This window comes from Carcharodon carcharias, chromosome 8 (assembly GCF_017639515.1).
Source record: "Carcharodon carcharias isolate sCarCar2 chromosome 8, sCarCar2.pri, whole genome shotgun sequence".
Classification (NCBI taxonomy): domain Eukaryota; kingdom Metazoa; phylum Chordata; class Chondrichthyes; order Lamniformes; family Lamnidae; genus Carcharodon; species Carcharodon carcharias.
Window position 1 is genome coordinate 150,037,936 of NC_054474.1, and position 143,350 is coordinate 150,181,285.

At 45.5% G+C, this 143,350-nt stretch overlaps 6 protein-coding genes across 10 annotated transcripts in view; 3 read left to right on the forward strand and 3 right to left on the reverse strand.

Annotated features, from left to right (window-relative positions):
• Positions 1-18,516: 18,516 nt before the first annotated feature.
• Positions 18,517-33,750, forward strand: gtf3c5 (general transcription factor IIIC, polypeptide 5). The gene is made up of 11 exons (XM_041194574.1): positions 18,517-18,723; positions 19,139-19,367; positions 20,626-20,824; positions 21,906-22,101; positions 22,645-22,749; positions 26,344-26,458; positions 28,477-28,557; positions 30,262-30,359; positions 30,758-30,840; positions 31,584-31,726; positions 32,717-33,750. The coding sequence occupies exons 1-11, from the start codon at positions 18,535-18,537 to the stop codon at positions 32,857-32,859; spliced, it is 1,581 nt and encodes a 526-aa protein (XP_041050508.1). The 5' UTR covers positions 18,517-18,534; the 3' UTR covers positions 32,860-33,750.
• A 4,451-nt stretch (positions 33,751-38,201) lies between these two features.
• On the forward strand, positions 38,202-58,423 carry cel.2 (carboxyl ester lipase, tandem duplicate 2). Its single transcript, XM_041194462.1, has 11 exons — positions 38,202-38,438; positions 39,400-39,547; positions 41,644-41,763; positions 43,699-43,896; positions 46,968-47,098; positions 48,146-48,253; positions 52,153-52,270; positions 54,036-54,225; positions 55,856-56,059; positions 56,990-57,187; positions 58,246-58,423. Exons 1-11 carry the CDS (start codon positions 38,202-38,204, stop codon positions 58,421-58,423), a joined length of 1,830 nt encoding a protein of 609 aa, XP_041050396.1.
• Positions 58,424-59,561: 1,138 nt separating this feature from the next.
• On the reverse strand, positions 59,562-75,596 carry spout1 (SPOUT domain containing methyltransferase 1). Of its 3 annotated transcripts, none has more exons than XM_041194174.1 (12): positions 75,503-75,596; positions 72,455-72,497; positions 71,558-71,668; positions 70,250-70,409; positions 68,752-68,841; positions 67,963-68,012; positions 66,585-66,715; positions 66,150-66,222; positions 64,342-64,440; positions 64,113-64,215; positions 62,331-62,478; positions 59,562-59,966 (listed from the first exon to the last, which is right to left on the reverse strand). In XM_041194174.1, the coding sequence occupies exons 1-12, from the start codon at positions 75,548-75,550 to the stop codon at positions 59,892-59,894; spliced, it is 1,131 nt and encodes a 376-aa protein (XP_041050108.1). In that variant the 5' UTR covers positions 75,551-75,596; the 3' UTR covers positions 59,562-59,891. The 3 variants fall into 3 exon arrangements, with proteins under 3 accessions (XP_041050108.1, XP_041050110.1, XP_041050109.1); XM_041194176.1 differs by lacking the exon at positions 75,503-75,596 and adding an exon at positions 73,081-73,129; XM_041194175.1 differs by having other exon boundaries at positions 59,894-60,599; positions 75,503-75,577.
• A 1,262-nt stretch (positions 75,597-76,858) lies between these two features.
• Positions 76,859-92,083, reverse strand: endog (endonuclease G). The gene is made up of 3 exons (XM_041192831.1): positions 91,488-92,083; positions 82,471-82,580; positions 76,859-78,717 (listed from the first exon to the last, which is right to left on the reverse strand). The coding sequence occupies exons 1-3, from the start codon at positions 92,034-92,036 to the stop codon at positions 78,435-78,437; spliced, it is 942 nt and encodes a 313-aa protein (XP_041048765.1). The 5' UTR covers positions 92,037-92,083; the 3' UTR covers positions 76,859-78,434.
• Positions 92,084-99,000: 6,917 nt separating this feature from the next.
• tbc1d13 (TBC1 domain family, member 13) lies at positions 99,001-137,432 on the reverse strand. Of its 3 annotated transcripts, none has more exons than XM_041194147.1 (12): positions 137,369-137,432; positions 131,851-131,924; positions 131,092-131,132; positions 126,013-126,074; positions 124,686-124,785; positions 124,110-124,192; positions 122,037-122,196; positions 115,261-115,462; positions 113,644-113,807; positions 110,841-111,001; positions 107,349-107,406; positions 99,001-102,738 (listed from the first exon to the last, which is right to left on the reverse strand). In XM_041194147.1, the coding sequence occupies exons 1-12, from the start codon at positions 137,389-137,391 to the stop codon at positions 102,673-102,675; spliced, it is 1,194 nt and encodes a 397-aa protein (XP_041050081.1). In that variant the 5' UTR covers positions 137,392-137,432; the 3' UTR covers positions 99,001-102,672. The 3 variants fall into 3 exon arrangements, with proteins under 3 accessions (XP_041050081.1, XP_041050083.1, XP_041050082.1); XM_041194149.1 differs by having other exon boundaries at positions 131,761-131,924; positions 137,369-137,409; XM_041194148.1 differs by lacking the exons at positions 99,001-102,738; positions 107,349-107,406 and adding an exon at positions 109,207-109,593 and having other exon boundaries at positions 137,369-137,429.
• Positions 137,433-137,485: 53 nt separating this feature from the next.
• Positions 137,486-143,350, forward strand: part of zer1 (zyg-11 related, cell cycle regulator) — a 26,962-nt gene continuing 21,097 nt past the window's right edge. Inside the window, exons 1-2 of the mRNA XM_041194261.1 lie at positions 137,486-137,533; positions 137,770-137,939. The gene's annotated coding sequence lies outside the window, so the exon portion shown is untranslated. The remainder of the gene's footprint in view (positions 137,534-137,769; positions 137,940-143,350) is intronic.

The following is a 143,350-nucleotide window of genomic DNA, read 5'->3' on the forward strand; positions in this document are numbered from 1 at the left end:
AAAATTGAATAGGTTATCACCTTCCATCCTTGGTCTCCAAATAATGTACTGAAGTGTACATCTGGCTAATATTATGGATCAAGTTTATTAAGTAAAGATAAACAAGTTAGAGCAAACTGCACATTTTGCTAGATGACAATTTAATTTGCATTAACTGTTTCAAAATGAATGAATGAACAGTGTACTATTCTGGACTCTTTTGTTATTCTTTTGCAGGATTTGGGCACCACTGGCAAGGACAGCATTTATTGCACAACCCTAATTGTCCTTGAGAAGGGGGTGATGAGCTGCTGCCTTGACCCCCTGCAGTCCACTTGGTGTAGGTACACCCACAGTGCTGTTAGGAAGGGAAGTTTCAGTATTTTGACCCAGTGACAGTGAAGGAACGGCGATATAGTTCCAAGTCAGGATGATGTGGATTGGAGGGGAACTTGCAAGTGGTCATGTTCCCATGTGTCTGCTGCCTTGTCCTAGGTGCTAGCAGTTGTGGGTTTGGAAGGTGCTAAGGAGACTTGGTGAGTTGCTGCACTGCATCTTGTAGATGGCGCACACTGCTGCCACTGTGTGTCAGTGGCAGAAGGAGTGAATGTTTAAGGTTGTAGATGGGGTGCCAATCAAGCAGGTTGCTTTGCCCTGGATGGTGTCAAGCTTCTTAAGTATTGCAGGAGCTGCACTCATCCAGGCAAGTGGAGAGTATTCTACCACATTCCTAACTTGTGTGCCTTGTAGATGGACGGACAGGCTTTGAGGAATCAGGAGATGAATTACTTGCTGCAGAATTCCCAGTTTGACCTGCCCTTATAGCCACAGTATTTATATGACTGGTTCACTTCTGGTCAATGCTAAGAGCCCCCCCCCCCCCCCCCCCCCCCCCCCCCCCCAGAATGTTGATGGCAGAGGATTCAGTGATGGTAATGCCATTGAATGCCAATGGGAGATGTTTGGATTTTCTCTTGGGGATAGTCATTGCCTGACACCTGTACGGTGCAAATGCTACTGATTGGAAGCAGCCTCCCCAGTTTGGTTTATCCTGGTTGAACCTCATGAAATATAATAATAATTGCAAACCCAATCCATGACAAAATGTTGTCCTTTACCACGTTGGTGTATGTGTAATTGTGAAAAGCTAGTGAGGAAATACAATGGCTGAGCTCAGTTTGAAACCTATTGGGGAAAGATTTAATTAAATCGACATTAATACTGTATGAATTCCTAATCTCCCAGCAGACCCTCCCTGAATGAAGAAGGCCTTAAGCATGTAGGCATGTTGTGTGGAATTGTAGAAAACTGTTGGATCAGAAACTGAAAGGGACAGTAGCTGAGTTTAAACTTTTAATGTAAAAACATACATTAAATGATGCATAGAAACACAACTAAAAGAAACATTTTTTTCCAAAATTTAAATGTATTAAGTAGCCAGGGAACGCATTTTTTTTCTTATCCTGAATTTTGTCCGAAATGCAGTTATGCATTTTCCTCTCCCCTCATTATGCCCTCCTCACTTAGGCCCTGGGTGCAGAGGTGGCATGTGAATTTCACTGGTGGGCAGAGAAGACGGGGGATTATAACCAAGGAGTTATTTAAGCCATTATTACAGCACAAGGGACGTAGCATTTAGGCAAGTAAGATCAAAAGTAGATCAAAGACACGGAACTAAGAAGATGACAACAATTAACATTAAGATGTGCATCTGAGTGGATACCTTTCATTGCACTCAGCTTTAGCAGTGAAAGCTCTGGCTTTGCAGTACCCTACTGCTGACAAAGCACGGGCATAATCTGCAGCAGACCGATCTTCCGGAGCCCCTCGGAGCACCAGATGCCAACAGCCAGGGCATTCAGAAATAATGAATTTGCCTGCCGGCCGTGGACTGAGTCTCTCAGCTGCTCTCAGATCTTGATCCCACCCAGCAATTGAACCTGTAAGTGAAATGAGGACAAATAGTTATTGTACATCTATGAAACTAGGGAAAAATCACGTTCCATTAAGGTTCATAGCTAAACATTGCAGTCAGTACTGTCACATTATACATGCAGTAAAGCCCCAGATGATGCTTTGAGAAATATTTAAGATTAATTACCTTGCTGTCAATTGTGGTGTAGAGGTTTGGTGGATGTGTCTCCAGGTTCTGGAAGCTTTTGGGGTGACTCGATTTTGCTGTTGCTGCGCCTCTTCATACTTACGTTCGGACTGCAATGATGGAAAATCGGTATTGCCATTCTCCCATTTGATGCTGCTTTAAGAGAAGGGGAGGTAAGGGATATAGGGATAGACAAGTTAGCTGACTCTGCCGGTGCATTTTGTAGCTTTATGTTCTGAGCCTCAGATACCTCCCCCTTTTCTTCCATCTTCTGCTGCAGGGCTGCCCCTTCTTTCCTCAGCTGTTCAACTTTCTGCCGCAACTTGGCAATCTTCCCTTGCAGCTGTGATTGGGTATGGGCGGACGGCTCGGGCACGTCCGAGCCAGTGGGACTTGCTTCTTCCACCTGCTGGAGTTGGGAAGCTGGTGTCAGCTTTCGGGCTAAGCCTCACAGCCTTGCTCGCTTCCAACATCATCTGCACGATGACTGTGTGCTGACTCTGGCAGGGCCTCCTTCACCGCAGTGGCTTTTCTCTTCCAGAGCAGGAAAAGGCATTTTAGAACGTGTGAAGAGACAGCCATCAGATGCTGCCAAAGACAATCTGTAAAATGAGAATCAGGAGTTCATGTACCCTGTACATATTTGCATCCTCCAGTTCCCTCTTTGCTTTCTGAAGTTCTGTGCGAAGGACATAATCTATGCTACTGCAGTGTCCCTCAACAGCTGTCAGTTATCTTCGGCAGCTGGATTCCGGCACTTGCAATATAGAGAGAGCAATATGACTCTCTCAACATGCACTCTGTGAAACAATTTAACGTTCACCCATGCAATGGATCACATGTCCAGGCAAATAGGCAACATGCATTCACATTCTGAGATCCACACTCAGTGCCATGCGCCGCCATATGAACACACTCGACCTCTCCCTCCAGCAGCACCGCCGTACCCTTTTTCAAAGCTGCGCGTGCCCCCAGTTTCATTTTATTCTTCGTCTCATCCGACGCTTCAACAAGAAACTTTTTCTCTTTCTCTCAAGTGCTAAGGAACGTAAGCTCCAACAACTCATGGACACCAACACCCATCTAGGACCCCCCACCCCTGCCTGCCCCTCCGTCCCTACCCCATCTTCCAATCCCAGCCCCGGCCGTGTATTCACTATACCCCCTGACCTTCCCCTCTCCGACGCTGAACGTTCAGTGCTCAGCAAAGGACTTAGTTTCATACCCTTACGCCCTCATCTCAATGAATTTCGGGCTCGGCACGATGCTGAATTCTTTTTCCACCGTCTTCGTCTCTGGGCTCACTTCTTTGGGCAGGAGTCCTCTCCCCATTCAACGGATCCTTTTACCCACCTCCAATATTCTCCCTCCACCTGGACCCCTGCCTCTGGATTCTTACCTTCTCTTGATCTTTTTATTGAGAACTGTCAGCACGACATTAGTCGTCTCAATTTCTCTGCTCCTCTCACCCATTCTAATCTGTCTCTCTCTGAACTTACTGCACTCCGTTCTCTCAGGTCCAACTCCAACATTGTCATCAAACCTGCTGACAAGGGTGGTGCTGTTGTTGTCTGGCGCACTGACCTCTACCTTGCGGAGGTGTCAACTCGCAGACACTTCCTCCTACCTCTCGCTGGACCATGACCCCACCACTGAACATCAAACCATGGTTTCCAGGACTGTCACTGACCTCATCTCCTCTGGAGATCTTCCTCCCACAGCTTCCAATCTGATAGTCGCCCAACCTCAGATGGCCCGCTTCTACCTCCTACCCAAGATCCAAAAACAGAACTGTCCCGGTAGACCGAACGTGTCAGCTTACTCCTGCCCCATGGAACTCATTTCTCGTTATCTTGAATCCCTTCTCTCTCCCCTTGTCCAATCCCTTCCCACCTACATCTGTGATTCATCTGACACCTTACATCACCAACAATTTCCAGTTCCCTGGCCCCAGTCACTTCCTCTTCACCATGGACATCCAATCCCTCTACACATCCATCCCCCACCAGGATGGTCTGAGGGCCCCTAGCTTCTTCCTCGAACAGAGACCCGAACAATCCCCATCCACTACTACTCTTCTCCGTCTGGCTGAACTTGTTCTCACACTGAACAATTTCTCCTTCAACTCCTCTCACTTCCTCCAAATAAAACGTGTGGCTATGGGTACCCAGCTATGCCTGTCTCTTTATGGGATATGTGGAACATTCCTTGTTCCAGTCCTACTCTGGCCCCCTTCCACAACTCTTTCTCTGGTACATTGATGATTACTTCGGTGCTGCTTCATGCTCTCGTCGGGACTTGGAAAAATTTATTAATTTTGCTTCCAATCTCCACCCCTCCATCATTTTCACATGGTCCATCTCTGACACTTCCCTTCCCTTCCTTGGCCCCACTGTCTCAATCTCTTGTGATAGACTGTCCACCAATATCCATTACAAGCCTACCGACTCCCACAGCTACCTCAACTACAGTTCCTCACACCCCACTTCCTGTAAGGACTCCATCCCATTCTCTCAGTTCCTTTGCCTCTGTTGCATCTGTTCTGATGAAGCTACCTTCAAAAACAGTTCCTCTGACATGTCCTCCTTCTTCCTTAACCGAGGTTTTCCACCCATGGTTGTTGACAGGGCCCTCAACCGTGTCCGGCCCATCTCCCGCGCATCCGCCCTCACGCCTTCTCTTCCCTCCCAGAAACATGATAGGGTCCCCCTTGTCCTCACTTATCACCCCACCAGCCTCTGCATTCAAAGGATCATCCTCCGCCATTTCCGCCAACTCCAGCATATTGCCACCACCAAACACATCTTCCCTTCACCCCCCCTGGCGGCATTCCATAGGGATTGTTCCCTCTGGGACACCCTGGTCCACTCCTCCATCACCCCCTACTCCTCAACCCCCACCTATGGCACCTCGCCATGCCCATGCAAAAGATGCAACACCTGCCCCTTCACTTCCTCTCTCCTCACCGTCCAAGGGCCCAAACACTCCTTTCAAGTGAAGCAGCATTTCACTTGCATTTCCCCCAACTTAGTCTACTGCATTCATTGTTCCCAATGCGGTCTCCTCTACATTGGAGAGACCAAATGTAAACTGGGCGTCTGCTTTGCAGAACACCTGCGGTCTGTCCGCAAGAAAGACCCAAACCTCCCTGTCGCTTGCCATTTTAACACTCCACCCTGCTCTCTTGCCCACATGTCTGTCCTTGGCTTGCTACATTGTGCCAGTGAAGCCCAACGCAAACTGGAGGAACAGCACCTCATCTTCCAACTAGGCACTTTACAGCCTTCCAGAATGAATATTGAATTCAACAACTTTAGATCTTGAACTCCCTCATCCATCCCCACCCCTTTCTGTTTCTTCCCCCTTCCTTTTGTTTTTTCCAATAATTAAATAGATTTTTCTTTTCCCACCTATTTCCATTATTTTTAAATCTTTTATGCCCTGTTAGTCTTTCCACCCCACCCCCACTAGAGCTGTACTTTGAGTGCCCTACCATCCATTCTTAATTAGAACATTCGTTGAGATAATATCATCACATTCAATGCCTCTGTGTTTTTTTGTTCTTTTGTCTGAGACATCTTTTGATCATCTGCTCCTATCACTGCTTGCTTGTCCCTACAACCACTTCTCTCTTCTCTCTCTCCCCCCCCCACCACCGCCCCCGCAACATTAAACCAGCTTATATTTCACCCCTCTCCTTAGATTCATTCAGTTCTGTTGAAGGGTCATGAGGACTCAAAATGTCAACTCTTTTCTTCTCCGCCGATGCTGCCACACCTTCTGGGTTTTTCCAGGTAATTCCATTTTTGCTTTGCATTCAGAGTAAATGATTTAAAATTCTTCCCAGCCCTGGGCACACTCACCCTTGAGATTTGCCTGCCAGCATTAGAGCCTGAGCTTTGTACTATTCGTCTGTTGTTGCTTTATGGCACTCCTTCCCTGTTGACTAATCATCTGTGGACTGGCTCTCCGCAATCCACCGCACCTTATACTCTTTCCCAGGGCTGTGTTTTGAATGGTCATAGTTCTTGATGTCTCGAGCAATGTGCACAATTTGGTTGATATTATCTTTGAGGAATCGGATATTGGGTACTTAGCATCCATATCTACATAAAATGGAAACATTTCTGGGCTAAGAAAAAATGGAAGTGTTATAAAGTGCAGTTAAATCATCTGGTGCTTCTCGGTCAGCCCCATGAGGATCTTCAAACAAAATACAAGAAAATGAAAATTACCTCCAAAGTGATGTAGCTTGCAGCAATTGGAATTTTATTTGTCTCTCTCTAAGCTTCATGTGAGAGAGAAACACCGTAGGCCTGAAACAAAAACAAAAATTGCTGGAAAATCTCAGCAGGCCTGACAGCATCTGTGGAAGAGAAAGACAGAATTAACATTTCGAGCCCGTATGACTCCTCTTCAGAACTCTGAAGGCAGACTTTGCTGCTCTGCCTTCATGGGTAGGCGGGAATGTGGAGTTGATGTTACATTCAGATCATCTATGATCTTATTGAATGGCAGAGCAGGCTCAAGGGGCCGAGTAACCTATTCCTAATTTGTCCGTATGTCTCCAATCCTTTGGCTCTGCTCTTTTGGCTCTGTGCTGTCTCTGCTGTGACCCTCACTTGCACGCCTCTTGAACCGTGCCAGTACCAGGGAGCACAGCAAGGATCTCTGAGCCGGTGCAGCATGCAGAAGGCTGGGCTTAATTTTGAGACAGATTGTTTTTAATTGTATAAGTTTGTTATTTTTATTGATTTATTTTGTGCTTGTACTAAATGTAAATGTGCCAATAACTTTAAAAATATACAAAATATGATTAAATCTGTTTACAAACCTATAGCTCACTGCAAAACTGAACCTTGCAAAATATATGATTTTATTTTTACATTTTTAAAATTGAACTATTTTTCTAAGGGAGGCAGTATGTATGTACTGGATATGTTTATATCACAAATATTTTTATCGCTTTTATCTTAAAATGTCCACCTTAATAACTCTTCCTCAATTTGAGACCTTTATTGCAAAGACATTAAACTACTATTCTGATTAAATCATTGATTTTGAAAGTCTGTGGGACACACTATCTCACACACAAAATATGACGCCCAGAGTCAAATGATGCAGACATAGCACCCTTCTTTCACAATATGAAGATGTTTGGATTAAGAAAAGAGTACACAGTGTAACAATTCTGACTGTTTGAGTATATAAAGTAACATGAAAGTTCTCTGACTGCCACCTTAACTCTGTCTCTTTGATTGCACAGATGCTTGCAGATGATGTACAGCATTCTGTGTAAATGCTTCAAAATTCCAGGGTTTCAGTCTTTTTACTGCAGGTCACATTGAGATTTGCTCTTCGGCCATTCGCGAAGCCTGAGCACTTGTGACAGGGTGATGGGGAGAAAGTGCATGTATAAGGCTTATCTAGAGCCTGGAACAAAGGATGAGACTCCAAGATCAACCTACTAAAGGTGGGCTGAGCAAGCCAGAGAAGCAGCAGCAGCCCCAGCGCATAGAAAGCAGCGGCCAGGTTCTGCTGATAGAGCAACATCAGCCAATGGAAATTCATTTCCAACAATGGGATGATGCTCCAGGAGCTGACATCTCGGGAGAAGGGCACAGACCTTGGACGGCATCATCTCTGGTAAGCTGTTATCCTCCTTTACACCCAAGTAGCCAAACACAGCAACTTTGAGAGAGAATTAAACATCTGGCGAATTCAGAAAATTGGTCCCTCATGAGTTTTATTCCTGTTTAGGAAGCTGAGGAAAGAGCAGTGCTGAAGAAGACTGTTGGCAAAGATGAAGTTTCTGAAGGATTTCTGACAGACTCGAATATGGGTATAATATAATATGAGCTCTGAAGAAGAGTCATATGGACTCAACGTTAACTCTGTTCCTCTCTCCACAGATGCTACCAGACCTGCTGAGTTTTTCCAGCATTTACTGTTTTAATTTCAGATTTCCAGCATCCAAAGTATTTTGCTTTTATCAAGTACGGGTACGATCTCTTACTGGGACTCAGCACCCAGAGATTGACAATGCAACGGAAATTGCACCATACCTGCTGACGCCTGAAAGAGTGTGTGTCCATCACTATTCATGGCTTCATGGTTATCTTGGCTTGTACAATGTGAACATCTCAGCTTTTTCAGTGAAATAGCTGTTGATGTTCCTAACATGTTCATGGGCAATTATCTCGCACTCCCCTGGCTCACTTTTGCTCAATGCATATCGTTTTTGCAGATAGTGATGAAAATGTACGCTGGGAAGCTGATGAACAAATTCCTGACGCCGATGATGGAATAGCAGGTGATTACTTCCAGAAGTCTCCCAGTAAATCCCTCTTCCGTGAATGTCAAACATCAGAAGCGCTGTTGTCGATATTAACCTCAGCCTTGAGGCACTGCTTGCCATCTGTCGCAGTGATGGATCTCATGGAGCTTGTGAACGCATTGTTTGAGGGCTTGATATTTCAATATACCAAATCAATTCTCAGACATTTTGCTGGAATAGTGTAACCTTTCCACTTCTATTATCTGTATTGTAAAAGTTATGTCCCCGCATTCAAAATTCATGATTACGATCAAGTTCCATGCCACAATTATGGAGAGGACTGTGTTGTTAAAGATCTAAACCACTACCTTTTTTGTCACAGTGGATCTCTACTCACAGGTAAAGACAGTCCTTCAGAGAGATACTATACAAGCGAATCTAGCATACAATTGATTGACTTGTGAGTCTGCGCAGAAGACAGCAGTTTTTATAAAAACAAAAAAACTGCGGATGCTGGAAATCCAAAACAAAAACAGAATTACCTGGAAAAACTCAGCAGGTCTGGCAGCATCGGCGGAGAAGAAAAGTTCTGTCGAAGGGTCATGAGGACTCGAAACGTCAACTCTTTTCTTCTCCGCCGATGCTGCCAGACCTGCTGAGTTTTTACAGCAGTTTTTATGTTGGATCTCCCCTGACTGTAGCTGTTATAGATAAGCGTCTCAGAGCCATTAAGCCGCCAAGTTTTGTTGTACGATCTCAAGACTATTAGCTGAAAGGAAATGCTGGAAGGCCTCAGAATGGTACATGTTGCTGCTGTCCTACAGCGTATTCTGTTTAAGTGGTATACTGCCAGAAATTTACTTCAATCATTGGACTCTGCTTGTTCACTTCTCTTGCCTCTTACTGCAAAGATCAATCACACCTGATGAGGTAGACAAGTGTGACATATTAATGTGTTAATTTGTCGGCAGGGTAACTATAGCATATGGTTCAGGAGCCCTGACATTTTAATTTCCACTTAGAGGAAGGTGTAAAAGTATGTGGGCCCCCCTGGGGGCGCATTCATGCTTCCCCTTTGAGGGCTGCAGTTGGCGACTGAAATGATAACTTACTGGTGTATTACTCACGTAATACAGAAGTTTCTCCTCATGCCGAACCTGCCACTGCTGATGGATGAATTTGTGCGGGTACCATTCATTAGAGGATTTTGCAAGAATATGTTGCGCACAAAGAAGCTCTAGGTAAAGGATATTTGTGAACGTTCATTGCCCAAGAGGTTGCCACATTAGCTGAAATAGGTCACATTGTTAATAGTGAAGACCATGACACTTGTGCACTACTGGATGCACAAGGACGGGTTGGTTTATCAGGATACAGGTCCAAAACCATGCGAAGAGATGCTCTGGTTCTGCTTGCAAATCGGTAAGCTGCAAACGATTCTGTCATTTCAAAGTCATTGCATAATGATTTTGAAAATGTTGCTGCCCCAGCGGGATGCCCCATTCCAGAATGAAGAAACTGACAGTGGCGCACACCTAAGGGTTTGCAAGCAGTGTCTCCTGGAGAAGCAATGGGCAACTGTGTAAATGGAGATAGCAGACAGATGTTACGTTGTATGTTTCCCAAATTAATGGCTCTCCACTCGCTCTGTTAGTTTCCAAATAAGCTTTAGAATGTCATAAACTGCAGTGTCCTTTGCTATGGCAACCACACTAACTGGCAAGGGAATTAGATGTAAATTAGCAATTGGACAGATTGTTGTCCATCAAACTAGTTTGATGCATAAGTGGATCTGAAGACCGGTTTGGCTGCACTCCAGCGCAGGCTCCAGGGGCCGCATGGGCTGATAATCTTCCTATTATTTGCATACAGGTCACCACGCTCTCAATGTAAATTGCCAATGATGCCATTGATATAATGTTGTTTTGTGCAAATAAAAAAAAGGGAACTGGAATGATATACATTGAATGCGCTTTCATTCCAGACGTGTATTTCCAGCCCATGACATATGTACTTGGAATTTTGCAGATTAAACACCAATCCCAGATAGGCCCCGGACCCTGGTCTGACATTCTGATGCAGTGTTGCCCTATCTCAGTGCCATTCTAGGATGATGAGCTGCTGATCACCGCTCTTGAAAGCCATTCCCTGTCTGCTCCTGTAACCTTGCAGTTACAGTTGAGCCAGTTAAAACTGCAGGAAATATGACATGGGAGGCTGGAATACCTCTGCCGACTAAAGCAGCCCACTTAAGCCATACTCAATTATGTTGCTGCTGCTCATAGGGACAGACATATTTCCTTTCCTGCACTCCCGCACTGCAACTCAAATTTGTTCCCATTACACTGCTCAATTCGATAAGCAGCACATGGGCAAGGGGAAACAAGCTCTGTCCAATTTGATAAGTGACACACACAAACGTCTTCCACCAATGCAAGATGGCCACTGATACCTGCCTGCACATGTTCGGAGATGGTGGTGAGTGGTAATGTCACTGGACTAGTAATCCTGAGGCCCAGGTGAATTCTCTGGGGTCATGGGTTCAAATCGCACCATGGCAGCAGGTGGAATTTAAATTCAATAAATAAAATCTGGAATTAAATGCCAACCTCAGTGATGGTAACCATGAAACTTTTACCTTTGTCATAAAAACCCTTCTGGTTCACTAATGTCCTTCAGGGAAGGAAATCTTCCACTCTTACCTGGTCTGACCCACATGTGACTCCAAACCAATGTGGTTAACTCTTAACTGCCCTCTGAAGTGGCCTAGCAAACCACTCAGTTCGAGGGCAATTAGGGATGGGCAACAAATGCTGATCTTGCCAGCGACGCTCACATCCCATGAAAAATGTGGACCAAATATTTTGAATTGTTGATTGTTTGAATTAAGTGACTTTGGGTTAGAATGCAGCAGCTGTGGCAATGGGCGTTTCTCTGTAACTAATTGGTTTGTGATCTGCATTCTGTTTATCCAACACTGAGTTTCTCTCTTAGCTTTTATCCAGATTAATCAGCTTTGGCTTTTTTTTTGAAGGCTGCAGGGTGTTACACATTGTGGGACAGGTGATGACGTAGCTCTGCACTAATAATATTACAGGAGAAAATCCATTTTATTTTGCTGGGGTTGGGGGTGAGTAGGAACTACAAATCTCATTCTTGTACCAGTCATTGAGGTGATAATTTATCAGTGCACTTTTTCTCTCTGTCTTCTGACAGGACTGAATTCTAAAGCAGCGTCATCACATCAAGTATCAGACAAATAAAATGATCAGACATTTTATGTGGATGGTTGTGGACCTTTAATTTCTAATTGTATGGTTACAAATGAAAGTATCAAGCTGCCCTCTTATGCATCACAAGAGGTTGATAAATAAAAAGCAAGCAAAGACTGAATGCAGGGTGATTTTCCCTTGCAAACTCCAAAATGCCTCATTTTCTTTCTTATTCAATGTGATAAGATAAAGTTGATAATATAAGGTTGTCTAGTTGTCCAAAGCTGGTGCCAATTGGAAAAATTTAAAATGAAAATGGGAAAATGCTTTGAAAACCAGAAGGATTAACGGCTTGGGTAAAGAGGACAACAGCTCCAGACTCTGTCCAAAACAAAAAGTGAATGGAAGTTGCTCCAAATCGACAAACTGTAAGTTTTCCTCGAAGTCCACCTGAAAAGTAGTGTAACAGTCATTGATTGTTTCACAGACCTATGCTGAGAAACCAATTGTATAACCCGGACACCATTTCAAGAACTCCACCATCTATCCTTTTCCCTTGAACCATTGACTTTTCACCATTTGGCAGAATTTCTCTCTATTTTTGCTCCGTGTGTGTGTTTAGAATAATTATATAATTCATATTTCATAGTGTATGTTAATACGCTTTGTCTTTTTATTCGACAAGTCCACTTTTATAATAAACTAATAATGTTGTTTATTGAAGAAACCTGGGCATTGAGTGGTCAGTCTGAGATTCAAAGGTAAAGCACATATTTGGCCATGTAGCCAATGGCAAAATGGTTTAAATATACGTTGTGACCCCGAGGAGTAGTGTAACTAGAGATAGACAGTGCACTCTTCCCGTCTCGGTCGTAACACCAGTGTCATCGGTTTTCTTTTTTTTGGGGAAAATATACTTTATTCATAAAATATCTGGAAGAACATTCCAAACCATTTCAAAATCACCATCACATAAGTACAATCAGATTCAACTTTTACACTTGTATCACAAGGTGCATCAATACAATCAATGAATATTGCAATCATTTCAAAATGGTTAATGCAGACAATCAGGCAAAAGTATTGGAGTTATCAACATACATCATGTTGCACTCTGAGGTGCTTCAATACAATTATAATATGATTAGTATTCACTTATAACATTCATTTTGAGCTGTACAGCCCGAGGGGCTCTCAACAGTTCCCAGCCCCTCGGTGCTCTGTGGCAGAAAGGTCTTAGACAGCGACCTTTCCCCATTGCACCTTTGCAGCGGCTGCCCCAAGCTTTAGTGCATCCCTCAGCATGTAGTCCTGGACCTTGGAATGTGCCAGTCTGCAACACTTGGTCGGGGACAACTCTTTGCGCTGGAAGACCAACAAGTTTCGGGCAGACCAAAGAGCGTCTTTCACCGAGTTGATGATCCTCCAGCTGCAGTTGATGTTTGTCTCGGTGTGTGTCCCTGGGAACAGCCCATAGAGCACAGAGTCCTGTGTCACAGAACTGCTCGGGATGAACCTCGACAAAAACCACTGCATCTCCAGACCTTCTTTGCAAAAGCACAATCCACAAGGAGGTGAACAACGGTCTCGTCCCCACCACAGCCACCTCAAAGGCAACGTGCAAAGGAGGTGAGACTCCTGGCATGTTGGAAGGATCTGACGGGGAGGGCCTTTCTCACTACCAGCCAAGCTACATCTTGCTGCTTGTTGGAAAGTTCTGGCGATGAGGCATTCTGCCAAATGACTTTGACAGTCTGCTCGGGGAAGCATCCCACGGGATCCACCCTCTCCTTTTCCCGCAGGGTCTCTAAGATGTTACATGCCGACCACTGCCTGATGGACTTGTGGTCAAAGGTGTTTCTCTGCATAAATTTTTCCATGAGGGACAGGTGGTACGGCACGGTCCAACTACTTGGAGCGTTCCGCGGCAGCGTGGCCAGACCCATCCTTCGTAACACCGGGGACAGGTAGAACCTCAGCACGTAGTGACACTTGGTGTTGGCGTACCGAGGGTCTATGAACAGCCGCACACAAAGATGGCCATCGATATGAGGGCAATGTTGGGCACGTTTCTTCCCCCTTTATCTAGAGGCTTGTACATCGTGTCCCTGGGGACACGATCCATTTTCGACCTCCAGATAAAGCGTAAGACGGCTCGGGTGATCGCCATCGTGCAGGAGTCTGGAATGGGCCAGACCTGCAACAGCGAGAGTGCCTCACACCTGATGACCAGGTTCTTACCCGCAATGGAGAGGGAGCGTCACTCCCACATACCCAGTTTTCTTTTTGCCATAGACACTTGCTCCTTCCAGTTTCTAACACATGCCCTGGTCCCTCAGAACCATATCCCCAGCGCCGTCAGCCCTGATGGTGAAGGGGACAAAGTCAGCCCAGTTCCCAAAGAACATGGCCTCGCACTTCCCACAATTTACCTTGGCTCCTGAGGCCAGTTCGAACTGGTCGCAGATGTGGATCAGTCTGCGCACCAACAGTGGATCTGAGCAGAAGACGGCGACATTGTCCATGTACAGGGAGGTTTTGACCTGAATGCCTCCACTGCCTGGGATCGTCACTCCTCTTATGCCCAGATCCTTCCTGATGGACTCAGCAAAGGGTTCTATGCAACACACAAAAAGGACAGGGGAGAGAGGGCAGCCCTGCCTGACTCCAGATTTAATAGGAAAGCTATCTGATTCCCACCCATTGATTGAGACTGCGCTACTGATGTTAGTGTAGAGCAGTTGGATCCAATTGTGAATTCCCTCCCCAAACCCCATTTTGGAGAGCACATCCACCATGTATGTGTGCGATATTCTGTCAAAGGCCTTCTCCTGATCCAGGCTGATGAGGCAGGTGTCCACACCCCTATCCAGCACATAGGCAATCGTATCCCTGAGTAGCACGAGGCTGTCAGAGATCTTCCTGCCCAGCACAGTGCAGGTCTGGTCAGGGTGGATCACCAATTCCACTGCGGACTTGACCCAATTGGCGATGACCTTGGACAGAATCGTATAGTCCACATTCAACAGTGAAATGGGTCGCCAATTTCTAATTTCCTCCCTTTCCCCCTTTGTGCCTGTAGATGAGGGTGATGATGCCTTTCCTCATGAATTCTGACATGCTGCCAGCCAGAAACATACTCTCATATACTTCTAGCAGGTCTGGGCCGATCCAGTCCTACAGAGCCGAATACAACTCTGCCGGCAAGCCGTCACTTCCAGGAGTTTTACTCTTCTCAAAGGACTCAAGGGCCTTAGTCAGTTCGTCAGGAGTTAGCCATTTGTCCAGGCTCTCCCGTGTACTGTCGTCTAAGACCTCCGTGATAGAGGACAGGAAGGACTGGGAGGCCGTGCTGTCTGTGGGCTTCACATCATAAAAAGATTTGCTGATCCTCAAAATGTCAGACTGCGATGACTTTACTGAGCCATCTTCTTCCTTCAGGCTGCTGATCATAGAGCTCTCTCTGTGTACCTTTTGGAAGAAGAAACGTGAGCACGTCTCATCCTGCTCCATGGAGCAGACTCTGGAATGGAAGATGATCTTGGAGGCCTCTGAGGCAAAGACAGAAGCTTGCTGGCTCTTCACCTCTTGTCCTTGACATCGACCCCCATCGACTGCAGCCGGAGCAGGTTCTGCATGTTTTTCTGAAGTTCGGACATTGCCCTCTGTTCCATTCTAGCTTTCTGGGTGCCTTTGAGGATGAAAAACCTTTTGATGTTTTCCTTGATCGCTTCCCACCAGTGTGTCAGGGAGTCAAAGAGGGGTTTCACAGTTCTCCAACCTTTGTGATCCCTCTCAGGTTCCTCAATGTTCCCTGGGGTCAGCAGTTGCACGTTTAGCTTCCATGCCCCCCTGCCCACCATCTGGTCTTCCTCTAAGTGACAGTCAGCCAGTAGGAGGCAGTGGTCAGAGAAGAATACCGGCTTGATGTTGGTGGATCTGACTGCGAATCCACGGGACACAAACAGGAAGTCTATCCTGGAATGGATGGACCCGTCTGGCTGCGACCAGATGTACCTAAGCTGCGCTCCGTCTGCAGGGCTGCTGAAGACGTCGTGCAGCTTGACATCCTTAACTGTTTCCATCAGGGATCTGGACGTAGCGTCCAATCTGCTATCGGCTCTGCCGGATCGTCCAGCCACATCGATGATGCAGTTGAAGTCGCCACCCAGACTGACTGGCCTGGAGGTCGCCAGCAGCTCTGGGAGCTGCTGAAAAACCTCCAGCCGCTCAGCTCCTTGTGACACGTTAATTAACCGGAGTGGAACATTCTTGTACATTACGTCTGCTACGAGGAGGCACCCGCCCACCACCTCCTTAACCTGGGAGACGGTGAAACTGCCTCCCCGCAGCAGAATACCCAGGCCAGAGGAATGAGAGTCGTTTCCACCCGACCAGATCGATGGCCCGTGGGACCACCATGGTGACCATTGCCTGTAGGAGCTGAGGTGCGGTATAGCACACTCCTGCAGAAATAACAGGTCAGCTTTAACCTTGGCAAGGTAGTCCAAGGTCGCAACACATCGCGTAGTAGATTTAATGCTATGCACATTTATGGATACAATCTTAACACCCATTTTAAAGCAGTTAGTCGCTTACCAAGCCTGTTGTCTCTGAGAGTCCCAGACCTTTAGTCTGCTCCTGCATACCCATAGTGTTCACAAATTGCCTCACTTTGGATGGGCTGAGGAAACTGTCCTGAACCTCCCCATTGGTGATGTTCTGCTCAGGTGGCATCTGGGGGTTCATGTGAAATGTCCTCTGTTGGAGAAGTCTCTCCAATCCTCTCCCCCTCTGGGGCGTTGCTTCTCCCGGCTTCCCGGAGCTGGGTTGCGCTGAGTGCTTCACTGCTCCCAGATTCCTGGGGCTGGGGTGCGCTGGCCTCTTCGGGTTGTGGGCAAAGTTGGGGTGCGCTGGTCTCCTCATTGTCTCCAATGTTCTGGAGCTCGGCTGTCTCGTCCTCCAAGTCCCTAGAGCTTTGCCTCTTCTTCTGTAGATGCCGCCCTTTCCCTTCTTCATCTGAAGAGCAGCTGCCCTTGTTATCCGTGTCAGATGGGAGATGCCTCCTGCCACTTATCTGAGAAGTGGCTTGGTCACTTCTTAGCCACTTCTTCCTTTTGGCTCTCTTCACCAGCTGCCACTCCCCCTGCTGATTTTCTGCTGCTTCCTCCTCCTCCATTGATTTGTTCTCCTGAGGAGTGGGAGGTTCAGGGGGCAGTGCTGTTGATTGGCTGTCTGCTGTTTCAATCTTTTCCTCAACCTTGTCGCTCTCTGTGTCCTCCTTTGTCCCGTCGTTCTCACTGGGGGCCATGGTGGTTGGAAGGTTGCAAGTGTCCTTGGTAGTAGTGACATGAAGCATTTCCTCAGCTTCCCCCTCGTTGGCTTTGGCTGCCTGGGCATAAGAGAGGCAGCGTTTGGGGCAGGTCCTGTAGAGGTGGCCTGCCTCGCCACACAGGTTGCAGCACTTAGTCTGTTTGCAGTCCTATGTCTGGTGCCCTTCCTGTTTGCAGTTCTTGCAGAGGGCGGCGCTGCAGTTGGCCGCCACATGACCAGACTTGCTGCATGAGTGACAAAGTTTGGGCTGCCCAGCATAGACAAGGTAGCCACGGCTTCCCCGATAGCAAAGCTGGAAGGAAGGTGGAAGATGATTCCCTTACCATCAGTCTTGAGCATGACCTTAACCTGGCGTTTGCATGTCCAAATCCCGAAGGCATCTCTAACCAAGCTCCCAACCTTGTCGACGTACCTGGCAAGGAAGCACATCGGCAACAGGGATGTAAGGGTTGTAGAGATGCACAGTCACCACACGGTCCCGTTGCAACAGCAGAGCAAAGAGTGGCTCCACTGTCAGGATCTTTATCTCTGGCTCGTCTCTCTTCTCCTCGAACGCCTTCAGGAACTTGACGCAAGCTGCCACACGTTTGAAAGTCACATCAAAACATCCAGCACTGGGGAAGTCTTGCAGGGAGTAGATCTCACCCGCTTCAAATCCACACGCCTTCAGCAGGATCCGCTTGATGAAGAAGGCCCGATCCATGGGCGCTCTTCCTTCGCTGTCCTTCACCGTCACCTGAACGGTGTTACATACCCCATGGTATGGGGCTCAACCGGTTATAGCTATCGCTTCACGACTACACTTGATCATTAGCCAAAAGGCCGAGAAGCGACCAGTGTCATCGGTTTTCTGTGCATGGCGCAGAAGTATATCGGCGGTCACCTTTGCAGCCATCTTGCATTGGCAGGAGACAGGATAACCTATTCTCCCTTCTGAGATAAAAACAAAAAACTGCGGATGCTGGAAATCCAAAACAAAAACAGAATTACCTGGAAAAACTCAGCAGGTCTGGCAGCATCGGCGGAGAAGAAAAGAGTTGACGTTTCAAGTCCTCATGACCCTTCAACAGAACTAGGACAATCCTCCTAGTTCTGTTGAAGGGTCATGAGGACTCGAAACGTCAACTCTTTTCTTCTCCGCCGATGCTGCCAGACCTGCTGAGTTTTTCCAGGTAATTCTGTTTTTGTTTTTATTCTCCCTTCTGGGTCGGTGTTTAAAATAAATAGGAACAAATCCACAAAATTATATTGATTAGATATTTTGGCATCCTCTTAAAATTATTAAAATGGTGCATGATAGTTCTACGAGAAGTTACATATATTCACACTAACATATCAGAATTTATTATGAAAATTGGTGATAATATATTACCATATCATTAATATTCTATATATATTTACACATTCTATATGGAATACGACTATAATCCCTGTAATAATGCAGACATCGTGTACACAAACACATATTGTGAATATATTTAAATTATATTCATGTACAATATAATTTAATGGGAGGAGCAGGAGAGGCGGAATCTCTGTCGGCCGGGCTCTTTGTTCCTGCCGCTGGTTGGGAGGCGGACGCGGTTGGCGTGGGACCGGATGTTGACATGGAGGCGGCGGCGGTTGTGGGGATGGAGCTCGAGCCGGGTTCCGCGCCGGAGCTCGGCCAGCGGTCAGCGCCGTCCCCCGGCACACAGGCCACGGCGGTCAGGCTGCGTTTTGAGGCGGAGAGGCGGCTGGTTTGCGCCGAGTATCCGGGGATGGTCCGCGACCCGCGGAAGATGCTGGAGACCCTGGGGGGAGAGGAGGGGGTTTCCCGGGTGAGTGAATGGCCGCGTCCCCAATAAACCACGGGGTTAGATACGGAGTAAAGTTCCCTCTACACTGTCCCCATCAAACACTCCCAGGACAGGTACAGCACGGGGTTAGATACAGAGTAAAGCTCCATCTACATCAAACATTTTTTTTTTTATTTTCGAGCCATTCAGATTATTTGGCCATATCACATTGCTGTTTGTGGGATCTTGCTGTGCACGTAGTGTCTGCTGCATTTCAACAGCGACTACACTACAAAAATTACTTCATTGGCTGTAAGGTGCCTTGAGATGTCTGATGACTGTGAAAGGTGCTATATAAATGAAGTCTTTTTTCTTTTCATTTACACTCCTAATTATGCTGTATGGATGCAACCACTTTTCTCTCGATAATTCTTCCAACCTGTTTATTTTGCAATAGACCTACGCTGACCCATGCCGGAGGCTTGAGCTGCACTTCCGTCCAAAGGATCCTTACTGCCATCCAGTGTGTGCCAACCGCTTCCCCTCAACCAGCATGCTGCTCAGGGTTAAGAGGAGATGGAGGAAAGTGAGAACTAAAGCATCTCCTGAGGAAGGGGACAGAGAAGAGGAGGTTAAATACGAGATGGAAATCCTTGGCGTCATTGGGACCACTTACAAATTCCAGGGTAATGTGTTATCAGATTGTGTGTGGATGCTGTTTGGTGTCTTCAGAAGTGGTGGGGAAATAACTAGTCTGCATTTAACCCATGACAGATTTCAGCCTTAGATTGGAAGCGGAAGATTTGATGTTATGATGTGTCAAAATCTTTGCTGAGCTAGGAATTTTTGATGCAGACTGGAGAAATGGGGTGTGAACAAGGGGGAAAAAAACTCCTCCAGGAGAGTTAACAAGGACCATTATAAGGTGGTGAAGGGCAATGAACTCATGGCACTCTTTCAGAAAAGAGCAAGGGATTTTCTCTAGTGTCCTGGCCAATATTTATCACTCATGCGATAATGCCCCTCTGTTGTTCTTCGCTGGGTTCATTCCTCTTCAACTCTGCAAGATGCTCCTCAGTAAGTCTGTCTTGGTTAAGTGCATAGTATTTCTTTTCCCCCTCTCTCAGTTTCACAGATAGCTCAAACAAGAAAGCAGTCTTCATATGTGAGCCCAGACTTTAAATTTCACAGCAGAATATCATTGAATCATATGGCAGAAATAGGCCATTTGGCCCATCATGCCTGTGTTGACTTTTTGAAAGAGCTGTCCAATTAGTCCCACTTCACCTCCTTCCCCATAGCTCTGCATTTTTTTTCCTTTTCAAGTACTTATCCAGTTCTCTTTTGAAAGTTACTATTGACTCAGCTTCCACTGCCCTTTCAGACAGCGCATTATGGTTCTTTTGCCAATTATCTTAAATGTGTCCCTCTGTTTACTAAGCCTCCTGCCAGTGGAAACAGTTTCTCCTTATTTACTGATACCCAACCCTACATCATTTTGAACATCTCTATTAAGTCTCCTTTCAATCTTCATTGCTGTAAGGAGAACAGCTGCTGCTTCTCTAAGTCCCTTATTAGTAAGTAAATCTCCTCTGCAACCTCTCCAGACTTTAACATTCCCCCTGAAATGTGACATCCCGAATTGGACACAATACTCCAACTGAGGCCAGACTAAAGTTTTATTGACTTTAGCATAACTCATTTGCTTATTTTTAATGCGGGGGATATTAAATATGAGTCTGATCTTGTCCTTGACCGGTACCATAGACCCTCAAAGATGAACAGACAGCATTCTGTCATCTTGTTACTGCTCCTCTACTTAAATTGATTGGTGGCACTTCTGAAAGAAAATCTGTTCCTGATTCAGTGATACCACATCCCCCACAACCACCCTACTCTATGCCCACATTCATTTAATGTGGGTCTTCTGATTGTGTTTGATAGGAATGTCCGATTTCCAGTTCCTGGTTATGCACACAGCAACAAGTGGCTCACAGGTGTCCATGTACAACAAGGTCATCCTCCACAAGCCCGAACACAAAGAGTTTTTTGACCAGGATTTGCCGCTTTACATCCCTCCACCGATATTTTCCCGTGTGGATAACCCTGTGGATTATTACTACCGGCCGGAAGTCCAGCACAGGTCAGTATAGGCACCCGATATCGTGAGTTCAACTCGTTAAATTTGCCAGGGCAGCATTTCAGTCACCAAAGTAGAAGTGTAGCAACCTCCATTATGTTGTATTCCAAACAATTCTTGATGGTTCTAAGTTCACTACACTATTCTATTTTGCCTCAATTTCTAAAGCTTTATTTTTCTAATTCCTCCTCCTATTGTCTTGCAGAGCCAAGTGACTTGCTTCAAGGCTTTGTCAGTGATATTCTGCAGCTTGTCACTTGCCATTGTAGACAAAAGAGACCAGAGGCACAAGTGAGTGCCCTTGTAGTTCTTTCTGTACTGAAGGTTTCTCATGTGAGCCTTGGCTAAGTGAGCTACACTCTCACCTCTGAGTCAAGGATTGTGGATGCGAGTTCTGGTCTAAGTCTAGAACATTTAATCTAGGCTGATACTTCAGTGCAGTGCTAAAGGAGCACTGCATTGTTGGAGGTGACATCTTTCAAATGAAATATTAAAACTAAGACCGTGTCTGCCTTTATTTGGACGTAGAAGATTCCATGGCAGGATACAAAGAGCAGGGGAAGTCTTCCAGTGTCTCAGGAAATAACCACCATTCAACCAGCACCTAAAACAGATGATCTGATCATTATATTATTGACATCTATGGGATCTTGCTTTAGACAAATTAGCTGCAGCATTTCCCTAAATTACAGCAGTTCAAAGAGCACTTCATTGACGAGAAAGTGCTTTGGAACGCCCTGAGATTGTGAAAGATGCTATAGAATTGAAAGTTCATTCTTTCACATCGTAATAATAAATATATATTTTGTCATGATCACACACGCTAATAATGATAAACTGATGTGGGAAATCAAAGGCACACCTCCCAAGAGCTGGTGATAGATTGGTCCTATCTGTGTTTTAGAAAAGGTGACCTATCTGAATCTCCGGTCTCAGAACCACAAGGAAAGGGAAGGATAAGAGAGAGATTCTGTTTTTCAATTACATCGGCATTTATCTGGTGTTGATGGAAAAGTCAAATATTTGGTTTGTGTGAAAGTATTCCAGAGAAGTTATTTTTATTTTTGCCTTTCCCTGTTTTCAGGGATGGTTACCATCCTCCGAAACTATCCAACGAGAACTTGATTGGCTTGGGGCGAGCTCGCCGTCCTCACAATGCCATATTTGTGAATTTTGATGATACAGAGGTGCCATCCCAACCTCTTGAAGCTGCCGTTCAGAACTGGAGGAAATTCAACACTCAGGCTGCGGACCGGAGAGCTGAAGAGGAGCTGAAAAGGGTGAGTGGCAAAGGTGTCTCTGCCTTATTTACAGTGCCCCTGATGTTGTTTCTTCAGATCAATGCTCTGTAACTTTTTGAGGAAGAGCAGGGGACCTCTGTCTGGTGTCCTGGCCAATATTTATCCCTCAACCAACACCTAAAACAGATTACCTGCTCGTTAGCTCATTGCTGTTTGTGGGTCCTTGCTTTGTCAAACTGCCTGCTGAGTTCCCTAAATTACAACAGTGAAAGCACTTCAGCAATTGGTTGTAAACGTTTGAGATGACTTGAGCTCGTGAAAAGCACAGTATAAATGCAAACCTTTCTCAGTGGACAGACTTGCTTAAATTGCAGCTCGGCCAGTAAAACTGATACAACTGAGGGCCACTTCAGAGGGCAGTTAAAAGCCAACCACTAAAAGCTTGGTGACTGTCAGGTCTCATTTCCATTGCTGGGAAAGGGTTCCAGGCACGTTATCGCAAGCTTTGTGCGATGCAGGAGTGTAGTTAGGAATGGCAGAACCTGGAGTCTGATTCTGTACGTCTGTCTTCTGTCTCCTCAGCATTTTGAAATCCGGCCCATCTGGTCCCGAAATGCAGTGAAGTCAAATATTGACATTCACCCAGACAAACTGAAGCTGCTCCTGCCTTTTGTGGCCTACTACATGGTGAGTTACAAGCTGCTGCTCTTCCTTGGCTCCACCCATTAATTCAGTAAGTGAATGCAGCATCCTGTGTGCTTTTGAACTGTATCCACCTTATTTTGCATTGAGGCGTACAGATTGGGTCAGAGCTGCGTTCATGTCTCAGTGGGTCTTCCATGTTTGGGCTTAGTGGCCCTGGGCATCTGCCAAGAAATTTGCCCCATCACTGACCAGTCACCCCCGCTAAAAATGTTAAAGTAGGGCCTTTGGGTGCTCTGTTATGGCTCCTGACCCCAGGAATTAAATAGTTGACAGCGCTCACTGTCTTGACCTCATACAAGAAGAACTGGCACTTGGATGAAATACCAGGTTGGGGTGGGGGTAAGCTGCCATTCTGTTGTTTCCCCGTTCAAGCCCCACCTTCAAAGAAATTTGTGGCAGGGCAAGGGAGGGGTGTTCTTCGTTTGTAGTGAAGGGTTTATTGAATTCAGAGACTTGTTTTTGTGGCATATGACTTGTTACAAATTGCACTTGGCACGTTTTGTTAAGCTTTTGCTCTGAGGGTTGACAGGTCCTGGTCTTTTATGTAGAGTTTTGATATGCACAAGCTAGGGGGTGGTGGTTGGTTCAGATGAAGAAGGAATGGGCCAACTATCTGGCTAGTACAGGGTAGGTGATGGACATTGATCAGTGTAAAGCTTCTTGAGACATTGGGGTCTTGAACTGTGAGTAGTTGGGGGGAAAGCAAGAATGAATATCAGTTTCACCTTCATGCACTTTTCTAATGGTGTACAGGATGGCTACAGTCATGGAGAGACTACATCTGGGGAGAGAAAGACAGAGTTAACATTTCGAGTCCATATGACTCTTCTTCAGAACTAAAGAGAAGTAAAAATATGGTGAAATATATACTGTTTAAGGGGGATGGGACAGGTGAAGCTGGATAGAAGGCCAGTGATAGGTGGAGGCAAGGGAGAGATTGCGAAAGGTCGAAAGGGTGTTGATGGTGGTGATACTGGCTAAAGGAGGTGCTAATGGTGACATTAAGAGTGGAAAGCGGAATGAGCAAGTGACAGGTGGCCCTAGTGGGGGTGAGGGGGAGTGGGGGTAGGGGACAGTGGTGGGGAGAAAAGATCGAAATAGGCTAAAAGGTGGGGATGGAACAATGAATAAAAATGGAAATAAATTTTTAAAAATACGAATAAAAATAGGTGGGAAAATATATAAATTAAAAAATAAATATTTGAAAAAAGGGGATCAAAAAGGGGTGAGGACGGAGGAGAGAGTTCATGATCTGAAGTTGTTGAACTCCATGTTAAGTCTGAAAGGCTATAAGGTGCCTAGTCGGAAGATGAGGTGCTGTTCCTCCAGTTTGCGTTGAACTTCACTGAAACGTTGCAGCAGGCCAAGGATGGACATGTGGGCATCAGAGCAGGGTGGTGTGTTGAAATGGCAAGTGACAGGAAGCTCTGGGTCATGCTTGCGGACAGACCGAAGGTGTCCCGCAAAGCAGTCACCAGTCTGCATTTGGTCTCTCCCATGTAGAGGAAACGGCATTGGGAGCAGCGAATTCTTTGCCTCCACCCATCGGTGGCCTTCTATCCAGCTTCACCTGTTCCGCCCACCCACACCACCACCACCACCACCACCACCCCCCCTCCCCCAACCCCCCCCCCCCACACACCACCACCACCACCACCACCACCACCACCACCACCACCACCACCAAACAAACAGTATATACCTGCATGGGCCCCAGCTATGCCTGTCTCTTTATGGGGTATGTGGAACATTCCTTGTTACAGTCCTACTCCGGCCCCCTTCCACAACTCTTTCTCCGGTACATCGATGATTACTTCGGTGCCGCTTCATGCTCTCGTCAGGACTTGAAAAAATTTATTAATTTTGCTTCCAATCTCCACCCCTCCATCATTTTCACGTGGTCCATCTCTGACACTTCCCTTCCCTTCCTTGACCTCTCTGTCTCAATCTCTGGTGATAGACTGTCCACCAATATCCATTACAAACCCACCGACTCCCACAGCTATCTCGACTACAGCTCCTCACACCCCGCTTCCTGTAAGGACTCCATCCCATTCTCTCAGTTCCTTCGCCTCCGTCGCATCTGTTCCGATGATGCTACATTCAAAAACAGTTCCTCCGACATGTCCTCCTTCTTCCTTAACCGAGGTTTTCCACCCACGGTCGTTGACAGGGCCCTCAACCGTGTCCGGCCCATCTCCCGCGCATCCACCCTCACGCCTTCTCCTCCCTCCCAGAAACATGATAGGGTCCCCCTTGTCCTCACTTATCACCCCACCAGCCTCCGCATTCAAAGGATCATCCTCCGCCATTTCCGCCAACTCCAGCATGATGCCACCACCAAACACATCTTCCCTTCACCCCCCTTATCGGCATTCCGTAGGGATCGCTCCCTCCGTGACACCCTGGTCCACTCCTCCATCACCCCCTACTCCTCAACCCCCTCCTATGGCACCACCCCATGCCCACGCAAAAGATGCAACACCTGCCCCTTCACTTCCTCTCTCCTCACCGTCCAAGGACCCAAACACTCCTTTCAAGTGAAGCAGCATTTCACTTGCATTTCCCCCAACTTAGTCTACTGCATTCGTTGCTCCCAATGTGGTCTCCTCTACATTGGAGAGACCAAACGTAAACTGGGCGACCGCTTTGCAGAACACCTGCGGTCTGTCCGCAAGAATGACCCAAACCTCCCTGTCGCTTGCCATTTCAACACTCCACCCTGCTCTCTTGCCCACATGTCTGTCCTTGGCTTGCTGCATTGTTCCAGTGAAGCCCAACGCAAACTGGAAGAACAACACCTCATCTTCCGACTAGGGACTTTACAGCCTTCCGGACTGAATATTGAATTCAACAACTTTAGGTCGTAAGCTCCCTCCCCCATCCCCACCCCCTTTCTGTTTCCCCCTTCCCTTTTTTTTTCCAATAAATTATAAAGATTTTCCTTTTCCCACCTATTTCCATTATATAAAAAAAAAACCCCACTAGAGCTATACCTTGAGTGCCCTACCATCCATTCTTAATTAGCACATTCGTTTAGATAATATCACCAACTTTAATTTTAACACCTATGTGTTCTATTGTACTATTGTTGTTGACATCTTTTGATGATCTGCTTCTATCACTGCTTGTTTGTCCCTACAACCACACCCCCCCCCCCCCCCTCCACCTCTTTGTCTCTCTATCTCTCCGCCCCCCACACACACACCTTAAACCAGTTTATATTTCAACTCTTTCTTGGACTCGAACGCAAGTTCTGTCGAAGGGTCATGAGGACTCGAAACGTCAACTCTTTTCTTCTCCGCCGATGCTGCCAGACCTGCTGAGTTTTTCCAGGTAATTCTATTTTTGTTTTAGTATATATTTCACCATGTTTCTACTTCCCTTCAGCTCTGAAGAAGAGTTGTACAGACTCGAAACGTAAATTCTGTCTTTCTCTCCACGGATGCTGTTGGACCCGCTAAGTTTTTCCAGCATTTTTTGTTTTTTTTTTTCATTTTTCTCACAGAAACATTAATTATTTAACTCAGTAGTCACTCTGCTCTCTTTCCTTCCCTGCTTCACTCTCCTTCACAGCTTACAGGTCCCTGGCGAAGTCTCTGGGTCAGGTTTGGGTATGATCCAAGAAAAGATCCCAAAGCAAAGATTTACCAGGTGTTGGATTTCAGGCTTCGATGCAGCACCAAACACGGTAACTGATGGGGTGGGAAGAAGCAAATCGACTGTACCCAGCACATGAAAATAATTAATTCAATGGTTATGCAATACAAGAAGAAACTATTGCATATATTTAATTCCTGCTTCCCCTTCTCAACTTTGTTCCCTCCTCTAATCCAGACAGACACTCCCCATGCAGTATTGTAGAAGGGCTACACTGCCAGAGAGGCAGTGCTGAAGGAATGCTGCACTGTTGGGTGTGCAGTATTGTAGCAGGGCTACACTGTCAGAGGGGCAGTGCTGAGGGAACGCTGTACTGTTGGGTGTGCAGTATTGTAGCAGGGCTGCATTGTCAGAGGGGCAGTGCTGAAGGAGCATGGCACTATTGGAAGAGGAGTGCTGAATTTTCAGAGGGGCAGTGCTGAGGGAGCACGGCACTATTGGAGGAGCAGTGCTGTGGGAGTACTGCATTGTCAGAGGGGCAGTGCAGAGGGAGCATGGCACTATTGGAAGAGGAGTGCTGCATTGTCAGAGGGGCAGTGCTGAGGGAGCACGGCACTATTGGAGGAGCAGTGCTGTGGGAGTGCTGCACTGTCAGAGGGACAGTTCTGAGGGAACGCTGCACTGTCGGAGGTGCAGTTCTGTAGGAGGGTTACACTGTCAGTGATAGCCTCTTTCAGATGAGGTATTAAGCTAAAGCCCTGTCTACCCTCCCAAGGTGACGTTAAAGATGCCACAGACTATTGTGAAGCAATGTAGCAGCCAGTTTGCACACAGTAAGATCCCACAAAACAGCAACATAATATCCAGGTTATTGGATTCAATGATTTTGGTAGAGCAGTAAATATTGGCTAGGACACAGGGGAGAACTCCCATGCTGTTCCTCAGAATAGTCCGGACGGTCATCTGGTCTTCTACATCCACCTGGGAGGGCAGATGGGGGCTCAGTTTATTGTCTAACCTGAAAGATGGCATCTTCAACAAAGCAGCACTCCTTCAGCACTAATCCTCTGTCAATGCAGCACTGACCCTCTGTCAATGCAACACTCGCCCAGCACCGACCCTCTGTCAGTGCAGCGCTCCCTCAACCCCACCCTCTGTCAATGCAGTGCTCCCTCAGCCTCACCCTCTGTCAATGCAGCGCTCCCTCAGCCTCACCCTCTGTCAATGCAGCGCTCCCTCAGCCTCACCCTCTGTCATTGCAGCGCTCCCTCAGTCCCGCCCTCTGTCATTGCAGCACTCCCTCAGCCCCACCCTCTGTCAATGCAGTGCTCCCTCAGTCCCGCCCTCTGTCAATGCAGCGCTCCCCCAGCACTGATCCTCCAACAAGTGCAGCGTTTCCTCAATTATCAATATTCTCATCTTAAAGGGAGATGGTAGCGTAGTGGTAATGTGACTGAACGAATAGCCCAGTGGCCCAGCTGTGGGGAGACGAGTTCAATCTCACCACAGCAGTTGGTGGAATTTAATTTCAATTAATAAAATCTGAAATATAATGCTAGTCTCCGTAATTGTGACCATTAAACTCTCATTGATTGTTATAAAAACCCATCTGGTACACTAATGTCCTTTAGGGAATGAAATCTGCCATCCTTACCTGGCCTACAGAGTAATTTGGTTGATTCTTTACAGTCCTTTGAAATGGCCTAGTAAGTCGCTTGGTTCAAGGGTAATTAGGGACAGGCAGCAAATATTGGCCTTGCCAGTGACACCAACATCCTATGAAAGAATAAAATTTTTAAAAACTGCCCCTCCAACAATGCAGCGCTCCCCCAGTACTGACCTCGAGCAATGCACCGCTCCCCCAGTACTGGCCTCCAGCAATGCAGCGCTCCCTCATTTGTTACCCACATGTGTCAACCTAGACTTTGTGCTCAAGTTTCTGGAATCAGGCTTGAACCCATAACCTTCTGATTTTGAGACAAGTATTCTGCCCGCTGAGTCACAGCCGATTCTTGAACGATGCTGATAGCCCAATGGAGAACAATCTAACTGGAAACTTTGATGTTAAAGCTAAAGATGATGCAGTATTGATAGCTCTTTATTTTGCAGGTTATATGCCCTCGGACATGCCTGTGAAGGCAAAGCGCAGTACGTTTAATTACAGCCTCCCCATCACCATCAGCAAGCCAGGTAAGGGCCACAGAAGATACATACAGTGACGAGCAGGAAAAAATGCTCTGGTCCAACCAATTTGATCCAACAATTTATGATACCGTGTGCCTCACAATATCCTCCCATCACCCCAACTCAAAACCATGTTATCGCCAGGGAGGGGCAAACAATTAGATTATAAGCCCAGGATACTTTTGGGGAGGGCAGAATCTGAGAAATCCCTCTCCACATTGCTTGGGTGATCAAAGGATCACTCTGGCCCTGATAATTCCCTGCAGTACCTATCTTTCATATTAGGTGACCTCCATCCCATTCAGAAACAGGTCCAGCTCTTGCCTGAAGGAATTCAGTGAATCAGTGAACACTGTATGAGATAACCGCCTGATCCACAGACCCACTGTTCTCTGGGAAAGTTCTTGTCCGTGCAGCATGCTGCTGTCATATCGTTTTGGACATTGGAGGTGCTGCCTAAGCAGGGAGGTGAGATCTTTCTAGTTCTTGTTTACAGATAGTCTTGAGAAGCTGGTTGGCCAATCCCATCAGACCTTCCTCTATTTAAAAAGATTAATTGGAAAGGGAGAAAGGATGTGGAAGTTTGTTCAAATGCCTCCATGGCCTCTGCCTTCCCTATCTCTGTCACCTCTTCCAGCCTTACAACTCTCAGATCTCTGTGTTTGTTCATCCCCAGTTTCCTTCACTCTACCATAGGTGGTTTCAGCTGCCTGGATTCTAAGCTCTGAAATTCTCTCCCTAAACCTCTGTTCAGACGCTCCTTAAAACCTACCTCCGACCTTTCCTGAGGTCAAAGATGACCAGGTCATTTGTGCCACTCCCACTGCTACATTGGCGTGGACCATCTAACTTAGCACAGACTGGGGGTCAAACCTGGAATTTGCTGATATTTTTGGTTCCCTTCCGATGTAGAGATGAACAGTGCTTGCTCATAACCAGTTTTGATTTTTGAAAGGGGCCCTGGTGTTGGGGCTGCCTCTTTAATGTGAGAGGGAAAGCCGAGATTTCCCAGGTTCTTTCCACCTCCCTGCTTGCTGAGGGCACTGTAAACGGGCTGGACATTCCCCGGGCTCGTCTCAGAGGCCGGTTTCAAAAGATTATGAAGAGGCCTCAGCCTGAAGGGTACATGACCTGTGGAGAAAAATAGAGAGGCTGCAGTCCCCTCTAGTACACAGACCAGCTGCTACTCAGGAGTGCTGCTAGATACAAGAAAACATGTATTTCTTGGAATGTTTGCTGCTAGTTGTTAACCCAATTACAGTCCCCACCGCTAACAGCTTTGGTCTGAATGCCTTTTCCCTGTGTGGACAAAGCTTGCTAAAAGCAAAAAGCGAACTAAGCAACATTTATTTTTTAAAACACTCCACTCAACAGTTACACCCAGAATTTCGTCACTGAGGCACTTTAACCAGTTACAAAGGACTGATTGAGATTGCTCGAAGACCTGACATTGGCTGACATCAGCAGGGCTTTTTAACTCTGTAACTAAGTGCTCAGTACTTGTTGAATGGCCTAAAATAGTCAGCTTGCTAAATGTGTTACAAGCAGTTCATTTGTATTTGATGCATATGGTGATGGCACATAGGCTGATATATGCAGCTGCCATGTCAAATGCGAGCAGTGTAAGGGGCAACTGTATTTCCTTTAATTAAGTATGTGATTTCTAAATCAGACTAAGTTTAGAATTGATGCTCTTTCTCCACCTCTTAGCTCCCCAGGTTGTGAGTATTCAGGATCTGGCAAAGGCTCCAGCAGTTCTCAGTACCCCACAAAGGAAGAAACTAACTACATCTGGATACAAACTCAAAGTAAGTTTCCAGCACAAAGTGTTATTATTGGGATAATGTATTTGAGCTTTTGTAGGGACAGGCACAACATGGATGGTAATTCATGGGCCAGCGTGAGTCATAAGGAGGCTCCATGGTAAACACCGTACACAGGGTGTGGGTGCTGCTGGTTTATTGACAATGTGCTGAATAACTCTTCTCTCTCCCAAGTTTCCTCTGTTGTTCTGTTCCATTCAGAATTGCTTTAGCCAAAGTGTCTTTGAGGCCCTTGATGATCTGATTGTATTTCTCTGCAGTAAAATGCCAGTTTGAAAAGTCCAAAACCCTGGGTTTCAACAAATGGTTAGATTAGAACAATCCGTGCTTTATAAAATTTGAATGCGTCGTTGACCTGATTCCTGCTGTTCCTGTAATTCCAGAAGTCTGCCTACATATTCCAAGAGCACACTTTGCCACCTTATCGTCAGATGTTTTACCAACTGTGTGACCTGGATGCAGAGAGGTACTGATACCTTGTACTTTCACCTTTTAATAGGAAGTATTCACAGGGCATGCTGGGGAAAAATAGAGAATGGGAAGGGAGTTTTAGAAGCTGATGGACTGAGTAGAATTGGGTGTGTAAGAATGGAGGAAATTTATCTCAAAGGCTCTGTTGCATTTTCTAGTGAAGCTGAGCTGGTTGAAGGATGAATATTGGCCAGGACATATGGGAGAATGCTTCTGCTTTTCACATACTGCTGAGGGATTTTTTTACCTCCACCTGAGAGGATCTCAGTTTAACCTCTCATCCGAAAGACAGCACCTCCAATTGTGCAGCACTCCCTCAGTACTGATGCTCCGACAGTGCGGCGCTCCCTCAGTGCTGATCCTTTGACAGTGTGGCACTCCCTCAGTTAGCCTGGAATATGTGCATAAGGCTCTGGAGTGGGTCTTAAACCAGCCACCATCAACTTCCTAACTTAGAGATAAGAGTGTTACACCGAGCCACTGCTAAGCCACAAACCTGCATCGTACGTGCTTCACTATTTGTTGTTTGCACATCTCAGTCTGGATTATTATGTGCACACAGTAACCTCCAGTGAATTTTCAGTAGAAGTACAGTAGTTGTGGAAAAATAAAGGCATTGAGATTTATCTAGTGCCTTATCATGTTCTCGGGGTGTCCCAAGAGTTGCAAATGCTGGATGATGATTTAAACGATTCCTCTCTGAAAACTGTTCCCTTCTGTTCATCTGTTTGATTTCAGTTTAAGGAAGATAATTCATCGCAACGAAGGCAAAGAGACGACATGTACTGAGCGGGATGGTTGGTGTCTGCCAAAGACCAATGATGAGCTCCGGGATCGGATGTCTAACATGATTAAAGAAATCTGGCGCAAGAACAAAGCAGGTGAAGCTTGTGTCTATACTGATAAATTTTGAAATCTGTCCAATTTAATTACCTTTCAGCTCCCAACTCTGGCTGTCCTCCTTTTCCTGCTTCCCTCCTGTAACCGTGACCACTCCTTGCACCTTGCTGCATGCCAACTGACCTCACATTGTGACAGCACTTTTGCACCTTCCTCCCCTCATTCTCCCCCAGCCCATACAATGCACTGTGTTCTGGGTTCTGTGACATTTGTTCGATTTGACACTAGATGAAGCACAGATTCTCAGTTTGGCCATAACCTCAGAGAAATCTCTCATATGTGAAGCAGGAGCAGAAGTTTCTTTAATTTACTCGTTCATGGGATGTGGGCTTCGCTGACTGGGCCAGCATTTATTGCCCATTCCTAATTGCCCTTGCGAAGGTGGTGGTGAGCTGCCTTCTTGAACCGCTGCATTCCACGTGTTTAGGTACAGCTACAGTGCTGTTAGGAAGGGAGTTCCAGGATTTTGACCCAATGACAGTGAAGGGACGGCGATTTATTTCCAAGTCAGGATGGTGAGTGGCTTGAAGTGGAAGATGTTCCCATCTATCTGCTGCCCTTGTCCTTCTAGATGGTAGTGGTCTTGGGTTTGAAAGATGCTGTCACAGTAGCCTTGGTGAGTTGCTTGTAGATGGTACACATACTGCTGCTACTGTGTTTCGGTGGTGAAGGGAGTGAATGTTTAAGGTGGTGGATGGGGTGGAAAGTATTCCTACATGGGCATCTTGTGCATACAGCTGTATTAGGAAGTGAGCTGGATAATGGTCACTCTCATTAACATGGCTTAGCATTTGTCACCGAATGTGTTCACCCTTCCCCTGGAGGAACTGCTCACCTGCCTGGTGTTTCTGCTGGTGTGGACAGAGCAGCTGAGGGGAGAGCAGGTTGTAATTCACTGCCTGGTCTGTTGTGTAAGACTTACTCTGCTTCTCTGTAAATAAGTTTTTCTTTTTTTGGTTGGGGGGGTTTAGCTTCAACTTCGAAGAAGCCATTGGCCACCCAGGAGAGAGAAGGATCTGAATCTGCCGAGGATGAGGAAGATGAGGAGGAAGAGTATCCACCATCAGAAGGAAGTGAAAATGAAATGGAGACTGAAATTCTTGATTATATGTGATTTGACTGATCATGAGCTGGACTTGCTGACATGGAGGGAGGGCAGAGTGATGCTGATTCTTTTGGACAATGTTTGAATTGTCCTTCTTTACTGAAGGAGGCTGGTATTTCTACAGCCACTGCACATTACAGCAGTGTGGGATTCCTGAAGCAGGGCTTGTGTAACCGGTGTGAGAAGGAGCTCCTGCTGGAGTTGGTTATCGTCTATTCAGCCAACCAATCCGCAGCTACTCCCACTTTGCCTTTTGCCTTGACAGCCAGCAGATGAACAAGACCCTAGCATTAGGTGCACTATTGATTACTGGAGGCGGTATGCAGGGGCCATGTGCTGTGATACAGCACTCTGTAACGTTTCTGTTACATATATGGTGAGGCTGGTGGTTTGTTTGACTCGGTAGTGCAGCAATTTCAGATTTTTCCCACAGTATTGGATGTTAAATGGACCCTGTCACCATGGGTGCGATGCGGCAGTTCATGGTGTTTGGGGTGGTGACCATCACGGGCTGAAACCCTCTATGATTCCCCGTGCATCGAGTTCCTGTCCAAGCCTTTGTGTAATAGGCCACAGATACGCCTCATCCAGTGTCCTGCTGCTATCCATGGTGCGGCTTTTACTGTTAGGTAGTCTAATATATCTTGTGTCACTTTTACAGTGATGGCAGTTACTCTCAATCAGGGATCACACCACCTGCCCAAGGGAGGGGCATCTTCTCAGCCAAAACTAAATTCAAACCCAAATCTCAGAGTGGATGGCGTGGTGAGTTCACCATCAGATGATGCAACCCGTTGCTCTGAGGGGCCCACTTCCGTTAAAGCTCTTTTCAATTCTAGCCCCATAAAGGGTGGTATTTAAACATGATTTGCTCTTTATTAAATATAATTTGTAGTTTGATTCTCCTCTTGACTCTATTGTGATTATAGTTGCTTTTGAGGAGGGGGATTGTGGGATATATCTCCAGTTCCAGGATGACCTGTCTGAGATGAGGGATTTAGAACCTACATCACTCCCTCTTGCAGCTCCAATACTCAGGCCCTGCAGGGGACTGACCCACCAACCTGACTCTTTAACAGACCATTCAGGAACTGAGCTGCCCCTGGGGTCTGGGATTCTTGCCAGTGATTCTTGAGTGATCTGGGAAGGGGGAGAAGTGGCAAGATGTCGGGATTGGTGGTGGGGGGTTGGGGGGGGGGGGTGTGTGTGTGTGCGCGCGTGTGCGTGCGTGCGCGTGCGTGCGTGCGGTAAGGACTGCCCTTTAAAATGATTTTCACTCTGCCATTCTTCCACCACCTCCCCTGAAGATGCTGCTATTCCAAGTTAACAACTCCACTCTGAGGGGAGCTGATAACCCAAGATTAATAGGAAACATGTAGGTAGCAGGTGACTCAAATTAATCTCCAGCCTGGGAAACTTTCAGCTGCAAAAACAGTGTTTTTGGACAAATGAGAGTTATTTGTGGAGTTGTTTATCTTCAGCAAATGACAAGGTGCAGAAAGAGGGAGGTGCTTTATTGCGAAAGCTGTGTAAATGATTTTCTGTTACTTCATGCTTTTTAAGCCTCTTTGCAATATCAAACAAGGACTGTGAGTAATCCCTGTCCATTGAGACCTGCAGCCCTCATACTTTGTACCTACCTCGTAAACCGACTCTTAATAAAATGAACACATTGCATATCTGTAATTACCGAGGCATTGGGCTCAACTTCACCCTCACTCACTTTAACCAGTAGAACGGTACCTAAAGAAGCAATTGTAACATATACTTGAAGAAGATTGATTTGCAGGGTTTTGAGGGAAAAAGCTAGATTTGGGACTAATTTAAGACAGCTTTTTCAAAGAGTTGGCCCAGACATGATGGGCTGAATGGCCTTTTGGGCTATAAAATTCTATGATCCCACCATTCACATGTGAGCCAAAGCACTTCACAACCAATAAGTTACTTTCAAAATACTGCCATTATTCTTGTGTATGCAAATGTGGTAACCAATTTGCACAACTCCCACAAAGAGCAGAGATAAATGCCCAGTTAATTTGGTGGTGCTGGTTGCTTAGTGGATCTTAGCCCAGGACACTTGGAAGAATTTCCCTGTTCTTCGACACATTCTGTGGGAATCTTTTTCACCCCCATGAGCTGGGAGACTCATTGGCCTCCTGCCCCAAAAACATTTCACTTAAATACAAAAAAAAATTGCTTGCTACCGACTCTGCCCTTAAACCAAAATTCTGTTGCACAACCCAAGTCATTTTGTTCACAAATCTGCTGCACATAGATTTTGTCTATCAGAAGCACTCATTGGATTTAATAATGCTGCGTATGCTCAGTGGGACAGCAAGCCATATCACGTGCTAATGTAAGTAATCTCTACCTGATCGCTGCTTGGAGAGAGCCAAGATATGACCCTAAGGGTTGCTGAAAATAATTTAATGGCTGCAGCCAAGCAATGGATCATGACCATACTGGAGAGGAGAAATCTTCCGGCCTTATTTAAAAACATTACCAACATGCCACTGCTTTCTTACTTTTATGCTACTATCCGCAATTTCTTTAGCCCTTAACACTGCCATTAACACTCCATTAGTCTTTTTGTCCATGACATCTTTGTCAATCTCTCCTTTGCCCCCACCTGTCGCTGGCCTTCTATCCAGCTCCACCCCCCTTAAGCAGTATAAATTTCGTCCTATTTCTACTTCTCTTTAGCTCTGAAGAAGTGTCACATGGACTCGAAACATTAACTCTGTTTCTCTCTCCACGGATGCTATCAGACCTGCTGAGTTTTTCTAGCATTTTCTGTTTTTATTTCAGATTTCCAGCATCCACAGTATTTTGCTTTTATTACCCAAACACAGATGCATGTGAGAATGACACTTTGAAATGAACCTGGAAAGGTAACACTACCTGGAAGTTCCGTATATCAAGTCGCTAGTGGAAGGTGTGACAATAAATTGCTTTTTGATCTGTCTCAAATCACACCTCATCCACTTCCAAGCTTCCAGTTCTTCCATTGCATCTCGTTTATGCTTGAGCAAGACACGCATTCAACCTGCAACAGTGAAAAGCTTTATTTATACATTTACCACCTTTGAAACCATTATAATATGAATAGGACCAGGCAGCCAGCAGTGGCCCCTTGCACATGAGGAAATGTAACATTGTAGTGATATTGGACAGCTGTGTCATGCCATTCAGAATCCATAATAGCTTCTAAAAGGGTAGTGGATAACTATTTCATAAAAGAAAATAAAAGATGTATTTGAAAAAAATCTGGGAAAGTGGGATTAAGTGACTAGCTCTTTCAGAGAGCCAGGGTAAACATGATGGGCTGAATGGCCTGCAATTAGGGAAGGGCAGTAAATGCTTGTGATGCTCATATCCCATAATGAAAAATAGGATGAGCTGAGACCACCTTGGAAAGTAAGAAGGAACTTTCATTTTTATTGTGCCTTTCAGAACCTCATGACACCCTAAGTGCTTTACAACCCATAAGTGTTTAGAAGTGTAGTCACTGCTGTAGGAAAAAGGACAGAAATTTTGCACAGGGCAAGCTTCCACAAATTGCAATGAGATAACGACCAGATATCCTGACTAATAGCTTGTTGAGGGATAAATATTAGCCAATGCACTAAGATGAAAATCTGCTTTTCTTCAAAACAGTGGCCATGGGATATTTGAGATCCAGTTGGAATGGAACTTGAACCCACAGCAAAAGACAAAAGTGCTACTTACTGAGCTACAGTACACTGCATTGTTGTGGAACCATCAAGGTGGACTTTGATCGAATTATAATACCATCATTGATGCCAAATAAGATTGGCTCCAGCTCAGGAAAATCCTGCTCCCTAAAGGCTGAGCCTTGAGCTGATATGATTGAGAGTCTGGCTCTGTCTCACACTCTGCTTGGGGACTGGGGTCAGGCTGTGAACAGGTGGCAATGAACTAGATGAAGAGCATAATTGAAGTAATTTTTAAAAAATGAGGTAGTTGGTAGTATAGAATATTGGTCCTTCCCTCCTTAGAACTTGTCCATTTTTCTGAACGTTCTCATTAAATCTTTTCTAGGGCTTAGTCATGTTGAAGGCACAGCTCCCAACAGTGGAACATTGAAAATCGGGGATGTACAATAGGCCACAATCAGAGGAACATAATGTTCTTGGACATATGTGGGGCTGGAGGAGGTAGGGGCGAGGACATTGAGGAATTCAAACACAAAGATGATCAATTTAAAATTGTGGTGTTGCCAGACTGGGAGCCAATGTAGTTTAGAGAGCACAGGGTAATGGATGAATAGGATTTATTACGAGTTAGGAAAGGGCAGTTTTGGATGAATGCAAGTTTATGAAGAGTGAAAGATGAGAGGCTAACCAGGAAAAATTGGTATTGAGTCTGGAGGTAAATGCATGGGGTAAGGTTTTCAGCAGCAGATGGGCTGAAGCAGGGGTGGAGATAGATGATGTTACAAAGGTCAAAGTAGGTGGTCTTGATGATGGTGAGGACATGGGGGTCAGAAGATCAGCGCTGGATCAAAGAGGACAGTGGCCGGGGAGGGGGTTGGCATCAAGGGCTAGAAAATTGAGTTTGTGGTAGAGACCAAAGTTCAGGGCTTCATTCTCCCCAAGGAAATTTCTGCTCATGCAATGCTAAGTCTATCCTACTGAACCCCTTTATAATTTTTGACTGCTATCAAGTCAAGCCTCAATCTCATCTTACAGAGAAAATAGTCCCAGTTTGTTCACACTTCCCTAGTTTTTAAATTATTCCAGCCTTTCACTTCAAATTTGGACATCCAAGCATCGATCAATCTGGTATTCTAAGAGGACCTTCCTGACATCAGTGTTAAATTTGCCTTTTACTACTTTAGCCCTGTGCTCTTCTATGTCCCTATGATTTAATATTAGGTATTTTCTGAGTGAACGTTTCCCGTTCTATTTACCATCTCACCTGCCTCTGTAGAAGATCACCATATTCCTGCAGGAAGCAGCCTGTTACTGAACATCTGTTTATTGGCCATGTGTTGTTAAGCTGACCTTGAAAACCAGTCTTGCTTTAATGAAACAAATGTCTACCCATGTTAAATAATGTCATTAAGATATGCTTGTCTACTAGAATAAACAGACCAAACTTGGCGGCATTTAGCTGCAAGTTATGGATATATATGTGAGGAGCTCAGATCCTGAGTGTATACCTCTGAGAAATGGCTTGCTGGAGGTTGCTGTGCCTTGTGCTCAGCAGTTGCCTTCTCAGGGCTGCAGCAAAGGTCACGGTGAGACACAGCGCGCTGTCCACTAGTCGGTGATTTGGGAGTGAGGGGGTGGGGGCAAGGTCAGTTGGCACGTTGTCCTTTCTCCAAGATGACTTTGGTTTCAACTTACAGAAGATTGAAAGTCAGAGGCACTTCGTGTAACGGGTTTGGTGCAGACCCGTTTGGCTCAGGTTACGCGCACATAAAACAACCTGTTGCTCAGCACAAATTAGCCTCCGAGAAAACACAGGAACAGCTGGGAAATCTCAGTACCATTTTGCTACTGGAGGGAGTCTCCTCTATTGTGTTAGAGCATGTTCAGACACATTGGAGGCAGCTTTACAAAGTATTATGAGAAAATGGTTCCAGGGATGAGGTAGGTAGATAGATTGGAGAAATTGAGTGTTCCCCTTGGAGGAGAGAAGGTTGAGAAGAGATTTGATAGAGGTTTGCAAAGCCATGAGAGGTCTGGACAGAGTAGGTAGGGAGAGACTGCTCCCATTAGTGGAAGGATCGAGAACCAGAGGACACAGATTTAAGGTGATTAGCAAAAGAAGCAATGGTGACATGAGGAAAATCTTTTTCTGTAGTGAGTGGTTAGGATCTGGAATGCACTGCCTAGGACTTTGGTGGAGGCAGATTCAATTGAGGCTTTCAAAAGGGAATTGGACCATTATCTGAAAAGGAAAAATGTGCAGGGCTACAGGGAGAAGACTAGTGGAATTGCACCTGCAAAGGGCCAGCGCACACGTGATGGGCCGAAAGACCTCCATCTGTGTTGTAACCATTCTAAGATTCTATCGCTGTGCTGTGCCTGTCCTGGAAGTGTTTGATGGGGACAGGGTAGAGAGAGCTTTACTCTGTATCTAACCCTGTGCTGTATCTGTCCTGGGAGTGTTTGATGAGGACAGTGTAGAGGGAGCTTTACTCTGTATCTAACCCCGTGCTGTACCTGTCCTGGGAGTGTTTGATGAGGACAGTGTAGAGGGAGCTTTACTCTGTATCTAACCCCATGCTGTACCTGTCCTGGGAGTGTTTGATGAGGACAGTGTAGAGGGAGCTTTACTCTATCTAACCCCATGCTGTACCTGTCCTGGGAGTGTTTGATGAGGACAGTGTAGAGGGAGCTTTACTCTGTATGTAACCTCATGCTGTACCTGTCCTGTTTCTGTCTTTCTTATTTTTTCTGCTTTCACTGATTTTCTTGCTCGAGTTTCTTTCCCGCTCTCTGAATTTCTCACTTCAGTCTCCCTATCAGGTTCACTCTTTCTCCGTCTCTGATTCTCTGTCTCTCTCCTTTCCTGTAGCTGGGCGTGGTGGAAACTGAAGGTGGTCGTGTGGAAGGAACCAATAAACGAGATGGGTTTTTCGCATCGTTGGATATTTTCAAAGGGATTCCTTTTGCGGCAACTCCAAAGCGATTTGAGAAAGCTGAACCCCATCCTGGATGGTCTGGTAACTCATTTCCTTTCCCTTATTTGCCTTTGTCTTCACTTAAAATGGATAGAAAATACTGCACATTGTCCTTTGATGTAGCCAGTCGCAGCAGTGTAGGGAGGTACTGAGTGGAGGCCAGGGAAGTTAGAAAATTGGAGTTATCCTGAATGCTCTTAAATTCAGCTAACTGGTTTATAACTTGGTTGGTAGCAGTTCCACCTTGGAATCAGAAGATTGTTAGTTCAATTCCCAGTTCAGAGTCTTAAGCATGAAATCCAGCTAAGTCCCCACTCCAGACATGAGTACAAAATCTCAGCGGACTATCCTGGTGCAGAAATGAGAGTGTGCTGCACTGTCAAAAGATGCCATTTTTTGGATGAGATGTTAAATCAAGATGCCATCTTAGGTGGACATAAAAGATTCCTTAACTGCTATTTTGCAAAAGAGATGAGAAGTTGTGCTTTCTCAGCCACTATTTATCCATTCTCACCTACCTTACAACAGGGACCACATTTGAAAAGTACTTCAATGGCTGTAAAGTGCTTTGAGATATCTTGAGGTTGTGAAAGGTGCTATATAAATGCAAGTTCTCTCTTTTAGAGAGAAATTGACAAAGGGCAAAACATCTAAAGAGTGATGCCTGCTCCTCCTCCTCCTCCCTCATTGACCCAATGCACTGACAAGCCTTACAGTGTCGATTGGACCCAGACTTGATCCCCAATTTGTTGCCAAGTGGGCTGACCTCCATTGGGCTAGGAAGTGCAAGAACCAGGTAGGTCTGTTGTACCTGATTTCTGGGCAGTGATCCTCGCTGGAATTGTGGGTGCAGAGGGCGAAGAGGATTGAACCAAGTTTGTCTGCAGAGCTCGAAAAGCTGTCTGGGGGTAAGTGAGGAATGGAAGGGAAAAAAACCAAAGTGTAGAGTCAACTTAAGGTTGGACTTAGGAGGAAACTTGATCAGCAATGACCTGTAAATATCAGTGTTAGCAGATCATTGACTTTTACAGTGTATAAGTAGGCCATTTGGACCATCATGCCTGTGTTTGTTTTCTGAGAGATTTATCTATTTCCATTCCTTTCCTCTCAACTCCACATATTTTTCTTTATCAGGTAGTTCTGAGATCTGTGTTCATCTAATTCTGGTCTCTTGGGCACCCCTGATTTTAATTGCTCCGCTACTGGTGGCTGTGCCTTCAGCTTACTAGGCCCTAAGCTCTGGAAATCCCTTCATTAAACTCTCCTTTTCTTCCTTTAAGATGGTCCTTAAAACCTCTCTCTTGACTAAGATCTTGGCCACCTGCCCAATATCACCCTCTGTGGCTCAATATCTAATGTTGTTTTCTAATGCTCCTGTGAAGCACTTGGGAAATTTTATTATGTTAAAAGTGCTATATAAATATGTTGTTGTTGTATTTGTTTACATTCTGTTTAAAAGCTGTTATGGATTCTGCTTCCACCATTGTTTCTGGTCCAGGATTTCAAGTGATAACAGCTAAAAATAAAACATTCCCTAACCTTATCTGGCTAACAGATCAGTGAGCAGCAGAATAAATCTGCAACAATTATTTGCATTTCTTTAGCACCTTTAACATAGTAAGGTGTCCCGAGGTGCTTCACAGGACTGTAAACGAGACAAAATTTAACCCTTTAAGTGGATTTAATTGAATAGTATGCTCTTATCAATGACTCATCTCTGATTCCAACCTCCCACCCACCCCTTCCCCACTCAATCAGTCCTGCTCCAATCAAAGGCAAAGTAATGCAAATGCTGGAAATCTGAAATATAAACAGAAAATGCTGGAAATACTCATCAGGTCTGGCAGCCAGTGTGGAGGCAGAAACAGAGTTAATGTTTCAGATCAATTGAGAGTTGCTCAAATCAAACTTGCTGTTATATGTGGTCTTCCTGAGCTTGTTATGGACTGAGTCAAATGAATGCTGTTTACAGTTATCTTTACTTTTTTCACAGAACAGTGACAACATTTCAGAAGGACATCATTGGATGTAAGCTGCTTTATCCCAAAGCATCCCGTCCTGAGGCTTGTCAAAAATGCCTCATAATTGCAAGTTTTTCTTTCTTTCTACTAATTCCTGGTGCTTGTGTTCGTTACCAGATGTTCTGAAAGCCAATGATTTCAAACCCAGATGTTTGCAGACCATCTTGTCACGGGATACTGTCTTTGGGAGTGAAGATTGTCTCTACCTGAACATCTGGGTCCCTCATGGGAAAAAAGGTACAAAACAATGGCAAAAAATATAACACATCTTAAAACTGTACCCAGCTGAGTAACATCACCAGTGGTGTGTGTTACAGTTCACTCAGACTCCAAGTTACTGTGGCCACACGCACTTTTTACATTGCTGTTGTAGCCCAGAGCTTTGGATCTGGATGGTTGAGGCTCCAACTTTCTTCCCATCATGTGACTGACCAGGAATATCTCCATTCTTACTGTCTGCTATTGGCGTGTGTTGGAAGGATTTACAGGCTGATAATCAACCTGTTCGGCCACGTTATGAATGTATCTTCCTTGGCCATCAAGTCCTGGAGTGGGACTCAAATCCTGAGCTTCTGGCTCAGAGGCAAGGACACTACCCACTGCATCACTCAACCTCCTCAGTAATGTCCTTTTTTGCATCAATTTTAGGAAAATTCTTCGCTGTTCTTTTCCCTCCATTAGTTCTTTAAGAAATGGATATACTTAAGTTTTATACTTGTCAATAGAAATTAATAATGTCAGTGTTGAAAAGTGATGCTTCTTACACTTTCTGCTGTTCGGGATGACATTGAGCATTGCCAGATCCAGTACATGACAGGCTAGATACAGAGTTAAGCACCGCCTACACCATTACAATAAAGTGTCTTTAACTGAATCATAAATCCTCCCACCATTCCACCTCCATCATCAGGAATTCCTGTTCCCTGTCTGAAGCAGACATGTATTCATCCCCTGAGTCCCAATATGCCTCACTAACCCTAATTCAGAAACCATTGTATCAGAAGTCCTATTTAACTTCAGTTTATATCTAACCAATGCTATGCCTGTCCTGGGAGTGTTTGATGGGGACAGTGTACAGGGAACTTTACTTTGTATCTGACCCCATGCTGTACCTGCCCTGGGAGTGTTTGATGGGGGCAGTGTAGAGGGAGCTTTACTATGTATCTAACCCCATGCTGTACCTGTCCTGGGAGTGTTTGATGGGGACAGTGTAGAGGGAGCTTTACTCTGTATCTAACCCCGTGCTGTGCCTGTCCTGGGAGTGTTTGATGGGGACAGTGTTGAGGGAGCTTTACTCTGTATCTAACCCCGTGCTGTACCTGTCCTGGGAGTGTTTGATGGGGACAGTGTAGAGAGAGCTTTACTTTGTATCTAACCCCGTGCTGTACCTGCCCTGGGAGTGTTTAATGGGGACAGTGTAGAGGGAGCTTTACTCTGTATCTAACCCCGTGCTGTACCTGTCCTGGGAGTGTTTGAAGGGGACAGTGTAGAGGGGGCTTTACTCTGTATCTAACCCCGTGCTGTACCTGCCCTGGGAGTGTTTAATGGGGACAGTGTAGAGGGAGCTTTACTCTGTATCTAACCCCGTGCTGTACCTGTCCTGGGAGTGTTTGAAGGGGACAGTGTAGAGGGGGCTTTACTCTTTATCTAACCCCATGCTGTACCTGTCCTAGGAGTGTTTCATGTTGATATAGGCTGGTGAAAGTTTAAGACTGTGTACCACTAATATTCCTCTCAGCAAAAAACTCAATGTAGACAGATTAAAACAAAAGTTTTCAGAGTATGAACGAGGTGATGGTAAAGGGGTTCTCTGAGCTTATTTGTAAACATCAATACATATAATCTGAATGCTTTTAATCATCTGTTGTTACAATGGTTTTAACCTGATTGTTCAGATGCAGTGAATAAACTAAAATAAAAACAGAAAATGCTAGAAATACTCAACAGGCCTGGCAGCTTCTGTGACCAGAGAAACAGAGTTAACGTTTCAGATTGATGACCTCTTGCAAGACCAGATGTCATTGGCCTGACACATTCATCTGCTTCTCTCTCCACAGATGCTGCCAGACCTGCTGAGCCTTTCCAGCATTTTGACTTTTTATTTCAGATCTCCAGCATCCGCAGTATTTTGCTTTTGTAACAACGTACAAACTACTTCTTCCCCTTCTCAAGTGTCCACTGATCTGCCAGTCATGATCTGGATCTATGGAGGGGGTTTCCTGGCGGGAGCGGCACAAGGACCCAACTTCCTGAACAACTACCTGTATGATGGTAGGGAGATCGCATCCCGTGGTAAAGTGATCGTTGTCACCTTCAACTATCGGGTTGGCCCTTTGGGCTTCCTAAGCACAGGAGATGCCAATGCACCAGGTTAGTGTAAGATCCCCTGAGCTTAACTGAGTACTTGGGACAAGAGAAAATGGAAACAGATGATAATTTTTTATTTGTTCATGGGATGTGGGCGTCACTGGCTAGGCCAGCATTTATTGCACATCCTTGACTGCCATTGACCAGAGGGCATTTAAGAGTTAACTGCTGTGGGTCTGGAGTCACATGTAGAACAGACTGGGTAAGGATGGCAGATTTCCTTCCCTAAAGGGCATTAGTGAACCAGATGGATTTTTACAATCGGCAATGGTTTCATGGTCATCATCAGTCTTTTAATTCCAGATTTTTACTGAATTCAAATTCCACTATCTGCACCAAACTATTACACTGGGTCTCAGGAATACCAGCCCAGTGACAATACTACTACGCCACTGCCTTCCCTGAATTTCAGTGCAACAAGTTAACAGAATTTATTAAGTAGATGATTGAACAAAAATACTTAACAGGATCACAGAATTTTTACTGTGCAGGAGGCCATTTGGCCCACCGTGTCTTCACTGGCTCTCTGAGCATTTTAACTTAGTGCCGATCTCCTGCCTTTTCCCCGTAACCCTGCAAATTGTTTCTATTTAGTCATCCAATGTCCTCTTGAAAGCCTCAATCGAATGTGCCTCCACCACACTTCCAGGCTGTGCATTCCAAACCCTAACTACTTGCTGTGTGAAAACGTTTTTCTCACCTTGCATTTGCTTCTTTTGCAAAACACTTTAAAACTGTGTCCTCTGGTTCTCAATCCGTTTACAAGAAAGAACAGTTTCTCTCTATCTACTCTGTCCAGACCCCTTATGATTTTGAAAACTTCTATCAAGTCTCCTCTTAGCCTTCTCCTCTCCAAGGAAAACCGTCCCAACTTCTCCAATCTTTCCTCATAACTGAAGTGTCTTACCCCTGGAACCATTCTTGTAAAACTCTTCACTCTCTCCAATGTGTTCACATCCTCCCTATAGTGTGGCGCCCAGAACTCTGCACAATACTCCAGCTGAGGTTTAACCAGTGTTTTATATAAGTTTATCAAAACCTCCCTGCTTAACAATAATTTAAGCTCCTTGAAGCTGCCTGAACAAAGATGATGTTGTCCTCAGTTCTCTTCGATGTCTTCTCTTCTCTAGCTTCTCCTCCTATGTGCTGAGGTCCTCAAGGTCAAGGGTGACCAGATTTTCAAAAGTCAAAGGCAGGATACATTGAAAAGCCATGGAAGGTGGGACTCCATGATGATTGACATGATGGATGACCAATGGCAGGAATCTGGGGGTGGGGCAGTTGAACCGTGGGAAGCTATGTGAAGACACCTCCCAGCATATGTCCAACCACAGTCAGCGACCCTATTTTGTAGATTGTTTAAAAGGCGTCATCGGCAATGGAACCACTGGCAGCAAAAAGATAGTGACAATTCCCTTGGAGATGCCGAGGGGGCGGTGGGATACTGGTCCGTGGCATGCAATACAATGTGATGTGATGGCTGTTTACAGGAGGGACGAAATTTCACACAGATTTTCTCCCCCCAATCCTGGCTTACATTTAACAAAAAGGAAAATGGTGAAAACCGGGACATTTGAACTGGTTTTAGGAATTTTTCAGGACCGGGGCATTTAATTAAAAACAGGATTGTCCCTGCAAATCTGGGACGCCTGGTCACCCTATCAAATCCGTCCCCAGGTCTGCCTATGTGCAGTTATACACATCACCCCCATACATACATGTGACCTGATTGCCCGACCCCTTGACTACATGTAGCCTGGCCATCTAACCCCAGATTCGCTGGTGACCTTCTTGCACTGTTTGCCATTCACATGATGCAAAGGTGCATGTTTGGCACCAAACCAGCAGGCAGAAACTTCTGTGGAGAGCACACGCCTTTTTAAAATTCTTAACCCTTTAGCTTCCTCATAGCTGCAAACAGTACAATCAAGTACCTTTACAATTCTGACCTCTTCCGTACATATTACAAACAACATATTAATCAGAACATCTTCATAACTGAATTAAGCAACATATTTACAATTTATTACATTTGTGTCAAATCCTTTTACTCATCACCCTCCTGAGCTTGCTCACCGACATCGCCTCCCAGTCTGGCAAAGGCACGATTTTAAAAAACTCTCACCTTAATTTTCAAATCCCTCAATGGCCTCGCCCTCTCCCCAGCTCTGTAATCTATTTCAGCGATATGACCTTCCAAGGTATCAGTGCTCCTCCAATTCTGGCCTGTGCACAACCCCAGTTTTAATTGTTCCATCATTGGCGGGTGTGCCTTCAGTTGCCTGGGCCCTAAGTGCTGGAATTCACTCCATAAACCTCTCCACCTCTCTCTCCTCCTTTTAGACGATCCTTAGAAGCTACCTTTGACCAAGCTTTTGGAGACCTGATCCAACAATCTCCTCATGTGGCTCGGTGTCAAATTCTGTTTGAAAATCATTGCTGTGATGTTCTGGGACATTTCACTGCATTAAAGACACTATGTAGCTGCAGGTTGCTGTTGTAATAGTCACCAGGTTGATGCATGGTCAGCGATTAGTGCCACTAAAACTGGAGCCAAGCCTGTGTGGAGCAAATGTACAGATCCCTGAATGTGTGGGGATATCAACAGATGGCAATCATGGGGAAGACTGAGAATCTGAAATAAAAACACAAAAGATTGGATGCAGACAGCAGGTTGGTCAACATCTGAAGAGGCTGATATTTCAGATGGGGCCACTCGCCAGAATTCTCAGCTGCCAATCAGTAGTCCATTGTCGTCAATCAGAAAGGTGGAGATGAGTAAAAAGCCTAAATCTTCCTAGAAAAGTGCTGATGTATTCACGACGCACCCTATTGTTAATGTGCAAGTTGGCCAGCAAGTTCAGGGGATTAAGAGGTAAACCATGAGTTCTGAATCTTCAGAAATTGCTGTTTGATTTGCGCTTTTCTGCTACTTACTTTGCAGAAAAGGCCTTTGTGCCACACCATACTCTATGCCATATTGTGTTCTCTGTGCTACACTGTGCTCTCTTTGTCATGGTGCAGTATTTGTGTGCGCTGTATTGTTTATCGGGGCTGTTTGTTGTGGTAAACAGGTAACCAAGGTCTGTGGGACCAGCACATGGCCATCAGTTGGGTGAAGAGAAATATTGCCGCGTTTGGTGGGGACCCAAATAAAATCACCCTCTTTGGAGAGTCAGCAGGAGGCACGAGTGTCTCCTTCCAGGTAACTCTCAAGTGTGATGTGATGATGTGAACAGGTGATGTGGCGGATCGGAGCAGGATTGAGATCCAGTCATGATCTGTACTGTTAGCTCATCTGAGGTGGAGCAGCAGTGATGTTGTTACAATTAGATTCAGTGACCCTGGGGAGAGAGGGGCAATGAAATTGGTCAGGGTTGCTATTGTTCATCATTATCCTTGCTGGAATTGGTGATGGGATCAGGCTTGCCTGTGATGGTTTGCACAGGTGAATAGCTAGTTGACACTTACTGCCCCAAGGTTCAAAGGGAATGACTAATTCAACAAGATATTGGAGGACAGATGGAGGGGGGCCATGAAACTACCTGTAGAGTGAATCAGTGAGCTGTACCTCCAGAATAAGGCAATGCTGTATCTCCAGGTGAGTTACTTCAGGAATAGAATTATTTTAGCACAGCAGACCACTGGTTCCCTCTACTTGACTGTAGATCCCACTTTGGTGTTGATTTTACTCAATTCCATATTTCCCACAAGCAGCGATGTGATCACCTGTTTTTGTGATGTTGACTGAGGCATAAATATTGGCCAGGACACCAGGGAGAACTTCCCTGCACTTCCTCAAAATAGCGCCAAGGAAATTTTTTTTTGTGTCACCTGAGAGCAGATGAGGGCCTCAGTTTAACATTTTATTTGAAATGGCCCCTTCCAACAGTGTAGCACTCCCCAGTACTGCACTGGAGCGTCAGCCTTGACTTTTATGCTGATGTCCCGGATTGGAACTTGAATTGGCAACCTTGTGGCTGAGGTGTAAGGATGCTACCAACTGAGCCACCACTGCCACACAGGAAACTGGAAATTCCACACTGATGTTGCAGCACTTTTCCAAGGCCTGAAATATATGCTGAAACAAAGCCGCTGTACTATGTTAGAGATGTTCAACATGGGTCTTGTATACACACCTCAAAGACAAACTCCAAACTCTCTCCTGCATTGAAAAAGATCTTCAGTGAATGTATCCTTCAAGTTGAACCAATGTATCTCTTTCTGATAATGTTTCTACTTTCTTTCACAGACCTTGTCACCATATAATAAAGGACTAATAAAACGAGCAATTTCACAGAGTGGGGTAGCCACATGTGCCTGGACAGTTCAGAGAAACCCCATGCACTGGGCACAACAGGTCAGTGCAGCTGCGGTGAACAAAGATGATACTCAATAAATTCTCTTTCAGAAGTTAAGAATTGAGTAAATGGCAAATTGATGTGGGCGGAGTTGGATCGGGGTGGGCCAGTGTTCAAAGTGGAAGTACCTGAGAAGAAGTTTGCCTCTCCGGCTGTTCAAGCTGGTGTCTGACAAGTGTCAGGTCTCTAAAAAGAGATGTCAAACTGGCAGGGGGGATCTTGGGTAGCACTGTAAATTCGTCAAGTTTCTGTTCACCACTCAAAAATAGGAACAGAGAAAATCGGAGCAGGAGTGGGCCATACGGCCCCTCGAGCCTGCTCTGCCATTTAATTAGATCCTGGCTGATCTTCTACCCTTGCGCCATTTTCCCACTCTATCTCCATATCATTTGATATCGTTAATAACTAGAAATCTATCAATCTTGAATCTACTCAATACTGAGCCTCCACAGCCCTCTGGGTAGAGAATTCCAAAGATTCACCACCCTCTGAGTGAAGAAATTCCTCCCTATCTCAGTCTTAAATAACCTACCTCTTATGCTGAGACTGTGTCCCCTGATGATAGACCCCCACCCACCCACCCAACAGCCAGGGGAAACATCCTTCCTGCATCTAGGCTGTTGAGCCCTGTAACAATTTTGTAAGATTCAATGAGATCAAAGAACAAAGAACAAAGAAAAATACAGCACAGGAACAGGCCCTTCGGCCCTCCAAGCCTGCGCCGATCATATTGCCTGTCAAACTAAAACATTTTGCACTTCTGGGGTCCGTATCCTCGATTCCCATCCTATTCATGTATTTGTCAAGCTGCATCTCAAACACCACTACCGTACCTGCTTCCACCACCTCCTCTGGCAGTGAATTCCAGACACTCACTACCCTCTGCGTAAAAAACTTGCCCCACACATCTCCTCTCAACTTAAACCTATGTTGCCTAGTAATTGACTGTTCCACCCTGGGAAAAAGCTTCTGACTATCTACTCCCGTCCATGCCACTCATAATTTTGTAAACTTCTATCAAGTCGCCTCTCAATCTCCGTCCCCCCAGTGAGAACAATCCGGGTTTCTCCAACCTCTCCTCATAGCTAATAACCTCCAGACCAGGCAGCATCCTGGTAATCCTCCTCTGCACCTTCTCCAACACCTCCATATCCTCCTGGTAATGTGGTGACCAGAATTGCACACAATATTCCAAGTGAGGCCTAACCAAGGTTCTATACAGCTGCAGCATGACTTCCTAGCTCAATACCCCTGCCGATGAAGGCAAGCTTACCATATGCCTTCCTGACTACCTTATCCACCTGCGTTGCCAATTTCAGTGATCTGTGGACCTGTACACCCAGATCCCTCTGCCCGTCGATGCACTTAAGGGTTCTGCCATTTACTGTATAATTCCTACCTATATTAGACGTTTCAAAATGCATTACCTCGTGTTTGTCTGGATTAAACTCCATCTGCCATTTCTCCGCCCAAGTCCCCAATCGATCTATATCCTGTTGTATCCTTTGACAATCCTCTTCACTATCTGCAACTCCTCCGACCTTAGTGTCGTCTACAAACTAATTAGCCCAGTTACATTTTCCTCCAAATCATTTACGTATACTACAAACAGCTAAGATCCCAGCACTGATCCCTGAGGAACACCACTAGTCACAGCTCTCCATTCAGAAAAGCACCCTTCCACTGCTACCCTCTGTCTTCTATGACCAAGCCAATTCTGTATCCATCTTGCCAGCTCACCTCTAATCCCGTGCGACTTTACCTTCTGTACCAGTCTGCCATGAGGGACCTTGTCAAAGGCCTTACTGAGATCCATGTAGATAACATCCACTGCCCTTCCATCATCAATCATCTTTGTCACTTCCTCAAAAACTCGATCAAGTTAGAGAGACATGGTTTTTCCCAGGTTTATATCATGGGACTTTGAAGTGGTAGCATATTAACAAATATGAGGACTGCCTCTCTAGACAAATACAATTTCACAAAACCATGCTGCTTCTCACTAATAGGCCCATTTGCTTCCAAATGGTAGTAAATCCTGTCACGAAGAATCTTTTCCAATAATTTCCCTACTACTAACGTAAGACTCACTGGCCTATAATTTCCTGGATTATCCCTGCTACCCTTCTTAAACAATGGAACAACATTGGCCATTCTCCAGTCCTCTGGGACCTCACCCGTAGCCAGTGAGGATACAAAGATTTCAGTCAAGGCCCCAGCAATCTCCTCCCTTGCCTCCCTCAGTAATCTGGGGTAGATCCCATCTGGCCCTGGGGACTTATCCACCTTAATATTCTTCAAGACGCCTAACACCTCTTTTTTGATCTCAACATGATCTAGGCTATCTACACACTCTTCCCTGATCAAATCGACTGCTAAGTCCTTCTCTTTGGTGAATACTGATGAGCAGTACTCATTTAGTATCTCTCCCATTTCTTCTGGCTCCAAACGCAGATTCCCACCTCTGTCCCTGAGTGGGCCTACCTTTTCCCTGGCTACCCTCTTGCTTTTTACATATGTATAAAAGGCATTGAGATTTTCCTTAATCCTGGTTGCCAATGACTTTTCATGACCCCTTATAGCCCTCCTGACTCCTTGTTTAAGTTTCTTCCTACTTTCTTTATATTCTCCACAGGCTTCATCTGTTCCCAGCCTTCGAGCCCTTATGAATGCTTCCCTTTTCTTGTTGACTAATCTCACAATATCCTTCATTATCCAAGGTTCCTGAAACTTGCCATACTTATCCTTCATCCTAGCAGGAACATGCCGGTCCTGAATTCTTAACAACTGACATTTGAAAGCCCCCCACATGTCAGTTGCTGATTTGCCCTCAAACATCCGCCTCCAGTCTAGATGCCTCAGTTCCTGTCTAATATTGTTATAATTAGCCTTCCCCCAACTAAGCACCTTAACCCGAGGACTCCTGTTATCCTTATCCACCAATACCTTGAAACTTACTGAATTATGGTCACTTTTCCCGAAATGCTCCCCTACTCAAACTTCGACCACCTGGCCGGGTTCATTCCCTAATACCAGGTCCAGTATTGCCCCTTCCCTAGTTGGACTATTTACATATTGTCTCAGAAAGCCCTCCTGGATGCACCCTACAAATTCTGCACCATCCAAACCCCTAGCACTAAGTGATTCCCAGTCAATATAGGGAAAGTTAAAATCACCCACCACAACAACTCTATTACTTTTACATCTTTCCAAAATCTGCCTATCATCCAAAATCATCTCTCATTCTTCTGAAATCTAGAGAATGTAGGACCAGTCTCTTCAACCTGTCCTCATACGACAACCCCGCCATCCCAGGGATCAGTCTGATGAACCTTCATTGCACTCCCTCTATGGCAAGTATATTCTTCCTTAGGTAAGGAGACTAAAAGTGTACACACTACTCCAGGCGCCGTCTCACCAAGGCTCTATACAAGTGCAGCAGGACATCCTTCCTTCCGTACTTGAATCCTCTTGCAGTGAAGGCCAACTTATTATTTACCTTCCTAATTGCTTGGTGCACCTGCATGTTAGCCTTCAATGGCTTGGACCTGGGCCTAGCTTTTAGACCTGGCTTCAAACTCAGACTATACTTTTGGGGCACAGACACCAGTCTCTCCATAGCCATAAAGTTGTTGTTGACCCAGAAGTGCTCAATACCACAGGAATGTCCATAATGTGACACAAAGTAGAAATCTTGCACGACCTCCAGCATGATTGATGCTGGAAGTGAAAAATATTCACAATAGTCCACAGGATTTAGCTCCAAGGTACATTCTCAGGCTGAATGGAGAGTGTTTGACCTGAGTCTGTTTGGTAAGGGAACTGTCTGCCAAAAGTGAGGAACTGCTAATGGGTATGATACTGATTGCGGGTGCTTCCCTGGTCTGATATCTTTCAGGTTGCTCAGAAAGTCGGCTGTCCAAGAGATGACCCTGCTGCTATGGTGGCCTGTCTGAAGATCACAGACCCCAAAGCTGTCACTCTGGCTATACCCTTGAAGCTCACAAACTTGGAAAGTAAGATACATGAAGGGATGATGTGAATGTTCCTCTTCAAAACACTTGAACATATTTCCACAGAAAAGATTTGGAAATGTATTGCGTTTAAAACCTTGGGTCTTCAAATCAAAATGTATTCACTAAGTCCATAAAGAAAAGTACTTGAAAGGTGGTTAAACTGGAAATCGCTGGGGATTGAAGTTGCTTCTCCCCAAGACTAAAAACGATAAACAATTAATTAGCCTGTCTCAATAACCAATAACCTTGCATTCATTGAGTGATTCTTGGATCTTGGGCACTCGGCGCAGGTTGGCAAGCATAGGTTCTCCTCCTCAGGGAGATAAAAACAGAGGCAGAAACAGTCACTGACAGGCAGTGTACGTTTTAAACAAATAGTTATGAGATGGGGGAGTGGGGAAAAGCATTTGCCAGACTCAAGTTTAGAATTCACAAACACAAGTGCAAGTTATTTTGTTCGAGTCAAGCAAGATAACCTACTGATATGACGAAGTGTTGCGTGTCCATTATTTGTATAAGTATATGAAATCGTATTTGTCAGAGCAGCTGCTCTGTACCTTTGCTTGTTGTGCAGACTGTCCCATTGTTCCACCTAAGCAATAGTGTATGGGGGTTGCAGAGAGCCAGTCTGAGTCAATAGAATGGAGAATGATAAAAACAAAAAACTGCGGATGCTGGAAATCCAAAACAAAAACAGAAACAGAAATACCTGGAAAAACTCAGCAGGTCTGGCAGCATCGGCGGAGAAGAGTACAGTTGACGTTTCAAATCCTCATGACCCTTCAACAGAACCGTTGAAGGGTCATGAGGACTCAAAACGTCAACTGTTCTCTTCTCCGCCGATGCTGCCAGACCTGCTGAGTTTTTCCAGAATGGAGAATGAAGTTGACTAAAACTGCTTGATGTGCATGAAATAAACTGTAAACATACTGACCTGAACCCAATGCGTGGAGCCATGTTGAAAGAACCATTCTAGTGACATATTGAGAGTTCCTAGCGGTCTAAACACAGGGCTGCAAGAAGCAATGGGATTGGTCACTCAATGAGATTTTCCCTTGACTAATCACAATCTACCTCTGCATACTCATTATAGTTGAGCAAAATGCAGCCCCTCAGAAAAATTGTTTTTGTAGGAGTTTGTTAAAGAGGATTTGTTGCAATGGAAACTTTGCCTCTCCAGTCTGGAAATTGTTCTAAACTTCCCACCTCCACACTATCTTCAAAACCTTTCCTTGGGACAATTTATTTGATAAATTTTACAGCATGGAGGCAGGATGTTTGGCCCAACTAGTATCTGCCGTTGCTTATGTCCTGCACTAGTCTCCTCTCACTTTAATACATCTTACTCTATTCTTTTCTCATGTATTTATCCAGCTTCCCCTTAACTGCATTTATGCTATTCACCTCAACTGCACCATGTGGTAGCGAATTGCACTTTTTCACCATTCTTTGGGCATACAAGTGCTTGACTCTTCTCCCTTTTCTTCACTTCTGCTCTGTGTTTGCTGTTTGTTTCCACTGTCTTGTCAGATGCTTTGAGATGTCTCTGCATGGGAGAGGTCCATGGAAAGGGCAAGTTGTTATTGGGTTTCCCTTAGCGGCCATTGCCTTTTGAAGCAAGCTATAAAGACAGAAGACAAAACTGCCTGAAAAATACCTCTGTTATGGAGGCAATTCTCTGTCAGGCTGGGAGTAAATTCACTTTATTATTTTGCACTGAAAACAGAGAGCAGAACTGACTGATTCCTTTTCTTTTGTTTTGTAGCTCCGTTAGTATTCTACCTGTTATGGTCTCCAGTCATTGATGGAGACTTTATTCCTGATGAGCCAAAGGAGCTCTATCGCAACGCTGCTGGTATCGATTATATCGCCGGTGTTAACAATATGGATGGACATGTTTTTGCTGGCTTGGATGTTCATTCAATCAATGAGGCTGGGCTAGGAAAGACCTACCCGTACGGGACAGAGCTTATTTAATTGAATGTGTTACTTTCTAATGTTGTTCTTAAGGCACTTCTTTCCCTTCCCTAAGTATAGACTCATAGTCTGCAGCACAGGAGTCCTTTTGTCCCATCAAGTGGTGGGATGTGCTGCCCAGCAAAGATCTGACTACACTAATCCCATTTTCCAGCACTTGGCCCATAGCCCTGGAGGCTATGGCGGCAACACTAGTGAATATCTAAATACTTTTTAAATGTTACGAGTTTCCAACTCAACCACCCCTTTAGGCAGAGAGTTCCAGACTTCCACCACTCTCTGGGTGAAAAAAATCTCCTTAACTCCCCTCTTAACCTTCCAACTCTTACCTTAAACCTATGCCCCCTGGTTATTGACCCCTCTACTAATGGAAAAAGTGCTTTCCTATCCACCCCATCTATGCCCCTCATAACCTTATACACCTCTACCAGGTCCCCTCTGAACCTTCATTGCTCCATGGAAAACAACTCCAGCCTCTCCAATATTTCCTCATAGCTCAGACCCTCCAGCCCAGGCAGCATCCTGGTAAATCTCCTCTGCACCCTCTCCAGAAAGAAAAGCAGTTCCCATTAGCTGATGGTACAAGGGCTGGGAGGCAGAGATTTAATGATCTGGGGCAAGATATGCAGGGTGGATGTGAGGAAGAATATTTTTACGCAATGAGTATTAATGACCTGGAACCCATTGCCTATGAAGGGAGTGGAAGCAGGGATGATCAACGGTTTCAAAAGGAAATTCAGAAGGCACTTGAGGGAAATAAACTTGCAGAGCTATGGGGATAGAGCGGGGACTGATTGGATTGCTCTAGAGAGAGGCAGCATGTAGGATGGCTTCCTGTAATGACTCTGTAAGGACTTGTTAGCAAACTAATTCAGTACTACAGTGTGGGGAACAGGAATGGGTTTACATCCTTTCCTCCTGTCTTATTGCAGCTGACTCAAATGGTTCACCAGGGAAACTGAGACAAAGACAAGAGGATAAAATATCAAATTGGTGGAAGTTAAAAATATTAATTTAAATGAAAATAAACACCATTCTGAATGACATGATGTCCCTGAATACCAGGCCACATGTTTAGGAAAAAATCTACCGCACACTTTTGCTAGACACATCCATTCCATTTTGGAGCCAAAGAATACAGAGAGGGGTTGGACAGATGGTTGTAGAAGATGGTGCTATGGCCAATAATGAATTAAAAACCTATTCTAAGATTGCAAATCCAACACTTGAAAATTATTAATTTATCGTGGATGTGGAGAGGATGTTTCCTCTGGTGGGAGAATCTAGAACTAGGGGTCACCCATTTAAAACAGAGATAAGGTGAAATTTGTTTCTCTGAGGGTTGTGTCTTTGGAATTCTCGTATTGAAAAGGTGGTGGAAGCAGAGTCTTTGAATATTTTTAAGGCAGAGGTGGATACATTTTTGGATTATTGGAAGTAGGTGGGATGCAGATTTGTTACTATCAGATCAGCCATGATCTTATTAAATGGTGGAGCAGGCTTGAGGGGCCAAATAGCCTACTCCTGCTCTTTGTTCATGTGTGTATGCTTGGGGAGAAAAGTGTCCACATCATATCCTTGAACTTGAATTTTTTTTGGTATCTCCAGGAGCGACTTGTATAATTTGATTCGCGGTCTGACCATAGACAAAGGTGAAAAAGGTGCCAACTTAACTTATGCGCAATACACCAAGGACTGGCCTACCAATCCAAGTCAAGAGACCATTAAAAGGACAGTAGTGGAGTTGGAGACAGATGTTCTCTTCTTGGTCCCCACACAATTGGCTCTTGATCTTCATTCTCAGCATGCTCAGTAAGTTACTTAACAGGCATTTCCATCTAGTGTCACATATTCTGTGCCCAAATGGTGAGACGTGGGGTAGAAGTGGGGATTATCAGGCTGTACCACTATATGAGAGAGAGGAGGATGTCCCGTTGGGCATGAGATCTATCCAACACTGGTCCAGTAACACAGCATACTCTTGGATTAATATATCTACATACTTCCACAGGAAGACTATGTTTTATTTGAAAGCCATTCTTTGAGTTTTTTTGAAAAAAAGGTTATTCTCTACTCTTTTCTTGCCTGGGTGTCCCTGTACTGTTCAGTTGAGTGGACAGGGTCTCTTGTCTATAAAAGCAAAATACTGCAGATGCTGGAAATTTAAAATAAAAACAGAAAGTGCTGGAAAAACCCAGCAGGTCTGGCAGCATCTGTGGAGAGAGAAACAGAGTTGACATTTCCAGTTCAATATGACTCTTCTTTGGAATTGTTTTTATTCCTTCTAGTTCCTTGGCAGCGCTGCTCTAATGTACTGTACAAACACAGCCAGCGCTGTCCCTCTCTTTGACTTTTTCTCTCATTGTCTGGAAGTTTCTGGCCACTGCTGGATGCCTCCCCGCAGCTGACATCAGGAAATAGTGGATGCGAATGGTTAGAACAAGTAGCCCCTACAGCAGCTGTTCATCGAGGGGAGGCTTGGTAAGTACATGAGGAAGAGAGGAATAGAAGGATGGGTTTAGATGTGGTAAAGTAGGAGGAGACTGATGTAGAACATAAAACACCAGCACAGATCATTTGGGCCAAGCAGTCTTTTTCAGTGTAAATCCTATGTAACATAGTTTTAAAACCTGTGTTTAACAACATTTTAATTGAGATTTTCCTTACATATTTTTGATCTGCGCTTACATTTTCTCACCTTATCATTTCATCTCCTTCCTTTCCGCACACCTTTCTTCACAGGGGAGCCAAGACATTCAGCTACTTGTTTTCCTACCCCTCCCGGGCTCCTATATATCCCAAATGGGTGGGAGCTGATCATGCCGATGACCTCCAATACGTCTTTGGAAAACCATTTGCTACTCCACTTGGATACCGGCCAAGGGACAGAAATGTTTCAAGAAATATAATTGCGTACTGGACCAATTTTGCTCATACTGGGTAAGGAAACAGAATAAAAGAAACTTGCATTTCTACAGCACTTTTCACAGCCTTAGGTTGCCCAAAAACATTTTATAGCCAAAGAAATACTTTTGTAGGGTGATAAATGCAGCAGCTAACCTGTGCACAGCAAGCTCCCACAATGTGATAATGACCCGATAGTCTATTTTTGTAATATTGGTTAAGGGATAAATATCAGTCCATGACACCAGGGAAATTGCCCCTGCTCCTTGTCAAAATGGAGCTATGGGATCCTTCACGTCTACCTGAGGGGGCAGATTGGGGCCTCAGTTTAATGTCTCATCCAAAGGCAGGGCAGCACTCTCAGACCTGCACTGGGAGTGTCAGCCTGGATTGTTGTGCTCAAGTCTCTGGAATGAGACTTGAACCCATTAGCTGCTGACTCAGAGGCAAGAGTGATAGCCACGGTTATACTGATATCAGGTCAAGGGCAATTGGGGATGAGGAACAAATGCTGGCTCTGCCAGTGACACTCACCTCCCACCAAAGACTAAAGTGTCCTTTCGTTCCTAGTTCTCGCTTTGCAGGTCTCGTCTGATACACGCCTCATTCCCAGAAGTGAGGATAGCCCCAAACATCCAGTCACTAACCATTTGAGAATTAAACAGGGCCGGTCCAAGAACCACTACCTTCCTAATTTGGGTCTCAGCTTGTCCTAATCGGTTGCACTTTTGCCTGAGTTAGAAGGTTGTGGTTTCAAAACCCAGGTAAATATGTCAGTGCAGTACTGAAGGAGTTCTGCACTGTTGGAGTTGCTGTACTTCAGATGCAACATTTAATGTCACCTAAAGCACAGGAACAGGATCACCAAGTTAATGTAAAGAGTAGCAGGGCATTCCCCTGGCCAATGCTCCATCCTCCATCACAAACAGTAGTTGTGGGATCTTGCTGTTCATAGAATGGTCACTGCAATTGCCTACGTAACTGTACAATGTAATCTCTGAAGTGCTTTGGGATGTTTCAGATGTAGCAAGATGCTGTACAAATGCAAGTGGTTCAGAACGTATCCAGCAGTGACAGTCTATTTTGTCTTTCAGTGATCCGAGTAGGGGTGAATCTAAAGTGCCCACCCCATGGATCCCTTACACATCAACGTACACCCAGTACCTGGAAATTGACAAGGACATCAACATGAACTCCATCAAGCAACGGCTTCACTACGAGGCTGTCAACTTCTGGAACCAGACGTATACTGCTATTGAAGTGACACCTTAACCCTGCATGGATAAGGTTAATCAATGTGTAACTCTGAAATAAACCTCTCATTTTAAAAATAGGTCTGTTCTCATAGATATTTAACTTGGCCTGATCAGTCAGGATGAGCTGACTGTATTCGTGATGGAATTGGTGTCTCAGGCGTGTGAATTCAGAGATTTCCTTTTTACCCCACCCTCTTCCTAAACCTCAAAAGGAGGAATTGCAGGCATTCTCCCCCACACCGCCAATCTAATATAATAGTCCTACGAATGTGTTGCTTTGGAAGTGTTTTAATAATGCTTTTAAGTGAAGTTACTTACAAACATCAAAGAGATGGGATGTGTCTGCTTCTTATTGCAGAATCTGTTTATTCTTACACACTATTCCTCCTAGGTGAGACCGCCAGCCCTCACTGCGCTGCCCTTCACAGACCATTCTCCACTCCCACCTCCTGTTTCTCAATATTTTGCAAACCCCCTGAAGAGTCTCTATGGACCTCCAGGGGTCTGTGGATCCCAGTTTGAGAACCACTGTTACATTATTTTTATTCTTTCTAATGTCAATAAGTGCCTCTTAGAAGGCTTGGCACAGTTAAGGAAATCTCGGGGTATATTTAAATTGTGGTGATTTATACTCTGACATTTTGGGATATTTGGCTTGTTTCTCCAGCCCAAAACTATTTCACAAAATATCAAAAACGCAGAGTTGAAAGGTACAGTGGAAGGCTAAATGCTGGCCTGTCATATCAATCCAATCAATAACCTGCTCTCAGGCACACTTTAATAAAAAGCAACCTTATAACTTGGTTATAAAGACCAATAAAATTCACCCATTCCCTGACATTTCTGCACATTATGAATCTGAAATCTTGAACGGAGATGACAAGCTGCGCCAAAATGCTTTGGGTTGAAGAAGGTACCCAGGAAAACAGCCAGGTCAGATGTCTGAAGCACACAAGACTGGGATTTGGAGAAGTGGATCAGTCCCTCTTAAAAGATCAAATTCAGAAAGTCGTGACCCTAGCCCAGAAATTCTGACCTGTATCAAGTACAGAATTATGGTTTTCTACAGAACAAGCAATAGCTTCCATCTGACCTGTGACAAGTTCTCAAAAATAGAAAACATTTGCAGCTGAAAACAATTAACAAAACAGAAACATTTTAAAAATGAAACTTTACTCGACATGTAAATGGAATGATTCATCAATATTACACTGTTCTTGGGCAGTCTACAAGAATTTTGCACTGCAGACACTGTGGTGATCCCAAAAAAAACACACTGCTTTACCGTTGGAAATCTTCCCGAAAACTAGGAAACACACTGCAGAATCTCAACACAAACATTCTTCTACAACATCACAAGCCAGGATTGGATCTCTGCAATCTAGAGATTTGGCTCCAGTGTCATGAGTAATGGCTGGTGTGTGTTCGTCCTCCACATCATGAGCAGGTTTCAGAGGTGGCACTCCACAAAACATTTACACTTTTCAGTTTGAAGCTGGTCCTCTGACTGCTGCGTCAATCTTTGGTCGTAATGTGGATAAGGTAATGAGAATTGCTTCCTAGAAGAGGACAAAAACACCAACTGGTGTAAAATTCAACCCCCAAGATAATGATCTTTTAAAGATGCATTCTTTTGTGGGATGCGGGCATCACTAGTAAGGCCAACATTAGTTGCCAATTCCTAACTGCCCTGAACTGAGTAGCTTGCTAGGCCATTTCAGTTTAAGAGTCAATCACATTACTGTGGGTCAGGAGTCACATTTAGGCCAGATTACCTTCCCTAAAGGACATTAGTGAACCAGACAGGTTGTTACAACAACTGATGATAATTTCAAATTTTAAGATATAGAATTTAAATTCCACCAGCTGCTGTGGTGGGATTTGAGCCCATGTCCCCAAAGCATTAGTCTGGGTCTCTGGATTACTGGTGCAGTGACATCACCACCATGCCACTGTTTCCTTTGATCAAGGAGAAGTGCTGGCCTGAGTGGAGGGGACAACAGGTTCTTTCCTATAGAAAAAGTTGGAGTGAGAGTTATCCTGACTCCCAATTTAAGGGCAGCAGTGGCCAAGTCTTGGGAGTAGATCAGTTGCCTAGATGTGGACGGTGGGAGATTTTTCCAATTGAAAATTTATGGAAGAAATTAAAATCATCAATATTCAAAAGTTTCCATTATCTGAAGGAGATATTCCTGGAAAACAATAAAAGAATATTTTGCATGTTTTAAAGTTATGATGGATTAAAATCCATAACTTCACACATTTCATCCCAGTGGTGGAATTTACTTATGGATGCACCAAACTGCCCCAGTAACCGACAGACTTGAGGGAAATATCAGAATTTGTATTTGAGGTCTGCATTTCACTGTTCTTCAGTCACAGCCTGAAAGAATGCAAGGAGGAGGTCTGATGGATTCTGGCCGTAGTACCCACACCACAGTGAACTGGCCAATGAGACATCAGCCTGAGAAACCTAAACATCAATTTCTGCAGACAACAGCCAAACTGTATTTCCAGGTACACAGTGCTGTTTTTTGTTTAACTGTTCTCTTCTTCACCTCCACAGAAAGACACACACTCATCTTGTGTACAAGATTATGAGGGGCATGGACAGGGTGGATATGGAGCAGCTGTTCCCCTTAGTTGAAGGGGCTGTCACAAGGGGACATAAGTTCAAGGTGAGGGGCAGGAGGTTTAGGGGGTTGTGAGGAAAAACATTTTTACCCAGAGGGTGGTGACGATCTGGAATGCGCTGGCTGGGAGAGTGGTGGAGGTGGGTTGCCTCACATCCTTTAAGAAATACCTGGATGAGCACTTGGCATGTCATAACATTCAAGGCCATGGGCCAAGTGCTAGTAAATGGAATTAGGTAGATAGGTCAGGTGTTTCTCACGTGTCGGTGCAGACTTATTGGGCCGAAGAGCCTCTTCTGCACTGTGTGATATTGAGAAAAGACAGAACTCAACAGGACTACAGGAATTATTATAGCACTGTGCCGACTGAGATGTGTGTGTTGGTTTTGAATTATATCAGTGATTCCAAGCATCTCTAAAGCACAAAGTCATAGCAAAATACAAGAGCAAACTGCAACAAATATATTAAAGCCATAACTTGCTCCCCAATGCAAATGTATAAGACACTAGTTAGGCCTCATCTGGAGTACCGCGTCCAGTTCCAGGCGCCATACTTGAGGAAGACCTTGGAGAGGGTACAGAGGAGATTCACAAGAATGATTCCAGGGATAAAGAACTGTAGCTATGAGGATAGATTGGAGAGGTTGAGACTGTTTTCTTGGAAACAAGACAGCTGAGAGGAGACTTGATAGAGGCATTCAAGACCTGAGGGGTATGGATAGGGTAAATAGTGAGAAACTGTTCCCACTCAAGGGAACATTAAGAACTAGAGGGCACAGATTCAAAATAATTGGCAAAAGAAGTAAATGCGATGACAGGAAAATTTTTTCATCCAGAGGGTGGGTGGAGTCTGGAACAAACTTCCTGAAAGGGTGGTGAAGGCAGGTTCGATCGAGGTACTCAAAAGGAAATTGGATTGTTACCTGAAAAGAGAGAATGTGCAAGGTTACAGGTATAAGGCAGGGAAGTGGGACTAGGTGGAGTGCAGACTCAATAGGCCGAATGGCCTCCTTCTGTTTTGTAAAGATTCTGTGATACTGTGAAATGTGTCTATCATGATGATAGATACTGTGAAGCAGTTCATGGTCACGGTCCACTTGCCTATATGAATATTACATGGGTACACAAGGCTGGAAGGAAGGTGAAATGGGGAGAGATATTGGGAAAGTTGTTTCTTTAGATGCTGAGTACATGGTGTGGGCCTGCAAATCTGAAACTTTACACACTCCATACACTGATTCATGTATTAATCGATCAAATTTGGGACAAAACATTCCCCACATTACATACCTCAGTGCGGATGGTACGGCTGCCTTGACCAGGACAGGTGTTCAGATAGTGGTGAAAGAGGATGCTAGGGTCCGTAAGACTTAGGTTTTGGTCAGCGTCCACACTGGCCTCGAGACCCTGAAGACCACCAAATACCACCAACAAATGCCTAAAGCAGGGAGAAAAAGGTTACAGCATCTGTCTTTACAACATACGTAGAGTGAATGTGTGTGGAAGGCAGCGATGGTCCAGCGTTTTTACTTACGGCAAAAGTGTGAAACCCTTCAAAAACCCCATCTGCTACTTTAGCAGTCATTGCAATTTAACTGAAAACATTAGCCAGTATTTTACGGTGTTGGCTTTGAATTGGCTTCAGCGCTGCTTGTAAGGATGTACAAGACGGGAAGAGAAGGAAACAGGAATTCTAGAATGGTGTTATTTAACAGCAAGTTGCATACATACGGCACCTTTAACACTGCAAAACATCCCAAGGCGCTTCACAGGAAAGTTATCCCTGATCCCTGACAGTGATTTTACACTGGGCCACATAAGGAGATAATAGGAAGATGACCAAAAGCTTGGTGGAATACTTAGGGTTTAAGGAGCATCATTGAAAAAAGGAGGGAGAGCAGATTAGGGAGGGAGTTCTAATGTGTGGGGCCAAGACAACTGAACTGGGGTGTTGGGAATTAGGGATGTACAAGAGGCCAGAATTGAAGCAATGCAGTTATCTCAGAGGGCTGTCGAACTGGAGGCAGTTGCAGAGATAGGGAGGGGAGGGACCATGGATGGATTTGGACACAAAGGTGAGAATTTTAAACTTAAGGCATTGTTGGTTGGAAAAGAGCATTTCTGTCAAAGTTCACAGGCATTCTCAAGCTGGATGGGTTAGATGGGCAGAGGGAGGTCTCCCTCTTAAAAGATATTGCAATGTTACTATGTGAGGAGTTTAATAGAAAACTCTGAAGAGTTTCAGAAAAAGAACAGAAGCCTTCTGGTATCTGGAGGTTATTCAGTTCTATAAATGATGAACAGACCTCCTGTGGCATTGCTCACAGTTAAGATGTAGCTTTTTACAAGGATAAGAGCATTATACCAATAGTGCACAAAGTGGTACCTGTCACTGAAGGGTGGTTGGCCATAAGATGGCTTGTACTTTTAAGACTACCATGTCAATTACTGTAAAATTTTAGGTTGGTTAGTAGCTTCTTTTTGTTGCTGTGGATGTTTATCTGCAGATTGGAAATGATTGCAGCCTTAAAAAGAGAAAGTTATCCCAAGTCCAATACAGAGGCTGAGACAAATGAGAGTTTATCATCAGGTCAGGAACTCTTGCAGATTGGAAAGGGTTAAGTCAGTTTTAGCTATCAGTCACTGGCTTTTCTCCAAACAATGTGTGGTGTCTGGAGTGTGATGTCAACACTCATTGCGTTGCTTTTAAAATCTTGAATGGATGAATATGCTGGTTATTTCACGTTTGAAATATGACAATGCATCTCGGAGAAAGTGATGTAGAGGAAGAACTCTATCACTGTTTATGGGGGTGGTGGGGATAGAGAACGGAAAAGCAAGGCTAAAGGAATGGAGAAAACTTGTGTTCTGTTCCGAGTTTAAATTAACTATAAAAAAATGTGGTTACAAAAACACTTTCTTCAGTAACTGGTAATCAGTATGGCATGGCTAGCGATCAGGAAACACATTTAAGAGCCTGTATTTCTTACTAAATGTTTGTGAACCTCAAGAAGTAAATGAGGTTATAGAGCAATTGCTCCCCAGGAAAGGAACACAGAAAATGAGCCTTACTTGAATGAGGGAAGTGTAACATTGTCAACGTTTGACCCTCGCTCAGATGTGCCAATTGAGAGATCATAGCCATCTTTGAATGAGCACTCTGTAAAGACAGCACCTACGAAACAATCGCAGTAAGGTTTATCTTTGAAAACAGGTCTCCCCCCACCCCCGACTTTTAAACTTTACCTTAATCTTTGAATCTAAGTACTGTTACTATATGAAGAGGAAGGTTTGAACTCACTGAGGCACGAAGCAAGTCGCACTGTGTAACCCCAATACAGACCAGACTCTGTCCGAGGAGCGTGAGGCGCAACCACTGTACCCTTCAAAACTTTGATCTCTGAAAGTACAAGAAGTTGCATTAGGATTATGGGCAGCATTAACGATACTACTCTGCAAAGAGGATAGTGGATCCCAGGCAAAGGACCCTGCTTTATATTATTGGAGTAGACCCTAATTTAATTCAGGTGAAAGGGCGTCCCAGAAAATCAATACTGAACAATTTCTAGAGGAAATCAATAACTGAAACCATTGAAATGAATGGTCTCATCTTGCACAAAATCTAAAACACATCATTGGGAAAGGAATTTAACAGAGAAACAACAGTAGGCCATTCAGCCCCTCAAGGCTGTTCTGCCCGATCTGCGTCTTAACTCCAACCATTTGACTTGGTTCCATATCCTTTACAAACCCTGATCTCACAAAAAATTTATCAAATTGGATTTAAAATTATTAATTGGGCTAACGTCTACTGCTTTTTGTAGGGGAGCATTCTACGCTTCTACCTGTGTGTGAGCAAGTGTTTCCCAACTTCTCACCAGAATGGCCCGGCCCTGATTCTAAGGTTATGTCCCCTTGTCCTGTGCTCTTGCACCAGCAGAAAAGGTTTCTATCCACCAGCAATCCCATTCAAGATCTAAAAAACCTCCAACAAATCACCCTTCAACCTTCAATATTCCAGAGAAAACAAGCCTATTTCACGTAGACTCTCTTCACAATCGAGCCTTTGCAGTCCTGTTTGCATAGTTAAACTTCCTCCCCATTATATTCTGGCCTTCTCATTATAAAAGATTACATTCCACTAGTCCTTTTAATTTTAATGTCCCGATTAGCACATCCTTTAGATAATATCACCACCATCAACACCCCTTTTGTCCTTTTGTCAATGACATCTTTGGCAGTCTCTTCTTGGCCTCCACCTATCACTGGCCCCCTATCGAGTTCTACCTGTCCCACCCCGCTCTACCAGCTTATATTTCATCTCATTTCTATATGTCTTAGTTCTGATGAAGGGTCATACGGACTCAAAATGTTAACTGTATACCTCTCTGCAGATGCTGTCAGACCTGCTGAGTTTTTCCAGGTATTTTTATTTTTGTTCTAGATTTCCAGCATCTGCAGTATTTTGCTTTTATTTTATTTTAAACATTTTTTGTTGCTGCTGCTTGTAGCTACTCCTACCAGGAGGTCTGCTGTCATGTAATGTCATGCTCGTCTGTCTTGCGCCATCCTCACACATCCACTGTAGCACGTCTGCAACCGGCCTGTGTTGTCCGTCATCCAACTACACCTACGCCAACGCCCCTTACTGCTGACGCCACACTGCCCTCTAGACGAGATCTCTGTAGCTTTTTAAGCTCTGATCGAATGGCTGAAATATTGACATTTCCTTTTCTGGATGTCACTCTTTAGAGATTTTTTGCTCTCCCTATTTCAAGCGCCTCTTCATTTGTCTTATATCTATATATGGAATTTTAAGCATTCGTCTCAGCATCCGCATTTCAGATGCTTCCATTTCCTTCCACAGATCTTTACTTACTGTTCAGGTTTCTGAGGCAGATAGGAAAATGGATAGACTGTAGCACCTGACTACGTTTTAGTGATCTAGGAATCACCTGGAGCGATTTACAAAGTTACTGTCCCTTCTGCCACTACAGATCCTACCCAGACCAATGTCCACAAAATCAGATTTTTCCCACTATCATTTTAGAATCTATTTTCATGTTATAACAACTGTAAACAGAAACTATGTGCTGATCATTTTTTTACCTGATTTTTCACTCTTATGTAGTTGAACTGTAACACGCAAACCAGCTTGAAGCTTTCTGTCAATCTGTATTTCCTAATTTAAATTAACAAAACAAAAGTAAATAGAAAAATGGAAGTGGAGGAGTCCCATTCAAATAAAGTTTGTAAAGGAAAAAATTTACAGGGGAGTGGATTAATTGGATAACTCTTTCAAAGAACACAACAAGCTAATTGACTTTGTGTGCTTCATTCTAGAATAGCTTTCATCAGTGTGATTGGTTTACATTTGGATCAGGAACATATTCAACCCCCCTGCCAATCACATCCTAACAGCGTTATCAATGCATGCCGTCCACAAGTACTGAAAGGCAAGCTACAAAGCTTTGACTGAATGCTTCTCAATGATTCAAGATCCAAGTCAGCATTTATAGTGGGCTTGGATTGTTGTGCACAAACCTTTCTCATTCCACAGTTTACAAATGATCCTTTGTTGGGCTTACATGGCCGTTCAATAACCACTCCCTCGCGGTATTCAGATTCTTCATCTATGCGCATGTGGTGCGGGCTGTCGAGCGGATTCAGGAGGCCTAGAACATAACACAGAATTTAAAGTACAGACACAGTCCATTCAGCCCAACAGATTTATGCTCCACACAGGCCTCTTCTCACGTCATCAACATATCCTTCTATTCCTTTTTCCTTGATGTTCTTATCTAGCTCCCCTTAGAATACATTTATGCTAATCGCCTCAACTATTCCTTGTGGTAGCAAGTTTTACATTTTAGCCACTCTCGGGTAAAATGCCTTGTTGGACATATTAGTAATTTATAAAGCATTCTTTGAATTCAGTGGTGCTTCTGTTGTTACATAGGCAATGTGGTAGCCAATTTTTACACAGCAAAGAGATGAATGATCAGTTAAACTGGTTTTGGTGACATTGAGTTGACAAATCTGGGTCAGGACACGGAGAATTCCCTTCCTCCTGGAATAGTGCCATGGAACCTTATACTTTTACCTGAGAGGACATCTCATCCAAAAGGCAGTGCCTGTGACAGTTCACATTCCCTCAGACCCACACTGAACAGAGTTTCCTGGATTATATGCTCAAACTCTGGCACTGGACTTGAACCCACATCTTTTGACTCAGAGGGAAGAGTGCTACCAGCAAGCCAAAGCTGATAACTTAAGTTTGAACTCAGAAAACAGAAAGACAAAGCAGCAGCAGAGTAAACTGGAATTCCACTTTACATTCCTGCAGTTGGGGCCCAAGCTCCATTCTGCCTGATACATTTTAACTGGCTCCACTCACTTTAGGCAAAGCAAGGCATTCAAGTTCAAGTAGAGATACTTGATGAGAAGCAGGACTGGTCTGTACCTCTTGGTCCCCTAGCTGCACAGTCTGGCCACTGCTACTAATCTAATAATAATCCTTGCAATCAAGTGGAGATACATAGCTGTGGCATTCAACTCTGCTATTAGATAATGTCGGTGGAGGAACAAAAAACACAGGTGCCAACCAGTGATAGGAATCCTGTTCCGTCTTAAGTACCACAATGAACAGCTTTGTAGAATTAGAATTATAGAGCAGAGAAGAGGTTGTTAGTCCCATTCCCCTGCTGCTTCCCTTAGCCCTGCAAATCTTTTTCGTTCAAGTATATATCCAATTCCCTTTTGTAAGTTACCAATGGATCTGCTTCCACTGCCCTGCATTCCATGATGCTGCATGTCACCTTTTTTTGCCAATAACTTTAAACATTAGCAAGAACCATAATGTTTTGAAATGGATAAATCTCTTTTTTTTGAGTGCAGTGTGTGGCTTTCCAGACCTGCTTACCTGCAAACTGCAGATCCTGATGTTTTGGAAAGAAGGATTTCCTCAGGTACCTGGTTACACACAAAGAATATATCACTCCACAGTTGTGAATCTTAGTCACAGAGATGTTGACAATTATCATCTGCATTAGAAACCAGTCCTCAGGCTTTTTTTCCCCCAAATCAAATCAGTGCTTTTGTGCATTTTACAAGCAACCTAAAGTAGCGGCAACACAAGGCAAAGAGCAGCGCTGGTAGATGATACAGTGGATTCTCCAAACGTGCACTCCTAGTGCGGAGTCTCAATTAATGGAGACCCATGTTAAGAAACCCATCGAATGGGCAGAAAATTGTTGGGTTCTACCAGTGAGCAAGGCACGGTGGCGGGGGAGAGCCACTGAGAAAACAGGCCCTAATACCACAAAATATAACAAATAGGATTTGGCTAATCAATTATTTCTTAGAGGTGAAAGTTTCCATCGCTGCCTATAATGATCTTTTACTTAAATGAGCTTTGGACACTTTCCAACCAACTCCTAGCCGATGTCTAGGACCTAAGTTCTGGAAATCCCTCCCTAAACGCTTCTGTCTCCCTACATTTTTTAAGACATTTCTTAAAATCTTGACCAAGTTTTTGGTCTCTCCTCATTATTCCTCTTCTTCAGTGTGAATTTCAGTCTGATTCCACTTCTGTGAAGAGTCCCGGGGATATTTTGAGATGCTCAAAGTGTTACATAAATGCACTTTTCAATTGCTGTGGTGCCAGTTTTTAAAAGAACTAATGGTTCATTTCTGCTCCGAAGTGACTTACTGTGGACATTCGAGGTACTGCAGGATCCGCGCAAGCTGCACACTGGCTCGTCCTTTCTTCCCAATTCCTCGGAATTCCCCTTCTACGCTCCTGTAGTCACAGAGACACGAGACAAGTTCCAATCCAGCACTCCAAATAAAACCTGGGTTTCCATATCCTATGCTCAATCTAAGTGACTATCACTCAGTAAAGGGACTATATAAATGCAAGTTATTATTGCTATTAACAAATGGCTGGCTCCCATGGTAGAGGTGTAAAAAATTCCTCTGTTCTTGAATCTACTTTGGATCTCGGCCCACAGAAAATATCTTAAGGCTCGGGGAACACTTAAGGTGCGATTCATTTCTGATACATCCAATAACATCCCTCCTCCCTCCCACTTCATTCCTTCGATACAAAACTTTCCCCACATCATACACAAGTTCTGACCCAGATTCCACTAACACGTGTCTTTCAAATTCGTGCGTGGGTGCGCCCCCCACATGTGCTGGCAAACTTCCAGGAGTCCCTGTCAAGTTTAGATGATTGAAGGATGATCTAATTGAGTAGTTTAAAATGTTAAAAGGATTCGATAAGACTAGATACAGAAAAACTAAGTCCCCTGATGTGGGAGCCCAAAACAAGGGCTAAAATTAACCTAGGCCACATAGGAGGGAAATCAGGAAGCAGTCTTTCATAAAATCTAGAAATCTGAAATTCTCTCCTCCGGATGCTTGGAGAACTGGAGCTTTCAATACGGAAATCAATAGTTTTTTTGTTGGGTAAGAGGCATCGGGGAGAAACAGTGCAAGGATGGGTAAGCAGAGATGCGGCACAGATTTAATTGAATGGCAGGACAAGCTTGAGGGGCTGAATGGTCCCCTCCTGACCCTTTGTAATGCATACACTAGGAGGGTTGGAGCAACCAAGGCTACCACTACCATTCACCTAAGTGCACAAGAAACGGAAGTGGAACTTGCTTATTGGCCAGGGCTCCAAGGTAGTGCAGGTTAAACTGGAATTAAACTTAGAACATTCAATGCTCCAAGAAACTTTTTTTCTTTATTCTTTCATGGGATGTGGATGTCACTGGCAAGGCCAGGATTTGTTGCCCAATCCAAATTGCAATTGAATTGCGTGGTTTTTAATCATTTCAGAGGACAGTTAAGGAGTCAACCTCAGTGCTGTGGATCTGGAGTCACATTTCGGCCAGACCAGGTAAGGATGGCAGATTTCCCTCCCTGAAGGGCATTAGTGAACCAAATTGGTTTTTACAGCAAATGATGATAGTTTCATGGTCGCCATTGCTGAGATTAGCTTCATATTCCAGGTTTACTAATTGAATTTAAATTCCAACAGCTGCCATGGAGGGGGGATTTGAACCAGTGAACCCAGGCCATTAGCCTGGGCCTCTGGATCGCTAGTCCAGCGACATTACCACTACACTTCCTTAGTATTAAGTATTTAATAGAAATAAATGCCAGATTTGTTTGTAAATAATGCTAATGAGTGATCTTACTTTGCATCTCCTCCCTGTTCATCAAAGACCACAATTTCATCCACACAGAACACAGTGCAGGCACGTGCTATCTGTCCAGCCAAGTATGTCCTGAGCTCGAGAGATTGGGCATTATCCAGTACTGACCCTGGCAATGCCACACTAACAGTGTACAGGCGACCTAGAAAATATAAATGATATGATCAGTACATATCAAAGGTGGAGTAGCCTATGAGGCCATTTAACAATTCGTGACAGAGTGTTGGAGTGCAGGCTTGATCCCCTGTGGCACTGCCTAAAGAACAAACCTTAAGTCACCAGTGTTTGTTTCAAATATTAAAAACTTCAACCAGCATTCCCCCAGATAAATGTTTTAACTAACTTCTGAATTTGTGTAAAGTTTCCCATTTTGCTTTTTCAGTGATCTTAATCCAGTTCTGCTGCCCTCCATAAATAAGATAAAGATCTTACTGCGGCTCTGCCTGTACCACACACTGCCTGGGAAATAGATCAAAGCTGCTGCAAATCACCAACTGTGAAAACATTGTTACGCTAACTACTAGGCTAACCATGAATTAAAACTTCCATTCACATAGAACCTTATGCCTTCTCAAAAATCCCAAAGTGCTTTGCATACAAATAATTACTTCTAAAGCATACTTGTGTGGTGTAGGAATATGCAACAGCACAAAGTAAGACCCCACAAGCAGCAATGGAGAAAACTACATTGTATTTTGGTGGGGTTGAGGAAAAAATATTGACCAGGACACCAGGGGAACTCTTCTCTGAATGTTGCCAAGACTCTTTAGCATCCACTTGAATCACCAGGACACAGAACCAAGGTCTTGGTTTAATGCCTCATCTGCAGGTTACTCAAGATTTTCCGCCCTTAAACCGAAAACAAGATCTAACTGTTAAGATATAGAACGTGTACCCAGCTTTCTTACAAAATATCAAGTGTCATCATGATGGTCCTTTTGAGTGACAAGGTTAAAAATGAACACAGCGTCTTTTCAAATTAATTTTTGTGGCCTTTAATCATATCAGTATTTATGCAAATAATGCTAATGCAGCAGCAGAGAGCACTGCAAAATGAGACACTGGTTGATGCTCAGATTTCACTACAAAGGGGAAGTTGATCCTAAATAGGGACACCTCTTTGTAGCTGCATAAGAGTGAATAGAAGCTGGTGTCCTGCCCACCCACTCAGCTTGGACATGGTGTGACACACAGGAAATCCAATCCAGGGAGGAACGAATAATGCAAACACAGGTCAGGTTTGTGATTTTTGGAGATTTTATCCCGATGTTTACAATGTTTTAAAACTACCTCGCTCTTTTGTTTCCTCTAGATCTTTCTGTGCTTCCTCTTCCTTTGCCTTTTGTTCCTCAAGTTTCTTCAAAAATTTAAGTTCTTTTAGTCGTTTTATCTCCTGTTTCCCTGGAGACATGAAGAAAATGTACAATTAACAGATCTTTCTACACCACAGCTGCACTATCCAACCCATCAAATAACTCACGAGAATGGAGCTTGTCTGTTTAGCTTTCTATATTGCATTTAAATCCTATTTTAACACACTTCAAGTCACAGAGAAATTACATGTTTCTCCCACAAGCAGTATAGCAATCTACCACAGGTCAATTCTGATGACATAAAATCAGAAAATGCTGGTAATACAGATGCTGCCTGACCTGGTGAGTATTTCTAGCATTTTCTATATTTATTTCATCGCAGTATTTTGCTTTTGTATCACCTCTGATGACACTGCCTTTAATGACTTCTTACAAAACTAACACTCTAGCAAGTTTGTTGCCCATTCCTCCAGAGTTCTCTCATTGATGGTCAGTCGGTTCTGTACCCTGTACTTAACTAACTCAAGAGCTAGCTGCTGACAGGTTATGTCATTGCCACCCCTAGCACCAGGAGGAGGCATGCAAGAGCAGCCTGGGAGGTCGTTCTCTCGTGCCTTTTTTCCCTTCAACGCTGGGGGATTGGCTCATCTCTTCTCAATGCCTCTTACACGAGATCAGGGAAGTATTACACATGGAGCATTGCATTCAGATACTGTAGGGAAAGAAACCAATGGTAGAACCCATCCCATTCTCTCAGCTACAGGAGGATACAGGGTGATAAACAAAACAAAATGCAACAGAGGAAGATCAGTTAAAACTAGAATGAAGACAGGGCCAGTAGAAATATAAAATATAACAAAAATTAAACACTCACTGGCTTCTTTCGCTTTCCTCCTGTCAGATATGGTCATTTCATCCTTAAAAGAGGATCAAGTCAGTAAATCATACAAATATGTTCTTGGCGTACTGAACACTGGAGCTCACACAGAAGTTTGAGAATGCAATTTATTTGATACACAAACTGCATCATTGAAAGATATATTTACACTTTTAAGCTGCAAGATTTTTAGCTTACTCCAAAAAGTAAATCAATAATTCTCACTATTTGTTACACATACTACATGAAATAAAAGCTCTGAGTATTTCGAGAGTTAAGGGTACTCAAAAGTAAAAGGTGATTTGCAGAAGACAAGACAGAGCACTAGGTTGCGTGGCGACTTGTGGTTTTTCTACAAGAATGGTTTTTAAAAAACTATGAATACTTTTTGAATGTGTAAATAATACAAGGTTAAACCTTAACTAAGGGTTATTGACGGTAATGGAAGGTGGCAGCATCAGGGCCAAAATGGCTCTCAGCCCTTTTCTTAGAATTTTAATTTGCTGTGGTATTAGTGACCCATCAGTTTAACTTTATAGGTGTGGGGGGCATTGCTCAGGGCAGCATATTCTTCCATTCACTATGTCATTAATGTGTTTAACATAAACAATATACATATTCACCATAATTAAAAACAGAAAACGCTGGTAATGCTCAGCAAGTCAGGTAGTATCTGTGGCAAGAGAAACAGAGTTAACATCTGAGGTCGATGACCTTTCATCAGAACTGGGAGAAATTAGGAATGCAATGGACTGTAAGCAAATGTATGGTGGTGGTGCTGGTTGGGGGGTGGGTGGGGGATTGCGGTGTTGGAAAGAAAATCAAAAGGGAAGGCCTGTGGTAGGGTGGAAAATGTGGGACATTAAATTACAAATGTCCTTTAGGGAAGGAAATCTGTTGTCCTTACCTAGTCTGGCCTACATGTGACTTCAGAGTCACAGCAATGTGGTTGACTCTTAAATGCCCTCTGAAATGGCCTAGGGAGCACTCAATTCTCAAGGGTAATTAGGGATGGGCAATAAATGTTGTCCCAGCCAATGATGCTGACATCCCATGAACAAATGAAAAAAAAAGGCTGGTGGTGCAAGGCCAAAGGAAGTAGTAATGGGAGAGGTAAAGAAACAAAAGACATATCTAGAGATAGAATTACAGAATGATAAACAGCAGCTGCCAGAAAGCAAAGAAAGAGAAAAACAAGATGGTATAATCAAAACCCTGCAATAATTGCAGGGAAGGGGTGGTCAGTGAGAATCCTGAAGATGAAAGTTTAACATTCGTTACTGGGGTCATGGTCCAGGGGAAGATGAGATGATGTGTTGGAGAGTTGGTGTTTGCTCTCTGCAAGGTAGTGGTTAGTTCACCAGACAACACCCCCTTGTCAGCATGATTGATGACAATGTTAGGTTTGGGCCTCAAGAGAACAGAGTGCTGCAAGTTCAGAGGGGGGTTAGAGCGACTGAGGGAAACAGAGAAATCGAGACAGCTGAAGTCATGCCAGCAGTTCAATGAAAAGATCTAGAGAGCAAGAGGCCGGGGAGCGGGGTGGGTGGGGTCCAGGTAGAGGGGGAATACATATCCATCACATTCATGATATGCACACACATCAAAAAATCTTTTCCAGGGTGATCAAGAATGAACTTTGGGGGAGGGAGAAAAGAGGAAGTGTTGGAAAATTATAAAAGGTTTAAAGTCCTGGGAAAGAAACAACAAACTGTATTTACAAAGTACTTTTTACAACTTGAAGATATACTTTTGAAGTATAGTCAATGTAATAACGTAGGGAAATGCAGCTGGCAACTTGCGGACAGCGTGCTCCCACAAACTGCAAGGCGATAAACAACCAGATAAAACTTTTTTTTCCAGGTAATGTTGGTTGATGGACATCAGAACTCCCTGCTTTTCTTGGAATAGTGGCTGTGGGATCTTTTATGTCCTCCTGAAAGGGTGGCAGGGCCTTCTTACCAACTTATCCAAATGAAAGCACCCCTGACAGCGCACTGCCTCAGTACTGTACTGAGACTTGTTGGGGGCTCAAGTCCCAGATGGAGGGAAACGACTTCAAAGCAGAACCGTCCCACCCAGAGACATGAGTCATACCTACAACATGAATTATTTTGCTGAAATACAAGTATTTTAGTTAACACTGGTGTTGTGCCTACTCAATATCTCACAGGGCTTAGAATATTAGATCTTTACTGCACAGGAGGCCATACAGGCCATTGTGTCGGTGCCAGTCTTTTGAAAGAGCTACACAATTAACTCCACCCTGCTACTTGGGAGCATCAGGTTCATTTCAGCAATGCACCACCGAACGGAACTGACAGTCCTATGGTGACATGCAATCCCCAATCTCTGGTTTTCAAAGCCCAAGCAACTCAAGACATTTGTGCTTGTATTCCTCACTCATTTGATTGTTTTGAAGTTTGGAAAGGGTTGCCGTCTCACTGGTGGATACATCCTAAATCAAAATACCTAGATTTGAGAGCAACAGCAAACCTGCATAGACAGGAATCCTGTTAAAAATTTGACTTTGAGTCATTCATTCCACCTTCCCTATATTACAGCAGCAACTGCATTTCAAAAGTATTTCACGTAGTGTAACGCGTTTGGGATAAATTGATTTGCATCGATATAGCATTTTTCACAGACATCTCAGTGTGTTTTACAGTGATGTTGATTGAGGAACAAATATTGGTCAGGACATCGCGGAGAACTCCCGTGCTCTTCTCCAAAGAAGTGACCATGGGTTCTTTTACATTTACCTGCTGGCTGATGGGGCCTCGGTTTAACGTCTCAACCAAAAAATGACACCTCCGACAATGCAGCCTTCCTTCAGTATTGCACTGGAGTGGGGCTTTACCCATAGCCTTGCCACTCAGAGGTTCTGGGTTAAGCCCCACTCCAATGCAGTACTGAGGGAAGGCTGCATTGTCGGGGGTGCCGTTTTTTGGCTGAGACGTTAAACCGATCCCACGGTCACTATTTTGAAGAAGAGCGTTGCGGGGGGAGTCTCCTCTCTCTCCTATCCGACCCGGCCGGACTCACCTGCGACCCCTTCCAGCGTTTCTCCCTTGGCTGCTCCAGCTCCGCCATGCTTACCGCCAAGCCCCACACCAACAGCCGCTCCTATTGGTTGCTGAGTGCGGCCAACAAGCTCTGCTCCTATTGGTCAATTGGTGCGGCCCACAAGCTCCACTCCTATTGGGCCCATCCATGCGACAATCAGCAGGCGGCGGTGACGTCACTCCCTGGAGCAGGCGCAGCTCCACTTCCTGAGTTTGTATCTCCGAGAAAACCCACTGCCAGGGAAGGGATGGCTGGAAATTTGTTTTTAAACCCGAACCTGTCCTCCATGTATGAGCACCGCCAGTGTGAGTCAGTGATAACAGTCAGAAATGGGAACTATTACCAATTTTTCTTCCCTAACCCAGGGGCATCAAGAGGCTCTTTACCCCAGAGGCCTGTGGCTCTTCAGTCATTATCATCGCTGAATCCCCCACTATCAATATCCTGGGGGTTACCATGGACCAGAAACTGAACTGGACTAGCCAGATAAATACTGTGGCTACAAGAGCAGGTCCGAGGCTAGGAATTCTGCGGCGAGTAACTCCCCAAAGCCTGTCCACCATCTACAAGGCACAAAGTCAGGAGTGTGATGGAATACTCCCCACCTGCACGGATGAGTGCAGCTCCCACAACTCTCAAGAAGCTTGACACCATCCAGGACAAAGCAGTCCACTTAATTGACACCCCATCCTCAAACATTCACTCCCTCCACCACTGGCACACAGTGGCTGCAGTGTGTATCATTTACAAGATGCACTGCAGGAACTCACCAAGGCTCCTTTGCCAGCATCTTCCAAACCCACAACCGCTACCATCTAGGTCAAGGGCAGCATACACATGTGAACACCATCACCTGGAAGTTCCCCTCCAAGCTACTCTCCATCCTGATTTGGAAATATATCGTCGTTCCTTCTCGTTCGCTGGGTCAAAATCCTGGAACTCCCTTCCGAACAGCATTGTGAGTGTACCTACAACACATGGACTGCAGCGGTTCAAGAAGGCAGCTCACCACCAGCTTCTCAAGGGCAATTAGGGATGGGCAATAAACACTGACCACATCCTGTGAATGTTAAAAAAAATAGATCTTTGGAGGCTAAAAGAATCAAAGAATTTGGGGATGGGAAAGTGGAGTTGATTTAGAAGTTCAGCCATGATCTCACTGAATGGTGAAGGTGGCTCAAGGGCATATGGCCTACTCCTGGTCCTAATTCTTATGTTCTTAAGTCTGATTGCAGCATCCCTACAGACCCCACCACCATAAGCTGTGATCAACTAACTCATTACGCACCTGGGATCTAAGCCAGAACCCTGCCTCGTTTGATGGTTCAGGTTCTGATTGATTAACAGTAAGTCATTGGAGAGGTGAATTATGAGAATAACAGTAACCATGTTACTGTTCCTGTCTCCTTTTTGGTGCTGTTTCTTTTCTGACATGATTTAAGCTTTAAAAAAATTCTGCTTTTTTCATGAATTTTTTTAAAGACATATCAGCAATGAAAAGGAAAAGTTACATTTTAAATTTAAGTTTGAGACACTACATTAATAATTTGACTGAAAATTCATGAATAATACATTTGTAATTGTTTTAAAATTGCAGATTATCCTCTGAATATCTTAGTTTAACTCTATAAAAGCCAGACATAGGAAAATTAAGATTTACACCCATTGATAATGGCTCATAGTGCAAAATAGAGGAGCAACACCTTTATGATCAAAATTTTATTTTTCTTTTATCAAAAATTAAACAAACTGTAATGATCCTGGTGTTTACATGTCACAATGAACAATGTACTTTATAAAAGAAATGGTACTAAATGTTAAACATCATCTCTTTCCCAAAAAGCTTGCAATGTGTTATCATCAGTCAGTGTGACCAGGAGCAAATACATCAACTTGATGGCCAACCAACTACAAGCACCCTGCTGGCTCTGCAACTTTTCATTAAAAAAAAACCTCCCAAAAATCACAGATCTGAAACATTAACAGTTTCTCTCTCCACAGATGCTACCCAGACCTGCTGGTATTTCCCACCACTTTCTGTTTTTAACACCTTACAGTAAGTTTCAAATCTGAGTCCAAGTGGTACCTCAAACAGAGCCAATGCGTTATTTAAATGTACATTCTCAAATTTTGCAAAATTAATTTTTATTTTCTCCACACAAAAATAAGGTTAAAAGTTTGTTATAAACTTCCCTCCCTGCTCAGTAGAAAAGTTAAAGCTGGAATAATTAATTAAATAAAGGCTTTATTACATGTATGATTTTTTAAAAATGTAGCACCACAACAGCGTTCCAGTTGCAGCTTCTTTTCCTGCCTCTTCAAATGATCCCTCGACGTTGGCCATCTCATGCTGACTGTTCACAGCAACTTACCAAGGCAGCACCTCCCAAACCTGCGGCCTCCACCAATTTGAGGAACAAGGGCAGCAGGCGCACAGGAACATGGTCATTTCCAAGTCACACATCATCCTAACTTGGAAATATATCACTGGACTCCAGCTCCATCTTGTCAAGCGACAACTAGCAGTGACACCTACATCTGAAGAATGACTTTAAAAAAGGATCAGAGCCATCTGAACTCTGGAAGCTACAGCAAGATAGTCTGAAATAACTTTCTCTACCAGTAAGAAAATATATCTTAAAACATTCATAATAGTCCACTCTCAGTAATTCAACACTGCCTTCTCTGCACTTAAAAATGATAAATTATTCAATAATAATGCAGATTAGGTAATGTAACTAATGTAGCAATGGAGATATTTGGTGCTTAAAAACATTCAAATGATCAAATAATTTGAATAAATTAACTTGTGAGTTAGGAATAAACTTTACAATTTCAAGCAATTCATTAAGCAGCAATATTTATCTTCCCTCCAGGAAAATTCTGAACTTGGTCTCTACCTGATGTACTGTTATTTACTGCCAGCAGTTATGGCCTTTAGATTATTGGTTCTTTTTAGAATATTACTGACAAAGAGCAGGCCGGAAGCCCGCTCAATGCTTTCAATCGGCACCAGGAAGTGGTTGAGGGGGGTATTCTCCAGCACCGGCTGATTGGGCATCACATACGACCGCAGTTCAATTTCTCCACTGTGCTTCTCCAGTATCACCACTTTAAAGATGTGTGTCGGGACTGCAACGCTATTCTTCCCGATGACCTGATATTTCACATAAAGCTTCCCGTCTGGCTCCGCCCTAGTTAAAAAAATACAAAGCCATTTTAAAAAAGAACTTTCATTTCTATAGCACCTTTCATATCCTCAGGACATTCACTTTATAAGAATATAAGGAGCAGGAGTAGACCATTAGGCCTGTCGAGCCTGCTCCGCCATTCAGTATGATCATGACTAATCTTCAGTTTCAACTCCGCTTTCCCATCCGCTCCCCATTTCCTATGATTCTCTAAGAGACCAAAAATCTATCTACTTCAGCCTTAAATGATTTAGCATTCACAACCCTCTGGGGTACAGAATTCCAAAGATTCACAACCCTTTGAGTGAAGAAATTTCTCCGCATCTCAGTCCTAAAAGATTGGTCCCTTATCCTGAGACTGTGCCCCCATCTTCTAGATTCCCCAGTTAGGGCAAGTAACCTCTCAGTGTCAACTTGTCAAGCCCCTTTAGAATCTTGTATGTTTCAATAAGATCATCTCTCATTCTTATAAACTCTAGAGAGAGTGTATAAGGCCCAACTTACTCAGCCTCTCATCATAGTGTTACAATCCCAGACCCCCAATTTTGTTACTGTCCTGGGCAAGATTTCAAAATTTGGTTATGATCCTGTTAGGGTCCAATAACATTTTGTTGTTAAAGTAGACAAAATCTGAAATCTCAGTTCTTACTAAGAGAATAAAGCCACAAGATTCCACGGTTTTAAACAAACAGAAGAAATTTTACTATACAAAAGTCAGCAAAGCAAGCAGTAAATGTTATCTAAATTATACTCTAACATTCAGAATGAACATGAGGTAAACATGAATTAACAGGCAAACTGTGGTCACACATACCACAAACTGCACATTAAATGATTGATACAACCAAGACAGGATCCCCCCACTAATTTCTCACCAAACCATCCAGATGTCAGTCACCACTGTGAGTCTCAAAAGTTCTTTAAAGACTCTGTCTGCCTCACAGCAGATTTTAGCTCCTCTCCTTCAAAGAGGTAGTCTGCTCCCCAGCTGACACCAGCGCCACTCCACCTGAGTGCCACAAATACAATTCTCACCCAAAAGGCATACTATTCCAGATCTCTCTTTGATCTGCTTTCAAGTTCAACCTTCTTGGTCTTCTTTTCCAGCTGACCTCGCACCGAGATTGCATCACCCATGTTGGCCAGGCTACACTTTCTAACGTCTAAACACAATCCCAACTTCTCAGCCATGGAGCTGCAAACATTGCTTCTGGACTTCCCCGAACCCCAATCACCCCAGCTACACCAAGCAAATACCGCTCCCCAGTTTCCCGAGACCCAACTCTTAGAAGCATGGAGAATGGCTTCCAGGACTTCTCTTGAGGTCCTGCCCCCTCAGCAGCATGGAGCTAAAAACAGCACTTCAGCTACATGGAGTTGACTCTGCTCTTCGTCTGCTCCTGATTAACTGACACATAACTGCTGTTCACTGACCCTTGGTATCTCCCAACAGGGTTCTGCCCCATTCCTATGCAGGATCTAATGCATCAACCCTGTACCCTAAATATTACAATCTCCAGTCAACTGAGGATCATTCCCACAGGTGCTAACTTAGAAAAGCAGATAGACATTAAAAAAAATGTTGATTTCATCATAAAGGGCAACTCTCTTATCCCAAGGATCAACCTAGTGAACCTTCGCTGTACCACCTCCAATGCATGTATATTCTTTCCTAAATATGGAGACCAAACTGCACAAAGTATTCCAGGTGTGGTCTCACCAAAGCCCTGTACAATTGTAGCAAGACTTCCTTATTCTTGTACTCCAATCTCCGTGCAATAAAGGCCAACATGCTATTTGCCTTTCTAATTGCTTGCTATACCTGTATGCTAACTTTGTGTTCCTTGTACATGTACCAGCAAGTCTCTCTGAACATTTAGAAGTTTCACACCTTTTTAAAAAACATTCTGCTTTTCTGTTCTTACTACCACGGTGAATAACCTCACAGTCACTGTTTGAGGTCCAGTCACTGCTGTTTTGAATGAAAACAGCACAGTTAATTTGAACACAGCACGGTCCCACAAACAGCAATTAAATAAATGACCAATTCATTTGTCTTTCATATTGGTTGAGGAACAATAATTGGTCAGGAGTCCAGGGAGAATTCCACCTGCTCTTCTTCAAAATAGTGCCAAAGGATCTTTTATGTTCAGCAAGCTGAATGAAGTCTCAGTTTAACACTTCATCTGAAAGTTGCCACTTCCGACAGTGCAGCACTCCCTCAATACCGTGCTGATATATCAGTGTAGATTGTGTGCTCACGTCCTGCAGTGACAGACAAACCTGCAACCTTCTACCTCTGAGGTGAGAGTGCTAACAATAGAGCCAGGCTGTCACCCAACTGCTAGATAATAAATAAACACTTGGCTTGCACTCCACTGAGGATAAAAGATTGAGGGCTCAATCTGATCAAAATGTTTAAAATGTTAGAAGCTGATAAGGTAACTAGAGAGAACGATTTCCTTTGGCACAAATAAGGGGGATAACCTTAAAATTGGAGCTAGACCATTTAGAATGGAAATCAGGAAGCGCTTCTTCATACAAAGAGTAATGGAAATCTGGAACACTCAGCCCTAAAAGCTGTAGATGCTGAGAGTCAATGAGATTTTGAAGTCTGAGCAATAAGACTTTTGTTGGCTAATGGTATCAAGGGATATGAAGCTAAGATGGGTAAATGGGGTTAGGATACAGATCAGCCATGATCTACTTGATTGGTGAAGCAGACTGGAGGGGCTGAATGGCCTACTCCTGTAGCTAAATAAGTTTTACAGTGTTTCATAGCTGCGTTCACCAACTTTATTAACTGTTCAAATAAATTTGTGGGAACTGATATAAAAATAGAAAAAGCTGGAAATACTCAGCAGGTCAGGCCATGTCTGTGCAGAGAGAAACAGAGTTAACGTTTCTGGTCAATGACCTTTCATCAGAGCCGGAAGCTGCTTCTTAGTAACAATAAACAAATCCCTTATTATTGTGGCTGTTGAGTATTTTGCACTGCTGCTCTTTATCCAGAAATTGCAAGTACTGCAACTCTAATTAAGCTCAAAAGCAACAGTCCAACAGGAGGTTACTTTCCAAGCATTTTCAAAAAGCAAAATTCCTAGACTTTTAAATGGCGAGGTGGGTGATGATGTGCAATTGATGGCTGACCAGCCCTGGGAACTCCACCGAGTCTGCAGGGAGTCACCTCCAGATCTGCCCTCACTTCCTCCTGGGCCTCTCCATTGGCTTGGGGTGGGGAGGTGGTGGTGGTAGCTGCTGAATTTAGGTCGGTAGCATGGGGTAAGGTGATGTTATTTGCAGTTCTGTTCTGGGAAGTTTGTATTCATGTCTCACTCATTATCTTTCTTCCTTCCCCTCTCCTTCTGGAGGTGTTGATTCACCTCTTTATGTTACGATTGCAAGCTGGCCATTATGAACACACGGATCTCAACAGTGAGACCATGGGCATCACAGTCGAGTCCATTACTGCCCTCAGCCATTCTACATACACAGGTGTTTTGCAGCAAGGGTCTAGTTCACTTTTTTTTTTCAAAAAGAAACTTTCCCCAGGCAATATGCTGCTTTGCCTGTGATCCACTAACACAGGGTAGACCAGGAAATGACACTGGAACTTTCCTGGTCTGTGCAGGACAAAGAAATGCCTTAATCTCTAAGCCATATGAAGTATTTTTTTAAAATTGCCCAAATTACACTGGGTTTTAATAATGGATCCTCTTCTATCCTACGTAACTTGATGGAAAGGTAGGGTCATACCGTGGCAGATAGAGGGGTCCAGTGCAGACATACACATTCTTGTTGTACTTGGTCAGGCTCCGGCAATACTTCTCCAGGTTGTTCCAGATGTTTTGATTTAAATTAGGATTCTAGAGGGGAGAAGTGAAGATAAAACAGAGCAAGTACAAACTAGTCCTAAAACAAACAGGATTTATGTACATACATTGGTTTATAGTATGGATGTTATTCCTTCATAACGTGAAGCCAATGAATCCTTAAAGAATCATAGATAACTTACGGCACAGGAGGCCATTCAGGCCATCATGTTCGTATTGGTCGATGAAGAGCCACCCAGCTTAATCCCACCTTCCCATACTCGGTCTTTAGCCCTGCAGGTCACCGTTCTTCAAGTGACAGAGAATCCACTGATAAGATCAGGAAAGTGGACCTGAGACCACAATCAGATCAGCTAAGATCTTGTCGAATGGTGGGCAGGCTTGAAGGGCCAAATGGCCTACTCCTGCTCCTAAGTCCTGTGTATGTTCCTTAGCAGAGGGGGTTAAAAACCAAGGGCATAGACTTAAAGTAATTGTAGAAGGATTAGAGGGGAGATGAGGAAACATTTCTTCACCCAGAGGGTGTTAGGGATCTGAAATTCACAGCCTGAAAGGGTGGTATTGGCATTTTAAGAAATACTTGCACATTTACTTGAAGAACCGTGAGAGGGTATTGCAGGTCCTACAGAAAGTAAACAGGGTTTCCCTATTTGTTGTATCTAGACCCCTCATAATTTTTTTTACATCAATGCCTTCATTGGATCACCTCTCAGCCTCCTCTGTTCCAAGGAAAACAACTGAAGCCTGTCCAATCCTTTGATAAAAGCAAAATACTACGGATGATGGAAATCTGAATTAAAAACTGAAAATGCTGGAAAAACTCAGCAGGCCTGACAGCATCTGTGGAGAGAGAAACAGAGTCAATGTTGAGTTTGTATGACTTTTCTTCAGAGCCTATCCAATCCTCCTTCAATCTTATGTAAATGCATGATTGCAGTGTGTGACTAACTTGAGACACTAGGTGTGGTGAATGTATCAATGCTTGGGAGGAACAGGTGACTCTGGGCCTCTGGTTCTCAAAACTCTTCATCACCGACGGGTTTGCTCATCTCATGTTTGGATCTGTTGTAGTCTCCTTGATCACTCTGGTCAATAGCTCCATCATCATTATATCACATGACTACCAGGTTGGTAGAAGGAAAACTAATGACTCTTGGTCATTATTCATTTAACAATTTCCATGTTCCGCTGTAAAGGTAACAACTTTTTTGCTTCCCTTGTGAAAGGCCACATTGTTCACTGCATTTCCCCATCATTGTTTGAAGATAATTAAACCAATAAATCTTGCCAAAATAAAGATGGACACAGGGCGAATTGTTTCAAGAATGTTGCACAGCTCAGGGTTTTGATAATCTTGTTGAATCATGTACCCCGCAAGCACAGCTTATATCAACACAACTGCCCACCCATGTAGCACACTGCTGATGGTGACCAATAAACAGGAAGTGCACGAGTTTTGTCAGAACTTGAAAGGAAAAATCTGAAGAACAAGTGGGGTGGATAAAAAGATATTTTCTACTGCCCCTTTCATGACTTCAGAATGTTTCGAAGCACTTTACAATCAATGACATACTTACAAAGTGAAGTCACTGTTGTGATGTAGAACTTCCCTTTTGTTCCTCCTGACCATCTCCCATTTTCAACAGCATAAAATCCATCACATTTCTACCCCTCTCCAGTTCTGAAGAAAAGTCATATTGGACCCATTAACTGTTTTTCTCTCTCCACAGGTGCTGCCAAACCTGCACTTTCTGTTTTTATTTCAGAACTGCCCTGCCCTTCTTTAAACAGTGGCCGTGGGATCTTTTATGCCCAGAGGGCAGAACGGGCCTCGGCTTAATGTCTCATTGGAAAAACAGTACCTCTGACAGTGCAACACTCCCTTGGTACTGCACCAGGAGATTTTTACTCTGGAGTGGGACATGAACTTAAAACTTTCTGACTCAGAGGGGCTACTGAGCCAGGGCTGACACTAGGGATGCCAACTGTAATTAAATGTATTCCTGGAGGTTTCATTACATGACTTTCCCCCCACACTCCATCCATTAGTCGGCTAACACATCCATTCTTGTAACACGTTGCCTTCCTATACCAGTTGGAAAGCAAAGAGACTCATTACCCAATTGGATGATGCTTGACAGCCAAACAGCAACTTTTTCCCATTTTCAATATTTTTATATTTGGTAAAGAGAAATGTTCAAAGAAAATGACAAAGAAATACAATCTTTTATAATATCCTGATGATTTCACAGAATTTTAATGGCACAGGAGGCCATTTGGCCCATCATGTCTGCACTGGCTCCCTGAATGAGCATTATGACCTAGTGCCATTACTCTACCTTTACCCCATAACCCTGCACATTGTTTCTGTTCAAATTAGCATCTAATGCCCTCTTGAATGCCTTGATTGAACCTGCCTCCACCACACTTCCAGGCAGTACATTCTGGACCGGAACCAATTGCGTGAAAAAGTTTTTTCTCACGTCACATTTGCTTCTTGTGCAAATCACTTTAAGTCTGTGCCCTCTCATTCTTGATCCTTTTACAAGTGGGATCAGCTTCTCCCTATCTACTCTGTCCAGCCCCGTCATAATTTTGAACATCTCTATCAAATCTCTTCTTAGCCTTCTTCCCTACAAAGAGAACAGTCGCTCCAGGGTAAGAGATTGGCCTGGAATCTCCAGGAACTGAAGATTAATCCTTCCAAACCCATGACCTCTACCACCCAGAAGGACAAAGGCAGTAGACACATGGAAACACTTGCAAGTTCCCCTCCAAGCCACTCACCATCCTGACTTGGAACTACATCGGCCGTTCCTTCACTGTTGCTGGAACTCCCTCCCTAACAGCACCATGGGTGTACCTACAACACATGGACTGCAGCGGTTCAAGAAGGCAGCTCACCATCACCTTCTCGAGGGCAATTGGGGATGGGTAATAAATTCTGGCCTAACCAGCAATGCCCACATCCCACGAAAGAGTAAAAAAAATCCTGGAGCGTTGGCAACCCTAACTGACAGTATGAGTTAGGAGCAGGAGTGGGCCACTCAGCTCCTTGAGCCTGCTCTGCCATTCAATAAGATCAAGGCTTATCTGACTGTAACCTCAATGGGGAAGTGATGCCGTAGTGGTATTGTCACTGGACTAGTAATCCAGAGACCCAGGGTAATGCAGGTACAAATACCACCACGCTTGGCCTAAATAGCTAAGTGGTTATGGTACTGGGTTTATAACCCCAAGATCAAGAGTTCAAATCTCACAATGGCAAACTATGAAACAATGTAACTTCATCTGAATAGGAACAGATGGGAACGTGTTTGTACTCAAAAGAGTTACAAATACCGCTACGGCAGATGGAGGAATTTGAATTGAATAAAAATCTGGAATTAAAAGTCTAATGATGACCATGAAGCCATTGTTGTAAAAACCCATCTGGTTCACTAATGCCCTTTAGGGAATGAAATCTGCCATTCTTACCTGGCCTGGCCTACAGGTGATTCCAGATCCACGGATACTTACCTGGCAGGGGAGAGACCTTCATCATGTTTCTGCCAGGGAAAGAGCAATGGCTATAACCAGTCAAACCCCTTACCATGGGGTACCTAACACCATCCGAGTCATGGTGAAGGGTAGCGAGCAAGGAACAGGAATGGATAGGACCTTCTTCATGAAGAGGATCTTATTCAAGCTGTGTGGTTTTGAGGCTGCGGATATCTACTGCCTACAGGATTTCCCCAGCGCTGGTTTCTTTGATGTGACCTTCAAGCAAGTGGCAGCTTGTGTCAAACTCCTGAAGGTGTCTGAGGAAAAGAAAGACCTGCCAGAAATGAAGATCCTGACGGCGGAGCAGCTCTTTGTTCTACCATTGCATCGTGAACGGGTTGCGACGGTGCATCTGTACAACCCCTATGTCCCTGTCGCTGACGTGCTCACCTTCCTTACCAGGTACTTCGATAAGGTTGGGAGCTGCACTGAAGTTAAAGATAATTTGGGGATCTGGACATGTAAACGCCAGGTTAAGGTAACGCTCAAGACCGACGGTAAGGGAGCCGTTTTCCACCCCCCTTCCAGATTCGCTATCGGGGAAGCCGTGGTTACCTTGTCTACGCTGGGCAACCCAAACTTTGTCGCTCATGCGGGAAGTCTGGTCATGTGGCGGCCAATTGCAGTGCTGTCCTCTGCAAGAACTGCAAAAAGGAAGGGCACCAGACAAAAGATTGTAAACAGGCTAAGTGCTGCAACCTGTGTGGTGAGGTAAATCACCTCTGCAAGACCTGCCCCAAACGTTAACGTACTTATGCACAGGCAGCTAAAGCCAACGAGGGGGAAGCAGAAGAAATGCCTCGTGTCACACCAACCACCAAGGCCCCCAGGGAAAACAACGGGACAAAGGAGGACACAGAGAGAGACAAGGTGGAGGAAAAAATTGAGGCAGCAGACAGCCAGTCAACAGCACTGCCCCCTGAACCTCCCACTCCTCAGGAGAGCGAATCAATGGAGGAGGAGGAGGCAGCAGTGGGAAAGCAGCAGGGGGAGTAGCAGCTGGTGAAGAGAGCCAAAAGGAAGAAGGGGCTAAAAAGAAACCAAGCCACTTCCCAGACAAGAGTCAAGAGGCGTCTCCTATCCAACACTGATAACAAGAGCAGCAGCTCTTCGGACGAAGAATGCCAGGGCGGCGCCAACAGAAGAAGCGGCAAAACGCTAGGGAGTTGGAGGACGAGACACCCAAGCTCCAGAACATTGGAGACAATGAGACCAGCGCACCCCAACTTGGCCCACAACCCAAAGAGGCCAGTGCACCACAACCCCAGGAATCTGGGAGCAGTGAGGCGCTCAGCGCACCCCAGCTCCGGGAAGCCGGGAGCAGCAACGCCCCAGAGGGGGAGAGGATTGGAGAAGCTTCTCCAACAGAGGACATTTCAAACCCCGCTCTCTGCACGGACCCCCAGATGCCACCCGAGCAGAACATCTCCAATGGGGAGGTTCAGGACGCTTTCCTCAGCCCATCCCAAGTGAAGCAATTTGAGCACACCACGGGCATGAAGGAACTCTGAGACAACAGGTTTGGTAAGCGACTAACTGCTTTAAAATGGGTGTAAAGATTGTATCCATAAATGTGCGTAGCATTAAATCTACTATGCGATGTGTTGCGACCTTGGACTACCTTGCCAAGGTCAAAGCTGACCTGCTGTTTCTACAGGAGTGTGCGATACCGCACCTCAGCTCCGACAGGCAATGGTCACGATGGTGGTCCCACGAGGCATCGATCTGGTCGGGAGGAAACGACTCTCGTTCCTCCGGCCTGGGGATTCTGCTGCGGGGAGGCAGCTTCACCGTCTCCCAGGTTAAGGAGGTGGTGGGCGGGCGCCTCCTCATAGCAGACGTAATGTATAAGAATGCTCCACTCCGATTAATTAACGTCTACGCCCCGTCACAAGGGGCTGAGCGGCTGGAGGTTTTTCAGCAGTTCCCACAGCTGCTGGCAACCTCCAGGCCGGTCATTCTGGGTGGCGACTTCAACTGCATCATCGATGCGGCTGGACGATCCGGTAGGGCCGACAGCAGATTGGACGCTACATCCAGATCCCTGATGGGAACACTAAAGGATGCCAAGCTGCACGACGTCTTCAGCAACCCTGCAGATGGAGCGCAGCGTAGATACACCTGGTCGCGGCCTGACGGGTCCGTCTGTTCCAGGATAGACTTCCTGTTTGTGTCCTGCGCATTTGCAGTCAGATCCACCGATGTCAAGCCGGTGTTCTTCTCTGACCACTGCCTCCCACTGGCTGACTGCCACTTAGAGAAGGACCAGAGGGTTGGCAGGGGGGTATGGAAGCTAAACGTGCAACTGCTGACCCCAGAGAACATTGAGGAGCTCAAGAGGGATTACAAAGGTTGGAGAACCATGAAACCCCACTTTGAGTCACTGACACACTGGTGGGAAGCGATCAAGGGAAACATCAAGAGGTTTTTTGTCCTCAAAGGCACCCAGAAAGCTAGAAAGGAACAGAGGGAAATGTCCCGACTCCAGAAAAACATGCAGAATCTGCTCTGGCTGCGGTCGATGGGGGTTGATATCAAGGAGGAACTCCAAGAGGTGAAGAGCCAGCAAGCCTTGCTCTTTGCCTCGGAGGCCTCCAAGACCATCTTCCGTTCCAGAGTCCGCTCTGTAGAGCAGGATGAGACGTGCTCACGTTTCTTCTTCCAAAAGGTACACAGAGAGAGCTCTGTGATCAGCAGCCTGAAGGAAGAAGACGGCTCAGTTAAGTCATTGCAATCTGACATTTTGAGGATTAGCAAATCCTTCTATGCCGGATTGTATGACGTAAAGCCCACAGACAGCACGGCCTCCCAGTCCTTCCTGTCCTCTATCACGGAGGTCTTAGATGACAGTACACGGGAGAGTCTGGACAAAGCGCTAACTCCTGACGAACTGACTGAGGCCCTTGAGTCCTTCGAGAAGAGTAAAACTCCCGGAAGCAACGGCTTGCCGGCGGAGTTGTATTCGGCTCTGTGGGACTGGATCGGCCCAGACCTGCTAGAAGTGTATGAGAGTATGCTCCTGGCCGGCAGCATGTCAGAATCCACGAGGAAAGGCATTATCACCCTCATCTACAAGCACAAGGGGGAAAGGGAGGAATCAGAAATTGGCGACCCATTTCACTGTTGAATGTGGACTATAAAATTCTGTCCAAGGTCATCGCCAATCGGGTCAAATCCGCTCTGGAATTGGTGATCCACCCTGACCAGACCTGCGCTGTGCCAGGCAGGAAGATCTCTGACAGCCTCGTGCTGCTCAGGGATACGATTGCCTATGTATAGGACAGGGGTGTGGATACCTGCCTCATCAGCCTGGATCAGGAGAAGGCCTTTGACAGAATATCGCACACCTACATGGTGGATGTGCTCTCCAAAATGGGGTTTGGTGAGGGAATTCGCAATTGGATCCAACTGCTCTACACTAACATCAGTAGTGCAGTCTCAATCAATGGGTGGGAATCAGGTAGCTTTCCTGAATGAAATCTGGAGTCAGGCAGGGCTGCCCTCTCTCGCCTGTTCTTTTCATGTGTTGCATAGAACCCTTTGCTGAGTCCATCAGGAAGGATCCGGGCAGAAGAGGAGTGACAATCCCAGGTAGTGGAGGCACTCAGATCAAGGTCTCCCTGTACATGGACGATGTCGCCATCTTCTGCTCTGATCCGCTGTCGGTGCACAGACTTATCCACATCTGCGACCAGTTCGAACTGGCCTCGGGAGCCAAGGTAAATCGTGGGAAGAGCGAGGCCATGTTCTTTGGGAACTGGGCTGAGCGATCCTTTGTCCCCTTCACTGTCAGGGCTGATGGCCTGAAGGTGCTGGGGATATAGTTCGGAGGGACCAGGGCACGTGTTAGAAACTGGAAGGAGCGAGTGTCTATGGTGAAAAGGAAACTGGGCATGTGGGAGCGACGCTCCCTCTCCATTGCGGGTAAGAACCTGGTCATCAGGTGTGAGGCACTCTCGCTGTTGCTGTACGTGGCGCAGGTCTGGCCCATTCCACACTCCTGTGTGGTGGCGATCACCCGAGCCATCTTCCGCTTTATCTGGAGGTCGAAAATGGATCGTGTCCGCAGGGACACGATGTACAAGCCTCTAGATAAAGGGGGAAAAAACGTGCCCAACATCGCCCTCATACTGATGGCCACCTTTGTGTGCGGTTGCATCAAGCGGTGCGTAGACCCTCAGTATGCAAACACCAAGTGTCACTACATGCTGAGGTTCTACCTGTCCCCGGTGTTGCGAAGGATGGGTCTGGCCACGATGCCGCGGAACGCTCCAAGTAGTTGGACCGTGCCGTACCACCTGTCCCTCGTGGGAAAATTTATTCAGAGAAACACCTTCGACCACAAGTCCGTCAGGCAGTGGTTGGCACGTAACGTCTTAAAGGCCCTGAGGGAAAAGGAGAGGGTGGATCCTGTGGGATGGTTCCCTGAGCAGACTGACTAAGTCATTTGGCAGAATGCCTCATCACCAGAACTTTCCAACAAACACCAAGATGTAGCTTGGCTGGTGGTGAGAAAGGCCCTCCCTGTAAGATCCTTCCTACACGCCAGGAGTCTCACCTCCTCTGCACGTTGCCCTCGAGGAGGCTGTGGTGGGGAAGAGACCGTTGCTCACCTCCTTGTAGATTGTGTCTTTGCAAAGAAGGTCTGGAGAGGGATGCAGTGGTTGCTGTCGAGGTTCATCCCGAGCAGTTCTGTGACAGAGGACTCTGTGCTCTACGGGCTGTTCCCAGGGACACATACCAAGACAAACATCAACTGCAGCTGGAGGATCATCAACTCGGTGAAAGACGCTCTTTGGTCTGTCCGAAACTTGTTGGTTTTCCAGCGCAAAGAGTTGTCCCCGACCGAGTGTTGCAGACTGGCACATTCCAAGGTCCAGGACTATGTGCTGAGGGACACAGTTAAGCTTGGGGCGGCCGCCGCAAAGGCGCAATGGGGAAGGGTCGCTGCCTAAGACCTTTCTGCCACAGTGCACTGGGGGGCTGGGAACTGTAAAGAGCCCTTCAGGCTGTACAGATTAAAATGTATGTCTGCCAATGATTGAAATATTCATTGTTTTTTCTGATACACCTTGTGTTTCAGTTTGTAAAAGTTGAACGTTTGTATTTTTGTAATGGTGATTTAAAATGTTCGAAATGTTTTTGAAGATTTGTGAGTAAAGTATATTTTTGCAAAAAAAAAATTCCAGATCCACAGCAATGTGGTTGACCCTTTAAATGCCCTCTAAACAAGGGCAATTAGGGGTGGGCAATAAATGCTGGCCTAAGCCAGCGGACACCAACATCCCATGAATGAGAAAAAGCTCCACATTCCTGTTTTAATTGTTTTAAAGAGCCAACAGAGGCTGAATGACCGTGTTCTACGCTCCCAACCCTCCTCTCCTCCCCTACTTTTACCTGGGGCACCACATTGCTGAGGTAGAAGGTGTCGTCCATACATTTCTGGCTGTGCCTGTGGTTAGCGGCCGCTGCCAGGTGGCCCCGGTCGAAGCCGCTGCCTTTGAAGTCGCTGTTGCGGGCTCGGTGATACTCGTGAACCGAATCATCCTCCCTGAACTCACAGCGGCCCCGGTCGGAGCCGGACTGGCCGAGCCGGGCGGCGTCCAGCTGCTCCAGCACCCACACGGCGTTCCTGGTCCGCGGGTCGTAGGCCAGCACATAGGAGTCGCGGCTCTTGATCTGGGTCACGGCCGGGAAGCCGAACCTCATCACCTCGGCCGCCCGGCTGGCCGCCGGAGCCGGCGGGGAGGGCACCAGCGGGCCGCCGCCGCCGCCGCCGCCGCCACCGATCGCATCGGCGGCCACAGCCGGGATAGGGATGACCGGGAAGCGGCACAGGGGCTGGAGGGATTCCTCCCTGGGGATCCTGAATCCGAGCCCCAGGCCAGCACCGGCGGCCAGGGAGACTCCGGCCAGCAGCCAGCGGGAGCCCAGCAGCCGCTGCATCTTAAACCTGAGCCGGGGGAAATGGCACCGTCTGTATCTCTGCGAATTGTTACTTTGGCGCTACAAATGTAACCAAATGGCGCGGGAAAGTGACGCCTTAACCTCTACTTAAAAGGGCAATGCCTCTCCCACCCAAGTCAGATTCTTTGCAGCATCAGAACCTCAGAACGGTTACACCGCAGGAGGCGGCCATTCGGCCCATCGTGTCTGCACCCTCTCTCCCAGCTGCACGGGTCTTTCGGCCAAGAATGCATCACGAGACACAGCAGCTGCCACATCCTAAACATTTCAGACAGCGCTGACCTTTATATTCTGCTATTAACACCAATTCTGGATCAATGCTTTGTTCCTTTACTACTACCATTTGTTGTACACAGTGGGTCTCACTTAGAGATTCTGGGTCTTGTATGGTTGAACATTAGGTGTTTATCGGTAACACATAACTTTGTACGTATACATGGGGTATAGCCCAAGCTCTCAGCTAACTCCATGCTTGCTTCTACACAGGTTTCTGTCTAGTCCACAACTGACTCTAGTCTCAGGTCATGTGAATCTTCATATCACACTGTGGGCAGTACTGTTTTCCAGTTCCACATTAACCCTTGCTATGCCAGATAACCTTATACTACACCATTCCCATTCTCTTTGCCTTTTGTTCCATGACATCTTTGCAATTTAATCTCCCCGCCTTCTAATCTAACCCTGACTGACCCCCTTTCTCAAAACATAAAACCCATTTCTGCCTCACTTCAGTTCTGAAAAAAGTGTCATTTTGGACTTGAAATATTAACTCTGTTCCTCTCTCCACAGATGCTGCCAGCATTTATTGCCCATCCCTAATTGCCCTTGTCAGCCACATTGCTGTGGATCTGGAGTCAGATGTAGGCCAGCCAGACCAGGTAAGGAGAGCAGATTTCCTTCCCTAAAGGGCATTAGTGAACCAGATGGATTTTTATGACATTTGACAATGATCTTCAAACAGTGTGTAATCAAACTTTTAGTTCCAGATCTTAATGAGTTCAAATGTAGTGGGATTTGAACCCAGATCCCCAGAGCATGACACTGGGTTTCCAAAATATCAGTCTAATGACAATACCACTGCTTCCCTTAAAGGGTAAGGTATACAAAATAAAGCTGTGATAAAAACAGAAAATGCTGGAAATCCTCAGAGGAAATACTTAAATCTCAAGACAATGGTATAGTGGTGATGCTGCTGGACTAGTAATCTAGAGGCCCAGGCTAATACCCATGGTTCAAATCTCTTCACGGTAGCTGGAGGAATTTAAATTCAATTAATAAATTTTGAATCGAAAGCTAGTCTTAGTAATGGAGACCATGGAACTATCATCAGGTGTTGTAAAGACCCATATGATTCAGGAAAACCCTTTGGAGAAGGAAATCTGCCATCCTTACCTGACCTGGCCTACATATGATCTACAGCAATGTGGTTGACTCTTAACTGCCCTCTGAAATGGCTGAACCAGCTACCACCAGCGATATCCACATCCCATGAAAGAATAGAAAAAAAACTTAGCAGGTCAGGCAACATCTATGGGGAGAGGAACAGAGTTAATTTGTTTCTATTCATTCATGGGATATGAGCATCGCTGGCCATTACTTATTGCCTATCCCTAATTGCCCTTCAGAAGGTGGTGGAGAGTTGCCTTGAACCACTGCAGTCCACGTGGTGTAGGTACTCCCGTTAGGGAGGGAGTTCCAGGATTGTGACCCAGCGAGTGAAATGGCGGCAATATAGTTCCAAGTCAGGATGCTGACTGTAATGGAGGGGTAGAAACATAGAAAATAGGAGGAGGCCATTCAGCCCTTCGAGCCTGCTCCGCCATTCATTATGATCATGGCTGACCATCCAATTCAATAGCCTGCTCTCACTTTCTCCCCATATCCTTTGATCCCTTTCACCCCAAGAGCTATGTCTAACTCCTTATTGAAAACATACAATGTATTGGCCTCAATTACTTCCCGTGGTAGTGAATTTCACAGGCTCACCACTCTCTGGGTGAAGAAATTTCTCCTCATCTCAGTTCCAAATGGTCTACCCTGTACCCTCAGACTGTGACCCTTGGTTCTGGACTCCCCCACCATCGGGAACATCCTTCCTGCATCTACCCTGTCTAGTCCTGTTAGAATTTTATAGGTTTCTATGAGATTCCCCCCTCATCCTTCTGAACTCCAGCAAATATAATCCTAACCGACTCAATCTCTCCTCATATGTCAGTCCCGTCATCCCAGAATGAGTCTGGTAAACCTTCGCTGCACTCCCTCTATAGCAAGAACATCCTTCCTCAGATAAGGAGACCAAAACTGCACACAATATTCCAGGTGTGGTCTCACCAAGGCCCTGTATAATTGCAGCAAGAGATCCTTGCTCCTGCACTCGAATCCTCTATGAAGGCCAACATACCATTTGCCTTCTTTACCGCCTGCTGCACCTGCATGCTTAACTTCAGTGAATGGTGTATGAGGACAGCCAGGTCTCGTTGCACATTCCCCTCTCTCAATTTATAGCTATTCAGATAATAACCTGCCTTCCTGTTTTTGCTACCAAAGTGGTAACCTCACAGTTATCCACATTATACTGCATCTGCCATGCATTTGCCCACTCACTCAGCTTGTCCAAATCACGCTGAAGCATCCCTGCATCCTCCTCACAGTTCACTATCCCACCCAGCTTTGTGTCATCTGAAAATTTGGAGATATTACATTTAATTCCCTCATCTAAATCATTAATATATATTGTGAATAGCGAGAGTCCCAGCACCGATCCCCGCGGTACCCCACTAGTCACTGCCTGCCATTTGGAAAAAGACTCGTTTATTCCTACTCTTTGTTTCATGTCTGCCAACCAGTTTTCTATCCATCTCAATACACTACCCCCAATCCCACGCACTTTAATTTTACACACTAATCTCTTATGTGGGACTTTGTCGAAAGCCTTCTGAAAGTCCAAATAAACCACATCCACTGGCTTCCCTTCATCAACTCTACTAGTTACGTCCTTGAAAAATTCCAATAGATTTGTGAAGCATGATTTCCCTTTCATAAATCCATGCTGACTCTGTCCAATTCTGTCACCATTCCCCAATTAAATCTTTTATAATGCTCTCCAGAATTTTCCCCACTACCGACGTCAGGCTGACTGGTCTATAATACCCTGTTTTCTCTCTACCTCCCTTTTTAAATAGTGGGACATTAGCTACCCTCAATCTGTAGGAACTGTTCCAGAGTCCATAGAATCTTGGAAGATGACCGCTAATGCAATCACTATTTCTAGGGCCACTTCCTTTTGTACTTTGGAATGTAGATTATCAGGCCCTGGGGATTTATTGACCTTCAATCCCATCAATTTCTCCAACACCATTTCTCTACTAATACTGATTTCTTTCAGTTCCTCCCTCTCACTAAACTCTGTTTCCCCTTTCTGGTATGTCCTCCTTTGTGAAGGCAGAACCAAAGTATGTATTTAGTTGGTCAGCCATTTCTTTATTCCCCATTATAAATTCCCCTGTTTCTGACTGTAAGGAGCCTACATTTGTCTTCAATCTTTTTCTCTTCACATACCTACTTCCAGGTGGTGGTGTTCCCATGTGTCTACTGCCCTTGTCCATCCAGATGGTAGTGGTTGAGTTTGGAAGGTGCTGTCTAAGGACCCTTAGAAATATATCACCATTCCCTTGCTGTTGCTGGGTTAAAATCCTGGAACTCCCTAACAGCACTGTGGGTGTACCTACACCACATGAACAGCTGCAGTTCAAGAAGGCAGCTCACCACCACCTTCTCAAGGGCAAGTAGGGTGGGCAATAAATACTGGCCCAGCCAGTGAAGCCCACATCCCATGAATGAATAAAAAGAGTGTAGAAGTCTTACAGGGGAGTGTGTCTGAATGAGGCGCATTAGTTGGCAGTGGCAATAAAAGGAAATAACAGCCAAAAGCACGTTGATACATTTTTAAAATTAATTTTATTTTGAAACATAACAATTAACAATATGCTCTGAACAGAATATGCTATCAAATATTTCTTCAATTCTAAAATTCAGGCATCAACATTGAGCACAATTTGTAAAATTCTTTTAAATACAAGTGCACATATTTTTTGGGAAAACAGTACTAACAGTCATTGAAATGTCACACACACTAAGTAAACCTTCATTGAAACATTCACACAATCAGGAGCTTATTATGGAAGAAACCCAAATGAACTGGCCCCCAAAACTTTCATACGGAAATACAGAATTATGGTTTTTTAGAAGATGCAGAGGTTTCAGTTAAAGTTTGGTGGAATTTGACTAATGCGCCTCATTTCTGATTATAGTAACTGAATGCCATTAGTCGGGCGATGATTGAGGAGGAGGGAGAGTTACAGGAAGATATTAATCCAACATCACAATCAACAGCAAAAAAACAAACTCCTTTAAATAATTTACTCTCGTTTCTGGTCAGCAAAAATAAAGTTTGTGCTGTAGCAGATAAATATTTTTTTCTTTCCTTGCTTTGCTGCATTGAGTTGATTGAATTGGAGCTTTTGATAAAATACAAACTATAAATCTGCCACTGATTAAATGGCCAGCCTCTGTCATGAATTAACAGCCTACATCATGAGCAATGCAAAAATACGTTACTGGCTCTTTCATGCAATATATTTTAGTTGCTCTACATCATGCATTCACAATCATTTATCCCCTCCTGCACCGTCATTTAGTGTCGAGATCTGTTTAGTTGCCTTAATCACCCTTTTACGAATAATTTAATGAAGAGACAATCAGGTCTCCAGAACCAGAACAGGCAATCTATCCCTCAGTCAGATGGCACATGGTTTGGTACAGTTTATATAGCATAACAGTCACAAACATAATAGTTTTATTGTATCTAGGATCCTATGGCAGTCTTGGTCACAGCTCAGTGCTCATGAGCAGGGCATCACTAGATTTGGTCATTCATGTTTCCAAGAGATTAGCTCTGGTTATACTGATCAATAAAGCTTGATTTCCCATTTCAGCCACATTTCAGTCTAATTTATCGATTATTACAAACGATGGTGGGCGAAGGCATCGGTTGACATTCAACTGGGCGGTTGGCTATTCAAGAGATCAGGTATTACAACTTGATTAGGAAGAAAAATAATTAGTTGCTGCCTCGGTCCTTTCCTTCCCTCTTTACCAACTGCCTTTCCACAAAGTAACATCATGAACCAAGGTGTGCAGAACCTGCTAAGGCCTGTATCTGTTGTGACTATAGAACCACGTTAGCTCTCCACTAGCCTGGACAATCCCATATCTGAGCCAGGCAGATGTGCAGTACTCTACAGCTGGATCACTGGCCCACTAGCCTGGGACTAGCCGCCCCCCCCCCCCCCCCCCCCCCCCCCCCCCCCCCCCCCCCCCCCGTAACTAGTGGGCTACATTCAGATATACTGTCCTGTAAGACTTCTACACTTTAATATTGAAAAAAAATCTATTATAACCAACACCACACTAAGAAAAGCAATCAAGATTCACCATAAGGCAAATATATTACATAAGAATAATAGTCATTTCTGTGAAACACCTCAGTTGAGGGTCTATCAATAGTGTCAACATGGCCTTCAGGGTTCAGTGATATCAACATAACCCAATTAAGACACTGGCTACTTCACATTTAATTATAAATGAACACAATTCCAGCCATTTTCAACTTCAAATCAACTCTAAAATAATACTGCATATTGGCAGAAACAGCATCTTCAGCTCCAATTTTATTTTAATGCTCTTTGTTCCACCCCATCACCCTTCTCCCAACAGGTATAGCAAGGCAGTGTTGTTTGAGAGAAAAAACAGTGACAAGTGGAAGCAGACAGACTGAGTGGGTGTACGAGAGACAGTCCATTTGTTACGTCTCACGTAAAAGTGGGGGGAAGAGAGACAGATAGTCAGACACAGAGCAATTTTGAAAGTGTGACTGAGTGAGAGAGAGAGACAGACAGAATTTGAGCATCAATTAGCAGGAAGCAGGCAGATACCAAGAGATGATGTACAAGAGAGTCTCAGAGGTAGGTGGAAGAGAGGCAGGCAGGCAGATGCAGTGCAATTTTGAGTGCGAGAGCGGGAAGATGCAAGAGACAGATACACAAAAGGTCTGCGAGAGACTGGATGGGGGTAAAAACTTACACAGGAAATGTTCTGAAACTGAGATTAATACTGTAGTCTTAGGGAAGTGTTAGTTTGCTTTGCAAGGGTGCTAAATGCAAATCTATCCTGTATTGCTGTTGACAATTTACCAGTTGGGAGCACTCAGTACTTCTACCAGAGATTAGTAGAACAGCTATATAAAAATAACAGCCTTTAGAAACCAATATCTGAAAACCACATTAAAATTATACCATGTTCTTGTTAAAGAAAAAAACTATCCATTCACTGGCTCCTAATCAATTAAATTTACAGTGTCCTCTATACGATTATCCATTGAGATATCCACAATGTCATTCAAACGCTTATCCAAAACAGTTTGCATTTCCACACACAAGGAATACATAGTACACTGAATTGACACTAGTCTGACGAGCAATTTGACCCCAAAAAACATCACAATTTTGAAAAGTAAATCTAAAAAAGAATCGTTGTATTCTTAGCCCATAATCTAGAAGGTTTTCACCTTTTGACACAATCTTGCCATTCAGCCACAGACATGAATTCACATGAGAAAGAATCAAGAGGATGAGAACAGAATCTGTGCCACCTTAATGGTGAATGACCTTTGCCCTCAAGCACCACGAATGAAGTGGGCCAAAGAAGAAATGTTGATCTTTAAATCATTGTGACATTGCCCCTTAACCATTTCCTAACTATCCAAGTTTCTTTATGGCTTTGTTTTTTGCTCTAAGCTCCCCCCATACAAAATGTATGGAGTTTCTTGGGCACTCATGGTCAGGGTTAATGGGGGGGGGGGGGGGGGGGGGGGGGGGGGGGGTGTTGCAGGGGCAGGGGAGAGAGAGGGGAAATGGGATTAAGGCTGGGGTAGGCAAAAGCTGGGTTATTGTGCAGCCAGAGATAGAAAATGGGCTTCCCAGGTTCAAGAACTCTTGCAACTTGAAATGAGATTTACAAATAAGCAAGAATAAATTGGAATGTTCCCTTGATGTGGGGGGTGGGGAGAGAGATTATGATGGCTTAGTCCTGGGGTTTACCATTTTGCTACTGGGAGAGGACCCACAAAGCAGAGGTGTCCAAATGCCACCCCTACGGGCAGCCCGAGACGCAAGCAATCCAACTCCCAGAGCCCAAACGAGGGGCATCAATTTTAAAATTAGAGCTAGGAATTCAGGGGCAATGTCAGGAAAAATTTCTTTACACAAAGGTTGTGGAAATTTCCCCAAAAAGCTGTTGAATCCGGAGGTCAACAGGAGCTCTCAAAACAGAGTGTGATAGATTTTTCTTAAGTGAGGTATTAAGGATGACAGAACCAAAATGGACTTAAAATACAGGTCAGCATTGTTCTAATAGAATGGCAAAACAGGCTCGAGGGGCTGAATGGTCACCTCCTGTTCCTTTGACTTATGGAACTAGAAGATTGGAAAGGGCAGTTTTGTCTTTAAGCGCTGGTGCCTTATTTGTGGATAAATCCTGAAACTGAATCCAGGATCTGTTAGTAACCGAAACTCCAGATATATGGGGGATTAATTGCAACGGAGATTTTAACTCTAGCTCTGGCCCATCCCTGAGACTTCTGTACAAGCCTTGGAGGCAAACGTTTGAACCCTCTCTGGCGAAATTGCTGTGTGTTTTATGAGCTGGCATCAAGTGCTAGCACTAAATAAGGTTTTTAAACTTTATTTTTTGGCATGCTTAAACCAGAAAGAGCTCCCATTTTCCCACAAAAAGACAAGCGGGACCTTTCTTTGCTTGGAAGAGAGGTTGGGCAGGCAGGAAAAAGGTCCAACGGGGGCCAGAAGCAGAAAAAGGGGGAGCATCAAGATACAGAATGCTCCAAACATTGAACATCATAATACAAAGACAAGTCCTGAAGACGTAACCATCAAGGTATGCGATCCACCAAAACAAAACATCACTAGGCAGTTATGATCGAAAATACAATGGGATACACTGCTGGATGTTCTCCCTCATCAGCAGCATTTTAAAGGCACAGCACTGATCAGAATTAAAGTTTCCATGCTCCACCCCCTTGCCCACCTAACACTGAAGAAAGTTTCTGACTGACCTTGCAGCTCCTTGCTCACTGGCTCTTCATTCAGAATCTCATTAACAGTGCCAGGACGGGGTAGCAGAGCACTGGCCGATTGCAAACAGATGAACTGATTCAGTTAATCGGCTGGAAAGACCCTTCAACGTTAGGTGGGTGGAGAGGGGCAAAAACATTTGCGCCTTAAAACACATGGTTGGCAATGCCAATGTGGGGAAGGGGAGCATGTAACTAGGAAAGTTGTGCTGTCAGAACTTTTGCCCCATTACAAATCACTTGCCCTAATTATCAAAAGATAAACCTCCAAATTACATACACCAGATACTGATTTAATCCTTTGATGATTCTAATTTCATGCAAACATTAAAAATAGAAACAACGACAATTCCTGGACTTGTACATGTATCACAAACAGCTAATTATTGACTGCCTATTGCATCAGATTGTACAATAAACTCACACTTGATTAAGGAATGTGATTACTGGGGTTGTAGCTTCAATTAGCAGGAATATCAAGAATGGGAATCCAAGTGTTGACGGTTTGGTCCTGCCCAATTATAATCTTCATTTTTAAGTAAAGTTTTTTTTTTAAAACGCAACGATCAGTGTCGGAACAACTCAAATCCCAAAATCAGGAGTGATGCTGGTAGGAGATCACACAGCCTAGAAATCCTGACTGGTGATGGTGATAGGTGAGTGCAGGACACACACAGTTGGCGACCCATCTAAAACAACAGAGTTAATAACAGGGATGGAAATAGGCGCAAGAGGAGCCTTCCTTCCCCAGATGTATTGGGTATCGCCATCACATCAGTCCAATTACTTTCTGTTAGAAAGGCAAGTTACCTTATAATACAAAAGTCAGGATGGTTTAGTATTAAGTAAGGGAGGGTGGGGGGTGGTAGATTAAAGGACAGCACTAAAAACCCAGGTGTCCAGGTGGTTTAAGACAGCTGGAGTTACACTTGGCCAAGATGACTGACTAGCCATGTCAATACTAACTAGCGAACCTTCCACTAGCAGTTAGGAAGCTGTTGCTTAAAGATCGAATATGATAATTTCAGATATTTCCCCACGTATACAAGCTGCTCCGGTACAGCTTTTATTTTTTGCATCAGACCCTGGTGGGAGTTATTTATGATTTGTAAATCCACAGGTACCTAAGCAAAATTGGGATATTTTTCAGACAGCCTTGGTTTAAACCAACAGAATAAGGAGTCATGGATTGGAGGGAGGGAGGTGGGGTGGTGTTGGTGGTTGAGTGGGAGATTTGGGATTGTTATGACTAATTTTACATGACCAATTTGGACAATGTGCACCCTAAAGCGCCTTGGGTTTAACACCTCTTCTGCAGATTCATTAAAAAAATTATAAAGGACTTCTCATGGGAGACTGGAGTGCAGTAGAAAGCTTAAATATAAGTTTAACTGTAGTGATATGAGTTCTTGTTCAATGAGGTTTAGCGAGTATCAATATCTTTGCTGAGTATCAGTCATTGATTCTTGAAATTTCAGGTGCTGCATCAGAGCCGAGGTGCTCTGCACTTTGTCCCAAATCAATAGCAAATACTCAAAGCCCAGTCAATGTGAAAACCCAGATACAGTCGTTATTTAAATTTACTCTGAGCCTGCAAGAAGCTTCTGCACTGCTCCCTACTGGCACACAGTGGCAGATTTAAGTACTGAAGGAAGCAGGGCACACCTGTAAAAATATTCCCTCAAATCCTGAGATTATTTTGGTCAGTCACATCCTGGTCTCTAAAAACACACCATAACTTTCAACCCTTGTGGCCATATTGCTGTGATACTGAAGATTCAGGAAATTTCACTGCATCGTGCAACACTAGTCAGTGAGGAGTTCACAGATTGCATTTCAAAGTAACACAAGGTTGAATGTTTTTTGTTTGGACTGGACAGTTCAGGTTGAAGCAACTGAGCTCTGACCCACTGATTTTCAAGGTTAAGTTGTACTAGGCCAACTCTAGACATCTCCATCACAGCACTACAGTAGGTAAACCTTCAGCAGTAACTGATCTGCACAAAAGTTGTCCTTCCTTTAGCTGTGATAAGGTTTTATTTATTAATTTATCTTGTTACCATATTCTTTCATTGGAGGAAAGGTCATTGTCTTAATTTGGAGTGCAATTATTACTACCTTGTTCAGCACCAATAATGCATATCCATTAATATTGGAGGGTGGGGAAAGAGAGGGAGAGATTGGGGGAGGAGGTGGGGAGTCACAGGATTGCACAGTACACAGAGTTAAAGATCACCTTTAGCCACACTTCCCTGTGGGTGTGGAGAAGTTTTCCCAGAAGGCACTGCAGAGGCAGGTTTGGTCACTTTCCCACCGTATGTTGTGTGTGTGTGAATGCATGCGTGTGTGTCAGAGAACATGTGTGTGTCTGTGTGGCGTTTCCTGGAACAGAGTACATTTGAACTGTTGTTATGCAGAATCCTGGAGTTCTTTTGCTTTCTTTAGGATCAGGTCAACATCAGAAATTGGATAGTCCTGTCCATGTATCAATGGAGAAAAGAGAAAAACAATCAAATATAGCAAATGATACAGGCAATGTCTATACCATTAGGACTTGTTTTATATCATCTTTCAGGACGTGCCAAAAATCACTTTTACAATGAAGTAATTCTTTTGAAGCGCAGTCAATGTTTTAATGTAGGAAACACAGCAGCCAATTTGTGGACAGCAAGCTCCCACAAGCAGTATTGAAATAACCTTTTTTTGTGATGTTGCTTGAGTAGTAAATATTACCCAGGATTCTGGGGAGTATTCCCTTGCTCTTCTTCGAAATAGTGGCCACGCGGTCTTTTACACCCACCTGTGAGGGCAGCTGAGGTCTCAGTATAACATCTGAAAGACAGCACCTCTGATGGTGCAGCATTCCCTCACCTTTGTACTGCACTGGGACTGTCAGCTCGTATTATGGGCTCAAGTAATGGAAGGTAGTGATGTAGTGGTCATGTCATTAGATTAGTAATCCAGAGGCTCAGGCTAATGCTCTGGAGAGATGAGCTAAAATCCCACCATGGCAGCTGGTGGAATTTAAATTCAATTAATAAAATTTGGAATTGAAAGCTAGTTATCAAAGATGGTGACCATGAAACTATCAAGGCTAACCGGTCCAGCCTTTCCTCATAAGACAACATACCCATTCCTGGTATTAGAAGATAAACCTTCTCTGAACTGTTTCTAACGCACTTACATCTTTCTTTAAATAAGGAGACCAGTACAGTACACAATACTCCAGATGTGGTCTCGCCAGTGCCCTATATAACTGAAGCATAATCTCCCTACTTTTGTAATCATTCCCCTCACAATAAATGATAACATTCTATTAGCTTTCCTAATTACCTGTAGCTGTATACAAACTTTTTGTGATTCATGCACTAGGACACCCAGATCCCACTGAATCTCAGAGTTCTGCAATCTCTCACCATTTAGATAATAAGCTTCCTTTTTATTCTTCCTTCCAAAATGAACAATTTCACATTTGCCCACATTATATTCCATTTGGCAGATCTTTGCCCACTCACTTAATCTATCTATGTCACTTTGTAGCCTCCTTACGTCCTCTCCAAAATTTACTTTCCTACTTATCTGTGTCAAATCATAAAAGTTGAGGCCCCAGCACAGATCCCTGGGGCACACCACTCATCACATCCTGCCAACCAGAAAAAGACCCATTTATGCCAACTATCTACTTCCTGTTAGCTGGCCAATCTTCTATCCATGCCAACATATTATCCTGTACACCATGAGCTTTTATTTTCTGCAATAACCTTTGATGTGGCACTTTATCAAATGCTTTCTGGAAATATAAGTACAGTACATTCACCGGTTCCCCTTTATCCACAGCACGTTGACTGCCCTCTGAAATGGCCTAGCAAGCCACTAGGTTCAAGGGCAATTAGGGATGAGCAACAAATGCTGGTCTTGCCAGAAACAGCTACATTTCATGAAAGAATAAATAAAGTCTTTGGAGTAGGACTCAAACATATAAACTCAGAATGCCATCCACTGAACCATGGCTGACATGTTTCAAAAACACCAAAATTTTTTTTATTATTCATTCACGGAACGCGGGCTTCACTGGCTGGGCCAGAATTTGTTGCCCATCAATAGTTGCCCTTGAGAAGGTGGTGGTGAGCTGCCTTCTTGAACTGCTGTAGTCTATGTGGTGTGGGTACACCCACAGTGGTATTATGAAGGGAGTTCCAGGATTTTCACCCAGCGACAGTGAAGGAACGACGATATATTTCTAAGTCAGGATGGTGAGTGACTTGGAGGGAACCTTCCAAGTGGTGATGTTCCCATCTACTTGCTGCCATGGTCCTTCTAGATGGTAGTGGTTATGAGTTTGGAAGGTGTCGAAGGAGCCTTGGTGAATTCCTGCAGTGCATCTTGTAGATTGTACACACTGCTGCTACTGTGCATCAGTGGTGGGGAGAGAGACTGTTTGTGGATGGGGTATCAATCAAGTGGGCTGCTTTGTCCTGGGCGGTGTCAAGCTTTTTGAGAGTTGTGGGAGCTGCACTCATCCAGGCAAGTGGGGAGTGTTCCATCCACTCCTGACTTGTAGATGTTGGACAGGCTTTGGGAAGTCAGGAGCCGAGTTACTCCTCGCAGGATTCCTAGCCTCCGAGCCGCTCTTGCAGCCACAGTATTTATATGGCTAGTCCAGTTCAGCTTCTGAACTGTTACTTTACACAATAAGAGCAAGAGAAGGCCATTCAGCTTAACCCTGCATTCATCTTTGGGGCTGAATAGTGTGTGTTTGTGTTACTGGACCAGTATTCCTGAAGCCTAGATTAATAACCCAGAGAACGCAAGTTCAAATCTCACCATGGTAGTTTGAGAATTTGATTTTAGTTTAAAAAGGACATGTTTTGAATAAGATTGCTGTGATTAGTCAACAACTCCATTATCACTGCATCATGCAACTACCAGAATGGCAGAAGGCAAAGGAAATAAACCTTGGTCTTTTTACACTTAGCGATTGCAATGTGTACTCTATTGTAGACTGCACCCTCTACCCCATGTACACATGTGCACAAATCACCTGGTGTTCCTTAAAATAAGGATCAACAAATTCCTTTCCCTCAACTCCTATGGAGAGGATGACAGGGGGTTTGGGTGGGGTGGGGGTGGGGATTGAAGCAATGCCAGTATCATATACACAAATTTTTGAAGGTGGCAAGGCAAGTTGATAGGAAAACAAACATATAGGATGATTGACTCTATAAACAGAGACACAAGAATACAAAATCAAGCAAGTTATCCTAAACCTTTATAAATCACTGGTCACACCTCAACTGGAGTAGTGTGTCCAATTCTGGGCACCGCACTTTAGGAGGGATGTTCAGACCTTGGAGGGGGTATGGAGGAGATTTACTGAAATGATTCCAGGGATGAGAAACTTCAGTTACATGGAGAGACTGGAGTAGATTGGATTGTTCTCCTTAGAGAGGCGGTGGTTAAGGGAAGATACAATAGGTGTTCAAAATAGATAGGGAGAACGTGTTTCCACTGGCAGGAGGATCAGTAATCAGAAGGCCAGATTTAAGATAATTGGCAAAGAAGTCATGGATGGAGATGAGGAGACACTTGTTTGTTTGCTATGCAGCAAGTTACAATTACCTGAAATGCACTGTCTGAAAGGGCAGTGGAAGAGATTCAATAATAGCTTTCAAAAGAGATTCTAATAAATACTTGAAAAGAAAAAACATTTGCAGGGCTGTGGGATTAGTTGGATAGCTTTTACAAAGAGCTGGCACAAGCACAATGGGCCAAATAGCCTCGTTCTGTGCTGTATCATTCCAGCTGTATGACCCTACAATGCTCCTTCACAAAAGCTATTGGTCCAGCTCCCTGTTAAATATGTACTCATTGATTTGACAAGCTTATAGTTCTAGATCTGGGTTGGAGGGAAGGGCAGCACATCTGTGGAAAAAATCTATGGGTTCAATTCTCATTGCAACTTACCCTTAACCCCATCTGTTCCAGTGGGGTGAGTTCTACACAGAGCACTGCCATCAGAGACTATACGGGGGAGTGGGAGGTGATAGCAAGGCCAACTCCACCCAGAGATAGGTATACCTGCCAACAAGTGGTGCTGTACTAGCTGCAGACAAGGGGAAGTGTGTGTGGTAGTGAAAGAGGTAATAGGAAACAAACGCCTCATCGAAAGAGCTTAGTGAATGTGCCAACTCTTCTGCAGAGATGTGCAATTGGTCCTAGTATGCTGCTCTTTCCCAATAGCCTGCAATTTTTTCCTTTTCAAGTACTGATCCAATTCCCATTTGAAAGTTACCATTGAATATGCTTCAGTCGCTCTTCCAATGCTGTAAAACACTGAACTGCAGCATTCATGCTGCTGCAATGACCCCACAGTTTGGGGAATAGTATATAAAAAGCAGTGAGGATATCCAGTGTGATGTTCTAACCTGGAAACAGCAGGTTCCTTTCTATTTGTAGAAACTCCTCTGCAGGTTAGTCTCTATGCCTTTGTAGAGGACAGTTAACTCTGTCACCAAGGTCAAGGCTGCCAGCTTCAACAGTACATTAAATTCTACACAAAACGGTGGCAAGTGCTCGTGCTGGTATAACTTATACCTTCCTCACTAAAGGTAGCAAAGCAAGCTTTTAGCTCAGTGGTAGCATTCTCATCCGAGTGAGAAGGTGCAGGAGTTCAAACCGACCCCAAACCGAGTCCCAGTGAGTGGAGACCAGAGCTGCCGCTCCGAGTTGACATCCAGGAGGATACTCATGTTTGGCAAGTGTGGGTGACACCTCCCCCTCATTATGTGGGCTGTGGGAGCCCATAAAATCCTACCGCCCATGTAAGACTAGACCCCCCTCTCCCAAATTGACTGGTATAAAGAAATGGTTATGGCCATGGATTGAGCGTTCAGATGCTGGATCTTCAGACTGTTAGTTAGCCAGCAGATCCTTTGCACTGTTTGCTTAGAAAGCAGTGTACGGCAACTGAGGTAGCAGGATACACTCTGGCTGCAATCTCACTTTGCAGCAACACTGAAAACCCTAGAGAACCTCAAATGCAATTTTAGAATTTGATTATTTTTAATAGGAGGAAATTGTCTCACCTGTAGTAACCTCATGTTTATAGTGAAGTCTCCAGCAAGCAGCTGATCCCGAATCAAACTACAAGAAAAACATATAGCTGCCATTAATGTGCAATGATCACTAAAGGAAAATCTTGTCCTGATGTGCTCATCCCATCATCACCCTCAATGACAGTCAAAAATATTTTTCTTTATTCTTTCATGGGATTTGGGCAACGCTGAAGGCCAGCATTTGTTGCTCATCCCTAATTGCCCTTGATTTGAGTGGCTTACCTGGCCATTTCAGAGGGCAGTTAAGAGTCAACCACATTGCTGTGGGTCTGGAGTTACATGTAGGCCAGACCAGGTAAGGACAGCAGATTTCCTTCCCTGAAGGACACTTTCCCAAAACAAAATAAATTAAATCAATTGAGCAGCTCCAAGCGAACTGTAAATTATAGGAAAATATGAACCTCATAAATATTGACCTTCATGTTTAGGATCACTTACACTTTCTACCTCTGCATTCTGCTCTCATTTCTTCCAAGCTACAGCTCTGTTCTCCAAGAATATACCAGTTCTACTAAAACGCACAGCCTTAGAGCAAAACATACTATTTCATCTATTACAAATGCGTTGAAACATGGAAGATAAGGAGGCTCAATTTTGTTAACGCAGCAACAGCCGATTAAATGAATTGCAGTACAACATCAGGGAGTCTAACAGTTGGTTGGAGCAATTGTGGTATAAAGGCATGAAATTGCCAATAGGGAGTCAGTAGGAGAAGAGCAAAGGATTTGAGGGGGTGGGGACAGGACTCATTAATGTGACTAGGCTGTGATGTTTAGTTTTTAAGTGAGATCCCTGGAGTGCACAGAGTAACAGCTGAAGAGTATCTGAATCTGAAGGGAGCGTGACTATGCTCGATTCCACTCTGCCTGGGAACTTCTTTTCACGCCAAATTTAAATAAAGACGAAACAACAAAACTCTGGCATCTAAGACTCGTGTTTAATTAAACTCCATATTTAACAAAATCTTTACAAGTCACATTGTGTCCTCTTACTGAGGAGAATACTACAGACATAAAATCCTCTGACACAAATCTATCAGATGTGCAAGGTTGAGTCACACTTCAAAACTGTGAATTCTCTGATTAGAGAGGAAATATCTCTTGATCAATTTCAATTAACTACCTCCAACAGAAATGAAAGAACGTGCATTTCTACAGCACCTTTCACAACTGTGCCAAAGCGCTTCACAGCCAATGACAAAACCCCGACGTGTAATCACCCTGGATTGTGGGAAATGCAAGTCAGCTACTTTATACATAGCAAGATTCCACATTGGCCAGACATAAATGACAACTCTCCAGCTCTTCTTTGAAATAGTGTCATGGGATCATCTAACCCCACCCAAGGAGGCAGGCAGAGCCGCAGTTTAACATCATCTCCGAAAGATGGCACTTCTGACAGTGCAGCATTCTCTCAGAACTCCACTGGAGTATTGGCCTGGATTCTGGGCTTAAGTATTTTTAAAAAATGAGTTCATGGGATGTGCACATCACTGGGAAGGCAAACATTTATTGCCCATCCCCAACTGCACTCAAGAAGGTGGTGGCGGTTGAAAGCTGCCTTCTTGAACCATTAAAATGCATATTCTGCAGGTATATCCACAGTGCTGTCAAGGGGGGAGTTCTGGAATTTTGACCCAGTGACAGTGAAGGAATGGTGAAATAGTTCCAACTCAAGATGGTGTGCAACTTGGGAGGGGAACTTGCAGGTGCTAGCGTTCCCATGTGTCTGCCACCTTGGTAGAGGTGGCAGGTTTGGAAGGTGCTGTCGAAGGAGCCTTGGCAAATTGCTGCAGTGCATCTTGTAGGTGGTACACACTGCTGCCAATGTGCGTCAGTGGCAGAGGGAGTGAATGTTGAAGGTGGTGGATGGCGTGCCAGTATCAAGCTGTGTGTTCAAGTCCCACTCCACTGAGGCAGACAGATTGGCTTGGATATATACATCAAATGGGGAAATTATCAGGGCTACATGGAAAGAGCAGGGGAAGTGAAGCTCGTTGGATAACACATTGAAAGAGCCAGCACAGGCAGGATGGACTGAATAGCCACCTTCCACGTTTTATGATTCTAGGTTCGTTCTTCTGGATGCTGCTCCCCAAAATTAAGCAGCTGCTAACGGTGATCTGTAATAATAAAGCGTCATTCACCTCTTCTTTAAATCTGCCAGTTACGTGATTCAATTCCCTTAGTCCAGTTGTGCCAGAACAGCCTCCTAGCTGAGTGGGTGACATGAAGGAGCTTCAGATGAAACAGGCCAACCAATTGCTATGGTGTGCAGTTATGATATAACAAATTTATGAAAAACTGTTTTAAAGGTCACATTTTGTAAATTTTTGACTGAATTTAAAGACAGTTTCCAAAATGGACTCAGTCACCTGACTTTCTCCTTGTGGATTTGGGTTGGAACCCCTTCAACCAAAGTGGAGACATCCTCAGGCATATACATTTAGAATTATACATTGACTAAATGGCTTTTCCTCCAATACAGACACAAACTGATAAGCCACTGAGAGTTGTGAACAACCTTAACCTTTGATTACCACAGTGGGTACAGAGACTTCAGATATGAGTAATGGAATTACCACTCACTTTATATGGAAAGTGACTCAACATTTTTGCACAGGTGACATGATAATTTTAAAAATGCATTCAAAGGATGTGGGCATCACCTGCTAGGGTAGCATTTATTGCCCATCCCTAATTGCCCTCGAAAGTAGCAGCCATCTTGCCTTGCCTGCAAAAAGCATTGAAAAAGTAGGAAGCGGCAGATCCATAGAGAACCACCTTGAAGAAGTTTGAACCCAGGGAGAGACAGAGAAAGGCATCTAGAAAAAGCCATGGCCTCTGCTATAAAGTAACTAAAAATTTGAAAGTGTCACGCCTGCAGACCCAGAAGTAAGGAGCTTCTCTCCTCCCTGTATACCCTGATTCCGCCTAAGCTCACCTGTTAAAGCAACCTCTGGCAATTTGACAGTGGAAGATATCACAGAGCCAAAACCTTCACTTCAGGCAATGCAACATCTTGACTTCAAAGGTATCAGGCCTCCAATGTATATGGAGTAAACTGATCCAATTTTTATAGGTATCGTTTCATCTTCATTTGTAAATAAATTGTGTGTGTTAGTAACTTTAGCTTTCATTAAGTTACTTTCAGAGCATGTGTGTGAAATAAACTGATCTCTTCCTTTTCAAGTAAAAAGGCTTTGCTGCTGGGTTATTTTTTAAATTGAATTCCTCACTCCAAGGGTGAAATAAACACACACTCACAAATACATTCCTCATGGGCGACTTTAAAGTGTCCGTGACGCAATACTGATAAATTTGATTGACAGACAGCCCTGGCACCACCACCACTCCACACAAAAATTGGTAGCTCTCTGGTTAGAGAAGGAAGCACTGCACCTTTTGAGGTGACATAAGATCTTTCACCAACAACTGAAAAGCTGTGAGCTTTGTTACTTACATCAGCATGGCACAGCAGACCAGGATGAGGAAATCGAACCTGCCGATGTCTGAAAAGAGGGAGTCCCATATTCGGATGACTTCGGGAAGGAGGAACTCCTGTGACAATAATAACGTGAGCCAGCGGAAGGCGAAAAACTGTGGCTTGATGTTCTGCTCTTGCTGAAGCATAAAATGTACAGACGCACATCAATCACAAGATACCCAGTCTGAATTATTCACGTCAAGTAATAGCAACAGGCCATTTGGCCCAGTTGCTCCACATTGGCCTGTTCTCACCCTACTTAATCTAACACAACTGAGATATCCTTCTGTTGCCTCTCCTTAAAGGGTTGATAAACAAATTAAGTATCTCAACCACTATGTGGCAGTGAGCAACAAAATTCCTCCTGAATCTGCTCCTGGATTAGTGACCATCTTTCATTCATGTTGCCTAGTTTTGAACTCCTCCACAAGTGGAGGCACCTTCTCCATGTCTTCCCCATCCAAATTCTTCAATAATCCCATTCGGGTCAGCTTTTGAAAATCAATACATAGTCAATTTGTTCAATTGGCTATTGCACGTAAAATATTTAAAATTGCATACTTCCACCTGCTTAATTTCACCCATCCCTACCCTCCCTTAGCCCATCTGTTATTTAAATCCTCATCCATGCTTTTGTCATCTCTGGACTCAACTATTCCAGCACTCTCTTGGCCAATCTTTTATCTTTCCCCATCTATAAAACTTGAACTCATACAAAACTCTGTTGCTTGCATCCTAACTTGCACCAAATTCTATTCTTGAGCTCGCTCACCTCCAATCACTCCATTCTTCAAAGAGCTTTATTTGAAAATTCTCACCCTTGGGTTCAAATTCCTCCATGACCTCATCTCTTCTCATATTTAAAGCTCCTCCAGTGCCACAACCCTCTTGAGATCTCAATCTTTCAATTCTGGTCTCATGTGAATCCCCCACTTCCTTCCAGTGGCCAAGCCTAACCAATCTCACAAGGGTTTTCTAACTTTACGTCAGATAAGGCAGTTTTAAAAGAATACAGGTGGTACAAGTATTTTCTATCCAAAGATCTTACTTCCTGTTGTCACTATTTTTGGGAACACTTGTATCAATTTTACCCCATTGTTAAATTTCCCATTTAATTTCCCCAGGTCAATGGTTACAGCATAATTACAGGTGCTTGCCACCAGATGGTGCTGATAAAGAGTACAATGTACAATTTTGGTCACCTTGTTGAAGAAAGGATATAAATGCATCAGGAGTTCAGAGAAGGCTCACTCGATTGATGCCTGGGATGGATGGGGGGGGCGGGGGGGTATTCTCATGAAGAAAGATTAGACAGGCTGGGCCTGTGTCCACTGGAGTTTGGAAGTTTGAGAGGTGATCTTATTGAAATATGTAAGATCTTGAGGAGACTTGGTAGGGTAGATGCTGAGAGGATGTTTCCCCTTGTGGGAGAGACTAGAACTAGGGGACACAATTTAAAAATAAGGGGTCTTTCATTTAAGATGGAGAGGAAGAATTTTTTTTTCTCTCAGAGGGCTAAGAATCTTTGGAATTCTCTTCCCCAGAGAGCAGCGGAGGCTGGGTCAAGGAACATTTTTAAGGCAGAGGTAGATAAATTTTTGACTAACGAGGAAGTCAAAGGTTATCAGGGTTAGGCAGAATGTGGAGTTGAGGTTACAATCAGATCAGCCACGATCTTATTAAATGGTGGAGCAGGCTCTAAGGGCCGAATGACCTACTCCTGCTCCTAATTCATATGTTCATATGGCAATATTTATCCCTCAACCTATATCACTAAAACAGATGATCTCTCCATCATTATCTCATTAATGTTTGGGGCCTTGCTGTCAGCAAACTGGCCGCCACATTCCTACATTCTACCATTTCACAAGTACTTAATTGACTGTGTTTGGACATTGAGGTTGTGAAAGGTGCTATATAACTGCACGAAAAAGAAAAAATAAAACAAAAACACTTGCATTTTATTTAGCACCTTTAGGGAAATGGTTATCAAGCAAAATTTGACACTGAGCCACATAAAGCAATATTAAGACATACCAGGCTGCTTACCCTTGTTCTGTTAACTTTTTTTTTTACTGCTTTTTTACCTTTATGCCACTGTCAGCACCTCCTTTAGCCCTTAACACTACAATTAACACTCGGTTTCTCTTTTTGTCCATGACATCTTTGTCAATCGCTCCTCAGCCACCACCTATCACTGGCCTTCTATCCAGCTTCACCTGCTCCATCCACCTTAAAACTGTATAAATTTAATCACATTTCTACTTCTCTTTAGCTCTGAAGGGTCATACAGATTCGAAATGTTAACTCTTGTTTCTCTGTCCACAGATGCTGTCAGACCTGCTGAGTTTTTCCAGCATTTTCTGTTTTTATTTCAGATTTCCAGCATACACAGTATTTTGCTCTTATATTAAAACATACCTCATTGACTAAGTATTGTAAGGAGCATTTTAAAAGGAGGAGAGAGGGGTTAAGGGAGAGAATTCCAAACTTCGGGACAAGGCAGTTGAAGATACAGTCGCCAATTAAGAGAAATTAAGATTGGGGATGTGCAAGAGGCTAAATTTGGAGCGCAGGATCTGAGGGGCTGGAGGAAGTTACAGAGAGAGAGTGTGAGGGGCAAGGCCATAGAGGGGTTTGAAAACAAGGATGGGAATTTCAAAGTGGCGTGACAATTCAGGAGTCAGTGAGGATCAGCGTGCTCAGAGGGTGATGGGCAAGTGGGACTTGCAGCACTCCCCAGTGTTCAAGCTCCTCCCTCTGGTGCACAGTTTCTTACCAGTTTAAGATAAAGGTCCATGTCTTTCTCTTTCAGTGTTGAGTAAACCTTCTCCATTTTATAACTGATCCCGCACTGAGAATCATCCAGGCTCTTTATGAAATTGTCCCTGATTTCTGACATCAGGTTTGTGAAGCAGAAAAATGTGTCAGCCTCTGCATGTTCTGGATAATTTAGGGAAAGAAATAAATATATTAAAAAGGCACGATGCATTTCCCCCCCCAAATTTATACCAGAACATTTTGTTTCTGTATATCAAACGCTGTCCAAATCAATACAGAAATGGAAAATCCTTAATATTTATTTAACCTCTTGAATAATCTCTCTTAAATACTGTAACTACAAGAGCAGGTCAGAGGCTAGGAATCGTGTGACGATTAACTCACCTCCTGACTCCCCAAAGCCTGTCCACTATCTACAAGGCACAAATCAGGAGTGTGATGGAATACTGCCCACTTGCCTGGATGAGTGCAGCTCCAACAACACTCAACAAGCCTAACACCGTCCAGGACAAAGCAGCCCGCTTGATTGGCACCACATCCACAAACATTCACTCCCTCCACCTCCGACGCAGAGCAGCAGCAGTGTGTACCATCTACAAGATGCACTGCAGGAATTCACCAAGGCTACTGTGACAGCATCTTCCAAACCCATGGCCACTAATATCTAGAAGGACAAGGGCAGCAAATGAATGGGAACACCACCACCTATAAGTTCCCCTCCAAGTCATTCACCATCCTGACTTGGAAATATATCACCGTTCCTTCACTGTCGCTGGGTCAAAGTCCTGCAACTCCCTTCCTAACAGCATTATGGATGTACCTACACCACAGGGACTGCAGCGGTTCAAGAAGGCAGCTCACCACCACTTTCTCAAGGGCAATTGGGGATGGGCAATAAATGCTGGCCCAGTCAGCAATGCCCACATCCCATGAACGAATAAAAAAAAAGACTGGAGTAGCCACACAGACAAGGACTGACTCGAGTAGGTGCAGGGTTAGCTGGTTTCATTTGGGGCAGTGGGTGGGGTGCTCCAATTGGCCTTAACAATTTGGGTTGGGAGGAATGGGCATAAAAATCAGTCGGGGCTCTCGTTCCTGATGTTTACCCAGGACTCCCCTGTTAAGAGGAGCATCTGTGTGATGGATGGCCAATAGTGACAGGGTTTGGGCTCAGTGGTGGTGCTCCCCTGTCTGCAGTACTCACTGTCTTAAATGAACTCCTACAAACTTGTGGTGGCGGTGGCCAGGGTGGGGGGGATGGGTAGTCAAAAACTAGGAGCCAGAAGTATAAAAGGTGGCATTAAAAATGCCTAAAAAAAAAACCTCCCTTACCCAGAGATTAGTGAGAATGTGGAACTCGATACCAGTGAGCGGGAGATGTAAAAAAGCAAAGATGCATTTAGAGGAAGCTAGATAAATGTATGAGGGTGACAGGCACAGAAAGTCATGTTGATCTGTTTATATTGGGGGTTGGGGGGGGAATGGGCAGAAAGAGAGAGAGAGAGAGAAAAAGAGGGGTGGGGATTACAGAGGGAATTGTACACCATGCACTAAGCCAGTGGGCCCTTGAAGTTGCGAGGTTTTCACTGCATGACACAGGATCTCTGAACCTCACCTTTCCACTCAGTGTTCGGGTCTGTCGCGAAGGTATAGTAAACCGGCCCCACAATTTCATTCATGCCCTGAACATAAGCAATTCCTGGGTTCAACTTGGCGTAGATGAATAGGATTCGCTCGACCACCTCCCAGTGAGCCTCGCAGCCATTAGGAAGGACTTCATATTCATTGGCTGAGGTTGTTTTGCGAGGGGAAGAAACCTGTCACCATGAGGGGAGAGGGGAAGAAAGAGGGAATCAGCCGAAGGGTGACGTTAAATAATATATTGTATTATAAGAAAGTACAGAACAGGTGGGCCGCCTATAAATAATTGTAACAAAACTCTGACAATAGTGGGGTGGTCCCATCTAATATCTGAAAGCGTATTTTCAGTCAGACTAATGTGGTCAGTCTGAGAATACAGATACATTTTACATTGTTTTAATACAAATGAAGGCGGGGCATTATATAAAGAATAAAAATATATACCAATATAAAAACTTGCATGGTGGTGCTTTCTGGTCAGGATAATGAGGAGGCGATAAGGGGCAGGGGGATCTGGAGATACAGGTACACAATCACTAAAAGTAGGGTTGCAGATAATTAAGGCCATTAAAAAAAAGAGACAAATCACTAGAGGGATAGAATTGAAAAGCTCAGAAGTTATGTTAACTTGTGTAGAACCTCAGTTAAACCACACCTGGAACACTATGAAAAGTTCTGATCTTCATATTACAAAAAAAACGTTAGAGGTGACACTGGTGAAGGTGCAAAGAAGATTTACAAGGATGAAACCATAACTGAGAGAATATATTTAACTCGAAAGGGTGAACAAGCTGGGCCTCTTCTCTAGAAAAGAGAAGGCTGAGATATGAACTGATAGAATTAGGTCTCCTAATAGTAACTACACTGGAGAACGGGTATATAGGAAAAAATAACGAGGTTGTAAGAATGGTACAGTAATAATCATGGATGACTTTAATCTACACAAAGGCTACAGATTGGACGAATCAGATCGTAAAAGGTAAGCCTGGAAGATAAGTGTTTTCAGGACAATTTCTTAGAACATGTTTGAGAGCTAACCAGGGAGCAGGCTATTCAAGATCTGGTAATGTGCAATGAGGCAGGTTTAATTAATGACCTCACAGTAAAGGAGCCTCTAGGTAGCAGTGATCATAACATGATTGATCTCATATTCAGTTTGAGGGAGAGTGGGGTGAGAGTGTGGGTCTAAGACTAGTATCTTAAACTTAAATAAGGGCAATTATAAATATATGAGGACAGAGTTGGCAAAAGTGAACTGGGAAAATAGGTTAAAAGGTAGAACAGTAGAGGTGCAGTGACAGACATTTAAGGAAATATTGCATCTCAGCAAAGATATATTCCATTGAGAAAAAGGCTCTAGGAGAAGGATGCACCATCTGTGGCTAAGTTAAAGATAGTATGAAATTGAAAGAAAGAGTGTATAATACTGAGAAAGTTAGCGGACAGATTTTAGAAATCAGCAAAGAATAAATAATGAGGGAGAAATTAGAGTTGGAGTAAGCAAGCTAGAAATATAGAAACTCTTGCTATCTTTTTATAGATATTTAAAAAGGAAGAGAGTAACTAAAGTGACCCTTACAGGATGAGGCTGGAGATTTAATAATGGGAAGCAAGGAAATGGCAGAAACATTAAACAAGTATTTTGTGTGTCTCTTCACTGTAGAAGACAAAAAATACCAAGAATACTTGAAAATCAAGCGATAAAAGGGAATTTAAAACAATCACTATGGAGAAAAAAAGGTATTGGAAAACTAGTCGAAGTGAGGGTTGACATGATGGCCTGCACCCTAGGGTTCTTAGAAGTGGTTGCAGAGATAGCTAATGCACTGGCTGTGACATTCCTAAATTCCCTAGATTCCAGAAAAGTCCCAAATTAGAAAAATCACTAATGTAACACCTCTATTCAAGAAAGGAAGGAGGTAAAACAGGAAACTACATATTTGTAAGCCAAACATTGATCAAGTAACAAGCAAAGTGGATAAAAAGGAACCTGTAGATATGGTGTACTTTGATTTCCAAGAGGTGTTTGACAAGGTGTCACATCAAAAGTTACTTCATAAAATAAGTGCTCGTGGTGTTGGGGGTAACATATCATGGATAGAGGATTTTTTTTTTAATTCATTCATGAGATGTGGGTGTCACTGGCCAGGCCAGTATTTATTGCCCATACCCAATTGCCCTTGAGGTGGTGGTGAGCTGCCTTCTTGAACCGTTGCAGTCCATGTGGTGTAGGCACACCCACAGTGCTGTTAGGGACGCAGTTCCAAGAATTTGACCCAGTGACAGTGAAGGAATCATGATATATTGCCAAGTCAGGATGGTGACTGGGTTGGAGGGGAACTTCCAGATGGTGTTCCCATGTATCTGCTGCCCTTGTCCTTCTAGATGATAGTGGTTGTGGGTTTGGAAGGTACTGTCCAAGGAGCCTTGGTGAATTTCTGCAGTACATCCTGTAGATGGTACACACTGCTGCCACTGTGCATCAGTGGTGGGGGGAATGAATGTTTGTGGATGTGGTGCCAATCAAGTGGGCTGCTTTGTCCTGGATGGTGTCAAGCTTCTTGAATGTTCTTGGAGCTGCACTCATCCAGGCAACTAGAGAGTATTCCATCACACTCTCCATTTGTGCCTTGTAGATGGAAGACAGGCTTTGGGGAGTCAGGTAAGAGTTACTCACCACAGGATTCCTAGCCTCTGACCTGCTCTTGTAGTCACAGGGCTAGTCCAGTTCCATTTCTGTTCAATGGTGACCCCCAGGATGGTAGCACCATTGCATGTCAAGGGGCGATAGTTAGATTCTCTCTTTTGGGGATGGTCATCACCTGGCACTTGTGTGGTGAAAATGTTACTTGCCACTGATCAGCCCAAGCTTGGATATTGTCCAGGTCTTGCCCCATTTGGACATGGACTGCTTTAGTATCTGAGGAGTCACAAATGGTGAACATTGCACAGTTCTGACCTTATGATGGAAGGAAGGTCATTGATGAAGCAGCTGAAGATGGTCGGGCCTAGGACACTACCATGAGGAGCTCCTGCAATGATGTCCTGAAGCTGAGGTGATTGACCTCCAACAACCATTCTTCTTTGTGCTAGATATGACTCCAACCAGCATAGAGTTTTCCCCAATTCCCACTGACTCCAGTTTTGCTGGAGCTCCTTGATGCCACACTTAGTCAAATGCTCCCTTGGTGTCAAGGGCAGTCACTCTCACCTCACCTCGGGAGTTCAGCTCTTTTGTCCACGTTTGTACCAAGGCTGTAATGAGGTCAGGAGCTGAGTGACCCAGGCTGAACCCAAACTGGGCATCAATGAGCAGGTTGTTGCTAAGCTAGTGCTGCTTGATAGCGCTGTTGATGATCCCTTCCATCACTTTGCTGATGATCGCAAGTAGATTGATGGGGTGGTAATTGGCAGAGTTGGATTTGTATTGCTTCTTGTGCACAGGACATACGTGGACAATGTTCCAGTGTCGTAGCTGTACTGGAACAGCTTGGCTAGGGGCACAGCAAGATCTGGAGGGCAAGTTTTCAGTAATATTGCCATGAACCATAGCCCTTGCACTATCCAGTGTCTTCAGCTCTTTCTTGATATCACGTGGAGTGAATCAAATTGTCTGAAGACTGCCACCTGTAATGCTGGGGACCTCCAGAGGAGAGCCAAGACATCATCCGCTCGGCACTTCTGGCTGAATATTGTAGCAAATGCTTTAGCCTTATCTTTTGCACTGTTATGCTGGACTCCCCCATCATTGAGGATGGGGATATTAATGAAGCCTCCTCCTCCAGCAAGTTTTTTAATTGCCCACCACCATTCACGACTGGATGTGACAGGACTGCAGAGCTTAGATCTGATCCCTCGGCTGTGGAGTCACTTAGATCTGTCTATCACTCGCTGCTTATTCTGTTTGGCACGCTAGTCCTACATTGTAGCTTCATCAGGTTGTCGCCTCATTTTTAGGTATGCCTGGTGCTGCTCCTGGCATGCTCTCCTGCACACTTCATTGAACCAGGGTTGATCCCCTGGCTTGGTGGTAATGGTAGAATGGGGGATATGTCGGGCCATGAGGTTACAGATTGTGTTCGAGTACAATTCTGCTGCTACTGATGGCCCACAGCACCTCATGGTTGCCCGGTCTTGAGTTGCTAGATCTGCTCGATCTGTCCATTTAGCATTGCAGCAGTGCTACGCAACACGATGGAGGGTATCCTCAATGTGAAGATGGGACTTCATCTCCATAAGTATTGTGTGGTGGTTACTCCTATCAATACTATCATGGACAGATGCCTTTGCAGCAGAAAGTTTGATGAGGATGAGGTCAAGTATGTTTTTCCCTCTTGTTGGTTCCCTCACCTCCTGCTGCAGACCCAATCTATCAGCTACGTCCTAAAGCACTCAGCCAGCTACCGAGCCACTCTTGGTGACAGATATTGAAGTTCCCCACCCAACGTACATTCCGCGCCCTTGCCACCCTCAGTGCTTCGTCAAAGTGGTGTTCAACATGGAGGAGTACTGACTCATCATTTATGGGGAGAGGGTGGGCGGTATGTGGTAATCAGGAGGAAGTTTCCTTGCCCACATTTGATGTGATGAGACTTCATGGAGACTAGAATAGATGTTGAGGACTCCCAAGGCAACTCCCTCCCGACTGTATACCACTGTGCCGTCACTTCTGCTGGGTCTATCCTGCCAGTGGGACAGGACATACCCAGGGATGGTGAAGGTGGTATCTGGGACATTATCTGTAAAGTTATGATTATGTCAGGCTGTTGCTTGACTAGCCTGTGAGACAACTCTCCCAATTTTGGCACAAGCCACCAGATGTTAGGAAGGACGACTTTGCAGGATCGACAGGGCTGAGTTTGCCATTGTCGTTTCCGGTGCCCAGGTCAATTCATAAGATATGGGTGTCACTGGCTAGACCAGCATTTATTGTCAGAGGGCAATTAAGAGTCAACCACACTGCTGTGGGTCTGAGTCACATGTAGGCCAGACCACAGTGAAACAGATGGGTTTTTACGACAATCAACAATGGTTTCATTGTTAATAAGTAAATCATTAGATTTTAATTCCAGATTTTTATTGATTGAATTCAAATTCCACCATCTGCTGGGTTCCAAAGGATTACCCTGGGTCTCTGGATTACGAGTCCAGTGAAAATACCACTACACCACTGCCTCCGCCTGGTTCGCTAATGGGAAGCAGAGAGTAGGGATAAATAGACCATTTTTGGGTTGGCAAGCTGTTACTAATGGAGTGCCACAGGGATCAGTACTAGGGCTTCAACTATTTGCAATTTTGGATGAAGGGACCAAATGCATGGTTGCTAAATTTGCTGATGACACCAGGATGTGTAGGAACATAAGCTGTCAAGAGTAGGTAATGAGTCTACAAAGGAATATAGATAAGTAGTGAGAGGGGCAAAAATTTGGCAGGTGGATGTGGAAATATATGAACTTGTCTACTTTGGCAGCAAAAATAGAAAAGCAGCATATTTTAAAAGTCTACGGTACAGAGGGATCTGGGTGTCCTGGTATGTGAATCACAAAACGTTGGTATGCATGTGCAGCGAATGATTAGGAAAGCAAATGGAATCTTCACTCTTATTGGAAGGGGAATGGAATATAAAAGCAGGGAAGTTATGCTACAGTTGTAAAGGGCGTTGGTGAGACCACAACGGGAGTTTGTGTACAGGTTTGGTTTCCTTACTCAGGAAAGGATATAATTGCATTAGAAGCAGTTCAGGAAAAGTTCACTCAACCGATTCCTGGGAAGATTGAGAAGTGACCTTATTGAAACATAAGCCCCCGATGGAACTTGACAGGGTGGATGCTGAGAGGATGTTTCCCCTTGTGGAGGAGTCCTAGCCAGGGGACACGGTTTAAAAACTAGAAGTCTCCCATTTAAGACTGAGATAAAAATTTTTTTTGACGTTGTTAGTCTGTGGAATTCTCTTCCCCGGAGAGCTGTGGAGGCTGGGTCATTGAATATGTTCAAGGCTGAGTTAGACAGATATTTTATCAGCAAGGGTCATGGAAGGGAAGACAGGACAGTGGAGTCAAGGCCACAGTCAGATCAGCCTAGTCCTCATTGAATAGCAAAGCAGGCTCGAGGAGCCGAATGGCCTACTCCTGCTCCTAATTCTTGTGTAGAAGTCTTTAATATTTATGACAGACTGGATGCAGACAAGGTGAGATCAAAACAGGGATTGTTTGGCCGGGGGGGGGAATCATAAATATAAAATAGTCACCAGTCAATTCAGGAGAAACTTCTCTACCCAGTGAGTGGTGAGAATATGGAACGTGCTATTACAAGGAGTATGAGGCCAATAGCATAAATGAATAGAAGGATATGCTGATAGGGTGAGATGAAGGGACAAGGTTGGTGTGGAAGAAAATACCAGAATAGACCTGTTGGGCTGAATGGCCTGTTTCTGTGCTGCACATGTAACTAAAGCAGGCGGTATTGGCTTAAATTATATACTGGCAGATCTTATCTTTTAGTTTTGTGACCAGCGGCATAACATTGGAGAAGGATGAAACTTTATGAACTGAAGAGAGATTAGTAAGATGGAAGGCCGTATGGTTGGGTGTGTTCAACAATCTGTTCAATAACCAAAGGGCCAGAAAATGCCCAACAAGATTAAACTCAGCAAGAATTGGGCAAGGTGAATTTGATTAAATGCCAGACAGACCATATCGCTACCATTTGATTATTAAAAGTATCAGGATTATTCCACACTGAGGACCTTACGTTCGTAACGCCGCTCCGATTGTGCGCGACAGTCTGAGACTTCAAGGTAGTCTGCTCTACCCGCCTGCGAAGTGTTTCAAATTCATTCTGGGGGTCCATGATCAGAAGGCACGGGTAGTCAGTGGGACGTTGGAAAAACGCCATGTCTGGGTATAGCCGTCTAGGAGAAAGAAACAAGTTGGGATTGGAGGTGGGGGCAGAGGCGGTTTCAATAGGAGAGAGGCACAGTCACTTTCAATTCTACCCCCACCTTTTCTTGGCTCGTTTTCCTCCCTCCCCTGCATGCACACCACATGAGATTCCCCAGGCGAGCAGGGGGATCTGGTGTCATCATTAGAGTTTCAGTAAAATCAAGCCATTTATTTCTGGAGTTGCAATCTTCAACTGGAAATTCTTTAAAGTGCAATGGCAAGCAGGTGAAACATTCAAATTCACTCCACTTGTGCTGTGAAAAGCACATGCTTAAAGAGATTTCAATCACCCAAAATCAGAAATGTAACACTGGGGTGAATTACTGGGGCCTACAAATCTGGTACTGACAGCAAGAATGACGTAAGCCATTGGATGTGATGAATTAAGAGTATCACACACGAAATGCACAGCGCATTATAGGCAAGGTCTGTGAGACTATGAAGAGTGTGCAGGAGAATGGGATTAATTGTACCTGTGCTATACGCGCAGTCCAATGAACTCCTACTGAGCTGCACGATTCTATAACTCAAGTGTAGTTCCTCCTCTTTAGTGAATTGGTACTGATACACAGACTGCAACGGTTCAACGCCCATCTCCATCACTTTCTCAGGACAACTAGAGATGGGCAGCAAATGCCAGCCATGCCAACACGCCCACATCCAGAGAATGAATAGATTAAAACAAAGACAAATCTTGCAAGCAACCATCTTATCTACTTTCCAGCCCTTTCCCCAAACGTTGAGTGAGCCAATGATATAGTGATGGAGGAGTCAAAGACTCTTCTCTCCCTGCTCCCCAAATTCAGCCCCCTAGAGGATGCAGCTTTGCTGCAATTGGGGGTTGAAGTGCACAGACCCTGCCGGCTATCTTCTTGTGTGCGCTTGTGGAGGGGGGAGAGAGAGAGAGAGAGAGAGAGAGAGAGAGAGTGAGTGACTTGGTGCTTTAAAGTAACCACTATTAAATGTGTTGCTTAAGCTTCATGGTTCAGTGGGAGCTCTCTTGCATTGGGTCTGAAGGTTGTGGATTGAAATCCCACACCAGGAGTCCTGAGCCGATCATTTAAGGAGCGTAAGAGGCTGTCAGATGTATGCGCCTTTTGAATGAGACATTAAACAGAGGCCAAATCTGTCTCTTTGAATGGAGGGTAAACAACCCATGGTTCTGCTATAAAGAACAGGCAAGGGCGCCACCAAAACAAAATTACTAGAGGGGGTGCCGTGCTGAAGAAGGGTTAAATTATAAGGACAGGTTGCATAAACGTGGCCTGTATTCCCTTGAGTTTTGAAGTTTTGGTTGGGAGTCGGAGAGGGGGCAGCAGCCGAGTGGGTGATCTACTCAAGATGCTTAAAACGTTAAAAGAATTCAACAGGGTTGATGTGGAGAAACTATTTCCTCTGGCTGGGAGGAGTGGGGAAATCAAAAGTGAGGGAGACATGATCTTAAAATCAGAGTTTCATCAATTAGAAGGGAGATCAAGAACCACTTTTTTCCACATTAAAAAATGTGAAATTCTCTCCCGCAAAAGGCTATGAATGCTGAGAATTGAAGCCATCGAGACAGAGGTTGATATATTTTTCTTAATAAGGGATATGGAGCCAAGGCAGGTAAATGGAGTTGAGGTGCAGATCAGCCAGGATCTAAATGAATGGTGGAGCAGCCTTGAGGGGCTGAATGGCTTCCTCCTGCTCCTGTGTTCCTAACTGATCGCTGTTTGAGGGCCCTTGCTCTGCACAAATTGACTGCTAGATTCTACCTACAAAAAGCAATGGCACTTCAGAAGTAATTCACTGGCTCTGAAAGTGATTTGGGGAGGGGGGTGGGGTGTCCCAAGGACCTGAAAGATGCTCCATCATTATTCACTTTTTTTTCTCTCCTGCTTACCGAACATCTTTGTCCACTTGCAGGAGAACCTCGTTGTCCTTAAAGTATGTGTTCCATCGACTGTCAGGGTTTGGATTCAAGGGCTATTCGAGAGAAAAGGAAAAAATTCATTGGAAGAAATATACTGTGGGAATTGCACAAGGGAGACTTTCTTCTAATTGAAATGTTAAAATTCTGACACTCTGCCTGACCTGCTGAGCATTTTTCAGCATTTTCTGCTTTTATTTCAGATTTCCAGCATCTTGCTTTTGTTTTAATCATTGTGAAATCCAGTTTAAAAGGGCTGATTTATCATGCTAACAGTCCAACATTATCCAGAGGATTGAATCACCACTGCTGAGAGACGGTACTACACTTTGAGCGATACGCATTGCTACTTACCACATTTTGGGGCTGATCATGAAAAGGAAGAAATGAGTAGGAAAAGTTTTTGAAATGTGGAGAAGATACACAAAGGGAATTTTAAACAATCCTATGATCAGTCCAAAACAAGCACAAAGACCCAGTACTTGTTGTCAACACCTGTAAACCAGTCACTAATGAAATCTCGTGTGACAGAAAGCGAAGGAGACTCACGTGATCTTCTAGAGTGACATCCTCTCGGATGAAGCCCAGATTTGCCTTGGCGATTCCAGGCTGAATAATCATCTCCTTCAAGAACTGTGCATAAATCTCCCTGCAATTGAATAAACAACTCGAGATCAGGCTAAACCCAGGCCCCAGTTCCACTAGCTCTGACAGAACACTATGCTTACAGACTCCTGAAACCGAAAACATCCCAATGGCCACTCTCATCCTGCCTCTCACTGAAAAGAGGGTGCATTAAAAATATTGTGCTATAAGCTGGATGGTGCACTTTAATACCATGTATTACCTAACATAGCTGGGGTCCTATGGTGCAGTGGTAGTGTCCTTCCCTCTGGGCTAGAAGATTCCGGGTTCAAGACCCACTCGAGGTCAAGGAAGGTGCATTTATAACAGGTTCAATATAGATAATTGTGAGGTGGTACATTCATGTAGGAAAGCTGAGGGGTGACCTGATAGAGGATGAAAGAGATTGATCGGTTTGATGTAGAGAAGATGTTTCTACTTATGGGGAAGATCAGAGCTTTATCCAAAAGGTTCATTACCAGCCTGTGAATTCTTCCAATATGCCTGATAGCAGGCAATAAGAGCAGAAGTGTTTCTTGGTCAGCCATACTGCAGGAGGCAACAGCAAACCACTACAATCTTAGCCAAGCATAGTCATGGACCAATCCAAAGGAAGTCCATGGTCACAAAGCCCTCTTACGGCATGGGACCTCAAGGAGAAGGAATACCGAACATATTCTATGCTAAAGGTGATTTCATAGACCAGTACACCACAGAGGGTACCACACATACAGCCCATTGAGTCTGTTCGTTTAACAAATATTGCTCAATTAATTAAAAGATCCCTTCTATATATCAGGAATGGCAGACTAACCACAAATGAGGACTTTACTAAATGGTGAATATTAGGAAACATTATTTTTATATTTTTACAGCACATTAGTGCTGTAAGGCAGGCTCCCAAAAACTAATCAGTTTCCCTATAAGACTGTGTTGGAATTTTCAAGGACTCTGTGGACTGGCATATTGCTGCTGATACTCAATGGAAATCAATTGTGTGCAGGGGGCGAGGTCGATGGGTACGGGACTGTGAGCGGAGCTCTGCTGATACACGGTGAAGGGATTAAGGCTCCCTTTCGCCTCACCTGCTAAAATAAAAGGATGAAATCTCCAAATGCTTTAGCTGAGACTGTGAACTCTCACTTAACCCCTCGCCCACCCCCTCGCACCCTTCTTCAAACCACTGAGTTGACATTGATGGTTCCAGGAGGTGGAGTCACCCATATGTATCGATAGAAAAGTGTCCTCTCACCTCTGTTTCTTCAGGAAGGAACTCCACTGGGTCTGCTCAGTGGGAAGGTAATTGAGGAGGATCTGGAAGCAGACAAGAAACCATGGATTAAAAAACAAAGCTAATAAGACAGAACCAGCAAGGCAAGGGCTTGTTAGAGTCCATTGCACTAACAGGCCATTGTGTGCAACTGATCCATGCTCCTGTTTATTTTCCACGCCAGTCTCCTCTCAGCCTTCATCATCGCATCATTCTATTCCCTTCTCCCTCGTGTGTTTGTCTAGCTTCCTCTTAAATGCATCTATACTAATCACCTCAACCACTCTGTGATAGTAAGTTCCACATTTTCACCACTCTCTGGGTCAAGGCCCTCTGAATTTTTTTGTTCAATTTATTAGTGATTGGCTTATATTTATGACTCCTAGCTCTGATCTTCCCCATAAGTGAAAAGAACTTCTGTAAGTCTACCCAATCAAATTCTTTCATCCTCTATCTGGTCACCCCTCAAGCCTTCCTATCTGAATGTACCACCGCACAATTGTCTATATTGAAATTCATCACAATTTGATCTTAGTTTGCACTGAAACAAGTGAAGGAGTCAAGAATGCTAGCTGAAGGGCTGGATTCCCTGACACCAACTGGTACCTCACACAACCAGTCACAGGAACCTTCAGAGTGAGTGTGGGACAGTCTTTGATTAGTATTGGCTTCACTACCAAACCCAATCAAATAGCCACATTCTGCAGCAGGGGTTTGGTGTGGTGATAGAGGGAGCAAGAACCCTGGAAGATTGTCCTTCACCTCTGTCCCCTACCCAACCCAACGCAGAAACTTGAGGCCCTGTGAAACAACACCGCCACCCGAGCTGAAATGGGCAATTTTTTTTTTTTTGCAATAAGCGAGTGAGCAGGCTGGTTGGGGGATGGGCGCAGAAGACAGTGGGAGACGGCGCCAGTTTGGGGCCTCTCAGTCCTGCACTGTTTGGCTCCTTGCTGGGCATATTCACCAGGTCTCCAAGAGAGCTGCCACTAATTACTTTAGACAATAGAATGTTAGAGCAAAGGAAGGGGGGCCATTGCACCTGACAGAGTTGTCTAATTAATCCCACATCCCCTGTTCCTTCCCCATAGCTTAGCAAACCTTTCTACTTTCCAGTATTTATCCAATTCACTTTTGAAAGTTACTGCAGTATAAGGGTCTGGCACATATAGGGTTAACTTGGGACTGAGTAAAGTACCACCCACACAGTGGTGTAAGAGAACACATGATCCGCACCTAGGGGTCAGTGTGGCGTTAGACAGAACTGTGCGCAGACCCAAGCATGGAGATAGCTCTAGACAGGGAATTAATGAGCCATCGCAAAATTTGAAGAGGTATTAAAATCAGTCAACATTTATTTTAATCTAAGAAGAAATAAAATACTTGAAAGAGCCAAATTCAATAAGAGTGTCCAACAGCCAGGAGAACCTGTTGATTCCTTCACTGATGATCTGTACAGGATGGCAGAAATTTGCAAGTACAGGGATTTAAAATCAGAACTCAGAGACTGAACAGTGGTCAAGAGTATTGGATGACTTACAGTTAACCTGCTAAGACCTACAAAGACTTCATCAAACCCACCGAGCTGTAACCAACAGCGTACAATATGGCAGCTTGTGAAAAATCCAAAACCTCAGTGAAGATGCAGAGAAAAATGAAAATGCTGGGAGAATGAGAAGAAATTAATCGAAGCAGTCTGACCAAATCCAAAGAAAGATTTGGAAGCTAAAGGCAGGGGATTAAAATTCCTCACTGCAGAAGACTCCATTGCAGCTCCTTTGGAAGTTTAGCTTCAAATCCCAAAGTGCAGAGTCAGCAGAGTGAGCCAAATCTTTTAAAATTCCAGGCCAGTCCTGAGAAAGCTTTAAATAATTCAGAGTCAGAAGTACAGTTTGAAAAAAAAGCAAACGCTAAAACCTGATGTGAGTCACCGTGGTGTCTGAGCCCACTCCGAAACAGAAAAAGAATAATCAAAATAATCTGGGGGGATTGCAGCTTCTAAAGTCAACTGAAAGAAAGCAAAAGCCATGATTCAACCAATTTGCAACTTTAAAGTAAAACGCTGAGCAAGAGAATTCTTCAGGAAGCTTCAGACGGCCAGTGTTGGAAGTTTTTTTTAAGATAAGCATGATTGCCATTGTTGCAGAGCCTGCCAAAACTGGCAAGTGCGGGAAATCGCTTTGTCACCCAGTGAACAGTGACAGCATTGAAAATGAGACAGCTCTTAGCAGAACGTACACTTTTTAAATTTTCAACCAGGATCATAATTCCACACTTCCAAGTCAATTCAGACTAATCAAAGGCCAATAAGAGTCACAAAATTGGGGACTTTGAGAGGAGAAAATTTAAATACAGCTTCGCTTCAGCTTTAAATAAAAAGTCAGAAGGGCAGGTCAACCTACTGCTTTACTCAGTAGGCCCAATTGCAGATGACATTGCAAGACAGGGAATTAATGAATCATCGCAAAATTTGAAGAGGTATTAAAATTATTCAACATTTATCTTAATCTAAGAAGAAATAAAATACTCGAAAGAGCGAAATTCAATAAGAGAGTCCAACAGCCAGGAGAGCCTGTTGATTCCTTCACTGATGATCTGTACAGGATGGCAGAAATTTGCAAGTACAGAGATTTAAAATCAGAACTCAGAGATGGAACAGTAGTGGGTGACATTCCTGCAAGGAAAAATCTAACCCTGGAAAAGGCAATCCAGATAGTTGGACAGTCAGAACTCCATGAGCAGCACAGGACCTTTTTAGAGGAACAGAATAAACTGTGCTGTAGAGGCCAACCCACAATCCAGCTGGCTAAGCAACAAAGACCAAAACTCCAGACCAGGGAAAGCAATAATTGAACTGGCCGGCAGAGCAACCATTCCAATGCTGTGGAGCATCCCCACAGGTGAGATTAATGTCCTGCGAGTTCAGCCCAATGCTTCCAGAGCAACAGGATTGGACACTACACAAATTGTGGGGCAAAAACACAAAAGCACAGAAGGCCCAGATTATCCACGGTGTCGAGACTGCAAGACCAGAGGAAACAGCCTTGCTTCTTGGGTGAGATCATAGAACTTGGTTTCTCATTTTGGAGTGCAGACATTGCAATCAATGGTTATTTAACAAATTTTAAATTAGACACAAGAGCCAGTGTAACAGTTCTGTTGGACAAAGAACCACGGCTAAAAGACCTCTAGCTTCGAACAAGAGACACACTATTCTATGGTCCCAGAGGAATCCAACTTCCAGTCATAGGCATGATTCAGGAATCACTAAGGTATAGCGCCAAACAGATCTTCAAGCTGCTGTATGTCATCTGTAACCAGCCTTTCTCTCTCTTGAGCAGAGATGCCTGTGTAGCCCTGGACCAAACAAAAGATGTCAAGACAACCACTGCTGTAAATTATACAGAACTGCAAGTTCCCAAGTACTCAAAAAAAGAGTATCCTGACTGAGACTTCAGCTCTGAACTATCTTCTCTGTCTGCGGAACAGGTTTGTCTATTCTCCTTACAGGTGCCAGGAAACCTACAATGGTCAGGCCAGCCAAACACCCAGGAGGTAACCACCACAATGCCTCAAGCAGAGGGTGTCCAATGAGCCTCAACCTCCGGCTCCAATGACAGTACAGCAGGTCAACACTGCAACCACCAAACATATGCTGCAATTCCCAGCTGGCATGCCAAAGCCACAAAAGATGCTGGAACCTGGTAGCAGCCATCCATTATGGCAGCGATACACAGAGGTTAGCGTACCACAAAACTTCATTCTCATCACGGGAATGTCCATCCCCAGCCACATTGGGCACTAAGGCGACCCTTACGACAATGGAAAAAGTGAAAGAAATGACAAGGAGACAGGTTCAACATGAAAGAAAAGGATAAAAACATACCCAGATACCAGAAAAATCTCCAACCTACAGGAAGAACCAACAATGACAGACCCTACCACTCCACCAACAGTAGTGAGTTATGGAAGGGTTATAAGACCTCCAGGCTGTCTGGACCTTTGAATTCAAGGACTTGAAGTGGGTAGGTGGGGTAATGAGACTGTAGTAATAACAATGTAAGACATGAATTAAACTAGTAACACTAAATACATTGGATAAAGGCTTGGTGGGGAGGTACAGTATAAAGGCCTGGCACATAGGGTTAACGTGGGACTGAGTACAGTACCACCCAACAGTGACACAAGAGAACATATGATCCGTACCTAGGATCAGTGTGGTGTTAGACAGAACCATGTACAGATCCAAGCATGGAGGCAACTCATAGCTTGTAGCCTTTATTGTATATTTGTAAATAATTCTAGTGGTTAATAAAGACTTACAGTTAACCTGCTAAAGATTACAAAGACTTCAAAGCTACTGAGATGTGACCAACGCCCCACAACAGTTACTATTTCCACCCTTTCCCACCACAAATCCCAGATTATAAACTCGGTGTGTAAAAATGTCTCATTTCCCTCTGATTCTTTAGCCAATTACTTAACCCTGACCTTTGGTTGTCCAATTTAAAATTGTATCATTTTTTTAAAAAATTTGTACAAAATGAGGCAGTCGCCTGGTTTCAAATCAACAGAGGCACTGACCCAGGTAAATTAGCAGGACTATTTCAATCCACAACTGCTCAGGCACAAAGCCAGACTCTAACGTCACTGAGTACAATGCCATGAAACAGGTTTCACACAGCCCATTTTTATGAACACTGTTTACAAACTTCCCTTTTGTGTGCCCAGTGCAATAACAGTGTTAGAACAAGAAGCTCAATTTAGTTTCAGGTTGTCAACCCTCTAGGATTGTCCTGTCACCTCCAGGATTGAATGATTAATCTCTTGGAAACTGCTGTGAGCAACACCAGGAAAAGAAATCATTGGGGCATTGAAAGAAAACTGCATTTTATTCACTTTTTTTGAACCCTCCCATCTATAGTTATAAAAGTATAAGATCAGAAGAAAGGCCATTTGACCCAGCAGGGCCATTGCGAGTCGAAGATTACATGATGAAACTTCCAGAGATAAGTCCAGCCAAAGTTGGCAACCCTAATTTTGTCTCAAATGAAAACCCACCTTCCAACAAAGCGAGCGCAGCCCCCCTTCAAATGGAATCCCTGTGGAGAGAAATGGGGAGAAGCTGTGACTTATGTACAGTAAAGAGCATTGTGAAACACAGAATAGCCACATTCATCCCACAATTATATTGGAGGATTTCTCATAATAGCCCAACCTGGGGAGGCCTGTATACTTGGCAGGTCTGTCAGAGATCACGTCTCCACCTGAGAGACAATGATGAGTTTTCTCCAGCCCAATCCAGAATAACAGACCTTCAGTTATAACGTTATTCATACAAACCAGATAATTCCCTTCAACCTCATGCGGGGAATATCATGCATTACATTTCAAACAAAATATGAAAAGTCGTGCGAGAGGGTCAGTGAGAAATAAAAGTGTCAGATTAGTTTTTATATTCAAAATTCTTTAAGAGTAGCTGATCCTTTATGGACTTTGCTGACTGGTTTAGAAAGTGCATTTTGCAGTAAAAGATGCTTTATATTTTCATTTTTTAAAATTCACATTCATATATCATTTTTTAAATTTATATTCAGAACTCAGTGTTAACCCAGAAATAGCTTTCAGAACTCAGTGTCAATCAGCACCTCACTGCACCAAAACTATTCTAAGTTAGAGATGAAAGCAGCTCCTTTTAAAAGTGAAGATCAATTAGCATCGGTTCTATACCTTCAGCAGAAATAGGCTACAAATTTGTACAGGCACCTTGCCACCAGCTCTGCAGAATCTGATACTGAAACGAGAGACCACTCTCCTTACCACTGAAGCAAAGTTCCTGTAGTTTGGTGAGGCTGATCTTTGGTTCATTCAGAGCATCTTTGAACTCAGCAATTCTAACAACAAAAAAAAAACACCATCCTATTAGCAAAGGTTATTTCAGAGACCCAAAACACCAGCACTGTCGACAATGCAATTCACATTGGGTTTAAGACCAAAAACATCTGTCCAATCAAAACACACACAGCAGTCTCAACAATATTTATTTAAAACTGGTCACTGAAGGAGGGAGCCTAACATCTAAACAGCTGAGCATTGAGTAGTCTTAATATTTAATCTTGCAAACTCACTTCTCCTTCACCTCAGCCCCCTCCTCCACAACCCACCTCCTCCCCCCAACCCTCCCCTCACCCCCCACCATTTCCCCACCCCCTCACCCCCACCTCTCCCATCCTCACCCATACCCCTCCCATCCCCACCCCTCCTCACCCTCACCCCTCCCATCCCTCCTCAACCCCACCCCTCCCCACCCCCCCATCCCCATCCCCACACCCTACCATCCCCACCCCTCCTCAACCCCACCCCTCCCCACCCCCCCATCCCCATCCCCACACCCTACCATCCCCACCCCTCCTCAACCCCACCCCTACCCACCCCCCCGTCCCCATCCCCACACCCTCCCATCCCCACCCCTCCTCAACCCCACCCCTCCCCACCCCCTCCCCAGCCCCACACCCCATCTCATCCCCTCCACATCCCCACCCCCCCACCTCCCATCCCCATATCTCCCATCCCCATACCTCCCCACCCCCACACGTCCCCCACAACCCCCCCATCCCCACCCCTCCTCACCCCCACCCCTCCCATACCCATCCCTCCTCACCCCTACCCCTCCCATCCCCATCCCTCCTCACCCCCACCCCTCCCATCCCCATCCCTCCTCACCCCCACCCCTCCCATCCCCATCCCTCCCATCCCTACCCCTCCTCACCCCCACCCCTCCCATCCCCATCCCTGCTCACCCCCACCCCTCCCATCCCCATCCCTCCCATCCCTACCCCTCCTCACCCCCACCCCTCCCATCCCCATCCCTACCCCTCCTCACCCCCACCCCTCCCATCCCCTCCCATCCCTACCCCTCCTCACACTGACCCCTCCCATCCCTACCCTACCCCTCCTCACCCTCCACCCATCATATCCCTAACCCTCCTCACCCCCACCCCTCCTCACTGCCACCCCTACCACTCCTCAACCCTATCCCTCCCCCTCCTCACCCCCACGCCTCCTCAACCCCACCCCCACCCCTCCTCACCCCCATTCCCCCTCACCCCCACCCCTCCTCACCCCCACCCATCATATCCCTACCCCTCCTCACCCCCACCCATCATATCCCTACCCCTCCTCACCCCCACCCATCATATCCCTACCCCTCCTCACCCCCACCCATCATATCCCTACCCCTCCTCACCCCCACCCATCATGTCCCTACCCCTCCTCACCCCCACCCATCATATCCCTACCCCTCCTCACTCCCAACCCTCCCATCCCTACCCCTCCTCACCCCCAACCCTCCCATCCCTACCCCTCCTCACCCCCAACCCTCCCATCCCTACCCCTCCTCACCCCCAACCCTCCCATCCCTACCCCTCCTCACCCCCACCCCTCCTCACCCCCACCATCCCAACCACCAACACCCCCACCCCTCCTCACCCCCACCCCCATCGCTACCCCTTCTCACCCCCACCATCCCAACCCCCACCATCCCCACCCCTCCTCACCCCCACCATCCCTACCTCTTCTTACCCCCACCCGTCCCATCCCTACCCCTTCTCACCCCCACCCCTCCTCACTCCCACCCCTCCCATCCCCATCCCTACCCCTCCCACCCCCACCCATCCCATCCCCACCCCCACCCCTCCCATCCCCACCCCTCCCATCCCCAACCCACACCCCTCTTAACCCTCACCCCTTTCAGCCCCATCCCTCCTCACCCCTCCCCTCCGTCCTCACCCCCCCACCCCTCCCATCCCTCCTCACCTCTACCCCACCCATCCCCATCCCCCTCCCCCTCTACATCCCCACCCCCCTCCCATCCCATCCCTATCCCTCCCATCCCTACCCCTCCTCACCCCCACCCCTCCCATCCCCATCCCTACCCTCCACACCCCTCCTCACCCCCACCCCTCCCATCCCCCTCTCCTTACCTCCACCCCTCCCATCCCGCTCTCCACCCCCACCCCCATCGCTACCCCTTCTCACCCCCACCATCCCCACCCCCATCATCCCTACCGTTTCTCATGCCCACCCCTCCCATCCCCATCCCCACCCCTCCTCACCCCCATCGCTACCCCTTCTCACCCCCACCATCCCTACCCCCACCATCGCCACCCCTCCTCACCCCCACCCCTCCCATCCCCATCCCCACCCCTCCTCACCCCCCCCACCCCTACCCTCCACACCCCTCCTCACCCCCCCCACCCCTACCCTCCACACCCCTCCTCACCCCCACCTCCCATCCCTACCCCTCCTCACCCACCCCGCCCATCCCCCTCTCCTCACCCCCATCCCTCCTCACCCCCACCATCACTACCCCACCTCATCCCCACCCCTCCCATCCCCATCCCCACCCCTCACCCCCACCCCTCCCCACCCCTCCTCACCCCCACCCCTCCCCACCCCTCCTCACCCCCCCCTCACCCCTACCCTCCACACCCCTCCTCACCCACCCCCCCCATCCCCATCCCCACCCCTCCTCACCCCCACCATCGCCACCCCTCCTCACCCTCACCCCTCCTCACCCCCACCCCTCCTCACCCCCACCCCTCCTCAGCCCCTACCCCTCACCCCCACCCCTCCCATCCCCAACCCCACCCCTTCCAGCCCCATCCCTCCTCACCGCCACCCCTCCCCTCCGTCCTCACCCCCCCAACCCACCCCTCCCCACCCCCCTCCCCACCCCTACCAACCCCTCCCATCCCTACCCCTCCTCACCCCTCCCATCCCTACCCCACCCCTACCCCTCCTCACCCCCATCCCCATCCGTCCCCATCCCCACCCCTCCCCGCCCCCACCTCCCACCCCTACCCCTCTCATCCCCCTCTCCTCACCCCCACCATCCCTACCTCTTCTCACCCCCACACCTCCCATCCCCACCACTCCTCACCCCCACCCCCATCGCTACCCCTTCTCACCCCCACCATCCCCACCCCTCCTCACCCCCAACCTTCCTCACCCCCACCCCCACCATCCCTACCCCGACCCCTCCTCACCCCTACCCCTCCTCACCCCCACCCCCATCATCCCTACCTCTTCTCACGCCCACCACTCCCATCCCCATCCCCACCCCTCCTCACCCCCATCGCTACCCCTTCTCACCCCCACCATCGCCACCCCTCCTCACCCCCACCCCTCCTCACCCCCACCCCTCCTCACCCCCACCCCTCCCATCCCCATCCCCACCCCTCCTCACCCCCATCGCTACCCCTTCTCACCCCCACCATCCCTACCCCCACCATCGCCACCCCTCCTCACCCCCACCCCTCCCATCCCCATCCCTACCCCTCCTCACCCCCACCCCTCCCATCCCCATCCCCACCCCTCCTCACCCCCCCCACCCCTACCCTCCACACCCCTCCTCACCCCCACCATCCCCACCCCTCCTCACCCCCACCCCTCCTCACCCCCACCCCTCCCATCCCTACCCCTCCTCAACCCTATCCCGCCCCCTCCTCACCCCCACCCCTCCCACCCCTACCCCTCCTCACGCCCACCCCTCCTCACCCCCACCCCTCCTCACCCCCACCCCTCCTCACCCCCACCCCTCCTCACCCCCACCCCTCCCAACCCTATCCCTCCCCCTCCTCACCCCCACCCCTCCTCACCCCCACCCCTCCCATCCCTACCCCTCCTCACCCCCACCCCTCCCACCCCTCCTCAACCCCACCCCTCCCACCCCTCCTCACTCCCAACCCTCCCATCCCTACCCCTCCTCACCCCCAACCCTCCCATCCCTACCCCTCCTCACCCCCAACCCTCCCATCCCTACCCCTCCTCACCCCCAACCCTCCCATCCCTACCCCTCCTCACCCCCAACCCTCCCATCCCTACCCCTCCTCACCCCCAACCCTCCCATCCCTACCCCTCCTCACCCCCAACCCTCCCATCCCTACCCCTCCTCACCCCCAACCCTCCCATCCCTACCCCTCCTCACCCCCAACCCTCCCATCCCTACCCCTCCTCACCCCCAACCCTCCCATCCCTACCCCTCCTCACCCCCAACCCTCCCATCCCTACCCCTCCTCACCCCCAACCCTCCCATCCCTACCCCTCCTCACCCCCACCCCTCCCATCCCTACCCCTCCTCACCCCCACCCCTCCTCACTCCATCCCTCCCCCTCCTCAACCCCACCCGTACCCACCCCCACCTCTCCCATCCCCACCCCTCCTCACCCCCACCCCTCCTCACCCCTCCCCTCCCAAGCCCACCCCTCCCATCCCTCACCTCCACCCCACCCATCCCCATCTACATCCACACCCCCTCCCATCCCTACCCACTCCCATCCCTGCCCCAACCCTCCTCACCCCTCCCATCCCCCTCTCCTCACCCCCACCCCTCCCCTCCCCTCACCCCCACCCCTCCCCACCCCTCCTCACCCCCACCATCCCAACCACCAACACCCCCACCCCTCCTCACCCCCACCATCCCAACCACCAACACCCCCACCCCTCCTCACCCCCACCCCCATCGCTACCCCTTCTCACCCCCACCATCCTAACCCCCACCATCCCCACCCCTCCTCACCCCCACCATCCCTACCTCTTCTCACCCCCACCCCTCCTCACTCCCACCCCTCCCACCCCCACCCATCCCATCCCCACCCCTCCCATCCCCACCCCTCCCATCCCCACCCCTCCCACCCATCCCATCCCCACCCCCACCCCTCCCATCCCCAACCCACACCCCTCTTAACCCTCACCCCTTTCAGCCCCATCCCTCCTCACCCCTCCCCTCCGTCCTCACCCCCCCACCCCTCCCATCCCTCCTCACCTCTACCCCACCCATCCCCATCCCCCTCCCCCTCTACATCCCCACCCCCCACCCATCCCCATCCCCCTCCCCCTCTACATCCCCACCCCCTCCCCTCCCATCCCTACCCTTCCTCACCCCCTCCCCTCCCATCCCTACCCCTCCTCATCCCCTCCCCTCCCATCCCTACCCCTCCTCACCCCCAACCCTCCCATCCTCACCCCCTCCCCTCCCATCCCTACCCCTCCTCACCCCCAACCCTCCCCTCCTCACCCCCAACCCCCCTCCTCACCCCCAACCCCCCTTCTCACCCCCCTCTCCTCCCATCCCCCTCTCCTCCCATCCCCCTCTCCTCATCCCCCCACTCACTTCCCCTACTCTGGATATGTCTCCATATTCAGTGCAGCCATTAAGAGCTCCCTAGGGAAACAAAGAGAAATCTCCCGGCGGTGCCTCCCTACCAGGCGGCCTATTATTAACGGGGAAACCCCACTGGCGGCCACAGACACCACCTCCGGATTTCTCCCTCCTCACCTGTTCTTGTACAGAGTCGACATGTTGACTTCCTATTTCCCGGCGGGCAGAGCTACCGGAAACCGGTACCTCAGGAAATAGCTCCGACCAGAAACATAGGATCAAATTATTGTGCATTCACAGTGAACTTCACGATGTAAAGAAATTACCCTTTAAAAATTCTAGGTACTTACTTTCTTGTGTATTTAACCTTTAATTATGGTTCATGTTGAGCAAGTAATCCGACTAAATTAAAGCGATTTTTGTAAATTTAAACTTTGGTTCCCCGTGGTAATAGCAATCTCTAATAATAACTTAATTACTGGGTGAATAAAGCACAATGTTTAATTATTACAGATATAAATTATTAATTAAAATGATGTGGCTATTAATTTATGTTTTCTATCTTTATGTGTTTCTAGCGGATATTTTAATGGATGGACCTGTTCACCCCGGAAGTGGTTAGTGATTGACAGGCCGGTTCCGGTGAACCGGAAGTGGAGCCGGGGTTTGTTGACAGCCGCGGAGCGAATTCGATTTGGGGAAAAAGATTTAAAAAGAATCGGAGCGTCGGCGGGAGCCGGAGGAGCAGGTGGGCGGCCGGCTTGTCCCAGCCCCAGGGAGGGGGGTTAAACACAGGTTGCCCGGTAACCGAGATCGGAGAGGCCGGGGGCCCAGAGGGGGTGACTGTGACCCGGGATTTGGGGAGGGTGAGGGAGATGGAGATGGTCCAAGGGCCGGGGCTTGTGTTGGGGGAAATACAGTGAGTGTCAGTGGGCCATTCGACTGTAGGGGCCATCGCCTGATGTGATGTCCGATCCCAGCCACCGAGCAACCCTCCTCCCCCTCCTCCATCCTTATCTCCCCCTCCTCCATCCTTCTCTCCCCCTCCTCCATCCTTCTCTCCCCCTCCTCCATCCTCTCTCTCCCCCCCATCCTTCTCTCCCCCTCCTCCATCCTTCTCTCTCCCCCCCATCCTTCTCTCTACCCCCCCATCCTTCTCTCTACCCCCCCATCCTTCTCTCTACCCCCCCATCCTTCTCTCTCCCCCTCATCCTTCTCTCTCCCCCCCATCCTTCTCTCTCCCCCCCATCCTTCTCTCTCTCCCCCTCATCCTTCTCTCTCCCCCCCATCCTTCTCTCTCCCCCCCATCCTTCTCTCTCCCCCCCATCCTTCTCTCTCCCCCTCATCCTTCTCTCTCCCCCCCATCCTTCTCTCTACCCCCCCATCCTTCTCTCTCCCCCTCATCCTTCTCTCTCCCCCTCATCCTTCTCTCTCCCCCCCCCCATCCTTCTCTCTCCCCCCCATCCTTCTCTCTCCCCCCCATCCTTCTCTCTCCCCCCCATCCTTCTCTCTCCCCCCCATCCTTCTCTCTCCCCCCATCCTTCTCTCTCCCCCCCATCCTTCTCTCTCCCCCCCATCCTTCTCTCTCTCCCCCATCATCCTTCTCTCTCCCCCCCCCATCCTTCTCTCTCCCCCCCATCCTTCTCTCTCCCCCCATCCTTCTCTCTCCCCCCCATCCTTCTCTCTCCCCCCATCCTTCTCTCTCCCCCCCATCCTTCTCTCTCCCCCCCATCCTTCTCTCTCCCCCCCATCCTTCTCTCTCTCCCCCATCCTTCTCTCCCTCCCCATCCTTCTCTAGCTCCCATCCTTCTCTAGCCCCCATCCTTCTCTCACCCCATCCTCCCCCCCCCCCCCATCCTTCCCCCGTCATCCTTTCCCCCCACCCCCTCATCCTTTCCCCTCCTGGTCATCCTTTCCCCCCCCTCATCCTTCCCCCACCATCCTTCACCACCCCCCCCCGATCCTCCCCCCCCCGATCCTTCCCCCCCCCCCGATCCTTCCCCCCCCCGATCCTTCCCCTCCCCCGATCCTTCCCCACCGATCCTTCCCCTCCCCGATCCTTCCCCTCCGATCCTTCCCCCCCCGATCCTTCCCCCCCCGATCCTTCCCCCCCCGATCCTTCCCCCCCGATCTTCCCCCCCCGATCTTCCCCCCCGATCCTTCCCCCCCGATCCTTCCCCCCCGATCCTTCCCCCCCGATCCTTTCCCCCCCGATCCTTCCCCCCCCGATCCTTCCCCCCCCCGATCTTTTCCCCCATATCCTTCCCCCCTCGTCCTTTCCCCCCACCGTCCTTTTCCCCCCACTCATCCTCTTCCCCCTCATCATTTCTACCCACCTCATCCTTTCTCCTCTCCTCATCCTTTCTTCTCCCCTCATCCTTCCTCCCCCCCTCATCCTTCCTCCCCCCTCATCCTTCCTCCCCCCCTCATCCTTCCTCCCCCCTCATCCTTCCTCCCCCCTCATCCTTCCTCCCCCTCATCCTTCTCCCCTCATCCTTCTCCCCTCATCCTTCTCCCCTCATCCTTTCCCCTCCCCCTCATCCTTTCCCCCCCTTATCCTTTCCCCCCCTTATCCTTTCCCCCCCTTATCCTTTCCCCCCCTTATCCTTTCCCCCCCCTATCCTTTCCCCTCCCCCTATCCTTTCCCCTCCCCCTTATCCTTTCCCCTCCCCCTCATCCTTTCCCCTCCCCCTCATCCTTTCCCCCCCATCCTTTTCCCCCTCATCCTTTTCCCGCTCATCCTTTTCCCCCCTCATCCTTTCTCCTCCCCCTCATCCTTTCTCCTCCCCTTCATCCTTTCCCCTCCCCCTCATCCTTTCTCCTCCCCCTCATCCTTTCTCCTCCCCCTCATCCTTTCTCCTCCCCCTCATCCTTTCTCCTCCCCCTCATCCTTTCCCCCACTCTTCATCCTTCCCCCCCATTCTTCCCCCCCTATCCTTTCCCCCCATCCTTCCCCATCCCTCTCCCAGCCCCATCTTCCCCGCATCTTCTTCCTTCCCCTCATTTGCCTCCATCTTCCCCGTCTCCTCCATTACCCTCATCTCCACCCATCTATCCCCATCTCCTCCCTTCACACCATCTTCCAAACCTACCACCATCTTCTCAACCTCATCTCCCCCTTTCAGAGAACGTTTACCAGACTAATACCTGGAATGGGTGGGTTGTCTTAAGAGGAAAGGTTGGACAAACTAGGCTTGTATCCGCTGGAGTTTAGAAGAGCAAGAGGCAACTTGATTGAAACGTATAAGATCCTGAAGGTTCTTGACAGGGTGGAGGTGGAGAGGAGGTTTCCTCTTGTGGGAGAATCTAGAACTAGGGGTAGCTGTTTAAAAATAAGGGGTTGCCCATTTAAGACAGATGAAGTGAAATTTTTTCACTCAGAGGGTCGTGAGTCTTTGGAACTCTCTTCCTGAAAAAGTGGTGAAGCAGAGTCTTTGAATATTTTTAAGGCAGAGGCGGATAGATTCTTGGTAAGCAGGAGGATGAAAGGTTATTGTGGGTAAGAGGTGGGATGCAGATTTGGGGTTACAATCAGATAAGCCATGATCTTATTAAATGGCGGAGCAGGCTCAAGGGGCTGAATGGCCTAGTCCTGCTCCTTATTTATATGTTCATATGTTCGTATCTCACCCTTCTCAACCCTTCCATCTGTTCCGAAGTACTGCCATCTCCCCCCTCACCCCATTGCCTCCCATCTTCCCCCCTCACCCCTCCACCACCTCCTAGAGACTTAACTAATCCCACTTTTCAGAAACAAGGTGTTCTGACCAATGTTTATCCTTCAACTAAAACATCAGCTAATCAGGCCATTTACTTCATCACTGTTCATGAAATTGTGTGCAAATTGTGTTTTGTTTATTCTTTCATGGGGTGTGAGCCAGGGCCAATATTTGTTGTCCATCCCTAATTCCCCTGAACTTAGAAGTTTGTTAGGCCATTTCAGAGGGCAGTTAAGAGTCAACCACGTTGCCTTGGGTCTGGAGTCACATGTAGGCCAGACTAGGTAAGGACAACAGGTTTCCTCCCCTAAAGGACATTAGTGAACCAGATGGGTCTTTGACAACAATCAATGATAATTTCATGGTCACCTTTACTGAGCCTAGCTTTCAGTTCCAGATTTGTTACTTCAAATTAAAATTAAATTTAAATTGAACCCGTGTCCCCAGAGCATTAGCCGGGGGCGGATGCATGGCTTATTAGCCAAGTGACATTTACCACTACGCCACCGTCTCTCCAGGTTGCCTACATTACGACTTGAGAAACCTCAGTGAGAGGATAGGACATGATATAGGAGCCAGGTTGAAGTAAAGCAGGCTTGCTCTGTAGAATTGTTGAAGTTTGTTGGAAGAGGGGAAGGCTGATGTATATGAGATTCCATAGCTGTGTCTGTCTCCATGTCTCTCAGTGCTGGGCCCATTCCTATTGCTAGAATAGTTTGTGGTTACTAACCCTGGCTGGAGCATTTAAACAGGAGTAAGATAAGACTGACCTTAATGCTTGGTTCAACATAGAATCATACAGCCATTCAGCCCATCATACCTGTGCTGGTTCTTTGAAAGAATTATCCAATTAGTCCTACTCCACCTGTAAATTTTTCCTTTTTGATTATATCTATAGTTTCCTTTTGAAAGTTACTATTGAATCTGCTTCCATAGCCCTTTCAAGTAGCACATTCCAGATTGCAACAAGTCATAGAAAATACAGCACTGAAACATACCATTCGGCCCATCTCTGCTCTTCATGCACCTCACTAGCCTCCTCCCCTCTACACCTCATCACCTTATCACCATAACCCTCATGTATTGATCTAACTTTTACCTAAATGCAACTCACTGTTTAGAAAAAAATTTCCTCGTCTTCCCCTCTGGTTCTTTTGTTAATTATTTTAAATCTGTGTCCTCTAGCTACTGACTACCCCACCCCCACCAGTTTCTCCTCAGTTGAACAAGCATCATTTTAAACCTCTATTAAATCACCCCTTAACCTTCTGTAAATTAAGTTAATAATCCCAGCATATTTGGCAGTATTTATCAGAATATGATTCCAGTTGTAACATGTGTTGTTGAATGGTGCTCAGTATTGTCCTGTGTAGTACGGTATGTCCCAGAACCTGAAGTTTCTACTTGTTTACTTTGTCCATTACAGCTCTGTGAGCAGTTTGAAGTTATTCTAATTGTAAATAATAAAAGCCATTTAGACTCATGCCAACTAAATGAATGCGTGGAAAATGAACACCCAAATTAAACAAATAAAATGTTGCAAGACATGTCACTCAGCGCTTTCCAAATTGTTTGAATGAGTTGAACTGGCTATACAGGGAGTTCAGAGCTCAGGCTAGGAGGTTTAGAGAGCAACAACAATTCAAGAGAGCTGAGGTGCAAGAGTGGGCCTCGGGGCAGTGAATGGTCAGAATTTTCAGGGGGCAATGGTGTTTTAAGGGGAAATGATTAGTTTGGAGAGTTGGGGGAATCACAGTTGGGGGGAGCAGTGATTGATCATAAGAGTCGAAAGGCAGTGAAACCAGGAATCAGGAGGCAGTGTTGGTTGGGCAGGCCAGGAGACAGTGTTTGGTCGATGACCTTTCTTTCAAAAGGTTTCACCTTTTATAAACCCAAAGGTTCTGATGTAAGGTCACCGACCTGAAACATTAACTTGGTTTCTATCTCCACAGATGCTGCCTGGCCTGCAGAGTATTTCCAGCATTTTCTTTTTTTTTGTTTCAGATTTCCAACATCTGCAGTAATTTGCTTTTGGATTAGTTGGGAGAGTCATGTTAGTAGTGGTTGGTTGGGAAAGTCCTACAGGCAGTGATTAGTTGGGAGGAGGCAGTGATTGGTTGGGAGAGTGAGCCTGGAGAGAAATTGGTGACACTACCATCGTACCCAGGTCCCATTCGGAGAATTCAATTCCATTGATTGAGCCAAAGGGCAGGGAGGACGGATGAGTTTCAATGGGCTGAATGGTGTTGTCTCTTCTTCAATCGTGTTCTGAAGTCCTGGACTTTTGCTGGTGTTGGTCCCATGGGCAGGAGCCGCTCATTGAGGTCCCTCACCCCAACAGCCAAGATTTGTGCAGAGATTTGACAGCAGGTCATTGGACTGTAGAGAGTATCAGGGTATTCCTTACCCAATGGGCAGAAACAGTTCCAAAAAGCAGGTG

Bases quoted from the DNA above. Each gene is read 5' to 3' on its own strand.
- gtf3c5 (XM_041194574.1), top strand. From the start codon at position 18,535: ATGGAGCTCGAGCCGGGTTCCGCGCCGGAGCTCGGCCAGCGGTCAGCG. The intron at 19,368-20,625 runs GTAATGTGTTAT...TGTGTTTGATAG, and splicing joins GACCACTTACAAATTCCAGG to GAATGTCCGATTTCCAGTTC. The intron at 31,727-32,716 runs GTGAAGCTTGTG...GGGGGGGTTTAG, and splicing joins CTGGCGCAAGAACAAAGCAG to CTTCAACTTCGAAGAAGCCA.
- cel.2 (XM_041194462.1), top strand. From the start codon at position 38,202: ATGACTTTGGTTTCAACTTACAGAAGATTGAAAGTCAGAGGCACTTCG. The intron at 38,439-39,399 runs GTATTATGAGAA...CCTTTCCTGTAG, and splicing joins ATTGGAGGCAGCTTTACAAA to CTGGGCGTGGTGGAAACTGA. The intron at 52,271-54,035 runs GTAAGATACATG...TTTGTTTTGTAG, and splicing joins GAAGCTCACAAACTTGGAAA to CTCCGTTAGTATTCTACCTG.
- spout1 (XM_041194174.1), bottom strand. From the start codon at position 75,550: ATGGCGGAGCTGGAGCAGCCAAGGGAGAAACGCTGGAAGGGGTCGCAG. The intron at 66,223-66,584 runs GTTTGTGCACAA...AATTTAAATTAG, and splicing joins TAAACTGTGGAATGAGAAAG to GAAATACAGATTGACAGAAA. The intron at 62,479-64,112 runs GTAAGGCTCATT...TCCCTGCTTTAG, and splicing joins GTTACACTTCCCTCATTCAA to GCATTTGTTGGTGGTATTTG.
- endog (XM_041192831.1), bottom strand. From the start codon at position 92,036: ATGCAGCGGCTGCTGGGCTCCCGCTGGCTGCTGGCCGGAGTCTCCCTG. The intron at 82,581-91,487 runs GTAAAAGTAGGG...TCTCCCCTCTAG, and splicing joins TCAGCAATGTGGTGCCCCAG to AATCCTAATTTAAATCAAAA. The intron at 78,718-82,470 runs GTATGACCCTAC...TTTTTTAACTAG, and splicing joins GGACCCCTCTATCTGCCACG to GGCGGAGCCAGACGGGAAGC.
- tbc1d13 (XM_041194147.1), bottom strand. From the start codon at position 137,391: ATGTCGACTCTGTACAAGAACAG. The intron at 131,133-131,850 runs GTAAGGAGAGTG...TTCTCTCCACAG, and splicing joins ACAGGAACTTTGCTTCAGTG to GGATTCCATTTGAAGGGGGG. The intron at 122,197-124,109 runs GTAAGCAGGAGA...TCTTTCTCCTAG, and splicing joins CAAGTGGACAAAGATGTTCG to ACGGCTATACCCAGACATGG.